At 35.4% G+C, this 144,179-nt stretch overlaps 5 protein-coding genes and 1 non-coding gene across 7 annotated transcripts; 3 read left to right on the forward strand and 3 right to left on the reverse strand.

Moving 5' to 3' along the window:
* Positions 1-8,995: 8,995 nt before the first annotated feature.
* Positions 8,996-14,352, forward strand: LOC126717526 (pentatricopeptide repeat-containing protein At4g14170-like). 2 transcript variants are annotated; one of them, XM_050419292.1, is made up of 3 exons: positions 8,996-11,851; positions 12,496-12,622; positions 13,736-14,352. In XM_050419292.1, exon 1 carries the CDS (start codon positions 9,052-9,054, stop codon positions 11,581-11,583), a length of 2,532 nt encoding a protein of 843 aa, XP_050275249.1. In that variant the 5' UTR covers positions 8,996-9,051; the 3' UTR covers positions 11,584-11,851; positions 12,496-12,622; positions 13,736-14,352. The 2 variants fall into 2 exon arrangements, with proteins under 2 accessions (XP_050275249.1, XP_050275251.1); XM_050419294.1 differs by lacking the exon at positions 12,496-12,622.
* A 7,147-nt stretch (positions 14,353-21,499) lies between these two features.
* On the forward strand, positions 21,500-24,711 carry LOC126717527 (polyubiquitin-like). The gene is made up of 2 exons (XM_050419295.1): positions 21,500-21,668; positions 22,888-24,711. The coding sequence occupies exon 2, from the start codon at positions 22,888-22,890 to the stop codon at positions 24,490-24,492; it is 1,605 nt and encodes a 534-aa protein (XP_050275252.1). The 5' UTR covers positions 21,500-21,668; the 3' UTR covers positions 24,493-24,711.
* A 33,967-nt stretch (positions 24,712-58,678) lies between these two features.
* LOC126717528 (protein CHROMATIN REMODELING 20) lies at positions 58,679-111,031 on the forward strand. The gene is made up of 26 exons (XM_050419296.1): positions 58,679-58,845; positions 66,685-66,863; positions 69,421-69,483; positions 69,637-69,732; positions 69,845-69,937; positions 71,504-71,694; positions 71,773-72,019; positions 74,541-74,654; positions 76,617-76,700; positions 76,877-77,476; positions 79,306-79,613; positions 80,742-80,832; positions 80,913-81,128; positions 81,788-81,907; positions 82,558-82,724; positions 84,224-84,365; positions 85,126-85,275; positions 85,562-85,617; positions 85,705-86,008; positions 90,091-90,229; positions 99,014-99,075; positions 99,909-100,135; positions 101,438-101,641; positions 102,403-102,481; positions 102,558-102,817; positions 110,502-111,031. The coding sequence occupies exons 2-26, from the start codon at positions 66,732-66,734 to the stop codon at positions 110,878-110,880; spliced, it is 4,524 nt and encodes a 1,507-aa protein (XP_050275253.1). The 5' UTR covers positions 58,679-58,845; positions 66,685-66,731; the 3' UTR covers positions 110,881-111,031.
* Positions 111,032-113,990: 2,959 nt separating this feature from the next.
* LOC126717529 (hypothetical protein At1g04090) lies at positions 113,991-118,362 on the reverse strand. Its single transcript, XM_050419297.1, has 2 exons — positions 117,912-118,362; positions 113,991-115,892 (listed from the first exon to the last, which is right to left on the reverse strand). Exons 1-2 carry the CDS (start codon positions 118,012-118,014, stop codon positions 114,283-114,285), a joined length of 1,713 nt encoding a protein of 570 aa, XP_050275254.1. The 5' UTR covers positions 118,015-118,362; the 3' UTR covers positions 113,991-114,282.
* Positions 118,363-132,304: 13,942 nt separating this feature from the next.
* Positions 132,305-133,638, reverse strand: LOC126719419 (uncharacterized). Its single transcript, XM_050421972.1, has one exon. The coding sequence runs from the start codon at positions 133,524-133,526 to the stop codon at positions 132,405-132,407; it is 1,122 nt and encodes a 373-aa protein (XP_050277929.1). The 5' UTR covers positions 133,527-133,638; the 3' UTR covers positions 132,305-132,404.
* Positions 133,639-138,165: 4,527 nt separating this feature from the next.
* On the reverse strand, positions 138,166-138,237 carry TRNAQ-UUG (transfer RNA glutamine (anticodon UUG)). The gene has a single exon. It is a non-coding gene; the product is annotated as a tRNA-Gln (tRNA).
* Positions 138,238-144,179: the final 5,942 nt, after the last annotated feature.

Raw genomic sequence — 144,179 nt, forward strand, 5'->3', positions numbered from 1 at the left:
TACATTCGAGTTCCATTTAAATTTTTTTTGGTAAACTCGCGTTTTGTTTGGGTAAATTTTTTTAATGGTCTGGAACTCGAGTTCCATGTGGTTTTTTTTTTTTTTTCCTTTTTTTTTTAATTCCATGCCAAACCTATACTTGTTGGACCTCGAGTTTGTTAAACTCGATTTTGGGTTGGAACTCGAGTTTGCCAAACTCAAGTTTCAAAAACAGTCTACATAACTAAATTACTTCAAATGCATGCTATTCACCTAAATTTTTTCTAAAAGGTTATTATTCAGCAAATTTTGCCCAAAACCCATCATCAAAAAGGTTATGATTCTCACAGTCATACTCACCATGATCAATGGTGAATCTTGGTTTCTTCACTACTGTCATTGAGTTTGGCTTCGAGTATTTGTTGGGTTGGTTGCTATGTTTGATTAGTGGTTTTTTTTTTTTTTTTGAAATGGTGGTGGTGGGTTTTCTATTTGTAGGTCATCGTTGATGATGAATTTGGATTTTAGAAGAGGTGGGTCTTGTTGAAATTTATGGGGTTTGGGTTTGTGAACCTTTGTGTATTCTTGTAGTTTGGCTGTGGGTTTTTTATTTGGGTGGGTCTGCGGTGGTTGGTTTGTGGTGGTGGTGGAGTTTGTAACAATGGTGGTGAGGCAGTGGTTGGGGTCTCCACAAGTGGATCTATGGCTTGTGGTGGGTTTTGTGTTTTGTGTTTTTGTGTGTGTGTGTGTGTGTGATTTGGGTTCGGACTTATGGCATGAATCGTAGCGTATGTGATATGTAGATTGTGGTGCGGTGGCTGTAGGTCTCACCGATTGATGAGTTTCAGTGGTCATGATGGTGGTTTGAGAGAGAAGAGAGGAGAGATTCAGGCTCCATTTGGGAGTTCATAAGGGAATGGAATGGAATGATCAATAAAGGAATGTAATGGAATTGATTTAGTAGGGAAAGAAATGGAATGGAATGGAATTTAAAAATCTTGTTTGGATGTCATAAAATAAAAGAATGTAAAGGAATAGAATGTAAGTAACATCGTTTGGAAGTAACATTAGAAAGAATGGAATGAAATCATTTTATTATAACATTACTATTATACCTCTCATTTTAAAGAACATAAAAAACAAGTTATGTATATTTCTATGTTGTAAAGCAATTCACACATCACATATTTATTCTCAACAAAATAAATATTGTCTAAAAATGCAAACAAATATCTTTAAAAAAAAAAAACTCTGGTAATGAGTCTTGCCAAAACAAAACAAAATAACATAATCCATTCCAAAACTAAAGTTGGCCAAAAAATCCCACACTTTTTTAATTTTTAGGCCTAGACATCAATGTCAATAAGACACATTTGCGCTCATGATTTGGGCAACCAAAGAACATCTCCTTATATGTTGGATTTTCCATCAAAAATATGTAGGCCTCTGTCTTTGATATTGGATCTAAGTCCAATACGCCCAAAGATGTGTGAAATTCTGCTCCATATGACTTTGAAAAGCACTTTGCCATAACCTCAGTCACCCTATCAATTGCCCTTGATACATTATCAAATGACTGGGAAATTACATTCCCGAGTTCATCATCTTCTGCCAGTCATCTTTTCTTGCTTTTACAAGACATTGCATCTTGTGATGACACTCAAGAACGTACAACATTAATTTAATTGCCAACTTGCTCTTCAACCATGTGAAGAAACTTGCCAACTTGCTCTTCAACCATGGCACGCTGTGTGTCTTGAAGATCACCATCTCTCCACAAAATGTCACACAAACCTTGAAATGCTTGTGGACCCATGCGTATTACATCATAGCATTTTTCACTATTCCTAAGTTGAGACATTATTTCATCACGAACTTTTTGTCTTTCTATGGTTGATTGTGTAGGAATGTGGGGAACACGTTTTCTTTTTAGTCGTTGCCTTTGATGGATAATGTAACACAAATAACGGCATGCAACATGAACCAAGGCTAGTTTCTGCATAAAGTCCGAAAAAATTATGGTCTTAAGTACCTCATCATTCAAATCCATCTAAGTAAAAAAATAATTATGTTATCAATCCAACTTAGAAAATTATGGGCACAAGTTCAAAAAAATTAGTTACATTATTAGTCTAACTAATTATGAATGTGTTACAACTAATCTAAAAATAAAATTGTTAAACTATAAACATTAATTTTGTTTGGGATTCAAAGTGTTAAATTATAACATTATCTCTCAAAGTACACGTACATTAATGTCTTTGAGAGATAAACTGTAACACTATCCCACAAAGTACATTATCTGTTATAGTACACTTACACTAGCAATTAGAAAAGTTAAACTATAACATTACCTCTCAAAGACTAATAACACATTCATAATTTTGTTGCACAGAAGACCCATAACTCAAACACATTTTATTAAAATATTTGGACTTAATTTTAAATTCAAAAACTAATAGTCTAATGATTTAATTTGTTGCACAGTAGACCAATATGTTTGAGGCAAGTAGGCAGTTGGGTACACTAGCATTCATTAACATAAAAGACAATGATAGGAATTTTTTGATAATCTACAATGATAGGAATTAAAGCACTCGTAATGGACTTAATTTAATTTAGCATTATCATCTACCCAACTCTATTGTCTACCTATTTGATTGAAACTAATGAACTTAGTTTAACCATGAACAAGTAATATTGATAAGGATCCCGCATGTTCTAGCATGTTCTCTATTGTCTACCCAAAGCTTTTATTGATATAAGCCTGTTCCAGCATGTTCCAACATACCAAAATTAAATTAAAGCACATGTATTACACAAAAGTATGAACCCTGTTCTAGCATACCGAATACAGGGGAATGAAAGGACAAAAACAAAAACACTGCGTGTATCATTTAAAGGAAACAAACTGCACTATGCAGTGGCGGAGTTAGGATTTTAGTTCAGGGGGGCAAGGTTACAAGATAAGATTGAAAACAAAATTAATCTAAAAAATATTAGTTTGCATCAATAAAAAAAATAACTATATAATAAAAATAATAAAGATAATTAATTCATATTAAATAAAAATTAATTGAAGACATTAATCAGTGTATTTATTTACAATTCAAGAAATTAATCAATGTACTCAAAATAAACTATGAGATTAACTCAATGAAAAAGTGTAAAAAATATAACAATATATTTGAAAAGTTGTATAATGACTCGTTGGGCCAATGGCTACGGACCTACTACTTTGAGCTGAAGTGGTGAGAAAATTTTTAACTTGGTTTGGTAGAAGATTGTTTTAATAATAAAAAAAGACTTAAGAAATGTAGTGGTATGAGAAAAATCAATTTCAATTATTGTGAAAGATCAAGTGTAGTGAGTCAATTTTTATGTATATGTTATCTTATATATAAAAAACTTTTTTAATTTTTTAATAGATAATAGATAATATTGTTTTTTTAATAAAAACTTTTTTAATTTTTTAATAGATAATAGATAATATTGTTTTTTTAATAAAAAAAATTTCACTTCATCATTAATTTAAAAATAATGGTACAATAAGTATATGAATTAGTAAGAACCATTTCAACGTGGCCACATTCATCCCATTGCATGTTAACTTTGAACTGACATGTGGTGTGCTCTTTGATTACTGGCATTATGAGTGTTGGACATATATTAGCTTAAACTAAATTCATTAACCTAAGAGGAATATCATCTAACAAAAACCCTCTCTCTGGTCCTCACCCTCGCCTAATGAAAATATGGCTGACTTAAAAAACATTCTGTTTCTTGACCAAAAAACAGAGCATATCTCCTAACATGAAAGAAAAATAGCACTATTTGGATAGCCCCCAATGAGTGTAAAATTTGTATACCAACTAAAACCCTTCCTCTCTTACTCACTAACATATTATGCTTATATCTTTATAGGGAGACAAACTAATCTAAATATCCTATAGTAAAGGAGTTTTGGTGCCCCTGGCACTATGTTGACCCGACGCTACTTGTGCATCGATGATAGGAATTACGAACACATGAACAAGCAGAATACATATAGTTGAGTACGGCTAGTTAAGAAAAAATCAATGAAAGCAATTTAATTGAAACAATTGAAAAACTTTTTAATAGTAAATAAATCAATGAAATCAAAAAAATTGAAAAACTCACAGTTGGGTATGGCTGGTTGAGATTAGTAGCAGCGTGAGAAAGGAGCAGCAAACTGCACTATGCTGACCCAACGCTACTTGTGCATCAACGATAGGAATTAAGAACACATGCACAAGCAGAATACATATAGTTGAGTACAGCTAGTTGAGAAAAAATCAATGAAAGCAATTTAATTGAAACAATTGAAAAACTTTTTAATAGTAAATAAATCAATGAAATCAAAAAAATTGAAAATTTCACAGTTGGGTATGGTTGGTTGAGATTAGCAGCAGCGTGAGAAAGGAGCAGCAAACTGCACTATGCTGACCCAACGCTACTTATGCATCAATGATAGGAATTAAGAACACATGCACAAGCAGAATACATATAGTTAAGTACAATTAGTTGAGAAAAAATCAATGAAAGCAAAACAATTGAAACAATTGAAAAACTTTTTGATAGTAAATAAATCAATGAAATCAAAACAATTGAAAAACTCACAATTGGGTATGGCTAGTTGTGATTAGCAACAGCGTGAGAAAGAAGGAGCGGCAAAGAGAGAGCAAACATATTGGTACGACTGGTTGAGAATAAAGAGGGCTAAGATTCAAGGGGTAATTTAGGAATTTCAATAAAATTTTCATTAAATCTAAATCTATTCCCTCCTATTCCTCCCAATTTGGAGAGAACAAAAATTTGAGATTTTAAGGGCTTAGGAGGGAATGAGTATTCCCTCTTAACCATTCCATTCCCTCCCACCTAAACTCGCAAACAAGGGAATGGACTTTCCATTCCTTTCGTTAAAACTCCTAAACAAGAAGGAGGGAAGAATATTCTAAAAATATTTTTTTCATTACATTCCATTCCCTCCTTCCAAACGAAGTAGAGAATGAGTAACGTCCTTAACGCCACTTAGCAACCAAATTGTGCTTAAGGTCTAAGTTTAATAGTTTTGAAAAGTTTTGGACCTGTTTGGCATTAATCAATCTTAGTTACTTTATTTAACCCCTTTTTTTTAAAGATTAAGGGCAACTTTTGATTAAACCATTCCACTATAAATTCATAAAACAATTCAAACCAAAAAAAAAAAAAAAATCATAAAACACTCAATGCACTGATAATGTGGCAAATCAAATTTCGTAGAAGACTTTTAGCCAAAAAAATCAAAGAAAGCTGAAAATTGATTCTCAAAAAAGGATAACAAAAATACAAGACTGACTTTTATTTTATTTTTTAATGTGATAAGTCTAATGTGTTTAATTTTTTTTTTAATGAAATGAAATAAATATTGTCTAGTTGTATTACCATATCAAATATATCATGAAACTATTATTTGTTATTTTTTCAAAATAGCAATAAAGGAGAGTGTGTAATAGAAATATATAATAAGAATTTTCTTTCTAGTAGTCCAACCCTTTCCTCACCCACAACACTTGAGAAGTGCCTCAATAACTTCTTCAACAAAAATCAAGCCTGCCTATTAGGCCAAATATTTGATTTACATAAGTATTATAGTTACAATAGGTAAAAAATATAACAGCCACTATTTATTTAGCTATATTTTAATAGTTATTTTAATATTTTATGTCACCAATGCAATAACAATTAGTCAAGCTCATTTGGGAGGAGGGAATAAAATGGAATGGAAATGAATGAAAAAAATAATTTAAGAATATTCTTCTCTTCCCTTGTTTGAGAGTTTTAATGGAAGGAATGGAAAGTTCATTCCCTTGTTTGGGAGTTTGAATGATAGGGAATGGAATGGGTAGGAGGGAACACAAATTCCTCTCTATTCTCTTAAAACCTCAAATTTTCATTCCCCTTAAAATTGGGAGGAATGAAAGGGAATGAAATTAGATTTAATGATTTTTTTACTAAAACTCCTAAAATACCCCTATATTCAACCTTTTATTTTAAAATAGGGGTCTAATAGTAATTTTTTCATAAAATGATTTCATTATATTCCCTCTATGTTACTCACAAACAAGATTACTTACATTCCATTCATTTTTATTCATTTCTATTCATTTATTTTAAAACATTCAATTAAGATTACTTAATTTCATTCCATTCTATTCTTTTTTCCATTCCTTTCCCTTACTTAAATACATTCCATTCCATTCCATTAATTTCCATTCCCTTATGATTATTTCATTCCACTCCCTTATGAACTCCCAAGCGAAGCCTTAGAAAAAGACAAGTGGTGTCATCTTATTGGAAACTAAGTTAGGATAGTTGTCTCGAACCATAAGAAGCAGCATGCACAAATGTGACTAATTAAAAACATGTGCAAAAAAAAAGGTCTTGTTCATTTCAACATATTTAAAAAGTGCCCAAAAAGATTAAGACATTTTTATCTTTTATAGGTACATAAAATTATAATAATTATTCCTCCCAAAAAAATATATAATAATTATAAACAATAATAACAACAAGAAGCCTTAATCACAATATTTTTGGGTTAGCTATGGATTCTCAATATATTAGCTATTGTTAGCCACATAAATTATAATAATTACAAACAAATAAATTCTACAAAAATTATATTTCATAATGACATTTGTAAGGACACGATTTACGGCCCAAGCCCAAGATGTATGGATCTTGATCCAATGAGCCCAATATAATAAATTTGTAAAGAGTGGATCAAAGAACTAGGACCTAATGAGTTAGACAACGGCTAGTACTGAATTAAATGACAATCAAACACAAATAAAAGGTTTTGATATCAATGGACTTTCAATCCGAGGAGGTCATACTTGTATAAATTGATCACAATTGGATACAAAGACAATTTAGATTGCTACAGTTAGGGGTGTCCAAACCCAACCCACACTCGCCGGACCGACCAAACCGCCCGATTTCAGCCCAAACCGACGTTCCTGTCAGTCGGTTACAGGTTTCCGCGCCCAAGACCTGACGCCGGCGAGTCAAGTGGCGGTTTTCTTCTCCAAAACCCGAGCCACCCGACCCGACTGATGTTATATACAAATCCAGCCAACTCCAACAAGATCAAGCTTAGATTCGAGGAGATCTAGTGAGATCTCGATCATATTTGGTAAGATTGAGCTTAAATTCGAGGAGATCCAACGATATCAAGCTTAGATTCAAGGAGATTCGACGATATCAAGCTTAGATTCGAGTAGATCCGGCGAGGTCTAGCTTAGATTCGAGGAGATCCGGCCAAATCCCAGCAATTTTTAGCCAAAAAATGCAGAATCCGGCGAGAAAATGCAGAATCCAGCGAATATTTCCAGAATCCGGCGAGTTTTTCCAGTTTTTTTTTTTCCCAAATTTTGATGCTTTCTTTATTTTGGCGACCCACCCGACCCGACCGACGTTCACCCTCACCCGAAACTGACTCGACCGATTTTTTCGGCGAGTCGAGTCCGGGTTGGTCCAAAACCGACCCGGCCCGACCTGTGGACAGCCCTGGCTACAGTGTTCTCTCTCTATTTTTTCGATCCCCTTCTCATGGAGGGCCTCTCACATTATATAGCTCCCTTTGGATTATCTTGATCTTACACTTGTTAATTGTCTGAGCCCTTACTTGAGTACCTGTCCCATCAGACACCCTCTTTGGCTTTCTGTGAGTTGTGGTAGTCAAGGCAGCACTGTTCAAAGGTCTTCTCCACATAAATGCGGCCAAAAAAATAACTGCAGTACATTTAATGCGGTGGTAGCAGTTTTTCCTTAAATTTTTTTAGGTTTCCTTCCTTTTCGTATGTTCATGAGACACATCCCTATCATTAGAGCTTTCTGGAGGGTCATTCTAATTGCTGGAATAGATACTTGAGTTGCATTCATCATATCTGAGGAGGAGTTCCTCCTCCGACCCCCTTTATTCGTCCCCTACTTATGAGACTTTAAATTGGAACCCCTAATAACTATTTGTTCCTCCTCGGACCATTCAACGTCCTCGGACAAAGCCCAAGGCCCAATATATGATCCCGAGCCCTTATCCCTACAACATCAATTAAAGTACTAATAATATAAAACTAAGTTTCAAAAAATAAAAAATAAAACTATAAAACTATAAAAATATATATTATAATTTCAACCCAACAAAGTTCCACCCAAATTGAGAAATACACAATATATGAAAAGAAAAATGAAAATAAAATTTTTCTCTCTCTCTCTTTATTTTAGATACAAAGGTTATGGATTTTATAGTTTCAATGAAAAGTTTATCAATACAACCATTAAAATTATTTTAAAATTACGCAGTTTTATATTTAGAATTCATACTCATATTAGATAACCTACTAAAACCAAATTGAAACCTTTAACTATTTCACTCTCCCTTCCTCCTCCACCCCCCCCCCCCCAAGTTATAACTTAAGTTTGTCAAACCATCATCAATCAAAATGACCAGGGACCCCAGTCTACAATTACAAAGATTAGACCCTTTTGTAGTTGTACTCTGGTTAAATAATGTATTATAACCACAGTTTAAAATACTAATATTACTATTTTCGTGTGTGTTCTAATAAGTATTATTGTTTACTCACAAAAAAAAAAAAAAAATCAATGATTTTGCATATCAAAAAAAGCAAGAAGAGTAGATTAACTATTATCAATTAAAAATGAGATGTTAGCAAAATCTATATACAAAGATTTAATTAGTAATTTTGCATTTTGAAAATATTGAAGAATAGTGGTAATCAAACCAAATATTTTTTTAAAAAAATCTCTCTTAAAACTTTTTTTGTTTTTTGAGAAAGATCTCTCTTGAACTTATCTCTTTAAAACCCAAACTATATTGGATTGACCTTCTATATAGTAGTATATGATTTTTATTTTTTATTTTTTTACTTTGTTCATTTATATGGATCCTTAATTCCAGGCCCCAGCTCAACAAGGAGAGATAGCCGTTTAACCTAATACTGATAGCCGTTTAACCTAGTGATCGGGTATGATATATATTCTCTGATGCTCTCTCTCCTCCACACCATATGCTATAGCATTGGGTCTGGACTCCATTCTATGTTCTTGTTCCACTTCCACCACCATGCACGCAAAATTCTCCCATTCCACTCTACTACGCTCCTTATCCCAATCCCATGCCAATCCAAACCAACCCAAATTCTCTCTCTCTCCACAACCACACACACACCATGCACTCACTCTCACTCACACTCCAATCTCCTCACTCTCGTCTCCAACGCCCACTCTCTTCACCAAACCAAGCAAGCCCACGCCTCTGCACTTCTCAACGCTCTGCTCCCTCACAGTGTCTCTCTCTGCGCCTCTTTAATGCTCAGCTACTCCACCTTCGGAGACCCCGCTGCCTCTCGCTTTCTCTTCCACCAAACCTTTCGCCATTGCCGCAATGCCTTCCTGTGGAACACCCTTATTCGTGCCAACTCCATTGCCAAAGTATTTGATGGGTTTGAGACTTATAATAGGATGGTTAGGACCGGTGTTCGACCCGATGATCATACTTTCCCTTTCGTTCTCAAGGCGTGTTCGGACTATACGGAGGTCCGGAAGGGAATGGAGGTTCATGGGGTTGTGTTTAAGCTGGGTTTTGACTTGGATGTCTATGTTGGGAATACCCTTTTGATGTTTTACGGGAATTGTGGGAGTTTGAGTGATGCAAGGAAGGTGTTTGATGAAATGCCTGAAAGGGATGCTGTGTCGTGGAATACTATAATTGGGGTGTTGTCGGTTAATGGGTGTTATGGTGAGGCGCGTGATCTTTTTAAAGAGATGAATTTGGAATCTGGGTTTAGGCCGAATTTGGTAACTGTTGTTAGTGTGTTGCCGGTTTGTGCTGGTCTTGAAGATGGGGTCATGGTGAGACGTATTCATTGTTATGTTGTGAAGATTGGTTTGGATATTCACGTGAATATTGGCAATGCGATGGTTGATGCATATGGGAAGTGTAGGAATGTGAAGGCTACAAAGCAAGTTTTTGATGAAATGGTTGAGAGGAATGAGGTTTCTTGGAATGCAATTATCACCAGTCTTGCTTTTATGAATCGTAATTTGGATGCCTTGGAGAGATTTGGTTTGATGATTGATTCAGGGTTTAAACCGAACTCTGTTACCATTTCTAGTATGCTGCCAGTGCTGGTCGAGCTAGAACACTTTAAAGCAGGCAAGGAGATTCACGGGTTCAGTATAAGGATGGGTATCGAGGATGATGTTTTTATCGCAAACTCATTGATTGATATGTATGCAAAATCAGGCTGTACAACTGAGGCATCCAATGTGTTTTATAAAACAAGTGAAAAGAATGTTGTCTCTTGGAATGCCATGATTGCTAATTTTGCTCAAAACAGGCTTGAGTTGGCTGCAGTACAACTAGTAAGAGAAATGCAAGCTCATGGTGAAACTCCCAACTCTGTCACCTTCACAAATGTTCTGCCAGCTTGTGCACGACAGGGTCTTCTTCATCCTGGAAAAGAAATCCATGCAAGGACAATTCGCACAGGATCTGCCAATGATTTATTTGTTTCTAATGCTCTGACAGACATGTATGCAAAATGTGGCTGCCTAAATCTTGCCCAAAATGTCTTTAATATCTCCCTTAGAGATGAAGTATCATACAATATACTAATTGTAGGATACTCTCAAACTAGTGATTCTTCAAAATCTCTGAGTTTGTTTCTGGAGATGAGGCTTACAGGTATGACGCATGATATTGTTTCTTTTGTGGGTGTTGTATCAGCTTGTGCAAATCTAGCTGCAATCAAGCAAGGCAGAGAGATCCATGGATTATTAGTGAGAAAGCTTTTTCACACTCATCTATTCATTGCAAACTCACTATTGGACTTCTATACCAAATGTGGACAAATTGAAATCGCTAGTAAGGTCTTTGAGCAGATCCAAATAAAGGATGTTGCCTCTTGGAATACTATGATTTTGGGCTATGGAATGTTAGGTGAATTGAACACTGCAATCAATCTTTTTGAGACAATGAGGAAAGATGGTGTAGAATATGATTCAGTTTCATACATTGCAGTTTTATCAGCTTGTAGTCATGGAGGGCTCATTGAGAAGGGGAAGAAGTATTTTGAGGAGATGCAGGCTCGGAATATTAAGCCAACACACATGCACTATGCTTGTATGGTTGATCTTCTAGGCCGAGCTGGCCTAATGGAAGCAGCAGTTGAGCTTATTAAAGGTCTGCCTATTGTGCCAGATGCCAATGTCTGGGGAGCTTTGCTTGGGGCATGCCGAATTTATGGGAATGTAGAGTTGGGGTGTTGGGCAGCAGAGCATCTGTTCAAGTTGAAGCCCCAGCACTGTGGGTACTACATTCTTCTTTCAAACATGTATGCAGAAGCAGGAAGATGGGATGAGGCAAACATGGTTAGGGACTTGATGAAGTCAAGGGGAGTGAAGAAGAATCCTGGTTGTAGTTGGGTACATATCGGCGACCAGGTGCATGCTTTTCTAGTTGGAGAGAGAATAGAAGGATTGGATACAGATATTTGGCTTGCAGAATGCAGTTAATTATATTAACGTGAAGAAGCCATCAAATCAGTTGAGATAAGAAGTTGTCTCTTCAAGGATGGTTCAATCTCACTCATGCTTAATCTCAAAGAGATCAGTTGCAAAAGGTGGTGTTATTACACAAATGCAATCCTCATTGAGCTTATAATCAAATGACAGGACATGCCTAAGTAGTCATGATTGATACCAAAAGATCATATTGATGCAACAAAGAGTGCTATACAGGATGATCATCTTCAGGGATATTCCTCTCAACTTTTCCAACAAGGTAAGCACCAACACCAGCTGCCTTTGTATGAATACCTTCACAAACTCTTTCAAAAGTGACATTGTAGAACCTACAAGTCTAGAACCAGTGATTGATTCGTTAAGCCTTCCCAGTTATCCCCATAATATAGTTTAAATAAATTGATGGTACTAAGAAGGCTTTAGCCAAGGCTGGTCTACAGTTATTCCATGTGTTGTAAGTGCAAGATTTGCTTTTGGTATTGAAGCCTTTTACCTTTAACTGAACCAAGGAAGAGGAAGATGATGGCATCAAATACTTCTATGCTTAGATTTGAAGCCACACATATCCTCATTAAAATATATTCTAGGGTCAGGCAGCCTCTTTTCTATATTTGCCAATTTTTGTTGTAGTATAGCTCACATGTTTCTTAGAGCATCTCCAATAGCATCGGCAAACACAAAATACTCTCTATCTTAGAGAGTATGACCACAAAATGCTGCTCCAATTGTCTCTGTAAAAAACAAAAAGTTTTTTTCCTAAGCTACAGTACCTCTCTTGACCAACCAAGCAGCTGTAGATGCTCCAAACGATTTTCTCTCCTTAAAAAATTCTAACAACCGAATTAAAAACATTTCTTTCTCTTTGCTCTCATTTTCTTTGTCTCGCTCTCTCTGTCTTCTCAGAACAAAGGAAGTAGAAGCTCTCTCTCTCCCACAAAATGACCAAATGGTGACCTTCAGTTGAAGTTCGGCTCAACCACTTGTGAGGAAGAGCAGAGATCTGAGAACATTGGCTCAACCAAGAAAATCGGTACCCAAAATTTTGATTGCATGGTTTTTTCATCATATGAAGTAGATTTCATCTCTTAGCCACCAATGTTTAAATTTATTGGTATTTTCTACAAGTTGATGATTTGGTGGTTTTGAATGATTTCCTATTGTTCCTTACATTTGCTACTATCTGGGTTCTAGGTTTTGGTTTTATTGCTCTAGAGCACTGATTTGTACATCTGGTTCAATGTTTTGGGTCTTAATTTGAGTTTTCTGCATCTGGTTTTTCTGCATTTGGCTCAATGTCTACTTCTGTATATGTGCGCTACTGCTGCATAATTACTTTTGTAAATGTGCAATTGCTTCCTCAAGGATTAATATCTAGATAATTATATCTTCCCTGTGGTCCTTATTTATGAGTGTCAAATTGGTATAAAAAAGAAAGGCAGGGGAATAGGGGATCTTTTGCTATTTTGTACAAAAATAATTAGCTCCTTCACAACCAGAGTCTAAACATTGAATATTAGACAATGGTCATTGAGCCTTTTGAAGTTGTATAAATGTGGTAGGACATTAATAGGAAGCACATTGGTGTTGAAAATAGAGTGGGAATTTCACTGAATGAGGATGAGCTTTACATATTTAACCCCCTTGAATAGAAGTGCAAAGGCTTTTTGTGATTTTTTTTTTTTTTTTTTTTTTGGGGTGGGGGGGGTGGGTCATGTTCAAGCATTTTGTTCTTTAAATTTCTTTTTAGAGATAGGGATCTTCATTTTCTTAGGAAAAGCCATATGAGGTAGCTCACATTAAAACCAAAAAAAAAAAAAAAAAAAAAAAAGATTTTCTCCAGTGAAATTGAATTTGGAATATTTGAAACACTATTAAGCCAAAGCAATAGGCACGTGCAAAATTTGGCGAAATTGGATAGTTTCACTATACGAAATTAAATACTTTTAAAAACTTAATGCAGTTATGGACTTATTTGTCACTTGTAAATAACTTCTCATGCCATTTGTTTTTATGGACTTTCAACAGCTAAGCATTTCTAGTTGAATTGTTCATAAATTGTGAGTTTTTGCTTCTTTATCACAAACATTGAATATAAGTTTGAGCTGTTTATTTGAGCTTAATGATGCAATATCTAAATCTGCAGATTATGGCTTAGCTGCTTTAGCAACTGCTGCAATCATGGAGGCAGTAGAAGTTGTAATATCAGGAGTCTTTGCTATGCATGAATGCCTGATGACGCTTCCAAACTCCTGGCCCAGCTACGAAAAAGATAATTGCTATCCATTATTAGTTAGAATTTCAATGTGAAATTTTGGATGCTACTGTCCTTTGTTTTCTACATCTATCCTAGGGTGTTAATTTATTGGTTGACCCATGTGGTAGGTATTAATGGTACAATTATCCTAGGATGCTAAAAATTTTCCATATACAGACACCTGCTAAATACACTATTGTTGCCTGCTCAAAAAAACAAAAAAGAAGAAGGGAATTATGCTGAACTTCAGGTCTCATAAAGTGTTTGTCCAAATTCATGTACAGACTCATGCAACCATGCTTATTGACTTGTTGTCAACTAATCAAGCTGATAAAAACATTCAAGAATTGCTTCAGAAGTCTATATAATGCAGCCATTGGAGATTTATTTGCTATTATGTGGAAAGGTTTTGGCTGTTGATGTATATATGCTTTGAGTAAATTTTATACTTTGTACAAGATGATATATCTTTTAAATTTTAAGCACAATATTGTTAGTTGCTTTAATTGTTTGGTTTTTCTTTGCAATTTCTTTGCGTGTTAATGTTGCTGCTTTGAACCTATTTTCATGAACCTATTATAAAAATTTGGCAGATATGAAGTTTATGTTAATTCTTGTTTTCATAAAGTTTAGCAATTTCATTAATATTTTTTTCAAAATTTGACTTAGTCAGTTCATGGTAAGACAGTCATTTGGAAAGTTTTTTCACTGTTCTTTTTGTATGTATTATGATTATTCATTATTGTTGCATGTCATATGCTAGATGAAATTTCTTTTAGACATGATATGTAATCTTTTAATTCAACTAATTTTTTTTCCTTGTCCTGTTATAGATTTACATCTCTCGTCTGTTGGATTCTTGCATATCGCTAGCATTGAGTTTGTAGGTTTTAATAGTGTTTTGTTGATCATGAAATTGGTTGATCAATGAGAATTTTGTGGAATCAACTGGATAGCGTTTTGTTATGAAGTAAGGAACAAATATCTAGATGAATCTCTTTTCTTTTCTTTTTCTTTTTTGTATTTATTTATTAAACTGAGCCTACAAAAGATTTGCCTAACTGGCTAAATATATTTAATTGTGATTTGCCCACTAGAAAAAGTTGGATTAGGTAAATTTTTGGCCATCAAGATCAAATTTTTAGTTTTAAAAATAATTTTGTTTGAAGAGATTTGTTTTACTAAGGATACTACTAAGAAAAATTTTAGTTGCTAATATTGATCTTCTGATAAGGACCAATCTAATGACTGATTGGTAAAAATATTTTTGTGGTAACAACATCAAAAGGATTTTTTTTAAATATTTAAATTGGTCATTTTAATCTTTTTTTTTTAATTTTTTTTTTATTTAATAAAAATGAATCAAGTTTGAGATCTGATATTATAAAATGAAACAAAGACAGTGTCAACCTAACTTCAGTTGAGTTTCTGACAATTTTAAAGATTCTAACGGATGTTGACGGAAGGGGCACAGTGATGTGGGTGCAATGCATGAGGGATTTAAATTGCAAGTATAATAGTCAATAGACCAATTTAGAAGTGATCCCAAACATAGAGTGTTATGCATTTTTGCCTAAAAATTTTGGAGGGGTTTTGCAATCTTTCTAGTCAAATTATCAATTTTAACAAATCTGATGTGTTTTTCTTGAGCAGTGTAAAGAATCTGCTTTAGCTCTTTTTAAGGTTAAAGAAGCTGATAGACTTGGTAACACCTGGATCTTAATTGAGATTTTGGCCAGAAGAAATCTGACCTGTTTAGAAGTCTGGTTGAAGGCAAAACTGTTGTCTCTGGCTGGAAGATTGACTTTGCTCAAACCTGTGCTTACTTCACTGCCTCTCTATCACTTTTCTTGCTTTAAAGCTCCTAAAGAAATTTGTAAGGAAACTGATAAAAAGCTTATTTATTTTTTGGGACCATTTAGAAGGTGTTGGAAAGTTCATTCTATGAATTTGATCACAATTTGTTTTTCAAAAAAGAGAATGGGGGCTGGGTTGTAGGAAAATGTGACCTTTGAACAAAGAGTTGTTAGCTAAACAATTTTGGAGAGTTGCTTTGAACCAAATTTTTTTGTTATTTAAGGTGTTGCAGGCCAAATATTGTGAACGAAATAATATATTCAGTGTTAGGATGAAATGTTTTGATTTTTGGGGTTGGAGGTATACTCTCTTGTAGAAATTCAGTTTTGACTAAGGCTAAGTGGTGCGTAGGGGATGGTAAATCTATCCCAGTTAATCACTCTGCGTTTATCACGAAAGAGGGGGTGGATAATGGTCTTAGTTCTTCCATGCATTCTGTGGCAGATCTGATTAATCAAGATGGAAGAAAAATTTGCTAAATAGCACCTATCCAAACTTATTTAGTTATGTAGCACTTTTTGGAACTCAAATTTGTCAAACTCGAGTTCTAAGTGAAACTCGAATTTGGTAAACTCAAGTTTCACTTGGAACTCGAGTTTGACAAACTCCAGTTCCAAAAAAATGCTATATAATTAAATAAGTTTAACTAGGTACTTTTTTCCTAAATATTTCCAAAAATTATGCTGTTTGGCAAAATATGCCCTCAAGATGGATTTTGTTGGAAGACCTTTTTCATTAAGACCCTTTACCATCCTTCAGTGGCAGATGAGATTTTAAGATTGCCTCTGTCTGAGGGAAATCTTAAGAATGAGGTCATTTAACCGCACTCACAGTCTGGGAATTATTTTGTGAAGAAAGAGTATCATCCATATAAAGCACAAAAGCTTAGATGATCAATTGAGTTCTGCTTCTTCTGTCAGTCAGAAACTTAGGACCAGGTTATGGAAGCTGAAATTGCCTTTCGAATACTTGGTCTTTTCTTTTGGAAGTTAGTACACAATGCTTTACTTGTTAAAGAAAAGTTGGTTAAAAGACAAATTATATCTTCTGCACGTGTACTTTGTGGTGACAATGAAGTGATTGCCATTTGTTTTTATCTTGTTCTATTGCTAGAGCAGTTTGGTTTGCTTGTGTATGTGGTGTCAGACTTGATCTGTTGCAACCATAGTCAATTGGATTTTGAGTAGAACATTGTATCAATGCTTTTTATGAGGATGGCTCTGTTAACTCCTTGTTTATGGCTGTGGTGGTTGGGAGTTCTGTGGTCTGTGTGGTTTTTCAAGAACAACGTTGCTTTTGAAGGCTGGTCTATTTCACCTAATGTGATGGTAAAATATGGAAGGGGGTGGATGGTTAGTTGTTCAGATGTTAATGCTAAAGTGCAGGTGTTCTTCTAAAAGAAATAAAATCGACTGCCTTTGTTTTCGAGTGCAAGGACAGGTTGGGGAGAAGTATGCTGCTTGTATGTTATAGTCAAGCAGTGACAACCAGGAAATAATGCCACTTTTTAAGCTCTCAGGAGGCTCTAATGTGTGCAGAGGGTGAATGCCTTGATAGATAATCGACATATTTTGCTGGATCTTTATAAAGAAAGTTGTAGCAGCTGGAAGTTGACAACTATTTCTAGGATATCAGAGCATTAAGGGGATCTTTTCTTAATTTATGGTAGAAATATGTTGATAGAAGAATAGTAGGTTGTGAATCAAATTTTGCTAAGGTAGCAGCTCAATACTATTATGCATCCTGTCTGAGTACTTAGCTTCTATATTTCTATCAAGTATCTTTTCTTGATAATGTATTAGAAAGAATGTGACAAAATTTCTCGTCCCCTTGGTCCATTGCTTCAATACTACAGGGGGTGGCTATGGCCACGACCACCTGCCCCTTTTCTAAAGTCCAACCATGGCTGACCAATGGATGCATTCAGAGTTAGTTAGACTTCGATCACTTGGTAAGCTGATGCAGAAATGATATAATATTGCACATCTATAATTTAAAATGTGAGACTAATATGCTTTTAAGGGGGGGAATAGATTTTCTAGATTTAAGGCATCCTGTAATTGATAGAACACCTTTCTTCACCCAATGCATGTGACCAAACTTTTCAAGTTTACTCCCTGCTAGATCAAAAAACTAGCCCCAACAAGCGATGGTCTACCTTTGTTAAGATTGTGCCTCTGATACACGTGTATTTAGTGTGAGTGTTAAATTGGGAAGGATGCTAAAGAAGACTGAAATTGATTAAGTTAATACAGGCGATACATTTTATGGTAAGACCAGTTGCAATAAAGCAGAGCCTTCCCAAAGCAGCCACAGGAATTCTGTACATGGCAGCTTGAAGTTCACATTAATGGCTATAGCAATGCCAAATAGGGGATGATGACAGATATTCCCCCAGAGCCAAATTAAAAATCACATTTGTTGAAACACCAGTTCTCCAAGAATCTGCCACATCCTGCACTGGACTGCAAGCAATATGTCACCACTATAAGTTGATGGGTGCAAATTGCACAATACAATACATACAAATATACACAAATGACAAAATTGTTTCTTTTATGAGACAGTTTTGCACAATGCATAGTTACAAATTCCTTTAAGTGAATGAGGTCAATTAAACTCATTGTTCGCACCGGAAGGACCCATGAAGGGGTAAAACGCTGGCCTAGGAAATTCTTTTCAAAGTGCAGGTAGCAGGACTCGAACTAGGGAGCACACCCAGTCGAACCCAGTACAAGCACCTTGAGACCGAGAGGTCAATTAAACTTGATACTTAGTATCATCAATTGCTAATTTCTTCATCAGCCAACATTGGGGATTTCTACATGCATTTCATTTTCAAACAAGCTTCTACTGGCTTGCACACTGCCAACAATGACAATTTCATCGGGTCCATGTGCAATGGCTTACAAATACTACAAATGTGTAGGAAAAAAAATCCATACTCGTGTGAAAAATTAGTAATGAGTTTTCAAGGTTTAGTGTAATGTTTGTTTTGGTCCCTCATAATATTTTTTTTCTTTTTTGTTTACAAGGTCTACTTTTTATCTTATATAATTTTTATTATGATGGTAAAATAAAGGATCAAACTAGTCTTTTAATTACTGTGACACAAAATGAACTTATCTTTGGAAATCTCCTATGTTTATTCTCCCAAATTTCCTTTTAACTAGGAAATCACGATTTATCTCAGTACCTAAACTATCTTAACATGCTTTCAGATTTCCTAAAAAGAAATTAGGATAATGCACATGGCTGGCATTTAATTTCAAATATAAAGAAGATGCATGTGAGGTTTGAAAGCATTCAAGAATTTAATTAAATTAAGGCAAAGATCATTCTAAATCTCTGCTATAAATATCAATCTTTTTATTCCCTTCAAACCACAAGGCATCTCTACCAGCCTTCTTGTAAGAATTCTTCACTAACCAAAATACACAAGTATTTGACAAAGAGAAAACAAAACAAGAACTTTCTGTGTTTGGCTGTGAAGGTTTTGAACCCACTTCAATGGACTACTACCACGTCTGTCCTCAACCTCAGGTTGATTAATCTTTTATTCATCTCAAGTGGTTTCTCTTGTATTTATTTTAAATTGTAAAGGAATTTTGGAGTTCTTGTCTGTGTACTCAGTGATCTGACTCATGAATTTTCTCATTAGTTCCCATTAGCACTCAAAAAATGGTTAAGGTTTTAAACCCATGTGTGTGCAAGGCACATGAGTTGTTATACCTTTAGTTCACTAGCAAGCAAAAATCTATATCATAAGCATATATTTCACTTCAATGACTCCTTTTATTCCCTGAATGATTTCAGTTACAAACTTACATTGTCAAATTATCCAGTCCAAAATCGAATCTGAACAATTTGCTGTCAAAAATGCATGATAAGTCCATTTTTTAATAAAACTAATTGTGATTTTGCGCTTTATAAGTTTATATAGTCATACAGATTTATACTTACTTTCATATCCTTTTTGTTTGTAATTTTGGGAGGAGAACATAAAGTTTTCATTGATGCACAAGGAGCTGTGAGAATTCAAACTACTATACAACCCCAAGAGTTCATGGAGCTTCTTGATAAATGGCAGAAAAGGGAGCTTCCATATGAAGCAAGGGTGGAAAACCACAACCATGTTATGCAAGTAGGAGAGCTCCAACAATTAAGTAAACTTGAGAGGTTGAAAAATGCAGAGATTGTTCAATCTAGAAACTGGAAACTGACATTCAATGACCACAAAGATGGCAATAATAATACTCAAAATGGTGAGAAAAATAACAATGGTCCCTCCAATCCAAAGCCTGCAAATAACAATGGTGCTGGACCAAGTCATGGTGGATGTGAGAAAAAGAACCATTGTTCTTGTGCCTTTCGTGATGGTGGGAATGGTCATGTGGTGAAAAACAAGCCCCAAACCCACACTATCTATGTTGAATTCCCATATGCTTCAAATGGATACGTGTATCCACAGCAGAACTACTATGATTACCATGCACCACCACCACCCCCACAGAATGCCCACTACGTGGACATGTCATGTGGTGATTATGAGCCAAAATGCATCGTGATGTGAATTGAAAATTGCTTGGTTCTTTAAAGTCACCATCCAAAAATATTGATCTCATGAATAAGTTTCTTTGTTTACCTTAATATTTGTTGGTTTAGTTCTAAGATAAATGTGTGCTTTTTGTTAATTTGTGAACATTTTATGCATGGAATTATTTCTATCAAAGCTTAAGGATGCAGTTCCTTGTGGTATTTTGAGATGGAGGGTGATCATTTTTATCAATCAATGTCAATAAAATCGAATTTAGCAAAGAAGAATAAAAGAATTGAAAACCCAAATTTGTTTAGGATTAATTTGTAAGTTTAACTTGTAACTTCATACCATGCTGCCCAAAACAAATCAACAGCAACGGCATTTTCCAATGTCACAGTAAACAAAATGTTTCATAGAGGGATAGGTTTGGTACAGTGAATTTCCAAGACCAATTTTTCCACATGAGAAAGGGTTTATCGGCCATTACATTAGGCATACCTTAAGTGCATTTTAGGTGACTATTTGGTATCCCATTTTGAAACCGCATCTTTTCAAAGCATAGCTTTATTAAATATCACATTTTTCAATTTTACAGCCTTTTAAATAATCAATTTTCCAAAACTCAAAATATAAGTTGTACCAAACAGAAATGCTCTTTCGAAAGAACAAAGTTGAGCTTCAAACCAGTTTGGCGTCATTTCCTCTAACCCACTACATATTTATTAAACCATCTATGTGAGTTATCTAAACAAATCACACGACTCATTAAAAATCATGTAACTATACTATACACAAATGGCATATTTAATCGTTATATAGTAGGTTGGAGATGGCTTTAGAGCTAATCTATTCTCTTTTAGAAATTTGCCACCCATTTGGTAATAAAAACTGTTTAGAAAATTTAAAAAGAATTAATAAAAAGTTGATAAAAAAGGGTTATATAACATGAACTTATAACGTCAATTTTTAGTTTTTCAAAGTTTTTTTTTTTTGAAGGCAGTTTTTCAAAGTTTTATATACATTTTTTTTTTTAATTTTAATTTAAAACTTAAAAAAAAATTATATATATAACTACTTATGTTGTACGGAAAAGAAAGAAGAATTGTGAAACTAAAAATATATATATATATATATATATATATTATGTATATAACTACTTATCTTGTACGGAAAAGAAAGAAGAATTGTGTTTCTTTGCTGTTGTTATACGTAAAAAATAAATTCAACGTGCACGCAAAGAAGGACCCTTTATTTACACGCATACGGACAGGTATACATCTCCTTTCTTTCTTTTATTACCTATAAATACTCTCTCTATTCCTCACAATCGCGCATCTCTCTCTCTCTCTCTCGATCAAAGCTATTAGGTTTTTCTGATTTTCTCTTTCTCTCAGCCTTTTGAATTCGGTTCTTCTCTTCATCAAGGTGAGCTTCTCTTCTCTGCCAAAATTCAATTCCTTGTTTAGCTCTTTTTTTCGCTTTGATCTATCTGATTCTCGATCGGAAAATTTTGCATGATTTTAGGGTTTTTTGTGGTTCGATTTTATGTGGGTTTTTTTTTTTTTTTTTTTTTGGGGTATGAAATTGACGATTTTTTATTGTTTGATTGCTTTGATTTTGTATCAGACTTGCGTATTTCTATTCGATTTTAGGGTTTGTTTGACGCTTTTGTTTTGTTCTTGATAATCTTTTCGTTTCGTTTCTGTGATTTCTTTATATATGAATCTGGTGGTTTAATGTCTAGTAGATTTGATTGTGGATTGGATTCGTGTATTTTCTATGTGATTTTAGGGTTTAGGTCACCCCGAAATGGTTTGGTGATATTTTTGTGTATGAATTTGATGATTTAGTGATTGATTCATTTAAGACACAATAGGGTTTCTGTAATTCTGTGTGATTTTAAGGTCTAGATCGTGTTTTTATTATTTGAAAATATTTTTAATTGGTTTTTTTGTATGAATTAAACAAAAACTGGTCGATTTCTCTGATTTTTTTTTATCTTAAGTTCCAAATGGGTCCAACAAACAAAAGAATGTATAAGGTATTTCCTCTTAATTAACAATTAATTAAGGGAATGAAAACAAGAGTAAAAATCTGGGATATGGACAAGTTAGCTTTTCTTGTGGGTTTAATAAAGTTCTTTGGACCCCAGAGCTAGTTATATGTTGATTGATATTTACAATTTAATTTTTGAGAAATTTGAATTTAATTTAGTTATATGTTGTTTAGTTCTTTGATTTTAATTTCAAACTTTTCTCTTTTAAAGATTCTAAATCAATTGATAAAATCTTAATAAGATTTGTACAATGGATTCATTTATTACTGGATGTGGACATTGATTTGGCCAAGAGCCCAACTCTGATGTTTCCAATGGATACACCCTCCCACCCATTGTTGTAATTATTGATTTTTCAAAAAAAGAACATGGGCGTTGATTTGATTACTTTAAATTACACGCTATCTTCCAACCATGTTAGTATCTTGTCTGATTTCTTGCGTTTTTTTCATGCCAAGTTTGATAGCATGTGTGTAAATTAATAGGATTTCAGTTTTCTTGGGTTCCTGTTAATATATTCTGTGTTGGTTTATTTTGTTTTATTTTCTACTTGATTCTGATGGTTCTTGTATATTTATCTATCTGCAGATGCAGATCTTTGTCAAAACTCTTACTGGAAAGACCATAACTCTCGAGGTTGAGAGCTCTGATACAATCGATAATGTCAAAGCAAAAATACAGGACAAGGAAGGAATCCCACCAGACCAGCAGAGGCTGATCTTTGCTGGAAAACAGTTGGAGGACGGTCGTACTCTTGCTGATTACAACATCCAGAAAGAATCCACCCTCCACTTGGTTCTTCGTTTGAGAGGTGGGATGCAGATTTTCGTCAAGACACTCACTGGGAAGACCATTACTCTTGAAGTTGAGAGTTCTGATACCATAGATAATGTGAAGGCGAAAATTCAGGACAAAGAAGGCATTCCCCCAGATCAGCAGAGGTTGATTTTTGCTGGAAAGCAACTCGAGGATGGCCGAACTTTGGCCGATTATAACATTCAGAAGGAGTCTACACTCCACCTTGTTCTCCGCCTCAGGGGTGGTATGCAGATATTTGTTAAAACTCTTACAGGAAAGACAATTACTTTGGAAGTTGAAAGCTCCGACACAATTGACAATGTCAAAGCGAAAATACAAGACAAGGAAGGTATTCCTCCAGATCAGCAGAGGCTGATCTTTGCTGGAAAGCAGCTTGAGGATGGTCGAACATTGGCTGACTACAACATACAGAAAGAGTCCACCTTGCATTTGGTCCTCCGCCTTCGTGGTGGAATGCAAATCTTTGTAAAGACCCTCACTGGCAAGACTATTACTCTCGAGGTTGAGAGCTCTGATACAATTGACAACGTCAAAGCAAAAATTCAGGATAAGGAAGGTATTCCACCGGACCAACAGAGGCTGATATTCGCTGGAAAACAGCTGGAGGAGGGCAGGACTTTGGCTGACTATAATATCCAGAAAGAGTCTACTCTTCATTTGGTTCTAAGGCTTCGTGGAGGGATGCAGATTTTTGTGAAGACTCTGACAGGAAAGACCATCACCCTTGAGGTGGAGAGTTCTGATACCATTGATAATGTTAAAGCAAAGATTCAAGACAAGGAAGGGATTCCTCCAGATCAGCAGAGGCTCATCTTTGCAGGGAAGCAACTCGAGGATGGCCGCACTCTTGCTGATTACAATATTCAGAAGGAATCAACTCTCCATCTTGTCCTCCGCCTTCGTGGTGGTATGCAGATTTTTGTGAAAACTCTGACTGGGAAGACAATCACTCTTGAGGTGGAGAGCTCCGATACCATTGATAACGTGAAAGCTAAGATTCAGGACAAGGAGGGTATCCCACCGGATCAGCAGAGGCTCATCTTTGCTGGAAAGCAGCTTGAAGATGGCCGCACCCTGGCTGATTACAACATTCAAAAGGAGAGCACACTGCATCTTGTTCTTCGCCTTCGAGGTGGTATGCAGATTTTTGTGAAGACGTTAACAGGCAAGACAATCACACTCGAGGTGGAGAGCTCTGATACCATTGACAATGTGAAGGCAAAGATTCAGGACAAGGAGGGGATCCCACCTGATCAGCAGAGGCTCATCTTTGCAGGAAAGCAGCTGGAGGATGGTCGCACACTTGCAGACTACAATATCCAGAAGGAGAGCACTCTGCATCTTGTTCTCCGCCTCCGTGGTGGTTGTGTTTAGCGGTTTCAAAATTGGCAGTAGTACAATCAAGTTGGGTTTTACCATGGGAAGATTTAAATAATAACTGCTTTATATTCTGTATGCTTTGCATTTTGATGTTTTGGGATAATAGACCCTTTTATTCTCTGTTGGAGTTTTCATGGTTGTTTTGAACATTATTTTGTCTAATTGTGTTTCATTTGTGTGGTACTCTTAATATGATTTATGATTTTAGTCTGATTTGAGCTTTGTGTATTAATGATTTAATCAAATGCGTGGTTATTTCAATTATTACATGTTTTATTTGAGAAGCTGGTTTGCTTTTGGACCCAAATTCATTCGTTTGAGTTTTTAAGTATGCTCATCAGATGATCATTGATCAGTCTTGTTTTGGTGTCCAGAGGGGGGCAGTGTAGAAATAGTTGTAGTTTCAAGAAATATTTCTTATAAGTATCGGGTCTAATTTGTTCTGTGGTCTTTCATGCACAGAGGGTCCTTTACCAAATAATGTTTCTTAAAGCTGGAGTGTTTTGTTTTAATGCAAATATATACCGTTTTCATGAAAGAGAATGTGTATTCTTTTCTATGTTGGTATAGTAATGGGCATTTACATAAAACACGACAGAGTCTCAAGTGCTGTGCTTGCACTCACCACTACAAACGTTCTCCTTCCTGTTTTCCTTTCGTCTCCTTGGGTTCTTGTTTCTTAGTGGATGAGAGTTTAGACTAAAAATTTGGTGAGGAAATTGATGACAGAATTTTAGTTTATTTTTTAATATGAGTTACACAAGAACTATTTTTTGTTATTATAGGAAATTCACTGACTTTATTCAATTATTGAAAGAGAAGGTACATCACGATATAACGCATGCCGTAAGAAGCATGGCCTCTCAAGTAGCATCGTCGTCTATAGAAGACGAGTGTTAGTGTTTCGCTAACAAGTGAGCAGGACAGTTGCCATGGCGGCCAACATGTGATACCACAGCAGACATATAGTTCCAGAGAACTGATAGTGCCACAACAAACTGCTACAATGGAGGTGGGAGAATGTGTATTAACCAGTAATGAATTAACCACCACTAGTGTCACCCTCCAAAATAATTTCATTAAATTCAGCATCTGGTGCTGCAAAATCTGCTCCTACAAGCTAATTAAATCATCAAACTATAGGCTAATTAAATTATTTGGGCTACTAAACCACAAAACGGAAAAATTCATATACATATTTTAGAGAAACAAGCTCCAGCTGGTGAAATATTTCATTTGGTCCAAAAAATAGCCCATCTTGTCAAAATTCACTAGAAGACACAAGACACAAAGGGGGTGGGCATACCACATATAAAGCCCGTCGAACCCATTGAAAATGGCCAAAATGCAACCAATATGTTTCTTTAGAGAGCATCCACGTTGGTGGAGCTATTTTTTTAGCTATTTAACACCACAAAAAGTCATTTTATCTATTTTACCTTTTTACTTTATAAAACATCCAACATCGGTGGTTCTATTTTTTTTTACCTCTTCATTTAAATATTATTTCTTTGTTATTTTTTTATTCTTTCTCCTTTCTTCCATCTCTCTCTTTCCCTGTCTCTCTCTTTTCCTTTGAAGGAAGAACAACCATGAACAAACCCACAAACCTAGCAAACCAATAACCACCACCAACCACAGCCAAACCTATAACCACCATTGCCACCCATAACCCCCAAAAATTAGAACTTTAAACAAAACCAAACCACAAAGCCACAACCCCCACATCACAACCACCAACCCAGCCACAGCCACCCATTGCCATAACCATAACCAAACCACCAGAACTCTGATTTAAGAAAAAAAAAAAAACCCACCACCACCACCACCGCAAACCCACCTCAAAAACCACCACAAACAACCACAAAAGTGACAAAACCAAGCAACCCACCACCTTTGCAACCCACCATCGCTGCTACAAACACCAAAATCTCATCCACTATCGCCACAATCAAATCCAACCAAATAGAACAGCACAGAGATAGAGATTGAGTCCACATTCATATCAACTTTCCTAGGCTTTTTTCTCTCTCTCTCATTTTCTCAATTAATCTTCTATATCTCTGTCTTTTGGGTCAAAACTCAAAAATGGGGTTTTTTTTTTCTTTGGTGGTATAGAGCTTTATGGGTTTTGCTAGATCAACCAAAGGAGAGGGAGATGACATGGTGAGGAGAAGAAAGAGAAAAAAGTGAGGAAAGGAAGAAGGTCACGGTGAGGTGATGAAAGACAAAAAAGCGAGAGAGAAAACATAGTTTTTAATTAAAATATAGGAAGGAAAATAAAATATTAATATATGGGTTTAGCTTTGAACTACAGTGCACAGCCAAAGATAGTTGTGTACTGTAACTGAGAAGCTAAATTTTTTAGCTATAGCTCTATCATTGTAGTCCCATTTTTGTGATTGGTGGTGTTAAAAATAACAATATAGCTTTTTAGCACCACCAATACTAAAGGGAACTAGATTGCTAAAGCTAGTTCCTCCACATTATTAGGAAAAATGAAGAGCTTGAAAAATGAACAAATTTGGTCATGTGGGATACCAACAAGAAATGCCAAAATTAGCTAAAGAGACTTTATTATTATCAGACAAATGAAGTCAAAATCAACTTTCACAAAACACACCCATGCTGCCAAAGGACAAGACTACTTCCATATCTTTCACTAGTTAACACACTTTCACTTTTTAGAGAAAAACTCCTTGCCTTCAAAGTTGCTGCCAAGTATCACAAAGTCATTGCTAAAACTTTGAAGAAAATTAGGAAATCAGTAAGAACCACAAATAAATACATAACTTTTGCCACAACTCATCACTTGGCAAGTTGTAAGTAGTGGTGGCGTGAACCCACCATTTTTTATTCACCACTTACAATTGGCCACGTGGTAAGTTGTGGTAAAATTTGTGTAATTTGTGGTCCTAGCATTTTCCTTAAAGAATCTATAACTTTTTGTCTACCTATGACTATTCCAAAAAAAAAAAAATCACTAAATTTCACCTATGATTCAAGCTCATGAGCTTTCATGGGGGAAATATAGGATATTTGGTTTGAAAGGTCAAGTAGTGTGTTTAGCGGCCCTATTGCAAGATAGGCCTTCACATGAGGCTTGGTATACTAAAATGGCCACCTGCACTTCTGAAAAGCTAGTGTACAACATATCCCTCAATAGCTAATGTCCATCAACTAACTAGCCATGGGTCTTTTCTCTATTCGTTGTAATGCGATATCGAGACTAAATAATCCAACTCAAACAATTATTTTTATTTTTTTATTTTTTTGAGAAATCAGAAAGGAATATTATTACTTCAACAGAAACTATTGTCAACACAAACAAGGTAGGTAGCATCACTATGGATGTCTTCTAGCCAGATTTGAGGGGCAATAGAATATTTTGCCAATTTGGCTAACTTATCACAACGGCATTGCCATTGCGTTTTACATGAGAAAAAGAATAGGAACGGAAATTTAGAGCCGCACACTTTGAGTCCTCCACAATATTGCCAAAAGATGCCAGACAATCAGATTCAAAGTTAAGGTGTTTGATGATAGTTTCAAAGTCCCCTTCGAACACCACGTCTCGCAAACCTATCTCAAGTGCAAAGGACATGGCTCTTCAGCAAGCCAAAGCTTCTATATCTTCTACAGTAGGGGGTGGTGGGATTTTTTCAGAGAGAGCAGCTATCACTTCGCCCTTAGAGTCGCAAATCACAATCCCAGTACCTACCATTCGAACATCCTGAAAAATGGCCCCATCGAAGTTCACTTTGTATTTGAGACCTGTGGGGGGGGAGCTAGTGAGAAGGGTGAGTGCTCGGGGAATGATGGAGAGTCAAGGGCTGCACCTAGGCCATTTGGAACTCACGTAGACGCTCGATTACATCTGCATAAATCTTGTGGTTTGGCAGGAAGCTCTTGCCCATTCTTTTAGCATTTCGGTTAAACCAGATACTCCAAGCTAGATCAGCAAAAGTCTCAGCTAGCATTGGTCTTTTGTAAAGGACAAAACCTTGGAATAGGTCCCTAAAATTTGCAAACTTTTCATGCATGTGGATTTTGCAGGTTTATTCTTCCCACCAAACTTCCTTGAGACTAATGCAGCCCCACAAAGCATGTATCGTATCTTCATTCTCACAATGGCACCGGTCACAAGTGGGATTAGCAGTGACTTTTCTTTTGAATAAGTTCATTTTTGTTGGCAGAGACTTATTGCAAGCTCTCCACATGAAATGTCTAACCTTGTTTGGGACATCAGGGTTCCAAAGTTTTTGCCAAAAGGCCTTGTGGGCCTAAGGATTTGATGAACCTGGGTTTGTAGCAGCTGAAATTTCTGTGAGTAAACGATAGGCACTCTTTGTAGATTAGGTACTGTTATTTGTTCCTCGCCATATGAGAGTGTCCTCAGTGGATCGGATGCTTAAGGGGATGCTTAGGATGGCTTCAGCTTCAAAGGGGAGAAATTCATCCTATACCCGATTAATAATCTAGCCTAGGTTATCCTCATCAATGAGGGCACAAACCCAAGAGTTGCTTGGGAAGTGTTTCTGGGGAGACAAAACTCGACCTGCTTGCTGACCCGGAAGCCACTTCCCACCCATAATTCAAACCTTTTTCCCATCACCAATCCTCCAAGCAGAACCTAGCCGGACCACTTCTCTTACTTTCAAGATACTCTGCCATGCATAGGAACCTTTTGCCTTACACTATCATCCAACACAGAGCAGTTTGGAAAGTATTTTGCTTTAAATACCTTGTAGAAGAGTGAGTCCGTGTTGTGTAATAGGTGCCACACTTGTTTTCCCAAGAGAGCCAAATTGAAGTTTTCAATATCCTTAAATCCTAAACCACCTTGGAATTTAGGATGGCAAAGTTTATTCCACCCAACTCAATGAATTTTTTTTGTTATCTCCCTTATATCCCCACTAAAAATTCCAAATAAGAGATTCAATGTCCTTACATAAACTCTTTGGTAGTTTAAAGCACCCCATGGTGAAAGTGGGAATAGCTTGCAAAATAGCCTTAATCAAGACTTCTCGCCCCGCTTGCGACAATAATTTCTCTTTCCAACCCTGAATTTTGTGCCATATTCGTTCGTGAATATAGATGAAGCTTTGTTTTTTTTCTCTTCCAATAAATGATGGGAGACTCAAGTATCTTTCATAATGGGAAGTGGCTGAGACACCAAGCAAAGCTTTGATATTTTCCTACATAGACCGAGGTGTGTTGGAACTAAAAAATAGCTGCGTTTTATCTAGGTTGATTTGTTGACCCATAGCAAGTTTTATATGGCTAAGATGTCCATAATAGTGCTGCAATCAGTAAGGTTTGCTTTTGTGAGAGGCAAACTATCTTCCGCGAAGAACAGGTGTGACACCTTAGGGCCAGAACTACGTAGAGAAACTCCATTGAGCGCACCTGAGTTTTCAGCTTGTTGTATCAAAGAGTGTAGACCTTTTGCACATAAAAGAAACAAATAAGGTGATAAAGGGTCTCCTTGGCGGAGACCTCTTTGAGGGTGGAAGTGACCGTGTGGTTCTCCATTAATCATAATAGAGAAAGAAACCGAACGAATACAAGAGCTCATGAGAGAGATCCATTTTCCATCAAACCCCAATTTTTCAATGATTTTTTCTAGAAAAATCCATTCGACCCTGTCATACGCCTTGCTCATGTCAAGTTTTAATGCCATGAACCTGGATTTTCCCCTCATTTTGGATTTGAGGCGGTGTAGTGTTTCAAAGGCTACTAGGATGTTATTTGAAATGAGGTGGTTCGACATGTATGCACTTTGTGTTTCAGAGACTAGTTTTGGCAAGAGTTTTTTGAATCGGTTGGCAATGGTTTTTGCTATAATCTTATAAAACACGTTACAAAGGCTTATAGGACAGAAGTCTTTTGCTTTTTCTGGGTTTTTCATTTTAGGGATGAGGGAGATGAAGGTGTGGTTAAAGTTTGCTGACATGGTACCTGTATTAAGGACAGAAAGTGAGGCTTCAACAACATCTAGTCCTACTGTGTTCCAAAAAGATAAAAGGTTGGAGACATACCATCGAGGCGGGGTTGACAAAGGCATCATTTGTTTCAGTGCGTGTTCAACTTCTGTTGTTGTGTATTCTCAAGTTAGAGCTGAGTTCATTTGGGGTGGGACCTTTGTTTCAATTCCCTATAGAATTTGGTTGAAATTTGATGAAGCAGCAGAGGTGAAAATGTTTCTAAAGTAATTAACCATAGCTTCCCCATTTTTCTGGTCCCCTTCAATTGACGAACCATCATCCAAAACAAGTTTGGAAATAAAGTTTCTTCTATTGCGTTGAGTTGCATGGCTATGGAAGTAGCTTGTGTTAAAATCCCCTGATTTAAGCCATTCAACACATGAACGTTGCTGCCATAGGATGTCTTCTTTCACCATAAATTCATACACCTCACCTTTTAAAATTTTAACCAACTCATGGTTACCCCTAGCCATGGACCATGCTTCAGCATGTGCCAAAAGTTTCCTTTTTTGGCTTAGCAACCAAAGGAAACTCGGTTCCAAGTTTGTAAGTGAGCTCTACAGGCATCAACTTTGCGAGTTAATTGATCCATTGGACTACCAAAAGCAATACTCTCCCATGTTTTTTTTTATAACACCTTCATAGCGCTCATCCTTCAACCATACCGATTCAAAGCCAAAAGGGCAATTTTGTTTATAAAATTTGACATTTTCATTGTCCGAGCTAATTCAAAGGGGACAATGATCCGATAATGATCTAGGTAAATGATGGACCCAAATTGTTGGAAACAATTGGGACCAAGATGGCGTTGCCACCCCTCTATCTAGCCGGATCCAAGTAATTTCCCCATCAAATTGGTTGTTACACCAAGTGAATGGTGGACCAACAAAACCCAAATCATGGAAGCCACAAAAATCCAATACACCTCTGAAATCCACCATTTGTCGCTTTCTTCAATTTGCCCCACCCATTTTTTCTTCAAACCTCACTATCTCATTAAAATCTCTCACGCAAAGCCACTGTAAGTCCATTTTGAGGCATAAGTGTTTTAGTAGTGCCTAGGAATGTTCTCAGTTGGCCGTCACCAAGTTTCTGTAAAAACCCATAAACCGTCAGGCGTCATCCACTCCTGGGTTCACTACAGCATCAATATAAGTTGGGAGGAATCCAACACATGAAGATCAACTCCATTTTTCCAAAACAAAGCAAGACCACCACCAGAGTTAATCCTTGGGACAATGAATACATTTTCAAGATGTAGTTTATTTCTAAGGTTTTTGATGAAGGGTTCTTTGGCTCTGGTTTCCATGAGAAAAAGGATGGATAGGGAGTGCTTTCTCACCAATTCAGTGAGTTCAAGAACTGACCGTGGCTACCCTAAGCCTCAGCAGTTCCAACTTATGTAATTCATTGGGCTCAGTGAGGTTGTTGAGCAACCGCTGCCATTGGGGATTGAAGTTCAGCATAATTTCGGAGAGTTTTCAGCATAATTTTGGAGAGTTTGTCTCTTAGGTGCATGAAGGTTTTCAGGGTAAATGGGTTCTCTTCATGATTCAGGATCATGCATAATAATCTCACCTGGTTGGGTTTTTGTTTCCCTAACAAGGAGAACCTAAGTAGATTTTTGGCCATTTGGTTTTGTGTGTTTGGGAGTAGGGGTATTGTGTGTGGGCTTCAGAAGTGTGGGTAGCTTAGCTGATGGGCCATGGTGAGGTTTGGGTTGTGTTTGGTGTGTGGGTTCCACTTTAATCACAGGATTAGTTACACCCGAGTCCCATGCTATGCCACTTTCAAAATCATAAATGGTCGTTACATTCTTGGGGTTAGTAAATGTACCTGGATTGATGATGGAGTTAGTGTCAGATTCATTGTCAGTAACCGCTACGGGTTCCTAAAAATCCGAGTGTAATAAATGATGAGTAACATTTTCATCTATCGATTCTGGCTAGTCTGATTGTTGTTTGGCCAGAGTTGGGTCGTCGTGGGTTGCTGGGTCCAAATGGGCAGTGCCTTTGTCCTTTGTTGCTAATGTTCCCAACTATTGAGTCTTGGGGTCATCATGTTCCTTTATGGGAGGCATCGGTTTGTGTGGTTTCGCACCAAAGACAATGATTGAAGTTTTGTGAGTTAACATCCACCTTTGCCCTCAGCCATTCCCCATAATTTTGGTCAAATTTTGTCAAAGTACCTTTGCTTTGTAACCACTGCTTGCAATCCCGATCGTCATGAGACACATGACCACACTAATAATAGAAGTTAGGGAGACGTTCATACCTAAGCGCCGCCCATCCAATGACTTCTCCCTCTGACCAAAATTTTCGTACTCAGCTAAGAGGTTTTGTAACATCAATTCGCACCCTGACTCGAAGGTAGTTGCCCTTACCACCTTCCTCCTCAGAATCAGTCATATAGAGGAGTTTCCCTCGTGATCTTCCAAAAGATTCCCTAACTGCTGGTGTTAAGCAATGGATCGGTAGATCATGTATTTGAATCCAAAAAGATGTAAACTGAAAGTGAAGATCCGAAATAGGGACATTCTTTTGAACCCTTTCAAAGATGACCAGATGTTTGTCGTAGGTCCACGGCTCATGTTCTACAACCCGTTGGAGATCATATTCGTCCTCAAAATCAAAGAAGAGTGTGTTATCACCCATTTCCTTAATCTTGAAATCATTAGAGCATCGCCATCAGATGTGTTAAATGTGCCAAATGCCAAATATTTGGCACATTTGGTACACCAAACACCAAAAACTCCTTTTATCAGATGTGTCAAATCTCTTAAAATTTGCCACATGTGAACAGTACCGGTACGAACGAAGAATGGTATATGGGTTAATAATTTTTTATTCTCTTTTCTCTCTCCTCTTTCTTCACTTTATTCCTTTCTCTTCTCTCTCACCGGTTCCCTCTCACTGATTCCCTCTTTTCTCTTCACATTTGGTGAGATTTTTTTTCTTCTTTAATTTAAGATCAGTTTGACGGTGGCCATTATAACCGGAGGCGCAAGCGGCACAGGCGAGGTTCACGAGTTCGCCGCTCACGGTGGTCACGGCTCGTGCGTTCGCCACTCACGGCACACAAGCCATCGTCATTGCCGACGTCCAAGATGAGAAGGGCCATCGTCATTGTCACGACGTCATCGTCATCGTCATCGCTCTCCAATCTCGTCGATCTCTCTCTCTCTTTTTTGGTGGTTGGTTGTTTTGATTGTTGTTGGTTGGCTGATTTTGGTTGATAGTGGTAGGTTGATCGGGTTGTGGGTGTGAGATTTGGGATGGTCTTAGATCGGGTTGTGGGTTGTGGATGTGAGATTTGTGGCTGTGTAGTGTTTGTTTGAGTTTTTTTTTTTTTTTTTGGTGGTAGCAGTGGCTGATATTGGTGGTTGGTTTTTGTTTGGTGTGGGTGGCCGGTGGTTGTGGGTTGTGGCGGTTGATCTGCGGGTGTGGGTTGTTGTTGATGATGGTGATGATAGGGAGGAGATAATATATTATTTTAATGTGTAGTAAATATTATTTTAATGTATAGAATTGAATGATAAAACATTTAATAAATGTGATGTTGTAAAATGATGTGGTAAAATAATAAAGTAGGTTTTTAGTGTGACAAAAAGGCATAAATTATGCCATAGTTGCTGTAAAGGCTCTTATGTGTTCTCTAAAGAGGCTTAAAAGTTCGTGCAACCGAATCGATGTTAACCACTTGTTTTGTAAGGAACTTTACAGTCAAGAGAAAACGGAATCTGAAAGGGACAACCAAATCTGAAAGGGATAGGTTCTGCCATAAACTTTCTAAAGAATCCATTGGGACAACCAAAGGGGTGTAGGAGATGAAAGCCCTATGGTGCTAGCAGCACAGTAGGGAACGTGGAAACCTGTATTGGGACAGGGATAGAAAAGCTCTACTAGAGATGGAATAAATTAGCGTAGAAATTAATTTTGATAATTATAAATTCCACAATTTCTTGTAGGGTCTTCTAATTCATGCATGACCATGATAACCTTTCAATTCAATCAATAAAAATGAAGATCTTAATTAACATCATTACTCCTCTCAAGGACCAATAAAAATCAATTAATTTTTACTCAATGCATTTATGCTCACTTTGGAATTACTTTTTAATTAATAACAATGATTAATTCACATAACTTGCAAGATCTCAAATTTCACCTTGAAGATGACCAATTTGACATTGAAGTTCGTAATGAATCATTATGATGTGAATTTTTATCATGGGACAAATATAAAATGACAATTTCACCATCGGATGTACAAATAACCAAATTTTCCCCTTCGGGTCATTTCACTCAAAATTTAGATTTTTCCTATGGTTGTGAATTGGTTATATTAAGAGTCCAAGTAAAATACCACAGCATGTAGCAGCTACTGATGTGATACCACAGCATGCAGCAGCTACTGATGAGAGATGCCTCAGCCAAGCTACAAGGGTAGAAGGCAGAGACAGTGCAGGAGTTGCTAATGACAAGTGTGTTGATCAAGCCACGAAGGCAGCTGTTGCTGATAAGGAGTGCATCTCTCAGAGCACAAGCATTGCATCAAATGGCTTGATAAGCACAGAAGTATTGGAAATGCTTGAAGCTATGCCAGATCACGATTTCTTCATCTAACAGCATTAAAGAAAGTTAGTTCCGCAAATCCAGGAGTCCTTTGATCTTGGATTGCCACGTGTACAGATTCTAGAAGGTTTCAAGTAACAGAATTTGGCGCCAATTGTAGGGCGGTTATGTTTACTGTGTATATAAGAAACAGAGTATAGAGATGTATAATTAATTCAATTCATTTTCTTGTAATTCACTTCTCCATCAATGAAAGCTCTCAATTCTATTTAGATTCTCTAGTTTTTACATGGTATCAGAGCGACTAGCACAGTTAATACTGATTTCCTAGTCTTGATTCTTTGATTACAAAAGATTCTCGTTTACCAAACAGAAATCTCTTCGAGAAAATTCTTGAATTTTGATTCACAGAGACTCGATTAATCTGTGTTGGTACTGTATCTTGAAGAATCTTTTGTTTTCTTTTCAAATTTCATTAGAAGTTTCATTCAAGCTCGAGAATAGCATCAATGGCTTCTGGAGAAGGAAGTGACTCTGTTCCTGCACACAACCAATCCACGCAGCAAATCCCTCAGTCCAACACAGAGACTAATTCTCCCAATCAATTTTTCCTTAGTGCTAGTGAGAATCCAGGGAATATCTTAGTCACTCAACCACTTTTGGGAATGAGGAACTATCAATCTTGGTCTAGGGCTATGGTTCTAGCATTAACCGCCAAGAAAAAGATAGGATTTGTGAATGGCAAAATTGCAAAACCTGAAGATGATTCTCCTCTGTACGAAGATTGGGAAAGCTGTAATACAATGGTGCTTTCTTGGTTGATCAACTCTATGCATGTTGATGTGTCAAGTGGTATCATGTATTGTGAGACTGCAAGGGAGATGTGGCTTGAACTGCAACGTGTGTTTTCACAGGGAAATGGACCAAAGATTTATAATCTTCAACAGGAAATCTCACAGATAACTCAGAATCAATTAACAGTGACTGAGTATTACTCCAAATTCAAGAAGCTGTGGGATCAACTGATTCATTATGAGCCACTACCAGCTTGTACTTGTGGTGCAATGAAGATTCTAAGCATTACTCATGAGAAATCCTATGTAATGAGATTTTTAATGGGGCTCAATGAGAACTTTGAGACTGTGAGGAGTCACATTCTCATGCTTGAGCCATTTCCATCAATGAGCAAGGTGTATGCTTTGGTTCTTCAAGAAGAATCTCACAAAGGCATTGGTCATGGTTCTGCCTTCACACCTAAACCTGATTCAGTGGCAATGTATGCCAACACCAGAGGGAATTATGGAGGTAAAGCTGGTCCTAAGAAGGAAAGGCCTTTGTGCACCCATTGCAACATGCTTGGACACACTGTGGACAAGTGTTACAAGCTGCATGGGTACCCACCAGGTTACAAACACAAAGGCAAGCTAAATTCCAATGCTAATCAAGTTTCATATCCTCAAGGCCAAGGTGTTGAAGCTCCTTCCAATGCATCTGCTCAATGTCCTATTTCTAAGGCACAATGTGAGCAATTGTTAGCCTTTTTCAATACGGGTACTGATCAAGGTACTAATCACCATGTTGCAACTGTGAGTACAAGTACTGCTGTCTCTAACATGATTCCTAGAGCTTCTGGTGTACCTGCTGCAACTGGTGTACATCCTTCATCCATTTCACCTTCAGACAGTACACATAACTCCTTTGTTGACACCATGACAGGTACAAATTCATTGTTACCTTTCACCCCTTCTTTTAAACATTCCATTTTTTCTGCCAAAGTAGTTGATAGAGAGTCCTTTCATGCCACTAATTGGGTCATAGACACAGGGGCTACTGATCACATGGTACATTCCATTGCATGTTTCACTACTGTCACTGCTACTTTAAACACCTTTGTTAATCTGCCCAATGGTGAAGTAGCTTCAGTCACTCATATTGGCATTGTGAAAATCTCAGAACATCTCACCCTTCATAATGTTCTATGTGTTCCATCCTTTAGCTTCAATCTTATTTCTGTCAATCAGCTAGCCAAGTCCACTGTCTGTTGTCTTATTTTCTTTGGAAACCTATGCTTTATCCAGGACCTTGCTCATTGGAGCACACTTGGTCTGGGTAGAGAATGCAATGGACTTTACTTGTTGGACAAAGGCAGCATCTCCACACCTTCCACACCTTCCATTGCAGCTTCTATTTCAGCTTCTGTACCTAGTTCACAGCTTCATATCTGGCACTCCAGATTGGGTCATCTGTCCAATACCAAATTGGCATCTATTAAACCAAATGATGTACCTTGTTTCACTTCTATTGAGAACTTCAATTGTGACATTTGTCCCCTTGCTAAACAAAAACGTTTACCTTTCAATAAAAGTTCTCATTTTTCTAATTCTTGCTTTGAATTGATCCATTGTGATTTGTGGGGACCTTTCTCAATTCCTACTATTGATCATTGCAAGTATTTTTTAACCATTGTTGATGATTACTCTAGGTGCACTTGGGTGTATTTGTTAAAGCATAAATCTCAAACACAATCTGTTTTAGAACAGTTTTGCATAATGGTGGAGACTCAATTCTCTAAGAAAGTTAAAACCTTAAGATCTGATAATGGTACTGAATTTTTCATGAAAGATTTCTTTGCCAAGAAGGGTATTTTGCATCATTTGAGCTGTGTTGAAACCCCACAACAAAATGCCATTGTTGAGAGGAAACATCAACACATCTTGAATGTGGCAAGAGCTCTCATGTTTCAATCTCATTTACCTTTGCATTTGTGGGGCCATGCTATTCTTGCTGCTGTTTATTTGATAAACAGAATCCCCTCATCTGCTTTAGCAAATAAAATTCCTTTTGAAGTGTTATTTGGTCATCCACCTAGTTATGCTCATTTAAAGGTGTTTGGTTGTTTATGCTTTGCCTCTACACTTTCTTCTCACAGATCCAAGTTTGCTCCTAGGGCTGTTAGATGTGTTTTCTTGGGATATCCTTTTGGGGTTAAAGGTTATAAAGTCCTTGATTTAGCCACTAATCGGGTGTTCCTCTCTAGAGATGTGGTTTTTCATGAACATTCCTTTCCTTTTGCCTCTACTTCAACTAACATTGCAGATCCTTTTGTTCCTGCTGCTGTTGAAGGTTCCTGCCTTGCTGATGTTGATGGTTTTGTTACTCCCATTAGCATACCTGATCTTGCTTCCTTAGATTTTGATGTTATCTCACCTCCTTCTACTTTTGTTCAATCTCCCTCTAGTGCTTTACCTTCTAATACTTCTTCTAGTCCTATTCAGATGCCTATTTCTGCTCAGGTGCCACATTCCTCTACACCAGTTGCTTTGGTTCCTCATGTTCCTCTTAGGAAGTCATCTAGAGACATCAGACCTCCTGCCTACCTGCAGGACTATGCTTGTACTGCTGTTGCAGCTGGTGCTCCTTATGATCTTGCTCAGTGCCTTACTTATTCCCATTTGGAACCTTGTTATCACTCTTACTTGCTGGCAGTCAGTTCTAGCCCCAAAGAACCTCACAGCTTTTCCCAAGCAGTTCAGGACCCACTTTGGAGGGCTGCCATGGACAAAGAAATCCAAGCCCTTGAGTTGAATCATACATGGGATATGACTCCTTTACCTCCTGGTAAGTCTCCCATTGGATGCAAATGGGTCTACAAAGTGAAGTTGAATCCGGATGGTAGTGTTGAGAGGCTTAAAGCCAGACTGGTTGCCAAGGGTTATACCCAAAGGGAAGGTCTTGATTTCCTTGAAACCTTCTCTCCAGTTGCTAAAACTGTTTCAGTGAGGGTCTTGCTTGCTCTTGCTGCTGTTAGGCAGTGGCCTTTGCACCAATTGGACATCAACAATGCCTTTTTGCATGGAGATTTAGATGAGGAGGTCTATATGTCATTGCCCCCTGGTTTTCACAGTAAGGGGGAGTGTGGTTCTGGTTCTGGTTCAGCCTCTTCCACTGCTCCTAGGGTGTGTAAATTGGTTAAGTCCATCTATGGTTTAAGACAAGCCTCAAGGCAGTGGTACACTAAGCTGTCAGCAACTATAAAGGAGCTTGGTTTTGCTCAATCTCAGGCTGATCACTCCTTATTTGTACACAGCAAAGGGCCTTTGTTCACTGCTCTACTTGTTTATGTTGATGATATGGTAATCACAGGCAATGATCATGCTTGTGTTGCTTCTCTCAAGTCTGTTCTTGATCAGAAGTTTGGTATTAAGGATTTGGGATCACTCAAGTATTTCTTGGGTTTAGAAATTGCAAGAAACAAGAGTGGAATCAGTTTATCTCAAAGGAAGTATGCTTTGGAAGTTCTTGAGGAAACTGGTATGACAGGATGCAAACCAGTCCAAACTCCAATGGAACAACAACTCAAGTTGTCTAAAGACAGTGGAGATTTACTTACCAACTCAAGACAGTATAGAAGGCTCATTGGGAAGCTTATGTACTTGACTCTAAGTAGACCAGACATCACATATGCAGTGCATAGACTTAGCCAATTCTTGGCACAACCTAGAGCTCCTCATATGAAAGCAGCCACCAGGATTCTTCAATACATTAAAGGAACTCCTGGTCAAGGTGTTTTCTTCCCAACCAATTCTGATCTGCACCTAAAAGCTTACTGTGATGCAGATTGGGCTGGCTGCCCTGATACAAGGAAGTCCTTAACAGGCTATTGTGTGTTTCTTGGTGATGCACTAGTCTCTTGGAGGTCTAAGAAGCAAAGCATTGTGTCTAGGTCCAGTGCAGAGGCAGAGTATAGGTCTATGGCCACTACTACCTGTGAATTAACTTGGATTTTGCATTTATTACAGGATTTACATGTCAAACATGATAAGCCTGCATTAATGTACTGTGATAACCAGGCAGCCCTTCATATAGCTGCAAATCCTGTATTCCATGAGAGGTCAAAGCATATAGAGGCGGATTGTCATGTTGTGAGGAACAAGATTCTTGAAGGTGCACTTAAAACCTTCTATGTCTCCACCAAGGATCAGTTGGCAGATGTATTCACCAAAGCATTAGGAGTGGAATGTTTTTCCAAACTGATCAGAAGGCTAGGTGTGATCAATATTTTTGCTTCTACAGTGACTTATCCTCATACAGGTTTGGAAGAGCAAAAGGCAAGAGCTGTGCTCTTGAGGGGGAGTATTAAGAGTCCAAGTAAAATACCACAGCATGTAGCAGCTACTGATGTGATACCACAGCATGCAGCAGCTACTGATGAGAGATGCCTCAGCCAAGCTACAAGGGTAGAAGGCAGAGACAGTGCAGGAGTTGCTAATGACAAGTGTGTTGATCAAGCCACGAAGGCAGCTGTTGCTGATAAGGAGTGCATCTCTCAGAGCACAAGCATTGCATCAAATGGCTTGATAAGCACAGAAGTATTGGAAATGCTTGAAGCTATGCCAGATCACGATTTCTTCATCTAACAGCATTAAAGAAAGTTAGTTCCGCAAATCCAGGAGTCCTTTGATCTTGGATTGCCACGTGTACAGATTCTAGAAGGTTTCAAGTAACAGAATTTGGCGCCAATTGTAGGGCGGTTATGTTTACTGTGTATATAAGAAACAGAGTATAGAGATGTATAATTAATTCAATTCATTTTCTTGTAATTCACTTCTCCATCAATGAAAGCTCTCAATTCTATTTAGATTCTCTAGTTTTTACAGGTTATCTACATTCAATTGGTTCATTACCAATTGTTTGGTATTTTCACCGTTTTAGATCGATTTTCTCAATTTCTTGGCCACTTCAGTTGATTTTGGACTTGTTCATACCACTTTTTAATTGATTATATATCTCTGTAAACTAAATCAATACAATTTTAGTTAATTTCTATATTTCTCAAGCCAGTTCTTTCCCATGGGTGACAAAATAAGCTTTGATGAAAGTCACCATTTCTTTCTCTAAAATTATGATCATCTAGAGGTGGTGCTTATTTCTCAACCACTCTATATTATCATCTACTGCGATTTGGCTTACAAGAATTGGATGAATTTCACAAAGGACTTCTCACAAGTAAACCGTCCATGTATGTTATAATTAGAGAAAAATATCCATATTATATTCAAGATACCATGTTCTTTGCTACATACTTCACTAAACTTAAGGCCTTATGGGACAAAACTCTGTGCTCTACAACCTATTCCTGCTTGTTTTAATGGAGCATTGTGCACGATGAAGTTTTTTTATGATATTGGAGAAACATATGCTTGCATACATGGCCATATTTTACTAGTGTTGGCAACCATATGACACATTTCTCAACAAAGCATGAAGCCTCCTACTTGCAAGAAAGAATCACCTAACTACAATAATTGTGAGTTATGAAAGGCATATTATGGAACAATGTTACGTGCTTCATGGGTACTTGCCTTGCCTAACTCCTAAAATGTTAAACTAAACTCCAAACTTAGTGCTCAACAAATCACCTTGGCAGTTAGGTATGATTTTCATTGACAATTCATAATGGATCCGAGAAAAGTAGAGCCACCAATCACATGGTTAGATCTCCATCAGTTCTCAGCCATTCTTTCCTTGTCCATAATTGCATTGTTCAATTACCTAGCATCACATTCAAATTTTTGTATCTTACCTCTTCAAATCTATAGTTTGTGTGTTTTGTTATTGAGAAATAGTGAAAAACGTAAGAGAATGAGCAAGAGAATAAGTGTACAATATAGAAAATGAGTGTGAGAGTGGCTATCCTTGAGAGTATGAGGTGTGTAAGGGTGAGGTATCAAACAAAGAGCAAAGGAATAATGACTTTTGTGTTTTATGCTTTTGGAGTACTCACGTTATGAAATAGGTGGCTCATGTTATGAAGCAGGCGACAAATGCTTTTGGAAAAAAAAATTACCCATGTAGTCCACTAATTATAATTTTTTATATATATAAAATCAACAAACAATCTTGTAATAAGACTCAATTTCTTTTCACATAATCCAAATGTTTCCACAATTACTTAAACTAGTATGTAGCCCCGTGCTACCGCACGGGAATGGATATATTATTAATCATGAGTTTATTTATGTTTAAAAGGCTCAGTTAAGTCTAAATTCATATTATTAACCAGAAAATTTCATTAACAAAACTTAGCAGTATATATATTTTACACAGAAAGATGAACCTTGGTGACAATGTTTATCCAAAAGATCCATTCACGCTTTTGAATCTTTAATCTCTATTGGTGATTGAAATTCTCACAGCTAAAAAAATTTAAAATTAAAAAAAAAAAAAAAAAAAACCCTCAGAGTTGTACTCATTTTGTAGTTTTACGATAGGTCATTTTGTAACATGATGGGCATTTGTGTGAAGAAAAAACCTCTGAAGTTCCATGGCTGATAAAAGAAATTCTCTCCAATCTCTTTTTATAGAGAGATGGGTTTGTGCGTGTTTTTATACATCCTTCATAGTTGTATTATCACAAAGCAGGTCCAATGAATTTAGATTGGTACTACCGATTCCCAAAGCATGAATGTTTAATGTGTTATTAATTTCATCTCATTGGCTTCTGCACATGATAGCAAAATTAAAAATAATTAGATTGTATACATGTATAGTAAAATTGGAATGAACAATTGGAATGATAATATATGATAGTAACAACAATAGGAAAATTCAAATAAAATTTCGAATTAAATTGTAACAATCTGAATAAAAAATTCCAGTAGAAAGATAGGGTGGAGTGATCTACTCCAAGAAGGCGACCAAACTTGTGTAAATATAGAATAATAAATCTCTCTCCGGAAAATTTACATTGTTCATAACCTTTACCTTCACTGAACATTTTGAAAACATAGTGACTCACATCTGCCATCCAGACATCTACAGTCGGGTCCTCTCCAATTCGCGTGAGATTCCATTGATCACTAAGTTCCTTTGCAGCCTACAAAAAGTATCATTCATCGGTCCACAGCAGTGCTTTCTTCATTATTATAGGTGCCCAACCTGAACAAAAAGCCAAATATAAGGATAGTGAATTTTAGGCATAATGTGCATCTAATCACATATTAGCAATTTATAACAAATGTAAAGATGCAAACTTTGTAAGTGAATAGTAAACAAAACTCAGTGTTAGAATCAAGAAGAAAGCACTTTAATCCGAAACTCAGTGCAAATGTAAAGATGCAAACTTTGTAAGCAATTTATAACAAAGATGCAAACTTTGGTTTTGCTATCTTTTTGGAAATTATGCAATGTACCCAAACCAAGTTCTTATCACCGATATTAATCTCTTTGGTTTTCACGTTTGACTACAAAATCAAGAAAAAACTTAATTAGCACAGTAACTCACTTGACCCGATACATAGAAGTGGTTTTAATGAGAATGAGCCCACATACATTTAGCCATATGATGCAAAATTCAACTTCAATTTCAGATTCTATACACATGGCACAAAATTAGAGTTCTAATTTGGAATTCAATTTCACACTCTCTCTGCTTCACCTATTATTTAATATATAGACTAGTGGTTTGCCTGAGCTCCGCACGGATTTTGTTATTTGTAAATGTGTAAATATTGGTCTTTAAACAGCTATAGTGTTTTTTTCTTTACATAAATTTCATAAGAAATATGGTAATATCAAAGGGACAAATTTCTTTGCTTAATAGAAGTTTACATTTGAACAAAATTAGATAATGACTAACGCTCAATTTATTTCAAAATAAAAAAATGTTTTCGAATGTTCAATATTTTACACTTAAAATATTTTCAGTAAAATGTATTCATTGTAAAATATTTTATCATGTTTGGTTGCATACATGAAAATGCTGTGAAAATCATTTTCATGTGTTTGGTTTGTTGTAAAATTAAAAATTAAAAAAAAAAAATCCTTTAGTTAGAAACAACCTAAACTAAAATTCTCAAATTTTAATCCAAAACACAACCATGAGTCAAACCCAAACTTAAATTGGCTAAAAAAACTGTAATAAGCAATTAAAAAAAAAGGACAAAAAACTCCACCATCCCAGCAAATCCAACACCACAGTTAAGCTCATTGAACTATCAACACCCCACAACACCACTAAAACCAATGCTGCCATGAGCCACCACCCATAAACTCAAATAACGATTTAAAAAAAAAAAAATGAAATCGTGAAAAGAGGAAGCTTTCAACTCATGAGATTAGCAAGATTGGAGCAGTAAAGCAACGAGATTGTCAAGATCGGCAAAGATCGAAGCAACGATGGTGGCGAGATCGAGGGCAAATTGGTGAAGCAGCAAGTAATGATGGCGCCAGTGGTGACAACGATGCCAACCAATGACTAACTAATGTCGTCCAATTTTGTAGCAGAAATTGTAGTGAAGCTAAGGCTATCATTCCACCTAGAAAAGGAAGATAAGAACACGTTAAAAGCACCAATAATATATAAACAATATATATATATATATATATATGATTAAAACTAGGATAAAGAAAGTTTGGTAAAATTCAATGATTAAAATCACTAGAGCGTTAGGGTTTGTCCACCAATATTGTTAAGTATCCACTACCAATTCAATTTAGTACACAATCGGGTAAGTAAAAACATAACCTATTCGATGGAAGATTTAGAAATAAGTTTTACTAATAAAACTCTCTTTGATTGATTATATTCATCAATTCTTCTAACAATTTAATTAGTCTTGAAGATAATAATTTTGCTAAAAAACCTCAAGAACATTGCATACCCTAAAGGCAATACTATGGCAAAAGTAATACCTAACACGATTACCACATTTTGCTAAAGAGATTATAAAACCTTATTCTAACAATAAGAAAATTTAAGAATAGACTTATGAAAGAATTAGCAATTAAACATCAATCTAACAAAACAATTATAAAAAGTGAACAATTGATTTTAATAATCAAAACATGAAAAACATGCTTGGATTGATAAGTGGACAACTTACAACATTGGGAATTTACCCCTAACCCTAACTTAGGTTCTTAAGCTTCCATAAAAAATAAAAACACTCAAAAATTGATGAAAAATAAGGTTTTTTTTTTTTTTTTTTTTTCAATTGCCAAAAACGTGGCTGCACTTGTCACCTTTTAATATGTATAACATTCAAAAGAATCAAAACCCTAAAACACATGCTCCCCAAAAAGGAAAATAAAAAAATGTCAATTCCCGTTTTTCAACAATAGGTCAACTTTTTCAGGTTGGTTTTGGCCTTGAAAACGGTAGATTTCGAAGTTTTTTTAAACTACAAAGTTTTAGATCTACAAATTCTGTTTTCGTAGCTGTAAGAATCAATTTAATCCACCATTGGAGTAAAAATATATGGCTAAAGTATCAAAACTGGTTAGTATATTTTCATGTCAAGATTTCTTTCCATCTTTGGCTTAAATAAATTTCTCTTGTTCCCTTTATGTTTCCACACATCTTCAACTTATTAAATTCTTCAAAAGCCACTTCTCAATTGATCTTCACCCTTCTCTTGGCTTCATGTCTGCATGCTTAGCTCATTAGTTTTAGGGTCTGTTTGGATAGAACTTATTTTGCTAAAACTGAAAATTGAAAATACTGTAGCAAAATAATTTTTAAATGTGTAAATAGTACCGTGGGATCCATTTTTAATGAAAAAATTGATAAAAAATGAAATTTGTGGGTCCGTGAACAGTGCACGGATGCACTATTCACGGAAAACTGGTCAAATGTTGCGGCTACTGTTCATGTATAGTACATGAACAGTAGCCGCTTGTGAGGGGGAAAACGCGTGAAAAAAAAAAAAAAAAAAAAAAAAAGGAGAAAACGCAGAAACAGAAACGCAACGCAGCAGATGTTGGAACCAAACACACACTAAGGGTCTGTTTGGATAGAACTTATTTTGCTAAAATTGAAAACTGAAAACTGAAAACACTGTAGCAAAATAATTTTTAAATATGTAAATAGTACCGTGGGATCCATTTTTAATGAAAAAATTGATAAAAAATGAAATTTGTGGGTCCGTGAACAGTGCACGGATGCATTGTTCACGGAAAACTGGTCAAATGTTGCGGCTACTGTTCATTTACAGTACATGAACAGTAGCCGCAACATTTGACCAGTTTTGTTCATGTAGCCGCAACATTTGACCAGTTTTCCGTGAACAGTGCATCCGTGTACTGTTCACGAACCCACAAATTTCATTTTTTATCAATTTTTTCATTAAAAATTGGTTCCACGATACTATTTACATATTTAAAAATTATTTTGTTACGGTGTTTTCAGTTTTCAGTTTTCAGTTTTAGCAAAATAAGTTCTATCCAAACAGACCCTTAATCTTCTATTATAGAAAAGTACAAGTAATGAGTATATTTTAGAGAAAACTTGCAAACTCTCATATTTACGTGTAAGTGTGGGAATGAAACCAAAATAAATGTGATAATGCTTACCAAAACTAAGATAATGTTGCACTTTTAAGCTATTATCACCAACGTTTGTTGTTTGAGAGAGAGAGACGAGAAAGAATGGGGAAACGGCTGCGCTTCAGATTTTGTAAAATGTTTTACAGTTTTTTTTTTTTTTTTTGGGGAAAAGATTTTACCTCTTTGGGCCATAGGTTTCCTTTAGTTTTTTAGTAGACAAAAAATGTTTTATGGTTGACCAATATTTTACTACAAAACAAGCATAGTAAAATGATGAAAATATTTTCCTGAAAATATTTTACTTAGAAACAAACAGAGTGTAAGTTAACATTCTCCTTCTTTATAGCTTGTTTGGGAGGAGGGAAATGAATGGAATGGAATAGAATGAAAATAATAATTTAGATTATTCTTACATTCCCTTATTTGAGAGTTTTAATAGAGGGAATGAAAAGTTCATTCTATTGTTTAAGAGTTTAAGTGGGAGGGAATGAAATGGGTAATAGAGAATACTCATTTCTCTGTATTCTCTCAAAACCTCAAATTCTCATTCTCCCTGAAATTTGGAGGAATTGGAGGGAATGAAATAAAATTTAATGAATTTTTTACTAAAACTTCCAAAATACCCCTATATATTTAGTCATTTATTTTAAAATAGAAGTCTAATAGTAATATTGTCATAAAATGATTTCATTAATTTCCCTCTATGCTACTCCCAAATAAGGATTTTCATTCTTTTATTTTAAAACATCCAAATAAGGTTACTTAATTCTATTTCATTCATTTCTTTTGCAGTCATTTCCCTAACTTAAATATATTTTATTCCTTTATGATCACTTCATTTCATTCTATTTCATTCTCTTATGAACTCCCAAACAAAGCCTTGCTGAGTCCACCTTTAATTAAAAGCTCATTTTCTATAGTTATTTACCCAAATAGTTTGTGAACACTTTTAAACACACGAACAATTTTAGTTTTATGCAATTTATATATAAATCATCAAACAAATATATATGCACATTATTTAAATCTAATACTTATGATTAGCAAATGGGTGAACCATTTTAGTTATAAAACTCCCTAACCTCATCGATATCCACAACAATATTTTTTAAAATCCAAAACCTTAGTTTTTTTTTTTCCATGATTAAAATCTATTTTTCCAATTAATTGAAATGAAAAAAAAAAATCAAGAAGAGAGATAAAGGTAAATATGAACAAAAAAAGCTTAAAGAGAAGGTGTGTAGTAATAATAATAATAATAATAACAATGCCATTTTGGACACCTAGAAAATTTTTTGAGACCGATTATATAGGTAAATTAACCAAAAAATCCTAGAAATTTTCATAAACGTCTGTACCATTTAAACAATACTTATAATTACACATACATCTTGGTGTATATATATGAGATTAAACTCTATAAGGACGTGGTGTAAAACTCATATTTTACCCATTCAATCTCAACATGCCACATCATCTTATCATATATTTAAGAATAAACACAATCACACTCAATCAATTATAATACCCATATATAAATCAAACCAAATTGGGAATTTATTGAGATGTTATTAGGTGTGGTAAAATGTATTGAATTTTAAGTAAAATACTGACGTGACAATCATTTATTGGATGGTGTAAAGCATGGATTTTACACCCCATCCTTATAGAATTTAATCTCTCTCTCTCTCTATATATATATATATATGCTTATAACCTTCATTTGATATATTGTTGCATATATATTTGCTTTAAATAAAATAACACTTTAAAAATATTTTTGGTAGAATTTGATTTGAAAAAAAAAGAACTCAATGATATGTTTTGGTTTATCAAACATTTTTCATAAAATAAATAATAAAAAAAAGAGAAAAAAAAATCAACAACCCAATTATAACTTTGAAGTCAATCTAAAATGTGTAGGTGGTCGTAAATTATAGTTTCCATTACAATAAATTGTCATTAACAATCTTTGAATGCTATTGATTATACCAAGAGCTTCACCTTAGAAACTTTAGAATATTACAATAACAATATGACTATTGTATGTTGATTATTATTTAGAACAAATATCAGAGTAAATAAAGTGCTAAGAAAAATTATAAATCAAATAGAAAGATAAAATGTGAAAAACCAAAAAAATGAAACAGCATATATCTTAAATCATATTGTGATTCTAAATAAAAACATATAAAATAATATTTATTCATTATTTGGGAGGTTGCACTTGAACATGTAAAAATGGAATAACAAAATTAAAATCACCCACTAATCAAAATTTTACGCATTTAAACCTACTATAAATTAGTCTAGAGTACACCAGTCTAAACATCAAAATTAGAGAACATTGGCATTAATCTCAAAATAATATCTGTAGGGACAAGGGCCCAAGATTGTATATTGGGCCTTGGGCTTTGGCCGAGGACGTTGATTGGTCCGAGGACGAATAAGCAGTAGCGAGGGTATTAAGTTCAGAGTCCCATAAGTAACGTGCAAGTGGAAAGGTTGGGAAATGTGGTCCAAGGAGGATTGTCTTCTCAGATAAGCCAAGCACAGGTCAAATGTATATCATAATGTTCAAGATGAACTTCTAGGGAGTTTCAGTGATAGGGGCGTTTATCACGAACGTATAAAAGGGACAGGAACTTAGAAATATCTAAGGGAAAGCTGCTACCACCACATTGAATGCTTTGCAGCTAACTTTCTGGTTGCATTAATGTGGAGAAAACCCCTGAAACAGTGCTGCCTTGGCTACCTCAACTCACAGAAGGCCTGAGGGGGTGTCCGATGAGACAAACACTTAAGTAGTGGTTTAAATGATCAACAAGTGTAGGGTCAAGATCATCAAAAAGGAACTATATAATGTAAGAAACCCTCAATGAAGAAAGGATCGGAAATTTGGAAGAGAAAGCACTGTAGCAACTTGAACCATATTTGTAACTATTTCCAATCAATATATACTAGAACATACCTCCTCGGATTGTGCAGAGGACCAGTTTACTTACAAAAATCCAGCCCATTTTTGTTTGATTATCCTTTAATCCCCATTCTAATTATTGCTCTATTCATTAGAATCTAGTTTTCCAACTCATTCTCTATAAATTCATTGTATTGAGCTTATTGGGCTTGGATCCAATCATACCTTGGGCCCAAGATCCAAACACGTCCTTACAATATCAATCATTCTTAAACAATAAAATAAATCAATCAATGGCCACTAAATCGTAAAATCTATATAGGAAGAAAGCAATCTATGAAAAAAAGACATTAAAAATGAGATTAGAAAGAAATTGAAAATGAGAGAGAATTGTACCTTTGGTGGTGTAGATAAAAAAAATATAATGCAATTTTGAAGCGAAAATAGAGAGCATATTTAAATATGAAAATATGGAGAGGAATGGGGAAAGAAAATGTATTCACCTATAAAGAATGGGTGAGGAGGGTGAAAAGTTGGGGGAAAGAAGCATATACTTTTAGGAAAATAAAATAAATATGTTTGTAACGTAAAAATAATGATGTGATATAATAATAATAATAGATCATGCAAGGGCGCGTTTTGCTCCACAACCCAAATGGTTTGGACAATGGCCCAAATAGCCCAAAACAATGAATTTGTTAGAAAGTGGGCTTGATATTGAACGTTCAATGAGTTAAGATGATGCTGATCACAATAGGCTAGTTATTGGAATGAACAAGACAAATAATTTGAACAAGAAAAGTTCTCCTCGGTCAAGTCCGAGGAATGTATGTTCTTATATATTTCTCTTAGACTTATACAAAAATTATAGTTCTTTGTTACACAGTGACATTTTCTTTGGTTTTTCTCATGCCCCTCTCCTGTAATGGAGTTCTTCCCTTTTATATTCCCTTCCCTTCTTTCATCTCAACCCTCCACGTGTAGGTCAGATTGCTAATCTTCTTGATACTTGTCCCATCAGCACCTTTCTGAAGTATTTGTGGGTAGCTGTAAGGTTGAAAGTTATTGTTCAGGCATCACTTCCACATTAATGCGGCCAGGGGGTTAGATGTAGAGCATTCAATGCGGTGGTATCAGCTTTCTTCTTAGATATTTCTCAATTCTCTGTTGTCTCATCTCTTTTTAATGCTTATCATTCCAAGCACGATTGCCTGTTGTACAGTACTTGATGGGTGGTTGGACTTTAGTCTTCTACACAGTTGGCCGAGATGGTATTGCTTCTCGGATAACGTCACCTATTCATCATGACCTGACCTCTTCCTCAGCCCAATATCTATCTGCCTTCGTTTGTACTTGTTTGTCCTCGAGCACGGCCCACAGTCCAATATCCTTATCTGGGCCCTTCACCCCTACAGATCATATTGATACCATTGTGACAAAAAAGTGAAGAAATAAAATCCGAATTTACTAAGTGTGATACCTTTAATTGTGGGTCCAAATAAATTTTAAAAAATATTCAAAATGGAATATGCCATATATATTTTCTTATTATATATATATATATGTGTGTGTATAGTTTCAAAAGCAAGTAACAGCAATAAAAAGTGAAGAAAAAAAGTAAAATAAAATAAACTTTTGCTTCTTTCCTAATCGTGATACACTTAATTATGGAAATGAAATTAATTGTTTTATTTTATATTTTCTTAGTTCAAAACATGAAGTAACAATAGAAAAAATGATATATTTCTCATTTTTAAGGGTTTTATGTTTAAAATTTGACAATTATATGTAAAAATATGCTTTAAAGCAAAAAAAAAAAATATATATATATATATATATATATTTAGATATAATTATATTGGTTATAAGAGAGGGAATTTTTTTTTGAGACGTTTCGGCTTCTTTCTGGACTGTAATGCATTTAATCACATATTTAGACACTCATTTATTTAGAAATATTTATTCTATAATTAAATGAATATAAATTAACAATAACTTGAAAATGTGTTAAATATGTATAATTTGTACAAACTGTTGTTTGTCACATGGAGTTATAAGTTTACATCATTCTAAAAAATGATGCGTGTCATTGTGATTTGTATTGTTAAAAAGACACGTGTCACTATTTTATGCATTCATTAGTTGTAGAGATTCATTTTTGTCATTGCGAGTTTGCTTAGAACTTTTTCTTTCTCTCATACTAGGCGGCAGGGCAATTGTGTAGCTCATGCCTTAGCCAAGAGAGTGAGAGTTTTCTTACCATTGTTAGTCTAGATGAAGCATGTTCCTCCAAATATTTATTGAGTTTTTTGTTTCCGATTTTACATCAGCTTAATAAAATAGCTTAGTGTTGTTTCTCAAAAAAAAAAAAAAAAAAAAGTCGTTGAAGTTTCTCTAGAATAATGCAAAAATGATAAAAGAAGTACATAGATCAACATTTGTGATAAGTTTAACATTAATATCACCCAAATATGAATGTAAATATTAAACAAAATGATGCATAACTAGTTATTTTTTAATTGTTTTAAATATAAGATATAAACATATTTATTGATAGTAAAAACAATTGCAATGTAAGTCCAAACATGAAAGGAAATCCTCCAAGGTATTGAAAATCTTAAAAACCCGTAGGTTCTCAATTTTAAAGGAATTCCTGCCAAGACGACAGATCCTGCCATAGGTGCCTCGACATGAGTCGTAAAGTAAAATGCCTAGAACCACACTCCCTCACGAATGCCAAATTTTGAAGCTAACCTCAGCTTGGAGCAGGATTTCACACTGGGCAAAAGTGAAAGATAAAAACAAACTATTCAACTACCAGTGCATCGAGGAAGATCATGGGGAGTCATATTATGGTGGTGTATCGTTTTTTTTTTTTTTTTCTCCAGACCACCGCCGACAACCTTAGCCTATGTTACTTCCTCACTTGTTGTTGGCTTCTGAACAATCCCTATTGCAATGTCACAAACTTTTTTGTTTTCACACCAGAGAAATAATAACAATATTTATCTTAGGAAAGAATACAAAAACAAAAAAAAAAAAAAAAAAAAACCCGGACTGGTTGTTCTTGGGCGCTTGAGCCTTTCATATCAAAAGGGTTGCCTCATAAACTAACCAAATACAAAGTTGTGAAAAAGTTTTCTCTTAGCTTTGTGTTTTGCTGTCAATTAGGAAAACACATTTTTAACCTTTTGTTATTATTATTAGTCATATTTTGGGCTCATTTAAAGAGTTTTCTTGTGCTTGTTGTAACTTGCTGGTAATCCTTAATAAGGTGTGATAAGGGCATTTTCGTCCAGTAAGAAAACAGAGCTGTGAGAGACCGCACCCCCGACCCTTTTTTTTATGGTGTTGGACCAAACCCACGTGAATGGGTGGAGTTGTGTTATTGCCTCTTAAAATAGAGGTTTGACTAATTATATTTTCCTCTTTAGATTAAGGGTTTTACAATAGAGTCGTCGCTTATTTAATTGTTGGAATAAAAAAAATCATAATTGAAAAATTCATCATTTTATTGATTTGAAATTGAATTTACATTGTTCACAGGAAATTACATGGTTTTGGTCTTAAATACAATCTAAGATAAAGTACATGACTTTATTTCCTAGTTACAATCTAGAAATTGAAAATTACAAGGATAAACATTGATCCTATCAACCCTTGATCTAAGCTAGGAGGCTATGTTACAAGGTGGAAAGGTGTTAGGCACCTACCTTACCCGGTGAAACCGGTCTTCTAGACTACAGTGGTCAATATTCATATCACGTCATCTAATATGTCAATCAATTTGTATGTTGAATTTAATGTGTGTGCATGTGATAAACCCTAATCCAATTTATTAAGTATTGCAGTTGAATTGAAAAATAAATTCTAGTGAATGTGTGTGGATGGTGATATCCTAGATTCAAGAATTTGAAATAATTATGAAACAAACATTTTTTTCATATTTTTGATGTGGATTTAAGATCAAAACTAGTGTTATGCATGAACATATGATGAACATCCAAGAACATGTGGAGAACACATAAGAACATTCAAACATATTCAAGGGAATTTAAATAATTGTTATCATGCTTTAATCTTAAATTCTTATTATGGTAATACAAAAAAAACAAGTTAAAGAAAGGGATTAAACTTTCATGCAAGATCCACACTGTGGAGGAGAAGACTCTTGCTAGAGGTCCTAAGGATGGAGGAAAAGAAGAGTTAGGAGAGGGAGAGTGAGTCTCACTCAATAACTTGAGTCTCAAGAAGACCAAGATATGACAAGACTACTCTACTTCACTAGAACTCAAGAGAGAAGAAGAGATGAGGTTTTTATGTGTCTTGAAATTGAGGAAATTAGGGTTTATAAAGTAGTGATGGAGAAAATATGAATTGAAAGTCATTTAATGAGGGTTGAAAAAAAATCATGAATCTAAACCTTATTTTAGTATTTGGGAAAATCTGGTACATTAAATATAGATATTGGTGGAGTGAGGAGTAAGCAAAATTTGAGTTTCCTGTATCTATTATAACAACCTGTAGAGCCAATTTCAAAAAATTATATCTAACTCAATTCTGATTGTAATTGTCTCGTTCTTGTGCTCAAATTGAAGCCCCGAATGTCTAGTTTCTGGAAAAATTAACCTTATTCACAGATTCAAAATATTTTGAGAGAAATTAACGAAATGGTGAGAATAGGTCATTTGATAGAAAATAATTTCAGCACAATTAACATTAATAGGTCCTAAATTAGTTTCCAATTAACATTAATAGGCTCCAATCACTTCCATTTCAAACTTAATTAGTTCCAAATTTACCATAATTAAAAGATAATTGCACAAATTACTTATTGAATAATTAATGTTTAACTATTTAATTAATTAAGTATATGCAACCTTACCATAAAATGTAGTCCTATCCAATCAAATTATGACACGTCATTAATCTCAAATTGATTATAATCATAACCAATTGAAATCAATTGTTTATAATCGTATATAGTTGGATTTAATTTGTGATAGTGCATCTCGGCCATTAAAACTTGATTTGATGATAACTTTCAATATAATGGTTTGATTAGGGGTTATGACCAGTTGATTTGATCATTGCAACAACAAGATTATTTTGGTGAAATGAGATTAAGGATCTAATGACTAGAATTAAGATGCATATTTCTAAGGTGAAACCCTTTTACCCTCCATGTGAGGTTAAATGTGGATTGCAAAATGGGTTGTTAACAAGAACTTCCTCATCCATTGGGATGGTCGAAACTTCACCCACGGCTCTTCGGCCAGCAGCCGTCTGCCTCCTAAGCTGTTTGTCAAGTGTCGTTTGGTTAAACCAATGGTTGGCTCTTATGTAATAATCGTCTGACAGAGGACTAAGTATGCCGACTGAGAAACGTTGGAACCTATGAGACCCTTGCATCACATACCAACGGACTGAGTATCCATGTCGATGGATGGATGACCATGTCGACGGATGAGCATGGTGGGTCCCACCAGTTTTTGCTTGTCCCTCACTCATGAGCCTTTACATGGAAATAACTTGCATGCACGTCCAAGGACCTAATTATACATTTGTATCTTCCTTATATGGGATGATAAACCCTAAGATCTTAGGACCTTAAACCTAAGATCTTCTCTACAAGGAAAGCTCCTACATTCATGGGATCTTTGTCAAGCTATACTCCACTATATAAACACCAAACCTCTTTTTCTCTAAGGTAAACAGAAAATCCCTACCTCTCTCACTATAAAGTTCTGAGGGATTTTTCATTCTTTGACTTAACCTTAGGAGGATCTTTGGCTGGCACCTCACCGATGCTTTCTGTCGGTTCTTGGTTTCTTGTTCTTCAGGTATCCATTGGAGCTTTCAAGGACAATCAGCTTACTAACAATTTTTGTGCATCATCAAGGTGTGTGCTGATTCCAAAATCTTGGTAGGTCCTTGCATATGATGCTTAACATAGTTAGTTATAGACTCATAGGTATTGGATACCACAGTGTTATATATGAGAAAATTGTGTGTTAAATGTGATTGTATTTACTTTGTAGGCCTTGGTGTTTGTATTTGACTAAGGCACATCCCATGTGGGTGTTTTGTATAGAGGATCCTTAGTATCATTTGTACATTGAGGTCAAATTATAAGGCGTGGAGCGTTCTTCTGTAAACAATGTGTGTGTGTGGTGCATGCTTTAATTCGGAAAATATTCATAAGTTCCTTACATAAGTGTTGAGTTATTGGCTGGGATCAAAGTTGGCAAAGTTGTAATGGATACCGTTTTGGTTTGATCAAAGAATTTAGAGTGAATATATAGAATATATTTTTCTTATTTAGGTTGACATTGGACAACAATGGAAATATTCACATTCAATATTTTAAGATTTTTAAAAATCTCTTCATTTTTATTAAAAAAGGAAGAATTGAGCAATTAACATATCTCCAATAGTGTAAATCTAAAGCAATTAGTGCACGCCCAAATCACAATCATCTTACCATATTTAAAAAGTAATTACAACCATACATATCTTCAAAGCTAAAATCCCAAGTTGTTTTTGTTTTGTTTTGTTTTTTTTTTTTCTTATCCACAAGTTGCCTCCTCTAAAGGCCAAGCACCTTGCCTTTTCAGAAGGCCAAAAGGCCCAAAACACTCGACATCATCTTTGTTTGTGATGCCAAAATTAGGAAACAAATTGAGAACCGAAAAACCACATTATAGTGAAAGATAAAGTGACGAATAAGGTAATAGAAAAAAAAGAGAGCCACGACAAGACATCCATTGTACATCAACTACAATGATTGAACTTAGAGATTATGCGATGCAAAAGGGCTCTGGTAGTAGACTAAAATAAAAAGGCTCTTTGGCCAAAATCACCATATACTACTGTTTGACAAAATATTTAGTAATATATCACTATTTGTGAAATATTTAGCAATTTATTACATTTTTGAAACTCAAGTTTGCCACGTAACTCGAGTTCTAGAAACTCGAGTTTTTTGAAAAAATAGCCTTCAAATTTGCCGTGCTATTTTTTATGGAACCTAAGTTACATAAAAAATTTTCTATGGAACTCGAGTTTGTAAAACTCGAGTTACACTACAATCTTGAGTTTCACAAATAATAGTAGATCCATATATATTTGTCAAACAATCGTTCTTGGCCATTTTGGCTGGGACTCTGTGTAAAGGTCTCGCACCCTAAGTGAAGTTGCTTGTTGGACTTGCAAGTTGCAACCTCTCCTTCTATGCTTAGTTGAGAAAAAAGGATTTTATTTTATTTTTTCATAAGGCTTAACAATCGAAGCACACCGGATTTTCTCTAGTACACCTAGTATAATCTAATATTTAGGTTGAAATGTATCAAATGAGTTGTTTTTACTAGATCAAGAAACACTTGACAACTTTGGTTGAGATTATGTAGGGTAATGCAAAAAATTTGAAGTAAAAAAACTTGCCTTATTATAACTTGTATTTTGAAATTTAAAAGTGTTACATCTCTACAAGCAGGTATTTTTCATTTTTAAATTAAAAGAAGCCTTATAATTTCTAACCAAAAAGGGAAAAAAAACATTTTATATTCAGTCCCTAACGTTTACACCTTGTGTCAAATTTGTCCTAAATAGGACACCCAGGTGTAAGCACAAGCACCCCCCCCCCCCCCCCCCACCAACACTCGCACACACACACACACACATATATGTAATATGACATTGCACTCCAAGTGTTCACCTAAGTGACATGGAAATAATAGTTTATTCAGTTTGTTAGACACGTTAGCAAATTTTGTCCAATACTTAACAGTAGGAACCAAATTGGCACAATTGAAAGGTTTAGAGGCCAAATTGACACAACACCAAAAAGTTTAGGAACCAAATTGACACAATTGAAAGCATTAAATCAAACTTTGGTTTAGTTTTGTTAAAATAGCAAAGCCCACACAAATAAATTTGTATATTTAATAGACCATAATAAGCAAAACCCATGAAATTGAAACCATGATTTATGGACTTGGATCCCAAAATAGGACACTCAAGTGTAAGCATGAGTTAGTGAATTAGCCTGAGACTTTTATCTTTATATATTAAGAGGATTCTGAAAGTTAGTTATGGTTTTAAAAAATGTTAAAAATACTCCTAATCTAATTACGTAATCCTTATTCTTAAAAAAAAAGGGGTTGAAATTGGAATTCAACAAAATTCAAAAACAAAAAACACTACCAGAGAAACTTTTTCCTAAAAATTAGCACACTCTTTATTTAAATATATTTCACGCACGTTTGATATATTTTTTCCTAAAAACTAGCACACACTAAATCCAGCAGTTTACTTAATTTCAAATTCTAAAATTTAGTTTCTTAAAAATTCATTTGTGTATTCTCACTAACAACAGATAAATTCAAATTGAAAAATTACATTAAACTCAAAATAAACAAAAGAGCCTTATCGCATGTGCGGTGTGGAGTGCGTGTAATGAGACTAGTTTTTTTTATTTTTTTTTATTTTTTAATGTAATATAATCTGGCATTTCAAGTGTCTACTTATGTGGCATAAAAATAATATTTTATACATGTCAACAACTTCCGTCCAATTAGGATCAAAATAAAAAAAAAGTACAATTAAAAGTCTCCCAACCAAAAAAAATTAGCTAGTTATTATGGTGTATTGAATTTATATATTTAATACACCATATTAAGCAAAACCCATGAAATTAAAACCAGGATTTATGGATTTTGATCCCAAAATAGGACACTCAAGTGTAAGCACGATTACTTTCTCAAAAAAAAAAAAAAAGTGTAAGCACGAGTTAGTGACTTTTAATTTTTTTAATGTAATATAATTTGGCATTTCAAGTATCTGCTTATGTAGCATAAAAATAATATTTTATACACGTTAACAACTTCCGGCCAATTAGGATCAAAACTTTTTTTTTTCCTTCAATCCAATTAGGTGTGCGTTTGGATTGAAATTATAAATGAAAATTATTTTACTATTTAGTTTATTTTTATTACTATTTATGGGTCTTACAATACTTTTTAGTACTATTCATGATCCCATTGTACTATTTCAACTAACTTTTACTTTTATCTACAATACTTTCAACAATAATTTTTTAGTTTTAGCAAAATAAACGGTATTCAAAGTTTCAAACACACCCTAAAACTAAATTGACACAATTAAAAATTTTCCAACCAAATTCACATAAATGGTACTTTTTTATTTTTAAAGAGTCTCATCTTATGTTGTCTACTCACTGTCACTGTCGGAGACTTTTCTATAGTAGTTGAAGTACAACTAACTCGCCACCTCAATTTTACACACGAACGAAATACGTAATTTACCCCAAAAAAAAAAAAAAAAAAAAAAAAAACTACCTGGACTGGACCCACCTTCCCAAACCAAAAGCCGAAACTTTCCAAAATCACGCTGCCCCAAATCAAATAAATTCCTCTCTTTCTCCCTCACTAATTCATTTTCTCTCTTTTCACCAAAATTTTCCCTCCTCTCTCTCGGTCTCCAATCACTGCTCTCTCTCTCTCTCTCGCGCGCGCGCGCACAGGTCAGTCCTCTGCTGCTTCGACTCTTTCTCATTAGGTTTTCACTTCCTTTCCCTTCGAATCGTGCTCCGATTTTCGCACTTTTGCTTTGTTTGTGATTTTCTGGTTCACGTAGATCTGTGTAGTTAATGGCGTTGATTGGTTATCGCTGTTTTGAGATGGCATTGAAATAAAATTTTAAGACATTGTTTGGTTGCTTACAAGTTTTCCGTGACAAACCGTATTGCTTTCGCTTTTGAAAACTGAAAAAAAAAAAGCATTAGCAAAATTTATACAGTTTGTGAGGTTATTTTCTTAAGTACAGTCTCTATTTCGTTTTGATTGAGGTTAGGGTTGTGAGTTCAAATTTTTAATGTATGCTTTCAAATGGGGATAATGTCTTCTTGCTAGGTTGATATGTTGGCATTCATAATTATTGTTCCATATTTGGTTTTTACAATTTTAATGAAGTGTGGGTTTTATTGGTATTATGGTAAATTTCATAAATTTCGGTCTGGTTATTGTTATGTTTTGCGTGATCACGAGCTCTTGTGGTTATTATTATGTTTTAAATCATTGATACACTTTGTTTTTTGGGGTGCACAATGCGTGCTCTTAAGTGCATTCTCTATTTAGTTATGTGTTATTTAATTTACTTTTTACAATTTGATTGAGGTAAGGGTTATGAGTTCAAATTTTTAATGCATGCTTTAAAATGGTGATAATGTCTTCTTGCTAGGTAGATATGTTGACATTCATATTTATTGTTCCATATATGGTTTTTACAATTTTAATGAAGAGTGGGTTTTATTGGTATTGTAGTAAATTTCGTAAATTTCGGCCCGGTTATTATTATGTTTTAAATCATTGATACACTTTGTTTTGGGGGGTGTGTGATGTGTGCTCTTAAGCGCATTCTCTATTTAGTTATGGTTATTTAATTTACTTTTTACATTTTGATTGAGGTTAGGGTTATGAGTTCAAATTTTTAATGCATGCTTCAAAATGGTGATAATGCCTTCTTGCTAGGTTGATATGTTGGCATTCATATTTATTGTTCCATATATGGTTTTTACATTTTTAATGAAGAGTGGGTTTTATTGGTATCATAGTAAATTTTGGCCCGTTTATTATTATGTTTTAAATCATTGATACACTTTCTTTTGGAGATGCATGATACGTGCTCTTAGGCGCATTCTCTATTTCATTATGGATTATTTAATTTACTTTTTACATTTTTGATTGAGGTTATTTTTATTAGTTTAAAATTTCAATGTATGCTTTCAAATGGTGATAATGTCTTCTTGCTAGGTTGATATGTTGGCTTTCATATTTGTTGTTCCATATATGGTTTTTATAATTTTAATGAGTGGGTTTTGTTGGTGTTATAGTAAATTTCATAAATTTCAGCCCAGTTATTATTATTATTTTTTGATAGGTAATCAGAAAACTATTATTAATGAGAAAAAAGGAAAAGTACAAGTTGTTCATGATGATGAACAACAAGAAAATATAGAACAAACAGCACAACGAAAAGAGAAATCAGGAAACTAAGCTAAGGAAAAGCATAAACTCAGTGATAGAAGAACAATCAGTAAAACCCTAACAATGAGACCACTCCAAAAGACTTCGTTGGCATAAAACCTTTAACTCATCCAATTTCTTCTCAATGTCCTCAAAGGAATGACGATTTCGTTCCAATCACACAATCCACATCAAGCACCCTGGAACCAAATTCCAAATGTCCGAATTATGTTTCCCAAGCCACTGATGCCAACAAGATAACAAACCCGCGACTGAACCTGGCATAACCCAATGAATCCCAAACGCCTGAAGCATAAAAGTCCATAGGGAATGAGTAACAGGATAATGAAGAAGAAGATGGTCTACCGACTCTCCATCACAACAACACATACAACACCAAGTAGCCAACGAGCGACCCTTAAGCATTAGATTATCCAAAGTGAGGATCCGACCATTTGCAGCTATTTACAAAAAGAGCGCCACTCGCCTAGGAATCTTTGGTTTCCAAACACCCTTCCAAACACCATGTGCAGCTAGCTCCCAGTTATTATTATGTTTTAAATCATTGATACACTTTGTTTAGAGGGTGCGTGATGCGTGCTCTTAAGCGCATTCTCTATTTCGTTAAGGGTTATTTAATTTACTTTTTACATTTTTGATTGAGGTTAGTGTTATGAGTTTAAATTATTAATGTATGCTTTCAAATGGTGATAATGTCTTCTTTCTAGGCAGATATGTTGGCATTCATATTTATTGTTCCATATATGGATTTACATGTTTTCTCCTGTTAAAACATTTTGGCTTGTTGCACATTAATAGCTTGTTAAAAAAAAACCCTTATAAATGTTATGAATATCATGGAATTGTTGGTGTTTTGTTAAATTTGTTGAAGATACATGGATCTTTGAATTGTATTGTGTTTGTAAAATCTCAAAAAAAATGACATAATATCATGGATTTAGTGTGCTTATCAGTGACTTTGTGATGTATAAGGTGGGGGTTTAGAATGCATTTTATAATAAATATTCCTGATATAATCCGGTGCTTTTTGAATTTATTGTGGGATTAGATGAGTTCTCAAATTTAAATGGGTATTTAGTAATTTAAATAGTTTTAGGAGTACCATACTAAGAGGTAGGGGAGTTCATGGGTGTGGTTTGTGGAGAGGTATTCACATGGGACGGGAGGATTTTAGCAAAAATTGTCAGTTTGTTGTTGGGTTGGGGAATAGAGTGAGGTTTTGGTAGGATGGGTGGTATGGGGATCAACCTTTTCAATTGGCTTTACCAAGGCTGTATGGTATTGCCATTGATAAGGAGGTATCTGTAGAAGCTTCTTTGTCAAGGCAGGGGGCGGAGGATAGAAGAATTTGGGATGTTCATTTTATTCGAGAATTTAATGATTGGGAGATGGATGAAGGGCTGCATTTTCTTCATATATTGGGAGCTAATACTCCTCCAATAGATGTGGGAGACCAGATGAGGTGGAAGTTGAAGCCTAGTAGGGATTTTGACATCCGGTCATATTATAACAAATTAAGGGACTCTCCATCAATTGTCTTTCCTTGGAAAGCTATATGGAAAGCAAAGGCCCCTAGGAGAGTTTCCTTTTTTGTTTGGTGTGTAGCTTAGAATAAGATCCTAATGGGTGATAACCTGAGATTGAGGAGATTGGTTTTTGTGCCGACATTGTGGAGAGACGGTAGACCACCATTTTCTTCATTGTGAGATGGCTTATCGGTTATGGAGCTTTGTCTTTATAACTTTTGGCTTGTCTTGGGTTATATCTAGATCGATCCTAGATTTGCTTTTTGGTTGGTGGAATTGGTTGGGGAAGCACTCGTCTCAGATTTGGAATTTAGTTTCGTTGTGCATCTTTTGGTGTATTTGGAAGTAACGGAATCGGCGGACTTTTGGGGATTTGGATAGTTCCGGTGATTAGATGCTTGCTTCTTTTAGTGGAACTCTTTTTGATTGGTCTCGGGCATGGGGACTCACGACTAGTGATTCTCTCCCTTCTTTTCTTAGCTCTCTTTCTCTTTGTAATTAATTTGTTGATTGGTTTTCTTTTTTTGTTTTTTCTCTATTTTCTTCTTCTTGTATTTTCTGGGTTTGCTCCGTGTTCTTCATGCATAGAGTAGCCTTTCGTATATATAAGGTTTGCTCTGTGTTCTTCATGCATAGAGTAGCCTTTCGTATATATAACATTCTTACTTATCAAAAAAAAAGAGAGTACCATACTAAGAGGTCGTGCCTTGGTACGATGGCAAAGGCCTTCCATCAGAAGCGACAGGTCGTGGGTTCGATTATGGGAATCAGCCTCTCAATAAACTAGGAGTAAGGCTACCTACCATAACCTCTTATAGACCTTGCAAAAGTGAGAGTTTTGTGTATTGAGTACAATGTTTTTTTCTTTGGGAGTACCATACTAGTTTGTTATTAGTCATATGATACAACGTGTAGTTCAAACTTGCAAAAAATTTAATTCGATTTCACCTCATGCCTTACTGCCATAGTTGAAAAGTTAAAATTCTATATATGAACCATATTCAGAGAGCCATTTATTTGGGGGTGGGTTTGGGGGAATTTCAATATAAACCTTAATAGGTAAGAGATTCTTTTGATGGGAAGAATTAAAGATAGGGTCAGACCTTTAATACATTTTCTTTATTCAAGAACTTATATGTTATGTTCTTAATCTACTTACAAAGAATTGTGAGTGTGTCCAATCACCCATGATGATCAATTTCTTATAATGGTGTTGAGGATTCAATTTGTGTAAGCTAGTTTCCCACATGGTAGATTGTCAAAATTAGCGACCTCACAATCACACACCAAACAATCTCTTGCTCTCAACGCCGAAATCACAATTGGACATTAGATTTTAGTTGATTTTAATCATGCCATGCATTGCCTTACCAAAGGTAAATTTAAACTCAAATTTTTTTTGATGGTTCAATGGTAACAATGGGGGTGGGGGCATTTGAACCCTAGATGTCTCCATTGGAAACATCAGAAGTTGCCACTTGAGCTAAAAGGCTCTTGGCACTCATTTCCTTTTTTAAAATTTAAAAAATAATAAAATTTTATTTCTTTTTGTTAAAATTTACACATGAACCATGATATTTGATTCTTTGTATGAAATTAATCTTGGTTTGGTTAGTCTTAATTCATTGTGTTATGTGTTGAATTTTTCTTTGCTTGGGTAGGTTGAGGATATTGGATGATTCTACTATTAAGTTGCAACTGTGTCTATGGTAAATTAAATCTTATGGATCTACGCTCCAAAACTTATTTTATTCTTGTCATATTATAATTTTAGGTTAAAATATTGTTTGTCTCTAAAGTTTGCATGACTTTTGATTTTTGCCCCCCTAAACTTTTAAAGGTTATTTTTTTTTGCCCCTAAGTTATTGAAAACGTTACAGTTTTTGTTCTTAAGCATTAGAAAGATCTTTTTACTTCCTTAAATTATTGAAAAAAGTTATTTTTTCATTCCTATTTCTGCCCTTAAACTATTGGGAAAAAAAACTATTTAAAAAGAAAGTGTAACATTTTCAATAGTTTTGAGACAAAAAAAGGAATTTTTTAAAGTTTAGGGATGAAAAACATACTTCAAGTAAACAGTGTTAACGTAAAAATTTAGATGGAAATTTCACAAATGAACAAAGAAATTTATCAAAAAGAGTTTGAAGATAATGAAATAAGATAAAGATAATGATGAAAATAATCATAATGATGACTTCATGGTTTCCTTCTTCCAACATTGTTGGAGTGTGGTGGAGGATGACCTAATGGCCTTCTTTAAGGAGTTCTACAAATCACTTAGGTTTGAAAAATTTCTTAATGCCTTTTTTATTCTATGAAGCACGGGTGCGTTTTTGGATTTGGGTGCGGGACTCGGCAATTTTTGAAAAAATAGGGTGTGGGTGCGGGTGCGGGGGGTGCTGCGATTAAAAAATTATTAAAAATATTTTTATTTATATTTTCTATATATTTTTACTATTAAAATATTCTTAAAAAACACATTACTATGACTTGATTCACAAAACAAAGAAAGAAGAAGGCAAGAAACACAAAACAAAAAAGAAAACACAAAAGAAGCAACAAATATTTGGAATAAAATTGAGGAAGGACAGAGTTAGGATGTTTGGGCCTCATTCAAAGCCGATTTTGGCTGTTCCAGTATGATTCAAGGCCGATTTCAGCCTGTTTTGGCCGTTTCGATTGCGTGCCGATATGAGTTGATTTGGCCGATACGGCTTGATTCTGGCCGAATCTGCCCAGTGCGGCGTGAATTGAGCTGAGTTGACGCGAATCTGTGAAAAAAAAGAAAAAAAAAAACTTAGACATAGCACCGACACGCGGGCAAACCACGTCGGTCGCCACATCCCACGTCGGACTCCGGTGCAACACCCTCCCAGCCACGTCTATGCTTCATAACTTTTATTGCATGAATTCCCTAAAAGAATAGTGTTACAAATATAAGCTATTTTAGGTCTATTAGGTCGGTTGGAAGTGTGTGTAAGTTGTTGGTTGATTACTGAATGCGTTCTTGTGTAATTTATTTTGTCTTAAAATGCCTTTGTTGGGGGATGTAAAATTTAGATTTAGCGCACATTTGGTATGGCCTTTTGGGGGTTAAAGAGTGTTTTGGTCTAAAAATCCAATTTAAGTGTTTGGACCCTATTTCTACTTTAAGCATGTAGAGAAATTAGTTGATGGATTTTTGGGAACCAAAAATATTCTTATATATAATTCAAATGACAAAAAAGCCAAAACCCCAATAGAGTACCCTACCCCATCTCGTCACACCATTGTTTACATTTTGTCGTTCTGCACCATGAGTTCATGACCGTTAGGCCATTTCTCATTGTCCTGCATTACACACCCCATGGAGGTAGTTGAATGACATGATATTTGGTCTCGAAATACTGTTGTAAAAATTGTTTCAATCTAGTGATGCCTTCAATATTATTCCCTATAATTATTGTCATTCTCATAGACAACAAATAGTATGTATTCAACATTAGGGTGTTACTGTAAAACGAAATGATCTGTTTGACAATGGTGGAGATCAAAATCCATTGCAACTTCAGAAAGATTCCAAAACCATGCTAATGGTGACTTCTTGAAACCATATAATGCTTTCTTTAGCTTTCAGACACTGTCTTGATACTCCTCTTGAGCAACAAACATGGTTGCTCCATGTATACTTCCTGAAGCAGATCTTCATTGATAAATGCATTCTTGACATCCAACTAATATAGTAAATAATCTAAAATCACTGCAAGTGATATCAGGAACTAATCTGGATGTAACTTAATAATATATACCCATTCACAATCAACTATATGTTTTGAGGTGGTAATGGAAGATCTGTTACTTGATATTTATGTGTCTAATCACAAAGACATGTATGTGTGTATCTTAGTGATATACTATATGTATAAACACTTTTTTGATGGCGAGGAACTCCGGTGACTATGTAGAGTATTGTGTCTTTTTACCCAGTTAAACCCTGTAACGTGCCCACATCATATGGATTAGGTAAATCATTGGCTTCGCCAATGGGACGTGGCCCCTAGAAATTGTTTGCACCCAAGGGTATTTGAACCTTAGACTTGGCGGGAGCATACCCCCAAGCCCAATTTCATGACCACTTGAGCCAATCCCTAGGGGTTACCATATGTATAAAGAGACTTATTTATATGTATATCTATATGTATATGGAGGGAGATAAATTTTTTGGCGTTTATGGGTTGATCGAGGAGTGTGACCTTTAGATGATTCACCTTGATTGGTTTATGTATATACTGAAACTATGATGTGAGTGGCACATTGTCTCACATAGGAATATGAATATCTAATGTATAGGTGAGTCATTTCACATGATTTTATTTAATAGCAAAATATAAGAACTCTTAAAGCTTTACCATTGGATCATTTTGTTGTCATCAAATACTTCGAGCATAGGTCCAGCATTTTGGAGCACGGTCTTTGTGATGTAGTTCTCAAATCTTGTCTTTTTTCTTACTTTGGTTAACTATGCTAATATGCATTTCTTGATTTATGCATTATTGGACATAAAAAATAACTACCATGGGGTAATTCTAGGTCTTTGACCATGCTTAATGTTTATTGTTATCAATTTGTGATGTGATAGTGATGTTATCGTCTGATCATGTTGATAATGATGTTATTAATTTTAGTTATTGTATTTGATATACAATGGCATTTTTATCTCTCTTTTCTCCTTGGTTTGCAAAGGTAAAGGATCTTAGGAGTAATAAACTGTGTTTTGCTTGATATACTTTTAATATTTTATTTATTTATTAGGTAAAAATTCAAGGACTGTTTTCTATTCAATGCAATTTGAATAAGGGATGGAAGAAAAGCTAGAGGAAGCTGATGATGTTGAGAGCACTTCTAGTGATTCTTTTATTGATGGCCTAGAAGATGGCTCAGAAGATGATGGACCGTCAACATCTGGACAAGATGAGGGGATGCGTCTTGAGGTAAGTCAAAATCTGGACCTTTCACAAAATTTTGTTGTTTCCGTTAGTTGTTTATGTATAATAATTTTTTAGTGTAATGTATACTTTTTTTAGTAATGTTTCTCACTCTCTTTTGGTCCCTACTCTTCTAATTATATCATGTTGTCCTCCAATTTTTGGAATTGTTTTAATTTCATCCACCCATCCAAAATTCATTTAAATTAATGTAGAATCAGGATATGGATTTATTAACTACTCACTGCTGATCTATTGTGTATGGAGAAGCTATGTCAGGATTTGGATGTAGTTTGTTTTCTCAGTGGTATGAAATATGAATATAAGGCAGTACTTGCATAGAATTTTTGAAGCTTTGATGTCCCCTCTCTTACTATTTCTGATTCTAACACTATTTTTGGTGAGTGCTCTACACTTCTCGCCTTGTGGTAGTTTTGGTGGATCATGAGGAGGCTGTATTAGTCGGGGTGGTCGCGGTGTGCATGTTGGATGCGAGTCATGCAACTTAAGGGGATGTGGATGCTTTGGCAATTGAGAGCCCGGGAAGTGCACAAATTGTGGGTGCAACAATCATACCATAGACTAGTGTTAGGTCTCCATGGCTAGTTGCAAGCCCTCTAGGTCTACAGTGACAGAATTGATCTTAATACTGAAGGACAAGTATGCTCAGTTCCAAACTCATTAGAGGCAGGATTGTTCTTCCTCTGTTGCGACTCTAGCTCAATTAGGCAGTGCATCCCATTGTCTTTTGTCTTCCACTTTGAATACATGGGTCATTGATTTTGTTGCTATAGAGAAAATGATTAGTGCTTACGTTCATCTATTTGACTAACACATTACTACCTCACCTCAGATCGTTACTTTAACCGGTGGTTCCCTAGCCAAGGTTTGGGTTCTGGAAGCACTTATTTTAGCTTTGATCTAGAGTTGTTTTATGTCCTACATAATCTTGGTTTTCCCTTCAATTTGCTGTCAATTATTAGACTTACCACATAGCTTTAGTGTTGTGTTATTTTTTACCTTTTTGTGTCAATTTTAGGATCTAGATGATTGGTATTGGGCATGAAGTTGGACGTTTATATTGTTTGGATTGCTCCCATCTCTCCTCTACGAGGCCTTCAGTATTCCTTATACCCTTTGTAATGGCATTGTCACTGTGGCCACCCTTCTCTAACTAGCTTGAAGCATCAAGTTAGGAGTCTTAATACATTATCATCTTTGCCTTGTGATGCTTGTCAGTTTAGTAAACATTGTCGTGTCTTTTTTGTCAAGTTCTATTTGTTGGGTTTTAAACCCATTTGAGTTTGTACGTTTTGATAATGGGTTCCTTTTCATGTTGCATCAAATAAGTTCCAGTACTTTGTTGAAGGCTGCCACCGAATGAATTGGCCATTTTTCATGAAAAATTGTCTTGAGTTGATGTCTATATTTCAGCTTCTCTGTAAAGGGATTCTCAAAAATGCCAAAGTATGTCTCCAAAAGATCCTTTGCTTCCTTATTTGACAAAGGCATTATACATCAGATCAGTTACCCTCACATGCCACAACTATATTTTTTGTGTTATCAAAATGCAAGAATAGACACTTTGATGCTGCTTGAGCTCTCTTGTTTGATATGCATGCACCCAAATGTTTTTAAAGTGATGTAGAGTTCATTGCATGCCATCTTGTTAATAAGATGCCTACCACTGTTTTTGATTGTTCATCTTCTCACTCCACCTTATTTTCGGCTTCTCAGGCTTTCATTTGCCCCTTAGAATCTTGGGGTGTGTTTGTTATGTCCATAACCTTGGGTTGGGCTTTGTTAAACTTGATCCTCGCTCCACAAAGTGTGCATTTCTTTGTTATTCCTGGACTTGAAGGGGCTATTGATGCTACTCCTTAGTCTTGCAGTGCTACTTTACCTGTGCTGATGTTACCTTTGTCGAGTCTCAGTCATATTTCTGTGGACTAGCTCCTTTGAGGACTATCGGTTTGAGTCTTCTATTCCTTTTCCAACTCTGGGTTCCCTTTCTTCTCTAACCCATTCCTGTCTATTTTGCTGACTCATTACCTTCCAAGGCTTCTTCTCCATTACTGGTATATACCTGATGTCTTAGGCCTGCAGCTACAATGCTCCCTTCACCATCTTCATTGTATGCTATCCTTCCTCATCTGTATTGACCTAGGATCACTTTCCATTCTAGGTCTCTGGTTCTATGCCAAAAAAGAATTTATGGATATTGATGGAAGGATTAATTAAGATTTTTTCTTATTACTGGTAGACTTGTTTTTTTCTTGTTAGTTAAGAATTTATGTCCTATTTAAATAAAAAAAAAAATCCTAACCCTAATATTAATCTATATGGATGTTGATAGAAGGATTAAATTGAAAAAATTGAAAAATTGGGTGATAACATCATAGCTATTAGAGGATTGAGGTCTTAATGGAAACATTAATAAAATTTGTACTAAAAGTTTAGTTTATCCAAGTGTTTATTTTCAAGCTTAAAGCTTTTGTTATACATATTTATTTTCATTTTACATTTCATTGTAATTTGATTCGGTATTATCTTTACTGTGCAGGATCCTTTGACTGAGGAAGAAATAGAAGAGCTGATTGCTGAGTTCTTGGAAGTTGAGAGTAAGGTATTATATTTCCATTGTTGAGTTTGATTTTTAGTTGTGTGTATGTGTGTGCATTTGTGCACATATATACATGTGCATCTATGTTATTATATGTGTATGTATCTATGAATGCATATCTATTTGTTTTAGGAAGGTTCTCTAATGCTAATATAGGCTGCAGAGGCTCAAGAAGCACTTGAAAAGGATTCCCTTGCCAATGTGGAGAGTGAAGTTAGAGAGGAGTTGGCACAGACTCTCCAAGGGGATGATGTTAGTTTATGTGATTCTCCCCCTCTTTTTGGCTTTTTTTATTATTATTTATTATTTATTTATTTTTTAAAAAATCTTTGCTTGTCACTTATCCATTTCTACTTGTCAATAGTTGGAAACGGCTGTCGCAGATGAAATGAGTACGCTTACAGAAGAGTGGGAAACTGTGCTTGATGAGCTTGAGACCGAGAGTGCTCATTTGTTGGTTTGCTTCTTTCTTCAACCTTTAAAATAATCTTTACTTGTTGATATATATTTTAATGTTAGCATGTATGTTGAGGATTATTTTTCTTCTTATTTTAATAAATTTGTTGTTCATTTTTATGCATTCTTTTGGAATTCATATCTTGATAGACTATCCAAGTGGATGGTGGCAGCTTAAGACTGTGGCCCGAACAAGCAATGTTTACCTTGTTGGCCTGATGTGAAATGTGCAGAATTCCCAACTTTATGGAATATATTCTTTATATTTCTGATGTAGTGATGCATATCTATTACCTTTTTTTTGTCAAAAAATTGGTTAGTCCATTTGAGGCTCATATGTACTTCCCTCTACTATCCCTAATGATGGGTGGAACTCAATTCTAGGTCTCTGGTACTATGCCAAAAGACTTCACCTTGCGGGTTACTTATGCATACCTATGTTGTCTTTTTTCTGTCCGAAATGACGACATTTCAATGATGATGTTGTTGTACCAGAAAAAGTGTTGATGTGATTGTCACTATAGGAACAATGATGTTGGTAGGAGGTCGTTATTCTTTGATCACATGGGATCTGTCTTTTATTACTCTCTTTGTGATTCTTTTCAATTATGTCAATTGGATGTTTTATTCTTTTTCATAATGTCTTTGGAATCTAAGATTGGGCCCTTAAGGAGATGTATCTGGATTTTTCTTGGTTGCTATGAATAAGGATGCAACAGTGCAGTCCTTTTGCTTAACAAGTGTGGATGGACCCTGTCATTGGAATCTAAGATTTACTTGCAGCTCTAATGATTGGGAATTGGAGTGGGTGGATTCACTCATGGACCTATTATAAACTCCTTTCTTTTGATTTATATTTTTGGGTTTCATTTAAGCCCCAAATGAGTCTCTCCACTTTAATTTGGAACATATTGTATTTACTGAAATAATCAAGGGGATTAGTCTGGCACAATTTTGGTTTGAATTCTGTTTTCGAGATGTATTGCTTGTCAAACCTCCTTATCGTACAGTAGTTGTAAACATGAAATATGCTAATGGCATTTAGCTGTATAGAATAATTGTTAAATGATTAAATTTATAATTTTTCTATCAGTTGAACAAACTATTGAAATTAGTGATAATTTATCATGGTATCATAATAGATGGTATTGAGTTCGAATCCTTTCTTCACTCTATTTTGCATTAAAAAAGTTGTTTTGTTTCCACGTGTTGGGCCCACTTATTGAGGTGGAGTTTGGGCCCACACAAGGGAGACTGTTAGAATTATGGTTAAGTGATTAAATTCACCATTTTCAATCAGCTTAAGCTTTTGGGACAAATGTAAGCTTATCAATTATGTAATTATGTTATATATAGTTATGACCATACTTCAATTATGTTTTATAGAGTTATAATTTATGACCATACGATTGCAGGTCCTAGTTTATTGTTGGCAAAGGCAGTTTAATACTGTTGCAAATATAGTTGTTTGCTATGTGCTCACTTGTTTGCAAAGGCACTTTAATCTTGTTCAATGGTAATATTTTAAGTAAAATTATATCATTCTTTTTCTGACTACTCTGAGCAGGAACAACTTGATGGTGCTGGTATTGAGCTACCAAGCCTTTATAAGTGGATTGAAAGTCAGGCTCCTAATGGTTGCAGCACTGAAGCTTGGAAAAAGAGGGTGCACTGGGTTGGGTCTCAGACAACCAGTGAAGTTACTGAGTCTGTAGTTGATGCTGAGAACTTTCTTCAAATCCACAGGCCTGTAAGAAGGTATCATTCTTCCCTTTAAGCATCATAAATTCTGCAAAAGGCTTAAAGTTCAATTTATATGGGTCTTTGTGGGTTCAGACGACATGGTAAACTATTGGAAGAGGGTGCAAGCGGATTTCTGCAGAAAAAACTTGCTGTTGATGGAAGCAAGGAGGCTGCAACAGAAAATCCAGAGGTTGATTGGTCCTCTCTCAACAAAATATTTTCTGATCATGTGTCAGTTGATGACACTACATTTGGCAGCAAGAATTGGGCCTCTGTATACTTAGCCAGCACTCCACAGCAAGCAGCGGTGATGGGACTTAAATTTCCTGGAGTCAATGAGGTGACAAATTGAGTTTCTCTTTTTAATTCACTGTATTATGAATAGGGGAGTGCATGGGTTGGGTTGAGTCGTGTTGAAGGATTTTTCAACCGAACCCAACAACGTTGGGTCGAGAAATTTCCAACCCAACTCATCACTTGTGTAGAAACCAACATAACCCAACCTACATGGGTTGTACATAATGTTTTTATCTTGTAAAAAATTGAGCTTTCATCCATTATTTAAACACCTTTAATAAATTATTTCAATTTATATAATAAGCTATATTCTATTTTGCAAATTGATCAAAACTGATTCTCTAAATGCCAAAATCAATTAATCTTTAATTTTCTTTATCACATATGGTTATAAATTATAGCATGTGGATAGAGCAATTGTTTTAATCTAAGTCTACATTTGGTGTTTCACTTGACTATCTCCAAGAGGCTGATTTCCGATGACCTGTTATATGTATTTCACTGTCACAGTTCAACAATGTCTTTTTTAAATAAAATATCTAGAACTTAATTTTTGTGGGAATTTTTTTCTTCCTTCTTGGAGATTTGCTGAGGTACATAGCAGTAGCTCTTTTTTGGCAGTTGTGCATAAAGTTGTCCTCTAGGTTTTGTATTCCTCTTTTCTAAATGTATATGGTAATTTTTATTTTTTGAAGTGAGTATTTAAACTTTTATTCTTTGTAATTCATGAAGTTAATGAGCCTTAGCTCAAATGGCACTTCCTTTTTACATAAGAGTGGGTGGAGGGTGGTTGTGGGTTCAAAACCCATTGGGTGAGTTTCCGACTTATCAATTTATAAAAATGGAAACTTGCAAATACCAATGGAATATTCAAGTAGTTGTCTGATATATGTTCAAAATCTTTCTTAATTTTCCATCTTGGATTTATATTTCTGAATTATTTTAAATTTATCTTGGCTCCAAAATATATTACCTTTCAGGTTATAATCTGTGAGTGCATGTGTGCATGTTCGAAATTGATATCTTATAATTTGTGTGAGTGCATGTGTGCATGTTAAAATGTGATATCTTTTTTGTTTGTTTGCTTGTTGAAAACAGATTATTCCACTTAAAGGTAATGAAAATTAAAGCCTATCAAAAAACTAAAAAAACATAGAATTTTTTTGAGTTATAAAAGAACTGTGATGAATGAAAATTAAAGCCTATTAAAAGAACGAAAAAAGCATAAAAAATTATAGAGTTATAAAAGAACTGCGATTATGTCTGCTGATATAATCCATCCTCCCCTTTACTCAATTCTGGGATGATTTACTTGAGACTTTTGTTTGTTATTATGAGCACATGGCATAATAGCAAGAAGATGGGTTTACAAGGGTTGCTAAGGTCTTTTCTTGCTATGATAATGTCCTGAACAATAGGGTTTGTGATTCTCAATTAAAAAAAAAAAATTTATTCAAAGGGTGATGATTATAAATTGTTATTATCATTGCTGATATAGTTTTTGTGGTTTGTGGTCTTAGATGGGTTATGCCTAAGTTAGTGATTGTTTTGCTTCAATGTTGGTCAAGGAAGCCTACTTCATTTAGGAATAGAGTTTCAAATGTAGTACTATTGTATCTGATGTGGAATATATGGGAGGAAAGAAATAGGCAGACTTTTGAGGGGCTTGAGCATTCTATTGAAAGAATCAAGTTTGCTTTTGCCTGTTTCCTATTTTTGGGTATGTTGTTAGAAGAACATTGGCCTTCCACTTTACTCTAATTTCTAGACTCATTTTATACCTGTTTATTTTTTATTTATACTGGGAGCAGTTTCCAATACAGCCTGTATATTTAGATTGTTCCCTCGGAATTCTTGTATATTGCTTTATTTATTTATTTATTTTTTAATAAAATTACTTATCAAAAGAAAAAAAAAATCTGGTGATAGATTTCTTATTTCGAGATGGATATATATATTATCAAATTAATTTGTGCCATTTTATCCATCCCATGTATCTATGGCACTTTGAATGTTTGTAGGATGTGTTCATATCTGTTATTTGGATTGCGTATAACAATAGTAGATGGAGATAGTTTCTTCCTCTAACCTATAATTCTTCTTTTAAACCAAAGGTTTTCTTTTGAGTAATTTTCTCTCTTTGATAACCTACTCATTTTTGTTTTTCTTTGGGGGTTTGGGGGGAGGGGGAGGGATTATCAAGTCTAAGGGTTTGATATTTTCTCCCTTTTCAAAGAATTAGTTTAGCATTGTTTTTGTTTCTAACTAAAGAGGAGGTTTTGCTGCTGTCACATTTATAGCATTCACCTTTCTTTTTTTCTTTTTCTTTTTCCTCTGTGTGTGCGCGTGCATTTTCTTATGACTGTCTTAAACTTCTGGTGTGTGTGTGTGCATTGATAATTTTGTGTGACCTTATAATTGTGTTTCATTTGCGTTATCTTTATTGGCATGATATATCAGTTTAATTTATAGCATTCACTTGTTTCTGAAAGTAGATGTGATCTAAGCTTGTCTTGTATTTAACTCAGTTGCCCTTTTAATGAGTTTATAAAATCTTTTGTCAGGTGGAGGAGATTGATGACATTGATGGAAGTTTTAATGACCCATTTGTTGCAGCTGCTATTGCAAATGAAAAGGAACTAGATCTTTCTGAAGAACAAAAGAAAAATTTTAGAAAGGTCTGTCAGCACTTTTCTGCTCTTTAGTATAGTGTTGTCTCTTTTCCTTCCCTACCAGCCTTCTTCATATGATTTATAAATCACCAAATTTGTACAAGATTTGTCTGTTTGATGAAAAAAGGGATTTTAAGGGAATGATGAACAAAAAATGGAAAAGCCCTGTTTCACCTCCTCTAGGAGCCTCTTTTTTTTTTTTTTGATAAGTAATAAGGATTTATTGATAACGAAAAGAGAGAGACACCCAAGTACACAGGAAGTATACAGGGGTGTACAAATCAAATACAAAAATTACATAAATCAAGAAAATCCAAAAAAGAAGAAAAAGGATGGTTTCTCCACACTGAGAACCAGTCCAATAAGGTTCTAAAAAGAAGAAGCTTGAGATCAGGCATAGAACACTAATTGTCTTCAAAACACCTACTATTTTTTTTCTTCCAAATACACCACATCAGACAATGAGGAACAACCATCCATATATCTCCATGCGATGGCGACCAAATTGACCTTGCCAGCAAGCAAAAAGCTCAATAACAAACATTGGCATAACCCAACAAACTTCAAATAAACCAAAAACCATATCCCACAACTCTAGAGCAACCAGACAATAAAGGAATAGATGATCAACGGTTTCATTGTTACACTTGCACATATAACACCAATCCAAAATGCAAACCTTTCTTTTCCTTAAATTGTCAATTGTCAGACATTTTCCCAAGATAGCGGTCCAAACAAAGAAAGCCACTCTAGAGGGAATCTTCTGCTTCCAAATGCTTTTCCAAGGGAAAAACTGATCACTGTGGCCAACTAGAAGATGGTAGTACGCACTAACCGTAAATTATTTTGTGGCTGATCACTGTGGCCAACTAGGAGCCTTTTATGGCTGCACAAATAAATTATTTTGTGATGGATATGTCTTCTCATTCAGATTTTATTTTTAAACCAATGATCTAGAACAAAAGGGAAAGATAGGTGATAACTTTCTTATTGTAGTCAATTTAAAACAGCTTATCATGCAATTGGTGTTCATTGTTAAATTATTCTATGAGTTGTGTTGGAGGCCACAACCATTTGGTAGATTTTGAATGCTTTTGCCTTACTTAAACAAGTTCTTGAATTTAAAAAAGAAAAAGAAATTATACCTATATATTGTGAAGCTTTATCAACATTTTCAGACAGTTTGATATGTTTACTTTTTTCTAATCACAAATATCATTCTGGATTTGTTGAAGAATACCTGGTTGCGCACTAGTGATTTATCAAAGTACCTTATACAGTGAAGGGACAAATCCAAACTTTAATGTAGACTAGCTTTGGCCTATGACATGTATGACGACAATCTTATTACTTTACTCTATTGAGTTTTATGTGTACATGCTTTGCAGATGCCTATCTTTAGTTTTACCTTTTGTTTTTGGGATATTATCTTGCGCAAAGCTTAGGTATAGTATCTTAGGTGCTGTACATTGGGTTTGCCAATTAATACAAACACCTGGTTGGATTGACCAATGAAGCAAAAACTGTTTTATCATTTCTAAGGACAATTAAATTCAATGCAACTATGTGTTTGAATTTAATTGGGGAACCTAATATACAACACCTAAGGCTTTGTATTTAAGTTCTATCCTAATATTTTTGTCCTCACTCTTGTTTTAAGGCAGCATTTTATCATTTGAGTTTTCTTTCATGTTGTTTGACTAGACTCAAATATTATTACTGGGATGAGATAAATTTTTGGGGCTATTCCTCTAGGTGGATGCTTTTTTATTTTAGTATCTCTGTGAATTATCTTGGGTGTTTTGCACTTGAACATGTTTTCAGTTTTGCATGTTCACTTGTACAAATAGCAAAGATTCATAAAAAGTCCTTGGTGCAAAATAGAATGAACCTATTGGTGTTTTTAACTTTTGTATTGATATCTGTTTAGACTAAGTAGTAAAGGTCTATATCCGTGTAAATTGACAGGTTAAAGAAGAAGATGATGCAAATGTAGATCTGAAACTACAAATTCATCTCAAACGGAGGAGACATAGGCAGAGACGTAAACAGGTCTCCTTATTTTTGTGTGTGTTGTTTTTTTTTTTTTTTTTCCTTTTGGTTTCTGTGCTATTTTCTTGTGTTGGTCTAGAATCTTTAGCAGGCTTTTCTTCACTTATTGTTGATGCTTGAATTGATCTAATCTTGTTCCACAATTTTGAAATCCTTAACTTTTGTTTTTGAGTCAGGACGTCAGTCAGAAATTTGTTTCCGCAGTTGATCAGGTCTTAGAAAGCAATTTAGATAAGTCCTCGTCATGGGTTGACAATTCTAATTCTGTTTCAAATGAGAAAAATTGTGAAGATGGGAATGGTCTGCCTAATAATCACAATGAGGTTGCATGCCAGAATGTCCAGACAGACGTGCTTGATGCTTCTGAAACTTGTAATGATCTTGACAATAAAGGGCCGATGAATAATGCTTCTTCATTGTCTGAGCCTGCTTTGCCTGATCATACTGGACCTAGAGGCTCCAAACGTCCAAATGAGATTGAGGAGCTAAAAGTTGATAACAAGAAGAGTCGGACTGTTATCATAGATAGTGATGATGAAACTCATTTTGTGAAGGAAAATTCACATCCTAATGCCACTAGCTTGGACCCTGATTCTTATTCCAAAGAAAATATTGGCGAGCCTGGTGCTGATTCTATTCCATTGCAGAGTCAGAATGAGAAGTTTGACTGTACTGCTTGTAGTAAGCTAGCTGTTGAAGTGCACCAACATCCACTTCTGAAAGTAATTATTTGCCGGGATTGCAAAAGCTTAATGGAATATAAGATGCAGATGAAGGTATGGGCTTAAGTAACTGTTGTTGGGAACATTAGAAATACGTTTCCAGAAAAAAAAAAAAAAATATATATATATATAGATTTTGGTAAAAAAATGTTAGTATTTTTGATCCAGTGATTTTTGTTGTAAAAACATTACTCTCTGACCTTGTCTAGTGATTCTCTCTCTCTCTCTCTCTCTATTGTTGAATTTTAATTTTGGTAGGAATGATATTTAGAGTTTCTGTCTTACTGTGTACTTTGCATAAAATAAAAAGCTCACTATTCGGGAAGTTCCAATTAGCTTTAGCTTAATGGTACTTCCATCAGAATGGGTAGCAGATGAAGTTTTGGATTCAATACTCACTGTGTGTGTGTAACTCACCAGTTAAAAAAAGTGTCATCCAGAAAGTGTTGAAATTTGCTAGATACCAAAGCCTTCACAGAATTATTATTATTATTATTTATTTATTTTGATGACGTAGGAGAAATTCACAGAATTATTATAGTTTTTGTTACTGCTTCTTTTCTTGTGCTGATGGCAAGCAAGAATAAGGTTCTAAAAATTGGTGTGATACACTAAAGACTAGATGACTTGAGATTTCTATGCTGTGATCATGCGAGATGGACCTTATAAGTAGACATCAAATTTCTCAGAAGTCTTGTTGAAATTTGAAAAGATAAATTTGTCACAACTTATAAAAAATCCCCAACAATTAGGAGAAATAGAGTAGTATTTTTTAAACATTTTAAACAAATTGTTAGAGAGATCATTTGAACTTGGGGGTTGGGAGAGAACTGTAGTAGGCTTAGTTTGAGTAAATAAGTGTTTTTTCAAGGCCTCATTGTAGACTTAAATGTTTGTGTGTACATATATATATATATATATATATATTTATGTGTGTGTGTGTGTGTGTGTATGCGTGCAAATAGGGTAACATTTATCTGAGAGGTATCTTAGTAACTTTATTCCTTTACTTTTTCCACAAATCTCCTTTGAAATTGCCTCACTCTCTTGTCAAATTAGGATCTCAAAACGGGATTTCAACTATGATAACACTTGGTTAAAGCTTTCCCGCACTCTGCTAGTCTCATTCCCATGTTTTCTGACCATTACTAATCAATGATGTTTTTGTTGGCTGGGATCGGACTTGTTGGAACAACACATGGCTTTGCAAACCTATTCAGGACTTTTCTTTCATCTGGCCAAAAAGGATACATATATTCTGATCTTTGGCTGAATTAGAAACTGAAGATCAGTAAAGTGTGAATCTAATTACTTGGGTTCAAAAAATTAATGAAGGAGATAATCGTATTCCCATAAATCACTTACATGTGAAATCAGAGATCCCCTTCTCTTTAAATAATTCCTACTTATAAAAACCAAAATCATGGTGTTGTTGCTGGCCTGATCCAACCTGTTGGGGGAAATACCAAATAGTGGCCAGAGGTTGTGGGGCATCATTCTCACCCAGCAAGAATGAGGGTATGGCAATTTGTAAATGTTGTTAGTCACGATGCTGTTAAATGTGGTAAATGGTGTTCTGAGTTTGTGGTAAATGTTGTTGGTCATGATGCTGGAACTTATCTATTTGAGAGAATGGTTGCAAGTTGGTATAGTGGAGATAATTGTGAGTTGAGGTGAGATTGTTGCCACCAGCTTCCAGGACTACACAATGGCCAGCCACATAGCTTCATTGGATCTAGTGGTGTCATTGTTTAGTCAGATGGAAGAGATGGCTTGATATAATTTTAAATTGATTTAATGAGTTTTGAATGTCACAATGCAATCAATAGGTGTTCTTTAGTGTTTTATGTTGGATTTTGTATTGAATTAATTATTTGTGGCAGGATTCTGATTGTGCTGAGTGTTACTGTGGATGGTGCGGAGGAGGCAGTGATTTGGTAAGTTGCAAAAAATGCAGGACATTGTTCTGCACCAATTGTATAAAGAGGAACATTGGTGAGGAATGCTTGTCTGAGATACAGACATTGGGCTGGAAGTGTTGTTGCTGCTGTCCAAGTCTACTGCAGAGATTATCATTGCAGTTAGAGAAAGCCATGGGATCTGGAACTTTGATAGTTTCTAGCTCTGATAGTGATTCTGATAATTCAGATTCAGACTCAGATTCAGATTCAGACGTGAATGTTGCATACAGGTAAATTAATTTCCAAAATGGGTAATTTATTTTTATTATTCTTTTCTGCAGAGATTTGTTTATTTATTTACTTATGTGCATTAGATTTATGAAGAAGCACCCAAGGGACACAACCCTTGCACACTAGGATTTTTTTAAAGGACACCCCAGTAAAAATGAAAGAAAAAGACAAGATACAGGTCAAATCCTAATATTAAGAGCATAGTCTAACAAGGAATCTTAAGAGCCAAAAAAATAATCTATCCTTTATGTTATATAAGCCAAGAAGTGGACCTCATTGAAGTATATTTATGCAAAGACTTGGAGACATGAATGTTGTTTTCTTATTCATTTAATGACTTAAACTTTGTGTGCAATGTTAGCAGAGTTTTTTGTAATGAATGTTGTGAATTTTTTGTTTAACAAAATGGATTTTTTATTCGCTTACATCATATGAGTTTTTTTTTTAGAAATTGAATCACACATGTAGTAGGTTTTGAACCTGTGACCTTACTGCTCACTTTTTATTCATGGAAGAGGTGATATTCGATTTAAAGTTCGTCTGTTAATTTCTGTGAGTTATTTTCCTTACAATTTTATTTGATTTGAATTTAGATTTAACATATGAAAGCATGCGGTTAAACCAAATTCCAAAGGATTAAACCTATTTTGCATGTCAAGTTGAGTTAGTTCTTCCTTTAGGTTTTTTTTTGGATTATTGTGATGCAGGAATTCTAAGGAGGCTGCTGTTTAGGCTTAGAATTGATTAAGGGAAATGAGTGTTGCTTAGAACTAGGAACAAGTTGTGACAAAACCTTCTTAAGAGAAATCCATCTCTTGAAATAGCACCATGCTAATCTATGTAATTGCATTCAAAACTGATCACAAAGTGACTACAATCTCAAAACTGATCACAAAGTGACCACAATCTGGTACTGAGACTAGTTGTTTGGCATTGGCAGCCTTCTTGATGCTTGACAAGTATACTTGAAAGGCCCTGCATCATATTTCTTGTGAGCTATGCAGTGCAGTCATCGTGACTTGGAAGATATATTTCAATTTTGATCTATGAACTTTTTGTCCTCTCCTAAACATGTTAGGAGGTTTGTTTCTTGTGCTAGTTGTCAATTTTCTCTGCTTTTGTATCAGCTCTAAGAGAAGGAACAAAAAGAAAATTCGAAGGATCCTTGATGATGCTGAATTAGGAGAAGAGACTAGAAGAAAAATTGCAATCGAAAAGGTACCCATTTTTTGGTTTATACGTGCAGTCGTATCTTTTTCTGGGTACCAAATTATATATTGTTTTTTGAATTCTTGTAGGAACGCCAAGAACGTCTGAAGTCTTTGCAAGTACAATTTTCGGCCAAGTCTAAGATAATGAGCTCTGCAGGCTCTAATGGGAATTTATCTGAAGGTGCTAGTGTTGAAGTGCTTGGTGATGCTTCCACTGGTTATGTAGTGAATGTTGTAAGGGAGAAAGGGGAAGAAGCTGTCAGGATTCCTCCAAGCATCTCGGCTAAATTGAAGGCCCATCAGGTTTCCTCCCTTTTTCTTTCACATTTTCATTTTCCACATGGATTGGTTTTGGAGTTATTTCTTCTTGGCTGAATCTTTCATTCTTTGGCTTGAATTTCTATCAACCTTCCATGTCTAATATCTGACTTATGTTTGCATTGCATGATTTTTGTATACCTGATCCTGCCTAAAAGTATAATGTGGTTCACTACTAGATTTTATGTATTCCGGTGATAATACAATGTAATATAAATGAGGTTGGCATTTTTTTTGTCTGAACAATTTTAAGGAAAGTGAATTCTGGGGAAAGTCCTGTTTAAAATGTTTTATAATGGCCTAGGTGTGCTGGAACTGTTCTTTTGGCCTATATTGCATGCTACCTGTCTGACTGCTGATTCTATGTTTTCGCACGCTAACTTGACTTTTGGCATTAGTTTTGCTGGTTTTAGTTTTTGAATTGGCTTGCATGAGTTCTAGTCAGGGATGAAGGGGGGGACAAGCCCCACTGAAGGGCATGGGATTTCATGTTTGGAAAATTCTTGAGAATTGTCTTTTTTATTTTTTGGGTTAAACTTATTGATTACCTCTCTACAACTGTCTTTGATGATTATATGTTGATATTTTTGGAGTTATTTTTGACACAATTTGCTAAAATCTTGTTACATTATCTGTTATTGCAGGTTACGGGGATAAGATTTATGTGGGAAAATATCATACAGTCTATCAGAAAAGTGAAGTCTGGGGATAAAGGTCTTGGTTGCATTTTAGCTCATACCATGGGCCTTGGTAAAACTTTTCAGGTATACACGGTGCATCTGTTTTGCTCATGCATACATGTGTTTTGAGATATACTTCTGCCTATTGGAAGAATGCATGAGCATTGGCTTGGGATGAAGACCTTTGAATGCATAGTGAAAGTGTGATTTGATTCCAATGGAGTAAAAAAGAGCTTAGGAGGGAGTGTCTATGATATAAATAGAAGTGATACACGCATCACTTATATATATAAAAAAATGATAGAAGTGATGCACTCATGTAGACGAGGACATTTAGTCAATTACGTGGAATAAGTTCTTGGGATTAGCTCACGTGCCCTTGCTGAGGCCTGCTGTTAAATTGCGTGATCTGTTTGATTCTGGTTTAGTGGCTTATTCTTCTGTAAATCTCAGAAATATTATATTTTTAAATTGGTAAATTAAATGCAAATCATAGCCTCACCTTCCACCCTCTGTATATGGGGGATGAGATGCCATTTGGCCAAGAGACCATTAGGGACTTAGTAATTTGCATTTGTTTTGAACATATATATTTTTTGATTAGTTTGTTTTGAACATATCAAACTCTGTCTTGTTTAACTACTTGCTCCAGTGCTATATGTATTTACTCTTGCTAGTTTTCCTTGATTGTTTTCTAATGGAAATAGTTTCTGTTTGCCATATTTTATATTCAGGTCATAACTTTCTTGTATGCTGCTATGAGAAGTATCGACTTGGGATTAAAAACTGCACTCATTGTTCTTCCGGTGAATGTGCTACATAATTGGCGGCAGGAGTTTATGAAGTGGAGGCCTTCAGAGTTAAAGCCACTTCGTGTCTTCATGCTGGAAGATGTATCAAGGTCTAACAATCTTGCTTAGTATACATATACGTGCATGCATATCTCGAATCTTAGACATAGACCATTCCCATCAGGTTCGGTTAACTATTGACCGTTAACTATCCCTAAATGATGTTATATTTTAAAACTTGGTAAAAATAAAAAATAAAGTTGACAGACCATATTGACAGCAATCTGAAAGTTCAAGGGATTATTTGGAAATTTGAGGGTTCAAAACAGTAGCAATTCAAAAGTTCAGAAGGTTAATTTTGAAGTTTTGAAACTAGAGGGACAAAAATGACAGCAAAACTAAATTTAAGAGGGGCTAAGATATATTTTAGCGGAAAATTTTGATATAATGGAATAGATATCTCACGTACACAAGAAGCTACAAAAGAATATTGTATAAAAGAAGCACAAATGGAAGGGGAAGAAATCAACAAAATCTACAACAGAAACTTCAGTTATGCCAAAGATGTGGGTTCACTCAAACAATGGTCTTAAATATGCTGATTTCAGCTCAATTACAGAGCCCTCCACTCAATTTAAATTGCAACTATTCATCTCACTCCATATGGTCCACACCAAGCAGAGAGGGGCCAAGTTCCAAACGAGAGAACTATATTTGCCAAAACAACACTTCAATTGACGAGTAGATCGATCGCCCTCTGAGGAATTAACTAAAATGAAGCATCTTTTAATTAGATTGTACCTTGTCAAAATTCTCCCCATAGCTTTTGTCCATGCTAAGCAAGGGACTTTCCTTGAAACTTTTTTTTTTTTTGATAAGTAACGTAAGAATATTATTAATAATATAAAAAGTGCCAAACCGAGTACATTGGGGATGTACTATGGGGGCACAAATCAGGAAACAAAAGTACAACGATCACTTTCCTTGAAACTTTAGTGAACCAATTGCTCTTCCAAGGAAATTTCGTATCACTTGGACCTAGTAGAACTTGATTAAAGAACTAACCTCAAAATTTCCTGCTTTCAGGCCTCTGCTGCAAACAATCTGAGTCTACACTACTTGCAGTTGGCATAATAGAGTTTACATTATTAAAAGAAAAAGGAAAAAAAGAATCAAGATAGCTTTAAAATTGGAGAATTGAGAAGTGACCATGACATGCTCAAATGCTTTTAGATAGTGCCATTGAATGGTACCTGTAGTTTAATGGAAGCATAAACTGTGCATTTTGATTGGGATAATACAGATTTGTGAAAACTGATTATTTTGCATATTGTAGCAATTGGACTGTTGTAAACTAATAGGAGAATTAAGTTTCCTCTGAGCCTTTAAGTAATAATGATTTGGTTGTTTCTTTCAAAAGCATGGGAAAGATGAATAGCTTTTCCCCCTTTATCTTTTTGTGTCCTTGTATGGGTTTAATAGAATCACTATGATATTTTATAGTAAAACATTAAAAAAGAAGATATAAACTTTTTTCATTTTATGAAGTTTATTGTGTATTCCTTTGGTCATCTTTGCAACTTAGTGACTTCATGATGTGTTTTGACAGGGAAAGAAGAGCTGAATTGTTTGCTAAGTGGAGGGCTAAGGGTGGTGTCTTCTTGATTGGGTATACAGCTTTTCGGAACTTATCCCTTGGAAAGAATGTAAAGGATCGGCACATGGCTAGAGAAATTTGTTATGCCTTGCAGGTGACGATTATTACCAAAATGTCCCTTTTTCAAATGATCGACATTGTGCCTTTGGCTTGTTCAATCACTCTATCCTAAGTGCTAAATTAATGTTGTATGACATTTAAGCTTAATAGCATGAGACGTGGTTCAATTCATGATACTTTGCATTAATATCTGTGGCCATCATTTTGCATGTGGTTTTTAATTATTTTGTACTTTTTCTGTTGAGAGACAACAGTATTACTGCATTTTTTTAGTGCTTGGCCAATTACATACAGGCTCTATGTTTCTTGATCTACTTTCTTAATGCCTCTCTATTAATAGAAACCTGCATGTTATCTGAAATCTGATCTGTGGTATTCCTTGTATGTTTGACAACTAAAGATTAATCATATTTGCATGTCTTGTTTATTTTAGTTTAGTCACTTTGATAATTTTAGAAACAAATTATATTTCATCTCTATTGCATCTGTAAATTGATCAAGTCTATAAAAAATCTCCAAATGTCTTATAAAACATTGCATGTTTGCTTGAGCACTGTAATTTGAAAGATTGATTGTACTGCTCCTCAAGTACACACAGGTGTTTCCTTTTTTATCAATAAAATTTTCGTTACTTATCAAAAGTGTTTGCCTAGATTTACAAAAAAGAACTTTATCTCTATTTCCATTCTTTAGCAATTCAGTACAGCTGCTGCTTATGATCCAGTCAAATCTTGTTCCCACAGGTTCCTTTATTCATTGCATTCATCTGACAAAATTTACTTTTCCCTCGATAGGATGGACCTGATATACTTGTTTGTGATGAGGCCCATATGATTAAGAATACGAGGGCTGACACAACCCAGGCCTTGAAACAAGTAAAATGCCAGCGAAGAATTGCATTAACTGGATCACCTCTTCAGAACAATCTCATGGAATATTATTGTGTAAGCTTACACAAAAGCTTTTTTTTTTTTTTTAAAAAAATTAATATTTATATAATATTTGTATTTAGAGGTTGGGCCTAGTGAGATGGCAAGTGCCTTCCACCCAAAGCAGCATGTTGCAGGTTTGAATCCTAGAGTTGGCCTCTCCAAAATAAGTGGGGTTAAAGTTGCCTACTATTAACTTCTTTTAGAGCTTTCAAAAGTGGAAGCTTTGAGCACTGGGTACAACCTTATATATTGTGTTATATTTCACCATTTCAATGTTGTTGAATTTCATTTGTAACAGATGGTTGATTTTGTAAGAGAGGGTTTTCTTGGAAGCAGCCATGAGTTTAGGAACCGGCAAGACTTCTTCACCTCCATTACTTTGCTTGATGTCCTATTTTACTTATTACCATGTTTCTTAGTTAAGCTTTTCCTTATGTGCAGCTTCCAAAATCCTATTGAGAATGGTCAGCATACTAATTCAACTCTTGATGATGTGAAAATTATGAACCAAAGGTCTCATATCCTCTATGAACAGTTGAAAGGATTTGTCCAGAGAATGGACATGAATGTGGTGAAGAATGACTTGCCGCCCAAAACTGTCTTTGTGATTGCTGTAAAACTTTCTCCCTTGCAAAGGAAATTGTACAAGAGATTTCTTGATGTGCATGGATTCACTAAGGACAAGGTTTCCAATGAAAAGATTATAAAGAGAAGTTTTTTTGCTGGGTACCAGGCGTTGGCTCAGGTATGCATCTTGTTTGCGTGCTTTTCAAGATTTGAGAGTAGCAGTATTACAATTAAGACACATTTTATGCTTATGGTCACATTGCTATGATCCTAGGTAGAGGCTAGTTGACCCTGTGATCTTGCTTTGCCCAAACGAGTACCAAGTAAGCTAATGAGTATCTTATGGCCACACATGCTCACATGACAATGATAATGTTTATGCAAGTATTGATGGAAGAATAAAACAATACAGAAGCAAAATAATATAGTTAGTTGGCACAGCACACTGATTTAGGTGGGAATGGCTACTAATGTATGGATATAATTTAGAGAATTACATTGGTGAGAGTTGGGAGGGAAAGCTTTACCAAGGGACACTCCCCTCAAGGAGCATTCTGAAGAATTTAGGTGCAAAATGGCTGCTTCTGGTATTAATATAATTGGGAGAGTTACAATAGTGAGAGTGGAGGAAAAGCTTCATGGAGAGACTGTTCTATACTTGCATGTTAGCCCAACATTTTGCTGTCTAAGCACTTCCCACTAGAAAGCAATTTTGGGCCAAAAGCACTTGGCAACAGGAAACATTAGTTTGTGTGAGTGGACATAAAGCCCTTTTTGACTCAAATCTTTTTCTTTTTGGATCATTTTAAAATAGAAACAGATTTACCCCTTTTGACTTAAATCATAGTTGTCTCAAGTGACTGAACTTTACAAAGTTCTACCTGTAAATTCTATCTGTGGTCTTGAGTCCCCTTAACGTGGGCTTAAGACCTATCGTGTAGTGTGCCCATAAAGTCTATTAGTCTATGTAGTTATGGAAATGCCACTAAAGCTTCCACTATCAAGACTAAGTACGAGAATGTTACAAAAGCTTGGAACTGGGGGTAGAAGCAAGAAGTCATGGGCAAGTACATAAGCTATGAACAGATAAAATAAGATAGAATAGTGGATAAGAATACATTTGGTCCTATTAATCGATGAGGATCCATACATGAACCCAATTTACTTAGGATTAAGGCTTGGTGATTTGAGTTGTCACTAATCAAAAATCAGAAAAAAGAGTTGTCATTGATTTTACCACTGCTTTCATCTAAATTCTTCATTGACCCTCTTTATAAATTGTAAACGATTATCAATTTTCATTAAATAATTGATACACCTTTTTTAAAAATAAATAATGATATCTTCTATTGATAAAAGTTGATTTGGAATTTTTTTAAGGATATTTGCTATAGTATTTATGCTTTTTGCACATTGACACACTCGCATGTATCTAGATGTTGGACATCAAAGAATATGTTATTAATGCTGCTATCCATCTATTTTAATAGCAAACTTATTAGTGTTCAACTAATAACAAATGCATTTTAGATTTTTTTAGGTATTCTATCTAAGGGAGTGAATATTGTACCGGAAGCCGTTTCAATTTAGTAATTGTGAATGAAATATTTTGAATCGGATACTACCGGTATATCTTTTATAAATATACCACTATATATATATTTATAAAATACAAATGGTCCAACTCATCATAATTTCTAGCCTAATATAATGGCCCAATTGGGCTAGTTCACAACACATCTAATATAATGGCCCTGTCTTGAGCCATATAAGAAGTGGGCACAAAAAATAAAATAAATTAAATTAAAAGAAAACACATTGGAAGAAGAGAAAAGAAGACAACTCTTCAGTCTTCACACGTGAACATTTGTCATTTTTGAGTTAAAAAAAATAAACAAAAGAGAAGTTTAAACTTACGAGTTACAAGACCCATTTTGACTGAAAAAACATAAAGCAAGATCAAAGTTACAAGACTCTGCTTGGTGAGCGGAGGAAGCTAAGAACTACGTGAGCAGAGAAGATTGAATATTTTCCGGTGTGAAGTTGCTGGCATGAGGGCTGAAAGAGATGTGAAAATGACTCCAATAGTTGCCGGCATGAGGCTGAAAGAGAGATTGAGATTTGCTGGCATGAGGGCTGAAAGAGATGTGAAAATGACTCCAATAGTTGCCGGCATGAGGCTGAAAGAGAGATTGAGATTTGAGAGGGAGGTTTGAGAAGTTGAGACAGAATGGAGGCAAACCATTGTGGACACAAAAGATAAGCTGGTACTGGCCAAGAATGCTTTTTTCGCCCAGAGTGGCCGTTAAAGGCCAAAATGGCCGGAACAGACCAGAATGGACCGGTATTAGAACTTGTACATTTCAATGTTGTAGCTGTACCGGCTTTGTAGCCGGTACAACAAATACTGTCCATACCAGCTGGTATGGTACATTGTTGACTACCTTGATTCTATCTAGAGATCATTCAGGAGAATTCATGAATTATATATAACCAACCATTTTATTTTTATTTTTATAAGTAGTATAGACTTTCGGGATGCAAGAAACTTTTTTTTTTTGATAAGTAATAAGATATATTGATATAAAGGGGACACCCTAGTGCACAGGGAGTGTACAAGGGAAAAGAAATCAAATACAAAAATTGCAAGAGTCTAGGAAATCAATAAAAGAGGGGAAAGATTTATCTTGCAAAGCAAACAACCAATCCCTTAAAGTTCTAAAAAAGAGAAGCTTGAGGTCCGGAATAGATTTCTCAGTATCTTCAAAACATCTACTATTCCTCTCCCTCCAAAGACACCACAATAAGCAATGAGGAATGATGGACCAAATATAACCATTTCGATGACGACGAAAGCTGCCTTGCCAACACCATAACAGCCCCAGAACAGTGTGCGGCATAACCCAAGAAACTCCAAAAAGGCCCAAAACCATAGACCATAGATCCGAAGCAAAAGGACAATGAAGAAATAGATGGTCAACCGATTCACCATTTCTCTTACATATGTAGCACCAATCCAGAATCCACACCTTCCTTTTACGTAAATTATCAATTGTCAAGCATTTTCCTAAAGCAGCAGTCCAAACAAAGAAAGCTACTCTAGAGGGAATCTTCTGCTTCCAAATACTTTTCCAAGGAAACCCAAAGAAAGCGGTGCCAGCTAAAATTCTATAATAATCACTAACCAAGAAACCCTTAACTTTGCTAGGAATCCAGCACATTTTATCCTTACCTCGCCCCCTTATAGGCGAACCATAAATAGTTACCATGAAACATAGCCTCAAGAAACTGTATTTCGGAGAAACTGTATTTATTCAAAGGTGGAAGGTTGCATCTTTTTAAGGTGGAGATTGAACAATTAGGGAAAGTTTGATGCTTGATCTTATTATGAAGCATTGCAAGGGGCAAGTTGTCTGCTGTTTGCTGGAGTATATGTTGTAGTTGGGTCCCAAAAAAGGTGACATTCTTTGTTTGGGCAGCAACTTTTGCGAAAATTTTGGAGCACGAAAATTTTATTGGGAGAGGCATATTTTTGGTAGGCAGTTGTTCCTAGACTGAATCATTTGTTAGTGCAGTGCACATTAGCTCAGGAGAAGTGTTCATTTGTATTTTCATTATTTGGTGTGTTGGGTGATGCCAAAGGGAGTTGTCAAGGTATTATTTGATTGGAACAATTGGTTTGGTAAGCATGGTAGGTCCTTTGTTGGGAATGTGGTTCTCTTATGTTTAATGTAAGTATTATGGAGGGAGAGGAACAATTGCACATTCAATGGCATGGAGATCTCAGTTTTTGAGCTGAACACTGCTTCTAGGGACTTTGTTTGAATGTTCATACTTTTGGGTGTAATAATATGAATTCAATTTCTGACTTCATAAATTTTTGATTGCTTATCTTGTTCATTGGAAGTCTTTAGGAAAACTTCGTGTATGTATCCTGTTACATGATTTTTTTTTGGTCAATACAAATTTTTACTTATCTAGAAAAATGATACAATGTTTAGTCAATATCTTGTTCACATCTGCGAAACTATGATACTAGTAAATTTTTTTTAAAGCTTTTCTTACATTTGATACTATTAATGGTAGTTGAAACTGTGTAATCATTTGGCATGCTGCCAAATCGATTGACATTTGCCGAGTTAAAATGACTCTGCCCTTTTAGGAATAGGTCCTTGAGCATTTAAATCTTACTTTTTAAATTGATCTTGCTACTTTGTTTACGTAAATTGTTTAATTGAAATGATTTATTGTCTGTAGTAGATATGGAACCATCCTGGGATCTTACAATTGACCAAAGAAGACAAAGACTACGTAAGAAGGACTGAAGATGCTGTAGAGAATTTTCTTGTGGATGACAGTTCTAGTGATGAAAACATAGATTATAATATGGATATTGGAGGTATTTTTTCCTCTCCTTTTGATTCCTATACTTCACAAGATTCGTCCATGGGTACCTCTGTATTGGATATGCTAGATATTGGCCTACTATCTCATGTCCTTCCTGTAAATGTAGTAAATTGTTATCTGTTATTCCTGAACTTGTATTTTGGTTGATCCTGATAACCCTGTTGCAGTATATGGAGATTAGGTGGTACATGCTATATCTGTAAATCCTACAACTTGCTTTTCATGTTTTATTTTGTCTCAACTAAAGGAAAATGTATTCAACTGCTTGATGACACTCCTCTTGTTGAAATGTAGACATATTGGTAAAAAATGCATTTAATTGCTTGGTAGCCATCCCACCATTCTCCTTTTGAACTCATTGAATGTACTTCAGAGATTGTTTTACTTTTTTCTTGGATATGATGGTTTTTAGCGAGAATTGTGATGTGAAAATTTTTCCACAGGCTTTAGGACCATATAACGAAGGAAAAATAGATTTTCTTGGCATTGTTGTAATTTTTCTGGCCTTGTGTAGGTGGTTCTTTTCCTTTACGTAATAATAGGGTTGTTGCTTGGACTCATACTTGATGAAAATAAATATCTCCTTTGTCCCAATTTAAGTGAAACATTTGAAATGGCATGACTCTCAAAATGCCTTTTGTTTTATATTAGAGGTGGCATGACTCTTAATAAGAATCTTGTTTATTTTTTTGAAAAAAGACAAGGGGTATGAAATATAACTTCTACTTTTGGAGAAAACTCGGTCATTTGGAAAAGTAATTGTTTCATGTTTGAGTACAGATGCTGAGTATAGAGTCATGGCTCATACATTGTGTGAGCTTATGTGATAATATTCAAGAGCAGATAAATTTTATTGTGCAGGTGCCTATGATTATGTTTTTGTGATAATCCAGCATCAATTGATTTTGCGTCCAACCTAGTGTTCCATGAGTGAACTAAACATATAGAGGTGGATTGTCTTCTTGTCCAAATAAGGATGGATAGTGGTGTGATTGCTACTCCCATATGTATCTACAAGCATTGTGCAAGGCTTGATTAGATTTGTAATGTAACATGTTTGAACTATACGGTTCTAGCGTGGTTTTAATGAATGGGAGATGGTGAAACCTTAAACTTCTAATTGTTAAAAACATGGGGGGGGGGGGGTCCGTAGTTTCTTCCTTGAGTCCAAATATTTTCAGTTAGTTTTAGAGGAAGGGGGTCGTTATTTTAAGCTACAGATTTTTGAGAGAGGCAAATTCTTTATGAGATCAGTTTTCTTGGGCAAGAACGCAGCACATTGGTTGATGTTAAACATAGAACACATTGTTGTTGGGGTGAGCCCCAAACAGTTCTTTACTCTTAGAGAAGGAGACACAGCTTTTACTCTCCAATGGAGTTCCAACTCCTTTGGCCAGTTCTTGCTGTTGACTGAGCTCAAAACAGGTGGGTCTAGGAGGTCGGTTATCATACCGGAAGGTAAAGAGAGATATGGCTGGAGGGCTTTTGGCCTTGAACTTAGAAAAGTGTTGAATCCTTCTCATTATGCAGTGGGAGAAAGTGGTCCCAAATTCTTTCCTCAGGTGTGGAGGTTCAACCTGGAGGCTCATTCTAGAACTTTTGCTGAAGTTGTACAAGGCTTTCATGGAAGAGTAGAGGATAGAGAGAAGCCTATGCAACCAGGAGTCTCGGTCAAGGGGAAGATACCACATAAAGGAGTGAAGAAGATGGGGGAGATTCTGAGAATCACAGGTGCAAAGGTAGGGGATTTTCCGGTGAAGTTATCTGATAAGATGGAAGGGGTGGGAGGGGTTAGGAGGGAGAGCTGCATTCTTGAGGAGGTAGAAGGAGGTGAGCAAACTTTGGCAGACCCTAGGATCAGTGTACCTAGCAGTAGTTTGAATTCAAAAGTTTATGACAGAAGGAAGAAGAGTGCTGGCTGGTCAAGGAGAAGTCTTGTCGTGGAAGTTGATGTGATAGGTAGGAGGCGGGTTTTCTGGGAGAGAAAGAGAGGGGGTGGTACGAAGAGCAGACTTGTTTCTCGGGCAGTTGGAAGGGAGAGTGTCACGGATGTTTCTAACTCTCTTAAATGGGTTCCCAAGGGCTTCAAACGGGTTGCTGTTAAGCCATATTTGGGCCTTGGAACAAGCCCAAAGCTGGCTGACCCAGGTGTGGGTTTCATTAAACTAGTGTTTTCTGGCCCAAGCACTTTTGAAGTGGGTGAGGGCTCGTTGGCTGGTGGTGGAGGCTCAGCCCAGGCCCTGTTGATGGATGTTTCTAAGATTGGAGTTCCGGCCTGGCGCGATAAGTTCTTGGTGGATGGTTCCCCTCTCGCCGGTAGCTCTGGCGAGCTCGTCGTCGGCTGCAGCTCTAGCGAGCCACCGTTGCCACCGGAGGCCGTCGGTTCCTCTCTCGCCGGTAGCTCCGACGAGCTCTCGTTGGATCTGGGTAAGGCCGGTGACGCCGGAACCAGCTCCGACGAGCCGCCGTTCTCACCGGGAAGGTCCGACGTGCTCTCCTCCGTTGGATCTAACTCCGGTGAGCTCACGGTGTCTCCGGGTAAGGCAGAAATGGCGATTTCGAGGCCTTTGGTTGAGTGTTTCCTTTCTGGTTTGTTTCTGAGTTTTTTGAGGGCTGGGCTTGTGGTTTCGGGGGATCAAGAAAGGGATGATGGTGGCTTGGTCAGCCTCACGCCGGTTGCTGCCCTTGAACCTGAGCAACCCAGGTTAGTGGAGTTACCCACAAAGACTTTGTGTGCTGTCCCTGGGGCGAGTGTTTTAGTGGACGAAGGATGGAATCTTTCAGATAAGGGTTTGGGTGGAGAGGATAGCTCACCTGTCCCTCTGATGTCAATTACTCCCTCTGGGATACACTTGTCAGCTGAACTGAATTGTGGTAATGAGGCAGTGGGGTGTGAAAATATATTAGATACGTCAAGATGGGTGAAGAATAGACTCCCTGGTTTCAGTAAACTGGTGGGGTTGCCTTTGAACCGTCATGAGAAGCTTTGCATCGCATTGTTACAAAAGATTGAGAAGGAGACGGAGACTGCTAAAGCGGTGAATAGGAATGTTACTCTCTCTAGAAAAGTTGTTATCTTTAAGGATAAAGGGAAGAGAGAGCTGAGGATCCTGCAATCTTCGGTTAATTATGACAGCAGGTAGTGTGTTGGCTGTTGAGCTAATATTCAGTTGGGTTTTCTGTTGTTTATGAATTTAAAAATTCTCTCTTGGAATGTCAGGGGTCTGAATGACCGTCGGAAACGTTCTATTGTTAAAAATTTACTGCGGGATTGGAAGTGTGATGTAATTTGCTTTCAAGAAACTAAACTTACTGGTATGGACAGACAGATGGTGGGGAATTTGTGGAGCTGCCCCTTTGTGGATTGGGTGGCTTTGGACGCTGTCCAGACAGCCGGTGGGATTCTGCTGATGTGGGATAGGAGGGTTTTAGAAAGGTCGAAAGTTTTGGTGGGTTCTTTCTCTGTGTCTGTTCGGTGGCAAGGGGTGGGAGACGGTTTCAGTTGGGCTTGTTCGGGGGTTTATGGCCCTATTGATAACAATGCGAGGGGATTGATGTGGGATGAGTTGGTTGGTGTTCAGCAATATTGGAATGTCCCTTGGTGTTGTATTGGGGATTTCAATATTGTCCGCTTCCCTAGTGAACGTTTGGGTAATTCACGTCTCACTTCGGCAATGGAACTTTTTTCGGAGTTCGTCGAGGACCTTAATTTGATTGATTTGCCTTTGGAGGGTGGGAGTTATACCTGGTCTAGAGGGTCAGTTCGGCCTTCGATGTCTAGGATAGACAGAGTTTTGGTGTCTCAGGAGTGGGAGGAGCATTATCCGGATGTGATCCAACGGATTTTACCTCGCCTTGTTTCTGACCATTTCCCTATTCTTGTGGAGGTGGGGAGAATAGCGAGGGGGAAAAGTCCGTTTAGGTTTGAGAATATGTGGCTCAAGACGGAAGGCTTTATTGATAGAGTTGAGTCTTGGTGGAATCGTCTTTCTTTCTCTGGCACTCCTAGTTTTGTGTTTGCCAAAAAATTGAAGGCCTTGAAAGAGGACATCGTTCGGTGGAATCGTTTGGAGTTAGGTCATGTTGGTCACAAAAAGTCTCAATTATTAGAGACTTTGAATTCTTTAGATGCCAAGGAAGGGGAGTTTGGTCTCTCTGATGCAGGGTCTTGTGAGAGAGCGGTGGCGAGATCTGAAGTCGAGAATCTTCTCTCCTTGGAAGAAATCTCTTGGAGACAGAAATCCAGGATGTTATGGATTAAGGAAGGAGATAACAACACTAAATTCTTCCATAAGATGGCTAATTCCCGGAGAAGGTTTAATCACCCGAGTTTCTTGGAGGTGGATGGGGTGATCTATGAGGAGGAATCTGAGATGGCTGCTCAGGTTGTGCATTTTTATAAAAATTTGTACCAGGAGTCAGAAGAGTGGAGGCCCTTTGTGGAAGGTCTGGAGTTTGATCAGATAGATGGGTCGGAGAGGGGTTGGCTTGAAAGGAGGTTCGAGAAGGAGGAGATTCTTCTAGCTCTTAATGAGTTGGGGGGAGATAGAGCTCCAGGTCCAGATGGTTTCTCTATGGCTTTTTTCCACCATTGCTGGAGAGTGGTGGAAAGAGATGTTCTAGCAGTTTTTGAGGAGTTCTATCATCATAGTAAGTTTGAGAAATCTCTGAATGCGACCTTTATAGCTCTTATTCCTAAGAAAAATGATGCTTCTAATATTCGAGACTTCAGGCCTATCAGCTTGGTGGGGAGCTTGTACAAGATTTTGTCGAAGGTTTTGGCAAATAGGTTGAAACAGGTATTAGATCAACTGATTTCTGAGTCTCAAAATAGTTTTGTGGGAGGTAGACAGATTCTTGACTCAGTTCTTATTGCTAATGAGTGTGTTGATAGTCGTGTTAAGAGCAAGATTCCGGGGGTTATTTGTAAGCTTGACATTGAGAAAGCTTACGATCATGTGAATTGGGAGGCTCTTCTAGATCTTTTGAAGAGAATGGGCTTTGGGGAAAAATGGTGTAGATGGATTCGCACTTGTATCTCTACTGTCCAGTTTTCTATTTTGATTAATGGGACGCCAGCTGATTTTTTTGGGAGCACGAGGGGTCTAAGACAAGGGGACCCGCTATCTCCAATGCTGTTTTTGGTTATGATGGAGGTTTTGAGTAGGATGTTGAAAAGAGTAGAAGGTGCTGGCTTGATCAAAGGTTTCCAAGCTGTTGGTAGTCGGGGTGTAGGGGAATGTGTCTCGCATCTTCTGTTTGCGGACGATACTATTCTATTCTGTGATGCGGATGTGGAGCAGATCCTTCATGTGCGGATGCTTCTCCTTTGTTTCCAGGCTGTGACTGGTTTGAAGGTTAATGTCTCGAAGAGCGAGTTGGTTCCTATAGGGGAGATTACTAATGTTCATGCCTTGGCAGAGATTCTGGGTTGTCGGATTGGGTCTTTGCCTATGACCTATCTTGGTATGCCGCTGGGGGCTTCCCATAAGTCCCCTTCTATATGGAATCCTATCTTGGAGAAATTTCAGAGGAAATTGGCTGGGTGGAAGAAGTTGTATTTATCTAAAGGTGGTAGGTTGACGCTGCTTAAGAGTACGCTTTCTAGCCTTCCTACTTACTTTTTATCCCTTTTTACCATTCCCTCGCATGTGGCTAATAAGATTGAGAAGATTCAGAGGGACTTTTTGTGGGGGGATTCGAAGATTCATTTGGTGGGGTGGGATAAGGTGTGTGCTCCTAAGGTTAATGGTGGTTTGGGTATAAGGAAGTTAACTACGTTTAATAAAGCGTTACTAGGAAAATGGCTATGGCGGTTTGGGGTTGAGGAGACTCGTCTTTGGCGGAGGGTTATAGCTTTGAAGTTTGGGGAAGAGTGGGGGGGTTGGTCGTCCAAATTAGGCAGGGGTGTTCATGGGTGTGGTTTATGGAGAAGTATCCGGAAAGGTTGGGAGGTGTTTTCCAAACACATCCGATTCGAGGTAGGGGTGGGGGATAGGGTGAAGTTTTGGACGGATCATTGGTGTGGGGACTTACCTCTCCATCTATCCTTCCCGGTAGTGTATGGGATTGCTGTTAATAAGGAGGCTTCTGTAGCCTCGTCTCTTGAGCGTCTGGGAATCGAGGCCCGGAGAAGTTGGAAGGTTCTCCTTCTTAGAAATCCGAATGATTGGGAGTCGGGTGTTGTGGATGATTTCCTTCATTCCCTGGATTCTAATTTACCTCTTTCTGAGCAAAGAGACCGTATGATTTGGAATCTGTCAAAGAAGGGGGTTTTTGATGTTCGATCGTTCTATGATAAGCTTCGATGTCCCTTGCCTATTATCTTTCCTTGGAAAGGTGTTTGGAAGGTTAAGGCTCCTATGCACGTCTCCTTCTTTGTCTGGTCTGCAGCTTGGGAAAAGATTCTTACAGGGGACATTCTGCGGTGTAGAGGCTTCGATTTTGTTGATTGGTGTATTTTGTGCCGTAGTAATGGGGAGACGGCGAATCACTTGCTTCTTCATTGTGGAAAAGCTTTTCAGTTGTGGAGCCTGGTGTTTAGATCTTTTGGGATTTCTTGGGTCTTGCCAAAATCGATTGCAGATACGCTTTTCGGCTGGTGGAACTGGCTCGGAAAGCACTCTTCTAGAGTTTGGAATCTAGCTCCGTTGTGCCTAATGTGGTGCATTTGGAGGGAGCGAAACTGGCGTACTTTTGAGGACAGGGACAAGACTGATGACCAACTGCTCGCTTACTTTAGTGGCTCGCTTTTTGATTGGTTTAGGGCTTGGGGACTCACCTCTAGTGATTCTATCCCTATGTTTCTTAGTTCTCTTCTTTGTAATTAGTTCTTTGTTGGCTTCGCTTGTTTTCTTGTTTTCTTCTTTTTTTTGTTTCCTCCTCTGTATTCTCTGTTTGTCCTTTTGTTTTCCTGAGGTTTTAATATAATTTTCTTACTTTTAAAAAAAAAAAAAAAATGAATGGGAGATGGTGTTGGTGGGGGCCTTTACTCATACATTGGAGTCTTTGAGTCCTCCTATTGAAGGTGGAGATAAGATGAGGCGGGTTTGGGGTTGAAGGGGGATTTTGATATAAAATCCTTTTATGGTGCATTGAGGGGATCTAGCTCTATTACTTTTCCTTGGAAGAGTATTTGGGGTGTGAAGGCTCCATGTCGTGTGTCGTTTTTTGTTTGGACAGCTGCATGGGGGAAGGTTCTCACAATAGACCATTTGAGGAAAAAGGGCTGCATTATTATGGATTGGTATTGCCTTTGTAAATGTAATGGGGGGAGTGGATCATCTGCTCCTACATTGTGGTGAGGTATTTCGGTTATGGAGCTTTGCCCTTAGATCTTTTGGTGTTTCTTGGGTTCTACCTAAAAGGGTTATTGACTTGCTGGCCAGTTGGAGGAATTAGTTGGGGAAGCATTCTTCAAATGTTTGGAATTTGGTACCACATTTTATGATGTGGATTATTTGGAGGGAGAGAAATAAATGCATATTTGAAGATTTGGTGCTTTTTGGGGATAAGCTCTTAACGTTGTTTGCAACACTTTCTTTGATTGGTCTCATGCGTGTGGATTTACTTCTATGAAATCCATTCCACTATTTTTAGATTCACTTTCTTCTTGTACATAAGTTGTTTTGTTTTCCTTTGTTGCTTGTACATATTTCCTTCATTTACTTCATCTCTTTGATGGAGTAGTTTCTTTTTAATACAAAATTTTCTTACCTAAAAAAAAAAAAATAAAAAAATAAAAATAACTGCTCGAAATATATACCCCTGCTTGAAGGGGAGTTTTACAAGTAATATTGTATTAATTGTAAGGGTAATTTGGTCATAGTGTCAATATTCTCAAAACTCTAAATAATTTTTACATTAGGGCTAATGATATTTATGAACCAAAAGAGTAAATTTTCAGTCAATGGGTTTATATTGCTGATTCTATATTTGGCTATTCTTGGTGGCACTGATTGAGTTTGTGCTACTGCTTTATGTGGAAAATGTAATGCTTCATGTTGGTAATGGCTATCATGCTTCACTCATATGTAGAACTGTTTGCTTACACCATGGTCAAATTTCGTTGGTAATGACTGGTAAGTGGCTGTTCTTAGTAAGGATTGGCCAATAGACACTGGCATGTCAAAGATAAAAATGCTTCTGCTGCAATTTATACATGTTCACATTGACAATTTGGAAACTTGTTCTGTAATGTGTGGTTTAGTTGTGTTTGGAATGCATGGACACATTTTCCTTTTTGATTTCTTTCAATTTCTTAGATTGAAATTGATCATATAAGTGATGCGGGAAGCACAAGGAAAATTCTATTTTATTTTATTCTTATTTGATCTTGGATTTAATTATAATTTTATTGGCCAACCGTCTTTTTATTTTCGGTTCTAGTATTTATTTAGGTTGTTTGTATTTTATCTTATAAGAGTCAAGGTAATTTTTGTAATTCAATCAAAATTAGGGTTTCCCATGTCAGTTAGATTTAGGGTTTAGTACTCCAATGTAAGCACTATAATGTACTCCTATTAAGGGGTATCATATTGATGAATAAAATTTCAGTCGAAATTTTCTCAGTGATCTACTGCTGACTCCAGCCGACCCTAGCTGTTGATTCCTAGAGGTTTTATTTTGCTTGGTGCTGATTCTAAGCAAGCTTAGCTGCTGACTCCTAGTTTATTTATCTTTATTTTTTATTTTTAAATTTTCTTGTTGCATTATTTTGGCTTGTTCTGCTTCAATAAGGAGGTAGCTTGCTAATGATAATTTTCATTTTAAACAGATAAGCCAAAGAGTGCTAATGATTATCTGCAGGGAAAAAATGGTGCTGGCTTTCTTCCAAAGGTAAGATTTCTAATGAATTTTCTGTTCCACATATTCAAGGGTGTATTCAGAAATCACTTTAAGTGCAGGAAGTCGCTGGTTTTTTTTTTTTTTTTTTTGGGATAATTTTAAAAGTTTAATTTGAAGAAATTTCTTTGTTTGAAAGTAAAATGAGAATACTGCAAGTTTGTGTGAAAAATGTGTAGATGTTGAAAATATCTCTAGAAATATTCATTTTATCTGGAAACCTATTGATTGAAGTTGCTATAATTGGAAGTTTGAAACCCATTTATTGAAAATAAATCTTTCCCTTCTTTTATTGTTTTCCTAGACTCTTGCAATTTTTGTATTTGATTTCCTTTCCCTTGTTCACTGTCGGTGCACTTGGGTGTTCCTTTTTTTCAATATATCTTATTACTTATCAAAAAAAAAATTTATTGAAATTGAATACATAGAAGAAGGAAAAAAAATCCTCTATATTAGATCAAAAGGAAAATAAAAGAGGATAACATTAACATATAACTACAAAATATATCTAAAAACGAAACGATGGTATTTCTAGCAAGTGTTATAAAAAATGCAAATCTTGGGTTGACTTATTGGCCTTCATTTACACTTGATCATCACTTCAAAAGTTCCCATTTATAGATGACTCCTTTTGCTTTAGTATTTGTTATTAGGCAGAGTTACACTACTTTTGTGCCTCCTTTATTTGTCTAATCTTCTTCAACATTATATGGTGCGGAAATTTGTAATCTGGCCACCAAAGTGTGTTACTGTACATATCATTTATGATGTTATGATTTTCTTTTCCTTTCTTTAAGTTTTTGATCGATTTTTTTTTTCCTTTTTAGGATTGGTGGAATGATCTTCTTCATGGCAATAATTTTAAAGAGCTTGATTACAGTGGCAAGATGGTTTTACTGCTTGATATCCTAACCATGTCTTCTGGTGTGGGGGATAAAGTGTTGGTTTTTAGCCAGAGCATACCAACCCTAGATCTCATAGAACTTTATCTTTCAAGATTACCTCGAAGTGGCAAAAGAGGAAAGTTTTGGAAGAAAGGAAAGGACTGGTATAGGTGAGTACAAATCTCCCTAAATAGTTTTAAATTGACAGACAATGGTACCTATAAAAAAAAATGACAGACAATGTTTTCTCTAATCAGCCTCTTGAATTTGTGAATTCAATGTACTCATGGAAGGGTTATAATACGAGAAAACATAGGGAGATAACAACCACAACTTTAGGCCTTTTTATATTTTTTCATCTAAAATATTTATAAAAATAACTAAAGAATAGTAAGTAGTTGATTTTAATAGACTATGATAATGCGTTGCTTGTCAATTTCTGGTCTCAACCATTTGTGAGTTTTTTTTCTTTTCTTTGACAACTATATAATAGTCTTCATAGATCAAGTGCAAAGTGTATAAGAAATGATAACAAGAAATATATAAATTAAAGACTTCTTTTTAACAAAAAATTAACCTTATTTTGTGGCTCATGCATACAATGCTAATCACCCTTAAACTATAAATGACAATATAAGGGACAAAATTTAACTATAAAATTGGCTACTACCTTACTCAATATCTTTTTATTAGAGGTGAATTTTGACAAATCCACATTTGAATTACATCTTCTTCTTATATCTTTTACGCTCGTAAAATTTCTAGAAAATTAAATATCAATAGCTATGTCATCAATAAATTATTTAAATTACAAGTTTTTATAGTTTAAAATTATGTATAAAATATAAACTTATAGATCATATAGTAATTAATATCCAATTAACACAAAATTTGACATGTGTATTAAGAGTGTAAAAACTATGCAATTTGACAGTTAGATTTTCAAAATATATAGTAATTTTTATTTTATTGAGTAAATTTGTAGTCTTAGGCTACAATCAATTTTGTAGCTAAACTTTGTCCTAAATAATTTTACTTCACTGTTTTTTTTTAAAAAAAAAAAAAAACCTGAAACTACCCCATCTATTTACGTCAGTTTATTTGACTGATTTCATGTGGTAAAATATCATACATTATACTATTGAATGTGTAAATGATTTGAGACCCAATTAAATATTATAGATGCTGCTCAATCATAGTATATCCCATACTTATATAAAAAAATCATAGTATATCCCATACACTTTAAGCAAATGCCTAAATTATTGCTTTTTTAAGTCAATTACACTTCCTCCATTTTTTTTTTGTGTCTTTTTCTCCCCTCTTCTTGATACATTCTTGGAGTCGCTCATTAGCTGCTCATTCTGATTCTGACTTATTACTTTATGTGGTAATGATGAAAGTACTGATGGACGTTAAATTCTCTAAGTGAATTAATTTCTGAGTTCAATTTTCTTTGATATGCTGTACAGGCTAGATGGAAGAACCGAGAGCTCTGAGAGGCAAAAGCTGGTTGAGAGATTTAATGAGCCCACAAATAAGAGGGTGAAGTGTACTCTGATTTCAACAAGAGCCGGATCTTTGGGGATTAATCTTCATGCTGCTAATCGTGTAGTTATTGTTGATGGTTCTTGGAATCCAACATATGATCTTCAGGCTATATACCGGGCTTGGAGGTGGGTTTTGACTCATATTTTTATTGTAAAATATAACAAACTAAATAGCTGATTGGGATAAATGGTGCTGAAAATTAAAAAAAAAAAAAAAGGAAGATGAGCTAAAAAATTTGGGAATATCAGTAGTGGCCGCTAACCTCAGGATATGGGATATAGATTTCTACTTATGGACCTCCAAATTGTTTAAATGCATTCTAAGGTTGGATTGGGAGTTGGGACACACTAATACCAGGTTTAGTTGTAAAAACATTAGGATTATAGGTTTTGGACTTGATTAATCAATCTCTGATGTTAGCACATTTATGTTAGGGTGATATAGTAAGATTACAAGAATACCCTTACTTTAATATAAAATAACAAGAGTATCTCTAACAGTGCTTTTGTCGTAAAATCCTATAAGAAATTACCCCAACTGAAACACCATAAAATTCTAAAAGCATTACACTGTAATGCTGGATACTGTGCCATTAAACACTAACACAACTGCTTGAGCTTTCACATTTAGAGCCACAACTTTCAAAGTCTCATAATGAAAGGCTCTTGCAAATATTTTACCAGGCGTGTTCCTTAAGGGAGCCCTTGGGTACCCTAAATTCCTACAATTAATCCATTTCGAGTCAAATCAAAGTTCTTGTTGGACAAGGACTACAAGTTTTGCATTTTTTTTTTTTTATCTCCACAAGGAATCTGTGCGAGAATGGAATTCTTACTTGAGCCCAACAATTTGTTTGTTTATGATAAAGTCTTTCCCATATATTCAGGTATGGCCAAACAAAGCCGGTGTTTGCTTACCGATTGATGGCTCACGGAACCATGGAAGAAAAAATTTATAAGCGTCAGGTAGTGGCATAATGCAATGTACTTATATGATTTCTGTTTCTCGATGGATCTTTAATGAAATGAATGGTTTTAATAGGTGACAAAGGAAAGTCTGGCTGCAAGGGTGGTAGATAGACAACAGGTAGGTAGGACTATCTCTAAAGAAGAGATGTTGCATCTCTTTGAATTTGGTGATGATGAGAACCTGGACACTTTGGCTGATCTGGGCCTAGAGAACGGACATACAAGTAACAACAATATGACGGGCCAAGTTGGGAATTCTCAGACAATGCCTCCTCAAGGAAGCTGCTCTTCAGACAAGATAATGGAAAGTTTACTTGGAAAGCATTATCCAAGGTAGACTCCTTTTATTTCTCTTGCATCTACTTATATAAGTCTACTCAGAGACTTGTCCTTCCTCTCTACTTTCAATTTCTCTAGTTTCTGATGTGTTGCCTCAAGCAATAGAAATTATAGAATGTTGGAAAAAACTCGTGATTCATTCACATATGCAATTTGGTAGATGTGCAGGATAGGCAAAATTGTAATGATATGAGTCATAGTAATTCAATAGGTCATGGTTGCATAATTTTCTGCATTATTGCTGCTCTCTGAAATTGATGTCCTTGATCTTTGGTTTTGCTTTTCTTTATTTCTGTGTCAATCTTTACTTTCTTTCCAGACCAAACATGTTTTGGTGTAAGTAAATGAGTACGCTGTACATAGTACATACTATGTGTGGGGGAGAGAGAGAGAGAGCATAACAAAAGATGATGCAAGTGAAGAAAGATCTCTCTGTAGTTTAGTATCTTCTGAACCAAAATTACCCTCTCTATTCCTGTCCTGCCAGTGGATAATTTTAAATAATGTGAGTATACCAAAATTTTTTACAGGCTTAGGCTTGAACTCAACCTGGAAGGTTCTTTCTCTGTTCTCTCTGGTCAGTTCCTAATTTGGTTCAATTGTCTCAATGGTTGGGCCGGTCAGTGTGGTAGTTATGTAGTGTGGCCGTGTATAATGACAATGGTAATTCCTCAACACATCTATAGTACCAACTACTCTGGCTTTGCTCGGTAGTATTCTTTGATAGGGCTAGATGTATTTCCTAACTGCCATGATCTTTTTTCTTTCCTGTTCCTGTTTTGGTTGCAATGCCATTATCTATATTAAAGGCTGTCCTATGCTACTGTTTATTTGTTCAAGTCAGGCCACCTCAGCTCAGCTCAAGTTTAATGTTAATCCCAATTCATTGGGATCAGATACATTGATCTTTTATGTCACGCAGCTGTATCTTGGGCCAAGTCCCTAGTTATCTTTCTTACAGTCACATGTTTCTAACTGTCTTCTAAAAAAAACCAAAACAAAAATCTACCCATATTATTTTTTTGCCCATCTGTTTACCCTTTTTGCTTTTTCCACACACACACACACACATATATATATAAATGTTTTATATCTTTCCAATAAACAGTTATCTTTACATGCTTGTCTTTGCTACACTTATTTTCTAGATTTACACTTTCTTGATTGCCCGATGTTTGGAACAATAAAGCCTAGTTGGCCTTGGCTTAATTCTATAACATTTTCCGTTTAGCTTTGTGGGTAGCCTACTATCACAGTCTCACATAGTATCTCATAGGCACCTCTTTACTTCATATACCATGCCATTGATCTATAATAATCATTCCTCAATCTCCCTATATGTATGATATAACCAATATACCAAAATTTATCTCTTTCGTATCTTTTGACCAATTAATTTCACCTTCACTTTATTTTTACTTTTGGTTTTACTAAATTTGCATTCGGTATACTAGGTCTCTATCTTGCTTAACATAAATCCATCGAACTTCATAGTGGTTATCCAAGGTTTATATTTCTAAACTATATCTAACCTGTAGTCCGGTGTCATAGTGATACAATATTATCAACAAACAACTTGTCCAAGAGACATCATCTTCATCATATTTGGTATGCTCATCCATACCATTTTTTTTTTTTTTGATAGGTAATAAAGATTATATTCAAAAACACTACCTTATGCAAAAAAAAAAACATAAGGTAGAGAGAAAAATACATAGGGAAAAGAAAGAGTGAAAAGAAAAAGAAAAGATACTAAGTACAAAGGAGGGAGCTAAGGAACATAGGGAGAGAATCACTAGAGGTGAGTCCCCATGCCCTAGACCAATCAAACAAAGTGCCACTGAAAGAGGCCAATAGCTGGTCATTCGAGCTATCCATGTCCTCAAACGTCCTCCCATTTCGCTTCCTCCAAAGGCACCACGTCAAGCATAATGGAGCTAAATTCCAAATGCTAGACGAATGCTTTCCAAGCCAATTCCACCAACCAAAAAGAGTATCCGCAATCGATCTTGGCAAGACCCAAGAGAACCCAAAGGATCTAAACACCAAAGACCACAACTGATAAGCCTTTTCACAATGTAGTAACAAATAATCCACCGTCTTCCCATTACTGCGGCACATGATACACTAGTCGACAAAATCCAACCTTCTACCCCTCAAATTATCACCTGTAAGGATCCTATCGCATACAGCAGTCCACCCAAAGAAGGAAACACACTGAGGAGCCTTAACCTTCCAAACACCTTTCCAAGGAAAAATAATGGGCAAGGGGCTTCTTAACTTATTGTAGAACGATCGAATATCAAAGACCCCATTCTTTGTCAACTTCCATCGCATACGATCTCCATTCTCAGTGGGAGGAAGATTTGAGCGCAAGGTACGGAGAAAATCATCCACACCACCCATTTCCCAATCATTTGGTCTCCGAGAAAAATGAACATCCCAGTTTCTCCGCTCCTCTATCCCCAGCCGTTCAAGAGAAGAGGCCACCGATGTCCCTTTATTGGAGACCATCCCATACACAATCGGAAAAATCAATTGAAGAGGAGAATCCCCACACCATAGATCTGACCAAAGCTTCACTCTATCCCCCACCCCTACCTCAAAGCGAATATTCTTGCTAAAATCCTCCCATCCCATGCAAATACTTCTCCACAAGCCACATCCATGAACCCCTCTACCTAGCTTGGAAGTCCATCCCCCCATTCTTCCCCAAACTTGAGAGCTACAACCCTTCTCCAAAGCCTTGTCTCCTCAATCCCAAACCTCCATAACCACTTCCCTACTAAGGTTTTATTAAATGTAGTTAATTTCCTTACTCCTAACCCACCATTTTCCAAAGGTGCACATACCTTATCCCATCTCATCAAGTGTAGCTTGGAATCCCCCCACAAGAAATCCCTTTGCAACCTCTCAATTTTATTGGCCACATGTGTAGGGATTGTAAAAAGAGACAAGAAATAGGTGGGAAGACTAGATAATGTGCTTTTAAGCAACGTTAGTCTTCCACCTTTTGACAAATACATCTTCAAACCCGCCAACTTGGGTTCAATTTTCTCCAAGATAGGATTTCAAACAGTAGTGGACTTGTGGGACGCCCCCAATGGCATACCAAGATAGGTTATAGGAAAAGACCCAATCCGGCATCCCAAAAACTCTGCCAGGACATGGATATTAGGATCCTCCCCAATGGGAACCATCTCACTCTTCAGCACATTAACCTTTAAACCTGTCACTGCTTGGAAACAAAGAAGAAGCATCCTAACATGTAGAATCTGCTCCTCATCGGCATCGCAAAACAAAATCGTATCATGATCATCTGCAAACAAAAGATGTGAGACACATACCCCTCTATCCCATCTACCATCAACCCTAAAGCCTCGAAACAAACCAGCCTCTTCAGCTCTTTTAATCATCTTACTGAAAACCTCCATCATAACTAGAAATAACAGGGGGGATAGCGGGACCCCTTGTCTTAAACCCCTTGAACTCCCAAAAAAATCAATTGGAGACCCATTAAACAAGACAGAGAATTGGGCTGTAGATATACAAGTGCGGATCCACGTACACCACCTTGCCCCAAATCCCATTCTCTTCAGCAAATCAAGAAGGGCCTCCCAATTGACATGGTTATAGGCTTTCTCAATATCTAATTTACAAATAACCTCCGGAATCTTACTCTTCACCCTACTATCAACGCACTCATTAGCAATGAGAACTGAATCAAGTATCTGTCTACGACCCACAAAACTGTTCTGAGACTCCGATATCAGTTGATCCAAAACCTCTTTCAGGCAGTTTGCCAACACCTTAGCCAAGATCTTGTAAACACTCCCCACTAAGCTAATAGGTCTAAAATCTCGAATATTGGAAGCACCATTCTTCTTAGGAATTAAGGTTATAAAAGTTGCATTAAGAGATTTTTCAAACTGGCTGTGTTGATAAAACTCTTCAAACACGGCTAAGACATCTCTTTCCACAACTTCCCAATAATGGTGATAGAAAGCCAAAGAGAAACCATCAGGACCTGGAGCTTTATCTCCTTCCATCTCTTTAACAACTCGAAGAACCTATTCTTGCTCAAACCTCCGTTCAAGCCAATCCCTCTCCAACCCCTCTATTTGATCAAACTCCAACCCTTCCACACAAGGCCTCCACTCCTCTGTCTCCTTGTACAATTTTTTATAAAACTATACAGCTTGGTCGGCCATCTCAGATTTGTCCTCATAGGTAACCCCATCCACCTCCAACATACCAATATGATTATGCATTCTCTAAGAATTGGCCATCTTGTGGAAAAATTTGGTATTGTTGTCACCTTCCTTAATGCAAAGCATCCTCAATTTCTGTCTCCATGAGACTTCTTCCAAAGAGAGAAGGTTCTGTATTTGTGATCTCAACTCAGCTCTCTCACCTAACTCCACTTCAGAAAGGCCGAGCTCCCCTTCCTTAACATCCAATAATTTCAAAGCCTCCATCAGTTCTTTTTTCCGACGCTCTACATTACCAAACTCACTTCGGTTTCACTGAATAATATCTTCCTTCAGTGCCTTTAGCTTCTTGGCAAGTACGAAACTGGGGGTACCTGAGAAAGAATATCGATTCCACCAAGAATGAACCCTATCTTTGAACCCCTCCGACTTTAGCCACATGTTCTCGAACCTAAAAGGACTTTCCCCCCTTAATATCCCTCCTGCCTCCACTAAAATGGAGAAGTGGTCCGAAATAGGACGAGGTAAAGCCCGTTGGGTCACATCCGGATAGTGATCCTCCCAATCAAGAAAAACCAGAATTCTATCTATCCTAGACATCAAAGGCTGCTCCGAGCCACTCGATCATGTATAACTCCCCCCTTCCAAAGGCAAATCTATCAAGCTAAGCTCCTCAATGAACTCTCCATAGCTGGGGTCAGATGTGATCCCCCTAGCCATTCACTAGGGAACCGAACAATGTTGAAATCCCCTATGTAACACCATGGAACTTCCCAAAGTTGCTGAATACCAATTAGCTCATTCCACAACTGCCCCCTCAAGTTATTATCTTTCAGGCCATAAACCCCAAAACAAGCCCAAATATAACCATCCCCCAAACCCTGCCACCAAACTGATATGGAAAATTGACCCACGATTACCTCCATCTTTTCTAAAACCCTCCTATCCCACATCATCAAAATCCCACCAGCTGTCTGATCTGCATCCAAGGCTACCCAGTCTACATAGGGACAACTCCACAAGTTGTAAATCAACTGTCTATCCATGCCTGCAAGCTTAGTTTCTTGAAGGCAAACTACATCACAATTCTAAGCCCGTAATAAATTTCTAACTACCAAACGTTTCCGTGAATCATTCAAACCTCGAACATTCCAAGACACCATTCTTAACTTCATTGAAATTGTAAACTCCCTACTACACCCTCAGTCAAGCCTGAATGGAGGTGTCAATCCCCTATATATCACTAGCACCCTCAACCCGACCACCTACATCTCCACCCGGAACACTCCATTCCTCAAACCCAATTCTCGATGGACTCAGAACATGATTGGAAAGCTCAAGACCTATTAATGCCCTGTCACCCTCTATTTCTGTCTTACCCAGTATGGACGGAGGCTCATCGGCACCAAGCTCACCAGAAATAAGACTGTTAGCCTCCACCGAAGTCTCCGCAAGGCAACCCAGAGGCTCCGTTGGAGGAAAAGCCACTAAATCTGATCTTGTGGTGTGGGAAAAAGCTGTATCGTCCCTATCCCATACTGCCGGTGAAGCCCCGGTGTGAAACCCAGTGGAAAAAGGGCCACCAACCGTCGCCGATACCTTCGCCGGACAACGATCCATGTCAGTTTGGATCGCCAGCGATCCATCTTGGTGTCGCACTGTGCCGGACGACGATCCCTCTTGGTGACGCGCTGTACTGGCCTTCACCGGTGGCGTCGGAAACTCCACAACTTGAATGACATAAGCATTTGTGTTGTCCTGAGCCTCCGAAGCTTCATGATGAACTTCAAACATCACTGGTGCTTGGGCTTCCTGCCTTAAGAGTCTTGGGTCCCCCACAGTTGGGCTTTCACCCACTTCTAATCTCATTGGGCTGGTGGGCTCTGGACCAGAGAACACAGGAAGGCCCACTTGATTACCTGAGCCCACCAAAGAAGATTGGTGAACCTGTGAACTACTAGGCACGTGCTCCTTCTGATCCCTTGTTACCCATAAGGAATTCCTCAGTCCACCTTTCTTCCATGCCACCCTCTTTTTTCCTTCCCCATTCACTTCAACAGTCAGGCTTTTTCCTGCCCAGTCAGAGCTCCCCAGTTCACGTTTATTTCCATAACCATGTTCAAAACAAACTGATTTGAAATGCAACGGAGATCTCTTATTATATCCTACCCGATTTTTCTTTCCAATGTAAAACTCCTTTGTACTGCACCGAGAACCCACAGCTCTACCTTTCACTGGAACTGGTAAGCTCACCGGCGCTTCTCTCAACAAATTTTGTTTATTGACTGGGTTTTGCTTCTCTGGCTGGTTTCTGCCCCTAACCTGCACCTCATGCCCACACACCGTATCAACAAAGGATTTAAAAGGTTGAATCCCTGAGTTAACCTTATGAGGCTGAGCCACGAACTTCAACAGCCCAGTCCCACCATTCACATAGTTTTCAGGTTCCAACATCTTCCTTAACTCTAACCCAAAAACCCTCCAACCATTCTTTGCTCTGCCTACTGGAATAATAATGGACTTCCTAGACCCGTCAACTTTAAGTTCAGTTAACAGTAGGAACAAGCCAAAAGAGTTGGAGCACCGTTGGAGGGAGTAGGCTAAATCACCTTCCCTGAACAAATAAAAACACTTCGGACTGCTCCCAACAACTATCTGCTCTAAACTCATCATCAGCCATTGTGCCACTTTCTTACCCATGAAGACCGACTTCATGAAGTACCTACACCACTAAAAAATCCTTAAAGAAAAATACTGTCCCCCTTCCTCTACCACCAGTTGAAAAAGTTTGGATTCAATGAAAAAACTACGAACACCACCCATAATGCTGCAAAGATTTGAGTATTTGCACAATCAAGACCAGCACAGATTAGATAAAAATTCACCTTTTGTTACAAATCTAGATTTGCATCAAGATGGATATCATGCCACATCTGAAGCCACAACTCCCGCATTAGAACTGGGTGTCTAACTATGTTCCTGTGACTTGCTACATAAAGATAGTTTCAGTTAAATGTGTATACTTTAGCCTGGACTTTCTCTCTCTAAAACTCCAACCCTCTCTTTAACCTCTCTCAGATCGGTGATGTTAGGAAAGGTGGTGGGTTCAGATTTGTTTAGTTGTTTTGAAAATGTAGGAAAGAAAAAAAAATGGAATGTTCTTGATTTTACAAAACCCTCATACCAATAGGATCCATGTATATTTGATGTCACAGTTTATGCTGATTGTCAATCTACTGCAACCCTCACATCCCCTATCTGGGCCAGGGACTGGTTATGCAAAAAGATATGGAAATGAAGTAATAAAGTATGATATAGATAGGTTCAAGACCATCTGAAGTTGAACTGAAGCTAACACTTAATATTGTTGGTTCTGCTTGCTTCTCATGTAATCTTTTTTAAATTCAGATTTACGAAAGAATTTCAGGTATTTGATAAACCATCTTAATCCATTACCTTGATTTCAGATGGATCTCCAATTACCATGAACATGAGACCCTTTTACAAGAGAATGAAGAAGAAAAGCTATCAAAAGAAGAGCAGGACATGGCTTGGGAAGTATACCAGAGAACGTTAGAATGGGAGGAAGTGCAGCGAGTTCCTCTGGATGAATCTGCATCTGAACGAAAGCCAGATGCGTCAAGCATGCCCCCTCCTGCGCCAGAGACCAGCCTTTCACAATCTAAGATGAGGAATCGGTTGGTACAGAGGAAATGCACTAACCTTTCACACCTGTTGACACTTAGAAGCCAGGGCACAAAAGTTGGTTGCACTACGGTATGTGGGGAATGTGCCCAGGAGATAAGCTGGGAGGACCTCAATCGGGATGGTAAGACAGCGAGGTGAAGAACAGTGTCCTCCATTTTGTTCATATGTGGTTAAACTGATGTAATTACTTGTGATTATATACAGTAGAAGCATAAGTTCAATGTCCTTTTGAACACAATAGTAACACCTTTTTTTTAGGTATTGGTCCTAAATTCCTGCTTTGTTGATAGGGAGGATTTTTACTTTGCTTTGTTTATTCCTTTTGTTTTTTTGGTTGGGGGCGATTGTTTTCCCTTTTGAAATGATCGTGGGGACAGAGGGTGGGGGGGATTAGGGCTTTATTTATACTGGTGGGAATTTGGCCTTGTAAATTTCTGACTACAATTGATTCTAATGAATTTAGTATTCACGAAAGTCGGATAGTATCCTTTTTGTGGTTTTGGTTGTCACTAGTGTGTACTGTTACAATTTGTTTTATGGTACTTAAGACCATACGAGGTAGCAGTTTCTTTATTCCCAGCAACTTTATTGCATCACACAGAATTCTGAACCTATTTGCTGCTAGTGTTTTAACTTGCCATGGGAAGGTTTCAACTTTTACCCCCGCTGTGTAAATGGTGCACCCCCACCACACCCCCCCCCCCCCTTCTTTTCCTTTTTTTTTTTTCCACTAATTATTGTTGCATGTAGCTAGTTACATTTAGTTGCAACCTCGATTTTATTTATAATTGTCAAATGGTGAAATGGTGTTTTCCGTAAACAGTGTATAACTATTACGGATCACTACTCTCTTTTCCTGGAGTATCTACTCAGATTCGAATGGCCTTCTCTAGGAGCGGATTATAACAGAATTTGCAAGCTGGCTTCTTAAGGCTATTATCTGTTATTGTATTTGGGCTTGATATAAATCTATTTGTTTGATATAAATGTTAAATGGTATTAACTAAAAAACAAAATGCATTTAACATTCATAACTCTGCTAAAGTATTCGGGATAATATTCAGTGTGGAGAGCTACTACAACTTCGTAAGCACAATTTGGGGACTAATATAATCGGTTCTTTCTCCACACCGAATAAAAAATCATTTGCTATTCTCCTCTCAACCAGTGTTGTCAATTCCATTTCGGTGATTATTCTTGTCTATTGAAATTGAATATTTTGGTATTTTTCTATTCTAATATATGTATACACACACTTAAATAGAGATAACTTTTTATTACATAATGTTCTACTATATGAAATGTGGTTATGAGGTATGCCTATCAATGACAACCTAAGTTGGTGCATAATTTTTATAATATTTTTGCCACCTTATTGAGTTACATTAGCATAGCATTTCGGTTTATTCTATTTAGTTTGGTCTATTTGGTTCACTTTAGTCTATTCAGTTTACTTTGGTCCTTTTGGTGCATTGCGGTCCATTCTAGTCCACTTCAATGATGCTTTGGAATGAAAGGTTTGCGTAGAAAGACAAGTTACTTCACTGACAATAATGTCACATTCTCAATCTAATGTTGATTGGTTCTTGATAAAATTATATTTTTCTTATGTTATTATAGTCTTCTACATTTGTTTCTAATATAAGCGATGAATTTTCATATATTTACTTCTTTTTTAAGTCATTTAAAATGTGTAGAGGATGAACTGTTTGTAGGAAGTATTAAAAACAAATTTCAACCACTCATTACATTATTTTCACAAATCTCGCTTTATATAATAGTTGAATGTAAATTGCATTATTTTTTTATTTTTTTATTTAAATTTTTAGTTTTATTTGAAAACTTACCAAATTTAAAATACTTTCAAATAAGAAATATAAACATCTTAATTTAGAAATCTAATATATTGTATAAACTATACTTTGTCAGAAAAAAAAATCATATTATTTTAAGAAGGGTTTGGAACTAAAAACAAAAAAAACAAATCGTCAATTCTTTTTCGTGCATTGCGTAGGTTTGCTTTTAGTGCATGATAAAAATAATGGTAAAATACTATTTCGGTCTCTAAACTTGAACAAGTTTGTTTTTTTAATTCTTAAATTATTGAAAACGTTTCACTTTCATCCTTAAACTTTAAAAAAGTTATTTTTTTCATCCTTAAACTATTGAAAAAATGCTCATTATTGCTTTTATTATACCACCGCATATCTTTAGCGCGATGGACATTCCACAAGTATAAGTGTTTATGGAGTGTGGGGGGCCAAGGTTTAAGCCTCTAGTAGATAGTTTCACATACATATACACTTAAATTACTCTATAATAGAATTTCTATCTTGTTAAAAAAAAAAAAAAAAAATTGCTTTGATCATAAATTGACAATTTAACAAACTTTGAAATTGGGTGTCTATAGTATTGTGATAAAACCAGCTTTTTTTAATTAAAACCAAACACTCACCTGGCCAAATAGCTGCCAGTGCAAATTTGTTATATGATCATGGGTAGGATTTTGCTGCCCGAAATAAGTGGAGTTTCCTCCAATAAGCAAAGGACAAAAGAGGATTCCCAAGGCTAGTCTTCCTTGGAAATGATTTCGACAAGAATCCACATGAACACTGGAAATACCCAGGATAATCTTTTGCTGAATCAACAATAAACAAGATAAAAACTACATAGAATCACAACAATTGCCGGCTCCTGACTCAACAAATACACTGATATTTGGAAATTTTTTGAAGGAAGAGCATTTGTTTATGTTACAATATAGAGTCACTCCACATCCAAGCACCATTTGTCTTTTGGACATTAATGTCGCTTTCAGAGCTCGGTTCCTTTTTCTAACCTGGCAATCTTCCTACTTGGTCCAACAAAAATATGTAAATGTACATAAAGAGTTTCAGCCAAAACTTTCTTCAAACATGCTAATTAATGTTGACGAACTATCCAAGTTTTTATCTTAACAAAAAATCAAAGCATGGCTGCATATATATGTTTTATCTACCATGATCCATCCCAGGAGTGAAAGCATCTGTTTGTTACGTGGCAGGGGGTGTGTTGGGGAGAGAACAACTTGGGAAGACTCCAATTGAGGGGTTAACACTTCATGCAACATATGGGTACACAACTTAATCCAAAAGCTAAAGCTTATGAGTTTGGGTCTGTTGTATTAATTACTCATTTTTCTTATTATTGTTTAATGTGTCATTCGCATATGTACCCCAATAAAACAAAACGAAATGGTGACTGCAGTATACACAAACTTCATGAATTGATGCACCAACAAAAATGACATGTAATATTTATAAAGTGGGCATAACCATGCATGATACATTGATTCACAACTGCTGGTGAGTCCCACACACTAGGCAATGCAATACCAGAATATACAGTCGCCACAACCACACCTCAATTCCTCAACTACCTTCTTGTGTCACTGATTTGGCTATAAGCTGGTGACTGCAGTGAGTGTCTGATGCCTCCCAGAACATGGCTACTCACTGAAGCAGGGAACGAAAAGGTATATATGAATTATGTATGGCAGAGCTAGCATATTTCATCTCCTTTCCAATTATCCTTCTCCTTTGGGCCAGTTGGCCCTTCTTCACCATAAAGCTCTGTTGGAAACAACTCAAAAATAATGTTCTCCACTGAAAATCTAACAAACAGTGGAAGAAGGTCAATTAACTTCTCTAGTTCTGCTCGCGAATCGTACACAATGGTTGGACCCCACTCTCTCATATACTGCAACCAACATGGTTCCTTCATGATTTCATCATCAAGATACTCAGCTGCAATAATCTGATACCTGGTGCTCGAATCAACAATAAATTTGCTTCGAGCAGCATCGTTTCTCACTCCTATTCCCAGCTTCGATGACCCCTGAAGGTATGTCCCAGGATGCGGGTAGCTAGCATGACCACATTTTGATGAATATACAATTGACTTATTCCCTTCAATGAACTCCAGGTTAAAAGCATCCACCCATTCACCACCACTATGTTGTGAGAAGAATACACTCCAAAGTTCTCCGGTGAAGTTGCTCACACGGAGGGTGAAATGCTCCCAGTCACCAACATGTTGCCCTATCTTGCTCATGGCAATACTCATTAACCCAACTTTAATGGTGGCAGGTCCATTAAAGGGGCAAAAAACCCACATCACAATATCGGTAAATGTTCCTCCCATTGCTGGTTTGACATGAACATAGAGCTCTGCACTCTCTAAGTTTCCGTTCTTGAGATGATCTCTCGCATCATCTTTGTTCGGCAAATCTATCCAAAATGCACCATCGTTTTTCCCACCACTAGGCAAGTTTGAGCCCCTGTAATCAATGGATTCACCCTTTACATTGCCATCTTGGTATAAAAGTGCCCCATTCTTGAAAAACCATTGCACTGATGAAGGCAAATAAACCTCGTCAGGATGGAAGAAAACAGTCGGTCCATAGTGCTTAATGAGTGCTTCAATCTGGTTTAGATTTGGCATAGCATGTAGTGTGGAATCAAGATTCTTCAAGCATGAGATTTCTAGCTCTTCTTCAGAATCTAAGTAGGTGCTGCAGTAGAATGTCCCAACAGAAACACCTCTGGCCAACATCCCCCTTTTGCAGGGTCTTGTGTTCCAAACCTGAAATGGGTACTTTGAAAATTTTGAATCTGTGGTAAGTATAAGATCACCCATTTCACAACTTTCTGTAAGATCCACTCGGACACATCTAACTTCTTCAAGTTTAGGCTCTTCTGGCTTGTCAGTAACCACAACTCCCATGGCTTTATAACCCAATGGTGGGTTTGGCAGCCAGAAGTAACCACAACCAATGTGTTCTGTATCTGTACTCCAGATAAGTGTGTAGTTAAGAGGCTTTTTTAGGGCTGGCATGTCTAATACCGGTTCATGGGCATAACCAACTTCCTCCTCAGGAGAAGAAGTAGCATTACGAGCTACAAGAACATACCCTCTCAATGGCTGGTCATTGGGCTGGCAGTAGTGACCAAGGCAGAAAAAGCCATCTGGGATCCCCACAGGTTTGTAGAATGTGAGACCTTTATTAGTTTTTCCATGCATCAGATTGCAGCTCCAAATGCTCTCAAACTTGGAGACTTTGAGAACTTCTAATTCACCTAAGCATATTCTTCCAGTAGCAAAACCTTGGCCTGAGTCGAAGCCAGCACACCGTTTAGAAAAGATAGAACACATAGTCATGATAATTTTGCAGGCCACAGCAAAAAGGTAAACATCAAGAGGTGCAATAATGGAGAAGTAGTACTGCAAACTATGCAGTACTACTTGCATACATTGTGGCAAAAAGACATTTGCTTCTGTATTATTACACAAGACCTGCTTTCTAATATACTAACTGACTCGAAACAGGCATTGTTGGATTTACAAAAAGGGTCAGAAAATGCAGTTCTTGGCACAAAAAATCAACACCATCCAATTGAAGAGAATTCAAAATTAAGCTCTAAATTATTGTTTTATAAGCAATAAAAGATTGATAAAAATCATCTTAACACTTTGAAACTTAGAAAAAAAAATGGGGAAAAGACAGTGAGTAATAAAGAGGTTTGTGGTATTTTTTTTTGTTTCTATTTTTTATTCATATCATATTAACCCCTGGCACTTCAGAGATGTATCAGATAATGCATGAAAATATCAAGTGCAACTAGAAATGGTTATTAATTAGAATGTGAAAAAAAAAATTGTAATAAAATTTTAAAGCAGACACAAATGTGCTGCCTTGATTGGAAATTTCCATCGAAAGGAACATGGACTATCACAAGAAGTTCTACGGCAATCTTTGGTAAGGCCAATGTGCTTCAGCACATAGAAAATAATTAAGTTTCTCAAAAGAAGGCACAAACGACACATGGAAATTTCAAGAAATTAGTATAAATATAAAAATGATAAGGAAGAATTGTATATCAATGTGTTTTATAGCAGACTGAAAGTCTTTCAGTAACTTTTCAAACAACAAAGAAACTACATAAATACTGTTAGACATATTATGGCCCAAATCAATTGTGGGCCCATGTACTTGTAGAACAAGCATATAAACTCCATGGTTAGCCTAGGGTTAGTCAAGCAGATGCTATTTTTCCACAACAGCATCCCATTCTGTAGTTAAGCATTAAAAGATATTACATTTGAATTCATTGAGATTCTCAAAGTTTTAACCAAGTTCATTAATGTGTCGAACAAGGTTTATCCATTAATGCAACAACACAAAACTCCATGCTAATCATTCAACCTTGGCAAGCATAGATATAAATGAAAAATTATATAAAGAGCAGTGATTATACACCCTGTAAAGCGGCCTAGAGAAAATAAGTTTCTGCTTTCTGATAGAACCTGTTTCTTTGATGGACTATGGCACAACATATCATACAATGGAGAAATCTACATAAGGGGCTCTAATATTAATGTAGTAGAACCTTTTTTTTTTTTTTTTTGCGAGACCATAATGTAGTAGAACCTTAGCAATAATGTGCTATCTTCAACTGAAAGATAGAGATGTGCTTGAATAATGTGGCACAAAAGGAAAGTAATTTTTGCAACATCTACTACGAATTAAGTTTACAAATAGAAAAAATATATATAAATTAAAAATAAATAAAGAAAATCATAATAACACACACACACACACACACACACACACACACACATAATATCCAAATAGGTACAAGATTTTTTTTTTTTTTTTTTTTCCACTTTTCGACTGGATGCACAGATCTATGAACCAGAACCTCTGCAAAATGTGCAGACAGGGCAGAGCCCTCTATCCATTAATTTACTCAAAGCAAAGCACCAAACTCAGGACCAACAAAAACAGAGAGAGAGAGCCAAAAATGAATATCTAGGAGCCAGAAGAAGTGCACAAATCAACTCATGAAATCAAATTTATCATGATCATAACAATCATCATAACTAAACAAGAAATACAGTTACTAAAAAAAATAAATATAGAAGCAAAACTAAATTTAAAAAAAAAAATTAAATGTGAAACAGACTTCATTAAAACCCAAAAAAAAACCCATCTTTGCATGCAAGCTACTCCCAAAACACATTACTCATTTAGCACAAAACAACAAAACCAACAAAATTTGTATTACAAAAGGAAACTCTTGAAAGTTAATGAAAGACTAACTAAGCTTTGTTTTGAGATGCACGTGTACCTTGTGGCCATTCTGGGAGGTTTGCAGGCAGAGAGAAAGGCTGAGGCTGAGAAAAATAAAACTCTGACTCACTTTCCCAGCACAAACACTCACACCCAAACATCTTTAATTAATCCAACACTCACCCTCACACAATTCACAAAATCAAGAACCCAGAAAAACCCAGAAGCTGTTTTCCAAAGTCTTTGATTTTTAATTAGTCAATCTCTTCAATTTTCAATGTAATTCCAAGAACACTTGCAGAGACTGATGACTGATGACAGTAAAGAATGACAGTCCTCTCTCCCTCTACAATTCTTTAAGAAAATATACAGAGAGAGAGAGAGAGAGAGAGAGACAGAGAGAGAATTTGTGCAGAGAGAAGAGGTTGAGTGAGGTTTGAGTAAAGCTGCGTGGAATAAAGTTGACTCATTGTTTTGAGTTTGGTTTGGTTTCTTTCTTTTCGGAGTTTTTGCTTTGTCCAAAATTTTTTTTTTTTTACCAACTTCATTTTTTTTTTTAAAGAGTGCTTTTTGTCTATTCATTGAGAATGCCACCATAATAATATTTATAGACAAAGTGATTACCTTACTCTCCGTTTTGTGGGGATTGCAACCACGCTCCACTTTATAAATGTTTCTATTTGTTTTATTTATTTATTATGTATGTTTCGTGCTATTAATGCTAATGAGTATGCTTAAGGTGTCGATTAATAATTTATGAGAGATGCTATGTTTACAAAATTTTTACAACAAATCACAGGTGGTTAGTTGTTATTGGTTCAAATTTGAAATTAACACTAAGATTACTTTTTTGTTCCAACAATAACAACCAGCAACTACCTGCCGCTTAGAATTTGTTGTAAAAATGTTGTGGATATATCATTTCTCATAATTTATTTAAGAAAAATTTTGATATCACTTTTATAGGAAATGAAAAAAGTTGTTAAAATATTAAAATTTTTTTTTCCCATAAAAATTTTCTTTAACGTATTGTTAACCAAATACTCTAAGGATACTTGTTAGTATGACTCTTTATTTTATATACAATAATTTTTTTATGTAACTTGAGATGGGCTCAATAATTTTGAAAGATAGTGTCATAAATTTGAAGATCTCAAATTTTATCCACCATATTATTGGTTTATGGGATTTTTGAGAAAATCTAACGTGCAAAGAGTGAAATAGTTTAAGCAAAAATTAGGACATCGCTTCTTTATATATATGTTAGAATTATTTTTAATTTTACAACATAAATTTTACAAATTAATGTATTAACTTTTAAATCGCATAACATTAATTACGTTTCTTTTACTATTTATTTATTTTTTATAATTCGGGATAGAAGAGATTGAACCCTAGTGTCTCCATTGAAAATATCAAAAAGTATTAAGGCTCTTAGTACATTCATTATTACTTTAATTTGTAAGTATTTTATAGTTTTTAATATTTTTCTAAGTTGCACGCATAAATTTGTTATAAACTTTTGATAATGATACTTCCCAATCAATATATAACTTTAACTTAAACAGTTTTTCCTTTAACCTAAATAAAAATAAAAATTTCATTTATTGTGATAATTTTCTTTCAATTGTAATTATTTATATATATATATATATATATATATATGTGGGGCCCAATAATTTGTGGCCCTGGCTCATTTATTCATTGGGGCCCAAGGCCCGAGCCGAGGAAGGTTATAGCCCAGGATCAGGTAATACAAGTACAAAATAGTCTTGGGACACAGCCGAGGACGATTCAGTCTTCGGCATGTCCGAGGTCTCCCTGGAAGGAAGGACAAATACGGAATAGGAACAGTTTGGAAAAAATCTAAAAATATCTATGTCAATAGGGAAGGATACGCTGGATAGTTAAACGACCAAGGACAAAGGGAAAGCTGCCCTTACTGCTATTCAATACTCTGCACCTGACAGAGCCATGCTCCTCAATTTTTACAACCACCCCCAATCACTCTGGGTATGGGCTGATGGGACAAATATCTGTCCTGGAAAGTCGAACCTACACGTGGACGCTGGATGAGGGATACAGACTAGTATAAAAGGAAAAGTAAGCAATCCAGAGCGGGGGCTGGGAAAAATGGCCAAAAACCAGAGCCTCCTAGCCCGCCTTCAAGAGAAAGACTCCTAGGACGAACACGATTTAACTATGTATGAACACCACGAAAAACCACCGTCTGGTGACCAATGCCTAACCTTTCAAACTCACGCTCTGTAAATGATATTGTTTGGGTCTTTTTACGTACGAACCCAACACTGTTACGGGTCGTTACAAATCGTGTCCTTACAATATATATATATATATATATATATTATTTTTCTATCTTATTCTCCCAAAAACAGACGTTCAATTTTGATAGATTAAATGAAAAAAGTAAAGTCACTTTCATCAATTTGCATTTTTATAGAGAAATAGCCAACGTGTATATAATGCTATCGCAGGAAAGTGATGCAATCAATTTCAAAGCTTCAAAAGTATAAGTCCAAGCAAAAATTATTGCATTCTTTTCCATCATGAAAATAAACCCTTAATTTACCAATTTTATCCAATCTTATGGTGACAAAAGGGGTAGAGTTTCATGTGTGTGTGTATATATATTTAAAGTCCTATAAAAATATATTCTACACAAATATTACCCTAACATCCTTGGCAAAATTTACAGAATAATAATTTTTTTAATATTAATTATTTAAATTGATATTGTTTTGAAATTATTTAGGAATGTAGAATTTTTCTTAAAATTGTGTTTTTAAAACACTATTTCAATTCACTTGAGTAAATTTTAAGTAAAAGTTTTATCATTTAAAATCCTATTCTATTTCAAAATAACTTTGCTTTATCAAAAGCCATCAAATGTCCCACCACTAGAGGAAGTTCATAGAAATGACAAAGTCTATGGGTTATGTTGACCCAATTTTTGCTAAAATGTATGCACACATATTTGCTAATATGAAAATGAGGTCCATTATTGCATTAGGGAAGGCTTTTAGTAGGTTCTTGCAATAAAATAAAAGTGGTTCCAACGTAAGGTTAATTGACATGGGATATTTTTAACAAATAAACAATGACTTCTACATCAAATTTAACACTAAAAGAGCTAATTCCCAACTATCATTCAAGATTAAACCTATCTTTAAGAGCCCAAAATTTAGCTATGGTGCTAGAAGCTGCTTGCAAAACTCAACATCCATTCTCTTGAGCTATCTCATAGGATACCTCCTCCATCTGCTCTCCCTGGGTTCTTCAATGCTGAACCATCGGTGTTTAATCCATAACTAAACTCAAGTTTTTCCCTTAAAAAAGGAAAAAAAAGAAAAGAAAAAGAAAAAGGTAGATTTTTATATAGTTTTAAAAAAATTATAAATTATAAATAAATATTAACGTTAGTGTGGTGTTCACGCGCTCAGCAGGGTTGTGTACAAGGGGTCATTTTATGATAGTTTGAATTTGATTGAGGTTTAAGGGAAAAAGCCGTCGGTTGGTCCCAACTTGCCCTTTGTTGCTTTATTTTATTAAAGAGGAAAAGATACAGTGTAGTTACACCCCATGCTACTGCTACGGCTTCACCACTTCCATCATCATCTTTCCCATCTTTACACTTACACCTATTCACTTTTATTTTTATTCGCAGCATCCTCGGCAAAGAAAGACCAAAAAGGTAAAAATAAAATAGCGTACTATTTTGTTGTCTATATTGGTTTTTGAATTAGTTCATGTAATATATATTTATATATTTTTAATACAGACATCTCGAAATTAAATTCTCCTTTTCAACTACTGAATTCTTAAAAAAAATAATATAGATTATAAAATGATAATATCATTCTCCGAAATGGCATTTAATCAAATGTTTTTTTTTTTTATATATAGAAATGACACTCAAATCTTAGCCAAGGCACAAATCTGGATTGTTTTTAGAATAAAGATTCAATCTTGTAACTTTTTTTTTTGGGTCCTAGATCTCTTAATGGAGTGGCTCATAATTTCCCATCAAGCCTTATTTTGTATGATTTAGTGACCCCAATCCATCAATTTTATCCCTTCTTGGGCTCTTGTTGATGCTAATAATCAGATTCTCTTTGGTCTCTCTTTTTCCCTTCTTAATAAATTTTATTATTATTTACACCCCCCCCCCCCCCAAAAAAAACCCTTATAGATCACACCCAAAAAAAAGAGCCTCCAAGTTGTTTTGTTTTTTTAGAGAGTTTCAATCTATGACGTTCGCTCCTGATAATTGCTCTTTATCATCAGACCAAGACACCAATCAGTTTTTGGTGTAGACGGGGGTTGAACCCCAGATCTCTTATATAATCATCAGAGTCTTTACCAGTTGAGCTAACTGGAACCCACAAGTTGTTTTGTTTTTAAAAAGTGAAACCATCATCAATTTTAATGGTATGATCATGTGATGCTTATATTTTAGGAAAACATTGGTCTGCTAATAATCTGCTAATAATCTGTTAAGTTCTTCAAAGAGCCTAGTTATATTTATTAATGTCAAATAATGGTTTTTTGTCTTATCTAAACGCTAATTGTTGCGGCTTATTTTAGATGAAGAAAGGTAGGTAACGTATAGAAACTTTTTGATAAGGTAGCTGAATATCTCTAGCAAGTCATTGGCACCAAATCCAAATTGTAAGCAATTGCAAATACGTAGTTTACTTGATGGTATATGGCAATTTGTACTTAACTTTTAAAAAAAATATATATATATATATATATATTTCGATAATTTAAAGAAATAAATTTGAATTTTAGACAACTCTATTAAAAACATTAGAAAATATTATTACTTTTTGTAAATCAAAAGATATTAATTGAATTATAAAACTCTTGAAAGTTAATAGTTATCTATTAGTTGGTGTGGGTACAAATCAAAATTCCTAAAAGAAGATTCTATCTCTTATAAAAAAGCTCTAGAGCTACTTTTATATGGTCAAATTCTTGGAATATTGGATAAAAAGTAAAGAAGGGTTCGTAAAGGTTTAGGTTCAACTATAAATCTTCAACAAATTAATCAGATCAACCATATATCAATTCTCGTGTGTCTCTCAATATTCTCGTCAATATCCCTCTCCTTTCTCTCATCTCTCATACTCTTGTTAGTGTCAACATCACCTTATTAAGAATGAGAAAATATCTACATCCACCCCACGTGGGTTTGTCATTGTCCAAAGAGAGGATGTAATAAGGGAATAGGAATATAAGATACTCTTTTAATTTCAATTGAAATGGTCTGTCCATTTCAAGTGACTGGTTATAAGATTGAAAAAAATTTCATTACAAGTAAAACTCTTCCTCCATAAAACTCTTTTCAAATGCCTATGGAAGAGCATATTCTGCGACTTTCATTTTCATTTGTTACTTATTTTCCTTGTGCTAGGATTTAACTCTGCGCTCAGATTCAGGACCACACTGCCACTGTGATGTCGTGTCTAAAGCAATTTCTTGGATTCTTGGGCTTCATTTGAGAGATCAACGTCAAAGAAGGTTGGCTACTTGGCTTGTAATTTTAGAAGCCAGTTTGTACTTTTGAGTATTTCAAACTCAATTTTGGTATTGGAATGAAAGGGAATTGGCGAAAAAAGAAGGAGAAAGGAGGGGGGGGGGGGGGGGGGGGGGGGGGGGGGGTGAGATCAATGTCAAGGAAGGCATGGCTACTTGGCTTGTAATTTAAAAATAACCTATTTGTACTACAGTATTTCAAACTCAATTTTGGTTTTCGAAAGGAAATAGGCTAAAAAAAAAAAAAAGTATAAACTATAACATTTGTCATGGTTGCTTGATTTACCTATTACTCATTATTAAAATTGATATGAAAAAAACATATAAAAATAATAATTGGAAAAACCATTACTGTTTTTTTTTTTTTTTTTTTTGGTTTAAATTTTTATTGGAAGCATCTGGATTCATTCACTGATGAGCAAAGAATCTTTTGTTTCATTGTCTTGTATGTAAATGCATATTGAGATTCAGGTATATGCCTAATGGTCTGTTTGGATTGAGGGAGAAGGAGGGAAAGTAGAGTAAATTTGACAAAAAATTAGCCTATTTTCAGCCAACTCTACTCTACTCCCTCTCCTTCCCCCCCTCAATCCAAACAGGCCTTAAGTTTATGAGCCGTTTTGTTGCCACTCATTTTCACATGCAGGACTTTGCTTGTTCTGAATTCCTATGATGTGGCAAATGTTTGTTATAGGTAAATGTTGAAATTGTTGGCATATCTTGTAACACATATTTTATGCTAACCTCATATTATGTGCTACAAGTGCTTAGAACATCAACAACTATGGTATAGGATTGTTGAGTATAATTAGATAATTTGATAGTTACAATGATGAGGGGATTTGGATCCTCAACATTTCCGTTAGAAATATAAAAAAAATGTTAGTTGAGTTATTTATTTATTTTCTAATATCAAACTTGCACTAACACAAAGAAACAATAAGAGTTTTTCTTCCATGCATCCCAAACACAGGGAAAAATTATTACAAATGAGAGTCAAACCCACGTTTAGCGAGGGCATGGGCTACCCAATCAAGGTGATCAATACTACAAGATATAATTTGACATAACAAAATAGCTGTCTTATGGAATAACTTTCAAAAGATAATGTAATCAAGTATAGTTGGCAGCAGAGAACAAGTTAAAAAAAAGGAGGCCAAATTAAATTTTTTGAATGGGATTTTAGGACAGTGTGTGGATGGAATTTGATCAAATTGGGTGGGTTTTGGAAGTTTTGAGTCTTGGTGACATATATGGGATGGCTTGATAGTGGTTGAATTGGTAAGTTTTGCCTTTTTGTGCTTTAATCGATGGAGGTTAGCTATGAGTGGTTGGGGTTTGAGCGGTAAACTAGTTGAGTCGAATTGAGTATTTGAAGTTTAAGCTTGTTCATTTAATTATTTATTTATTTATAAAAATGAGCTGAACTCAAGCTCATCACCAAACAAGATTTTATGTTCAAGTTTGGCTTATTTTCTCATCGAGCAAGCTTGAACTTGTTCACAAGCTACTTGATTAAATTATTTTTTCCTATATATTGTGAAACCATGATTAAAATATTTTACCTTTTCAGAATTCTATAAAATTTTACTAAGAATAGACTATTTATATCATCAATAAGATACAAATAATAATTTAATATCATATGAATCTATTGACAAACTTATATAATTTAATTTTTAGACTATAAATATATTTTTAGACAAGTATACATATAAAAATATAATATTTTATATTGTTAAATAGAGCTCTTATATTCATGAGCTTGTTCACGAACATATTATTATATTTGAGTTTAACTCGTTTAATAATCGAGCCTAAACTTAAGGCTTCAACTTGGCTTATTTTCTAAACAAACGAATATAAAATTCTTTTTTCACAAGTTGAGTTTGTGCAATAAATAAATAATTTGGTTCATTTATAGGCCTAGGTTTGAAACATAAATATGGTAGTAGTTTCCAATACCAATGGTTTTGGCTAGAAAAAATATTTTATAATTTAATTGAATTAATATATTATTTTAAGAAAGAAATGTTTATTCAATAAAAAATTACTTCTAATATGTCATAACTAAACTCAATTTCATAAATAATCAATTTTTAGAAAGAGTTTTAACATAATACTAAACATTTTTTTTTTCAATGTGAAACCTCACCAAGGTAGGGCCCTTTGGCCTACCCTTGGGGAGTAAACCATGAATACACAATTGTACCCACTAGAACCGTGTATCAAATAATCTAGTAGAACTTCTAGTGTGGATCGAATCTAAGATGTCTAGGTCTATAGCTCATCCCAAGCTTTCAACTACTAAATTGCACCCTAACGAGTAATACTAATCACTATTTTTCAAAAGAATATCTTGAATCAAAATTCATTTTGCTAAAATCATTTTATTAAAATTTATACTTTATTTGCAATTTTCTAATGAAACGCAATCCAACTTATGTTTTGTTTCTTCCATCAGTATAGAAGCAATTTGTAATTATGGGAATAAAAAAACCCTAGTATAACTCAAAACTTCCTTATGATATTATTTCATTTAAAAAAAAAAAAAAACCACATAAGAATTTGTGTTATTCTAAAAAATATTAGGGGTTAAGTGTGAGGCAACTAAAGGTTTACACATAAAAAAATAATTTTGAGGGCTAAATTCATACTAAAAAACTTTATGGAGGAATTACATGGGGTTCTGTGCATTTTTATTCATGAAATGAGAAAGGAAAGAAACATTTTTCTTTCTCAAAAAAGAGAAGAAGAGGAAGGGTGGGGGTTAAGACTTAAGACAAATTCCGTGTACATGAATTAATATCATGTTAATCTTGGTAAAGTAGCTTAAAAGCATTGTAAAAGTGGTTAATAAGTAAGTTATCAAGACCTGATGACTCTTTAGGAAGTGATTCGAGCAAAGTCTATGACCTGATGATTTTAAAGTAAAAACCATAATAGTTGATGATAGCAGTCCATAACCAGATAAGGGTAAATTAAGTATGGCAAGCATTGAAAAGTTAGGGTACGTCATATTGCTCCTGCCAATTATGGTTTTTTGAGGATAAAAGGCAGAATTTTATTCCAAGAAAGTAATAACTCTAATAAAAACAAGGCAACATCATAGATCAACCACGCTAAGATTGTATTAAATTATAAAATGAAATGCACAATTTTTTAAAATAAAGATAAAAATACATTTGTAAAGAGTTTATTAATTTGCAGGTACAAACATTATAGTTCTGTGTTTTTATTGATATTTATGTACAATTTACCTTTATTTTTTGAAAAATATATACAAACATCATTTAATAGAGTATTTAATACATTTTAACTTGTATATTTGGGATACTCGTTAACAAAAGCTTTCAAATAATACTATTGGCCTAAAAATGAAAGGATTGCTCGCAGTCCTTCGCCATATACCAATAGAAATGCACAGCAATAAAGTATTAAACTTTACAAATTTTGTGATTTGTTCATATATGCACAAGATATATTTATTTATTTATTTTAAATACTGTAGGATTTGAGGTTATAGTGTTTATTTTATAATAGTTGTTTTGTACCATCATGTCAAGATATCAAAAAATATAATTTTTGTGCAGACAATGCTTAATATCAATAAATATAATTTTTGTGCAGACAATGCTCAATCTCAAGTCCTTTATTAGACAATAAAAGACATTACTAATTAATTTAATTGAAACACCGAACCCATTGCACAAGATTTAGATGGGTTCTACTCAATTTGATTTCATTAAAAACAACAATGAATCAATGAGCTTGTCTCTATCATTCTCAAAATAATATTACAATGAGCTTAGGCATTTTAATTTTTAACTTAGCTTATACTTGATTTATAGATATATGGTGAGTTGGGACAATGAAACTACATCCAAGTATAATTATAACATGCTGCTAACCCTGCAGTTCAAACCCTTTCTCCTTAGACCCCTAAACACTATGTACATAGAGAGGTGTCAATTCAACTATAAGACTTTTGGCCATGCATCTCATCATTAAATCTAAGTTATTTACTGTTAATAATTAAGCATTCAAATTTAAAATAAAAAAGTACAAATTTTTACTCCCTACAATTAGACTGGTGGCTCCCTATCCATTTCTTTCTCATTTTAAAAATACAATATTTTTGGGAAATCAATCAATGAATCAATAGTGTTCCGATAAGTCTCACATTTAATTATGCTAAATGATTGAGTTTGGTTTGATTTCTTCGTAACACATCTCAAAAAAATGCTTTCTTGAAAATGATTGGTGGCTTGTACTAATTATTGCACTAGTGCTTTTCCTTGTCATGTTCCGATCCACTTGGATCCACGACTTTTACCTTCATCTCTAACCATAGCCCATAGGTCATCCACCACAGTGTCCTTGTCAAATGAATGTCTTTTAGGTTTAGACTCGAAAGGACTAGGTTCAAAGCTTCAAATACAAATATCATGCCCCATTTGGACTTCAAAGTTCAAACTTTAACAATTCCATATAACACAAATGCCCAAAGACTTTGTTCCACGCCTAAAACATGTTGCAAATCAGAAATAGAATACTCTGAAAAATAAAGATGCGAATATAAAATGTCTTTTTTTTTTTAAGAGAAAAAAGAAATAGTTAGTGTGTTCACTGCTCTTGACCCACTTAAACTTTGTCACACATGAGATGAGGTTACTTGAAAAATAGATGGTATAACTTTATTTGAATCCATAATCTCAGACTCGTAAAGTGATGGATTGTGTGAGCTTCCAACTATCAAAATGCTTAATATGTTTTAAGGGGTGTCCATTTATTCTTGTGATGGCTTTTGAATTGAATATAATATTAGCCATCAACACAAACCTTTGATCAAAATTTTTAACATAATATTGGGTTCTTTTCTCCCTAAGTTTTACAACGATCTAGCTATCCTTTCTTAGAAGTATTTTATTGCTTAGGATCAATCAAACAATTATATGTGGGCAAATCCTACAAAAAAGAACCAGCAATGACAATTAACGTTGATTCCAATTGTGCCAGGATACAACCTTGATACAAGGCTTATGTACACCTCAGCCTGAATTGACAGTTGGGCTCTATCCTGTATGTCAAGTTTAGGCCCAGTCTTCGTTTAGCTTCAAGCCAGAGCCACAACAAATTTGGCCCATCAGCCTCATCTAGTTGCCCAGAAAGGTAGTGTTTGGAACTTAGGATTAAGGTTCTCCTTTTGGTTATAGGCATGTAAAATTTTATCACACAAAATTTAAATGAATCTTCTCCGACTCATTACGTGATAATTGATAAAACTATCCACTTATATTATTTTGGTCCATAACGTTTTGATTTAATAATTTTAGTCGTGTAAATTGCAAATTTACTTAAAAAATCTAGTACTCCTACACAAAGCAAGTACCCAATGAGATCAAGGCTACAACACATTGCTGATTCAGGATTTTGAAGGAACAATTACAACCATGGGATGGGGATGGGGAGGTGGGTCCTCTTATTTACGATATGTTCAAGGATCAAAGGCTTAGGTACAATTGGCCGGGCCTTGATCAACATAGTTGATTAAGCTATTCTCACCAAAAATAAATAAATAATAATAATAAATCAAAGGTTGATGCACTCGTCACCATGGTGTTTGAGACTTTAAGCTATTCTATAACTAGTTTTGGTTGCGAAAGCTTGGCAACTAGGGTTTTTGTTAAGAGGTTTGAAACAATTAAATCCCAATCTTGAAGAGAAGTTTTGAATTAATCTTGTTCTTCTTGTTTCACATGAGCTGAATTGTATATTAGAATTTAATGTTTGCATTAATTTGACAGGGATAATATTTAATTTATCTTAATATAATTTTAGTGTGTTTTTGATATATTTTAAGTTATGGAGGGAGATGTGAACCTTCATATTTGTTGAAAATACTAAAAAATGTCATTTGACCTAAATATCATTAGCTAATTTTGGGAGAGGGGGTGGGGGGGGGGGGGGTGTTTCAACATTTTATTATATGTTTCATCACGTATATTTTTCCTATTAAAAACATGGTATTACTTATTAACATTATGAGAGTTCCAATCAAACAATACTATTCATAGTTATTAAATTTGGACCATACATTAACATGTTTTAAGAGTCGGGTTATTGGATCACTAATTCAACTAGTGGGTCACCACCAAAATTGTAGGGTTAAATAAAAAAATTAAATAAAAATAAAAATAAGTTTGAGAATTTTTTTTAAATAAATATGTAAATTGGAAAAAATATATGTATAGGCATGCCTAAATTACTTGTAGGGACTGAAATTGGATTGGACCCAAAATAGGATTGGGTTCTAGCCTAAGCGGCCCAAACAATAAATTTGTAAAGCGTGGATGAAAGAATTAGATCTATTCCAGAAGAAAAAACAATTAAATTTGGTAATTTGAGACTGTTAGACACAAGTAGGATGAGAAAATCTGTCCTTGGAGTAACTCGAGGAGTTTATATTATATTGTCTTGTTGAACAATAATATTATACAAGAGTTCGCAGTCTTGTTCTCAAAATTCCTTGATTTTTTCCGATCCCCCATTTTAGTACATCTTTCCATGTTATATACTACAATCTTGGTATCATCCCTACCACACATGTGTAGGTTAGATTCGGGGAACTCCTTCCTGTCCCATCTAGCAACTCCCAGAACTATCAACCAGTAGTTGTAAGGTTGCTTGATCACTGTTCAGGCATCACCTCCATATTAATGCAGCCAGAGAGTTGGTTGAGAGGCATTAAATGAGGAGGTAGCAGTTTTTGAAGATATTTGTTTGCCCTTTTCTTTTCTTACCCCTTATCCAATGCCCAACCCTTAGTTGTGATGTAACTTTGAAGAAGGTCCATGATGATATGACACTCTTACTGATCTCGGACACTTGTTACCGAGATGGTTTTTCTCCTCGGACATTCGTTGGACTTATTTCTTATTATCTTTACTCTTCTCTTTATTCCGTTCTCCTTATAATTTCATCTGAACATCCTCGGATGGTCCAATGTTCTTGGATTGGGTCATAGGCCCAATTAGTACAGCCTTAACAGTACCTCCTAATTAAATGGCCCCCACATTTCTAATTAAAATTATGTCTAAAGAAAGCCACCTAATATAATTCAAATTCAAGATTTCACAAGTAACAACACTTGAAAACATAAAATTAAATTTCATGAAATTGTATATAAGTCTTTGCTAAATAAAATTCAATTATATTACATTTCTTAAAATTCTAGGAATAAAAGCATATATTAAAGTCTAAATTAAGTTCATTTTATGCGTATTGCAATTTTCACTCGCTACTCTAATCCCATGGATTATGTTTTGAGCTAAAACTTGACACTCTATCTTTATTGAAAAGTTCAATATCAACCTCATTATAAAATTTCTTATTTTTATTGTACTTCAAATTCAAAAACTATAATGCAATGAACCTATAAATGTAAAATTTTCAAAATCACAAAACTGGCTCAATCAAAAAATCTCATTAGGGTTGCAAAAAGACCATTTCGAGAGTATAGGGTCATGATATTCTTTATTCTTACATGACATAACAATGAGTATCAGTAGTTAAATTTATGATAATATCTATCATTAATATTCAAAGAAAAAGGAACACATGTCATTGTACTAATTTCATGTTAGTATCTATTATGATGTGCATAGTAGAGAAGCAAATATGAAAGTTATATATATATATCAAACATGATCCAAATAAAGGCAAGTAAAAACACCTTATTCAACACATCTACGAGAGAAACTACATGAAAGTCGGTTATCAGTAAAAAAGGACCTCTCATTTTTGTTGAATTTCATGTTTATAGGGCTTATTTGGATTGAGGTGGGAGTGGAGGGAAGTAGAGTAGAGTTGGCTAAAAATAGGCTAATTTTGAGCCAGTTCTATTCTACTATACTTTACTCTACTCCCATTCCCTCTTCCTTAATTCAAACAGATTAACGTTATAAAGAAAAATAGCCATATGCTAATCTAACTATAACTGCAAAATCCTATCAAAAAAAAAAAAAAAAAAAAAAAACTATCATTGCAAAGTACAAAATGAATAGTATGTGTGTATATGTGTGTATATATATGTTTTCAACAGATGAAAAATTATTGGATAGTCTAGGAGTATATTTCATCTTTCTTGCATAGAGGTGGGTCCTATGGTTAGTGGAACTCACCCCTGTGTAAGAGGGATGGAGTATATATATTTCTGGATTACCCAATAACAACCCTCAACAAATACATATGCAAAGTGATTCTAATTGCAATGGAAGCAAGTGACATTGAATTAGATGGGCAAATTTCACCATGGAAGTGGGAAATTAAGGCCTACAATTATATTGGAAGATATTGCATTCATGGAAGCTTTAAGATCAAAAACTCAAAGTTACACACATGATTTTGGAAGATTAAAATTATAAATTAGAATATCTTTTTCTTCGTAACAAAAAGCAGGTTATTCAAAAGGATCATACAAAACCTAGCTAGCTAGGTACTCTCTCCGTCCCACTTTGTTTGTCCTGTTTGAAAAGTCAAACTTTTTAAGGGAACATCATTTATTATCTTGTCTATTTTTTAAAAATATATAAGTTTTCAAAACTACCATTAAATAAATTTATCAAAAAATTGAATTAGTAAATTAATAAGGGTATAATAGGAACATTAGTAAATTAATGACTTTTATTTTTAGAAATAGGACAATATTTTGGGACATCCCAAAATGGAATAAAGGACAAACAAAGTGAGACGGAGGGAGTACTAAATTATTGTCATAAAACTAAATAAATAGGTTTATTTACATTTGCTTCAAGGTTAATGCCTATCTCATATTTTCTACACCTCCTCATACAAAAATAAATATATGAAAATGAGGAGCACTAACAGTAATCAAGGTCTGGTTTTAAAGCAAGAAAAAAGAAGGTACATACTCAAAATTTTATGTGGCCTTAATTGAATCAAGGTTACATACCCTTAAATCTATGAATCATCATGCATGGTCTGTATCAGTAAGGAGATTAATGCGAGTTTCCTGATCAGTCCTTTTCTTTCTCGAACCACCACCACAGATAATCGAAAACCGGAGTCCACAAACTTTTCCGAAGCACGAAAACAACCCACCGCCACTGCCACCGCCACCCCCACTGGTGGAGTGTCTACGCCTGTGCCTGCTGCTTCGCCTTATTGTCTGCACCGCCGGCGTCTCATACTTCTGGCACGTACTATCCTGTATCGGGGGAAGCGTATACTGCCACCTTGCTATCTTCGACTTCAACCCTTCGGCACTGGTAGTGATCTCGGTCGCCCAATCATCCAATTTAGAGCTCTCCACGGACGAAAGCGACTTCTTAGGAATATTAAACTTGCCTCTCATAAATGCATCAAAGTCTAATTCATCAACGGAGGTCATTTCCACAACGAATTTATCGCTCATAAATTCTGACCTTTCGCTTTGTGAACGTTGGAGATAGCTCATGGCAATGCTTTGTTGTTCGCTTCTGTTATCAGTATAGTTTGCGCTTGAAGAAACCTCGCTTTTGATATTTGTAGCTTTACTATTAGTTTTCACATCCACATCGTTTGTGCTTGAAGACTGTTCCTCACTTTTCTTTCGACCTGCTTTATTCACAGCCATTATATCCCAATACCCTATTGCCGATGCGCTGAACTGCCTATAAATTGGCATGCTACTTATGTTGCTATCGAGAAGTGTGACACCAACGTTGAGAATCCCTTGTGGGCGGCCCGAGGGGCGTCGAACTTGTAAAGGTACGATTCGCATTCGCGATTTGCCTTTTCTCGAGGTTGGTTGAGGGAGGAGGAGATTGTTAACGAGGACACGAACGGTGCCTATTAGAATGTCGCGAATCCACGAGGACGCATGTATCTCGACCATGATGGCGGAGGTGTCGGAGTTGAGGAACTCGTTGTCGACCCTGAACAAGAATTTCTCGTTCCACGTCGGGTTTGTATAGCCGTGTTGATCGACCCTTGTCAGCAATTTGCGTTCTGGGTTAAGCCATGTGACCGCGTAGGTGTTCATGACCTTGGATACTGGCTCGAGGTCTTGTGCTGAGACCAAATTGATTTCCAAAAGATGGAATCGCGACATAATAATAGTGGTGTCAGTGGTAACAGTAGCGATGAAGATAACATTAGAAATATGTTTCAACAATGGCGGTGGCTATGGTGATTTGTTGGTGATGGTGACGGTGACGGATTTAGTGACAATTATATGGGACAAGGGAATAAAGCTAGTGGGATCTTTGTGCTTTTTCATGGTTTTTTTTTTTTGGTGGAGGAATAAAAAAAAATATTGGATGGAATGTTTGAGGGTGCGTCTTTTTCTGAAGTTCAGAAGTTTAGAATACATGAACTAAGGGATGGTTTGGGCATTAGGCTTTTATTAGAGGGCAGAGGAATGGGGCTATGCGATAAAGGAGGTGTGTTTGACATATTGACGTTTCATGCATGTTTGTGGGATCTCAATTTGAAGGGTTTATGGTTGGGAACTTGGGAGCCTAATATACAAAAACCAAATAATTGGCAAATATATATATGGAAAATACTCCAAATTAAACTAATCACGTGTCTTAATTGTTGCGATCAAAGAGAATGAAAAATGATATATTTACAATATTTCCACAACAAATTCTAAATAGTTGATTGTTATTGGCGGACAAAAAATAATTATTAGTGGGTTTAAATTAGAACTAGTAATAACTTATCTTCTATGATTTTTTTGTGAAATTATTGTCGACATGGTATTTCTTAAAGAGAATCTGTTAGCTTCAATAAAGTTTTTGTCAAACTATTGTAATTGGGGAAATTTCATTTTTTCCATCATAAACTATGTCCCCAATTCTCTCTCTCTCTCTCTCTCTCTCTCTCTCTCTCTCTCTCTCTCTCTCTCTATATATATATATATATATATAGGTATAAAAAAAAATTGTAACTACCATTTGCCTATGAAAATGCACAATCGACTCCCTATAGTTATAACTATGTAACACAATCCTCTGTTATTTGTTTTGGGGTTAAATCTAATGGAATTTTGAATCAAAAGATTAATTTACCTCTCTCTAAAACAGATAGTAAAGGGTAAATTGGTCTTTTAATACTATATTTCATTAGACTTAACACCAAAACAAACAAGATAGAGTTAAGTGTTATAGAGTTATAACTTTGGGGGGTCAATCATGTACTTTGATAGTTTATGAGACAAAGTGTGAAATGAGGTATAATTTAGAATAAAAATGTGCAATTACCCCTAAATTAAAATGCCACGTTTTTTTTTTCATTTTAATTCTAATGTTAGTTATTCTATTTTTTACATATACAAGTTTCAGAGTCTCTAAATTTTTTTCCACAACAGTCTTGGAAGCGGAGCTATCAGAATAGAGAGTTTAGGTAAGACGGCCTAATACAATTAATTTGTTAAAGAATGAGCTTTCGAGGTCAACTTTAGTGCACTTGTATGGTTAAGCTTTTAAATTAATGGAGAAAATGTTAAAGTGATTCATAAAAGAAGAACAGATCTTGGGATTAACACTTCCTCGAGTTTGGCCGAGGAGCAATTGTTCATGTAATGCTTAAGTCTCAATTACAGGATAATGCTACACAATGTATGCATTTTCTTTCAGTTTTTCATCCCCCAGTCTAGAAGGGCTTCCTTTCTTTATATAACCAGCTGAATTGCATCCTAGCCCTCCACTTGTATAGTTACTGACATGCCTTTGGATGCTTGTCCCATCAAGGTTTTGCTAGGGGTGGTAAAATGTGCTGCAAGCTATGAGATTACTGTTTAGGGGTCATTCCTCCATTAATGTGACCAGCTGAATTGGTGCAGTATATTGAATGCGAAGGTGATGACTATTTTATCTGGGTATTTCACTTCTTCTCTGCTTACATGTCTCTACCGTCTTCTTTGATATTTCGTCTTCTAGTGCAAGTGGCTTGCTCGATGCTTCCTAAGGAACTCTCGCTCTTCAGGCTCCTCGAGGAGTCGGCCTTTTTGTCCTTCCTCCTTGGATTCTCATCCATGTGTTGGGTTAGGACTGATGTGTGGGTGGGCCCTTCCGCCTCCTTGGATTGGTCCTACGGGCTCTATTCCATACTCAAATCTTACCCCTCCTACAAATCTAATAATAGGATTCCTCTGTTTGGGTTTCATCATGTTGCGTACCAAAATACTTTCAAATTCATATGTTTAGAAAACTTAAAAAGTAGGGTTAGATATGTAAAAGTACTAATTTAAACACTCCTAAATTTTAGATAAATTTTAAAAAGTAGTTTTTTTCACTCTATTTCTCTCTCATGTAAGTCTATAACTTATTTTAATTTTATGATAACCCCTTATCCATATCCCTTAAAATTAGGCATTTTCATCTCTCGTTATTCCTTTTGAAAGGTAAGTTAGTGACCAAAATCAAACATAAATAAATGCCTCTCTTCCTCCTTTTAATCTTAAAAAAATAAATAAATAAATAAATAAAACTTCTTTCTTTTTTTCCTCTTAAAGGAAGGAGTAATCTTTTTTTACAAAGTAATTCTTATAGTGCTTTTTTTTAATCGTTTTATTGCTCATATGATTTTGATTGTTCTGTATAATTTTTAGTTGCTTTTTTCTCTTTTATTTTTATGGGAAATTTTGACACTAAACCAAAAAAAAAAAAAAACACATCACATACTCAAAACGCATGTGGAGAGGCTAGTGTGTTTGTGTGTGTGTGTGTGTGTGTGTGTGTGTGTCTCTCTCTCTCTCTCTCTCTCTCTCTCTCTCTATATATATATATATATATTTGAAAATATGGATTAGTAGAAAAATATCCTATTTTATAGACATTTTAAATGGAGTTGGAGATATATTTTTATCAGGTTATTTTCTAGTTTTTTCGCTGTTAAACGTAAAATTTAGAGGTATTTTTGAACTATATAAAAGTCTAGTCTAAAAAAGGAAAACCCTCTTATAAATAGTATATATATATATATATATATATCCATCTCCAATTCTCTCTCAACTCTCTCCTCTTCTTCACCAACCACCCACACAAATTGTAATTGCAACCAAATCATCCAACGTAACTAACCACTACCCAACCCCACTCATGATGACATGCACATCAACCCACATAAATGCACCAATAATTCTAGGACTACAGTTTATTCCACACATTTTACCACAAATCTCTTCTATGGATTGCTCACAAAACACTTTGTGTGGTGGTAATCACGCCGGCAAAGGTGGCGTGGGCTAGACCACCACCACTACTACTAATATGGGTCTCTCGCTCAACTATCTCAACTTCTTTCTCGTTCCAATTGATGTTGATGTGAGCCTTTAACTTCCTCAGTCTCGAGAACCACACCAAGCACACCATTGTTGAAGTCCTCAATGGCGATTGATGCCTTGATCAAGCCCCTTTCACAACAAGTTGTGCCAGAGCTGGCACTACGGCTCTACCAATTGCCAATTAAGACAATTTCCTAAGGCCCTTATACAAAATAAGTCTCATAATTTTGTTCATATAGAATAGTATATAATTATATTTGTATAACAATTTAAAATGAAATTTATCACATACCTTTTAATTTTAGACGAAAATTTATCACCTAATTTAATTATTTATTCTCTCTCTTTTTTCTTTTTTTTTTTGGGTGAAAGTGTTAATGCCTACCTAAAAATTCAAGAGACCCATATAATTTTTTTTTTCCTCAGGACTTTTCATCACATTAAAAAAAGAAAAAAAAAAATCCATCTTCCCATCATCATCATCTAAATATACTTTACCTCTCTCTAAAAGCTTTTTTTTTTTTTTTTTTTTTTTTTTTTTTAAGGGGTCTAAAAACATTTCTTAATAATCAATCACCATTAAATCACTTTTTTTTTTTTTCCATCTTATCTCTAAACTTATTTTCCTATCTAAAATCAATTATCACTTAGGAGGATTAGACATTAGTCATGTTAACATTTCATTTTTTTTTTTTTTTTGAAGGGATGTTAACATTTCATTTTGAATAAGGTTTTATGGTTTTTTTTTTTTGAAAAAGAATAAGGTTTTATATTTGAGGTGAGACTCTTTTTGTTTGGATAAGTTTTTTTAAAATAAAAAAAAAAAAAAAAAATCTGAGAGTTAGATTTCTTTCGTAAAACTATAGAAAGAAAGGTATCACCTAATTTAATTATTTATTCTCTCTCTTTTTTTTCTTTTTTTTTGGTGAAAGTGTTAATGCCTACCTAAAAATTCAAGAGACCCATATAATTTTTTTTTTCCTCAGGACTTTTCATCACATTAAAAAAAGAAAAAAAAAAATCCATCTTCCCATCATCAATTATTACATCTAGACATCATCATCATCTAAATATACTTTCCCTCTCTCTAAAAGCTTTTTTTTTTTTTTTTTTAACGGGTCTAAAAACATTTCTTAATAATCAATCACCATTAAATCACTTTTTTTTTTCATCTTATCTCTAAACTTATTCTCCTATCTAAAATCAATTATCACTTACGAGGATTAGACATTAGTCATGTTAACATTTCAATTTTTTTTTTTTTTTTTTTTTTTTTTGAAGGGATGTTAACATTTCATTTTGAATAAGGTTTTATGGTTTTATGGTTTTTTTTTTTTTTTTGAAAAAGAATAAGGTTTTATATTTGAGGTGAGAATCTTTTTGTTTGGATAAGATTTTTTAAAATTAAAAAAAAAAAAAAATCTGAGAGTTAGATTCTTTCATAAAACTATAGAAAGAAAGGTCCCACCGGGAGTCGAACCCAGGTCGCTGGATTCAAAGTCCAGAGTGCTAACCACTACACCATGGAACCTGTTCGGTGCTGTGGGTTGAAATTCTATGTTAATACCTTGTTTTCTCAAGATATTGACATCTGTCGGATTCCTATAAAATGGACTACCTATGTTATATTATATCGCTCCAAATTTTAGATATCGATAAATATTATACATAAATATATCCATACATTTTACCTAAAATTAATTCATGATACAATATTATATCCATGAAAACTATTCAAACTAGCCGAAAGCCTTTGGAGAATATTAAAAAGCAAGACGTATATATATTAAGAATGAGGGTGCAATAAATTAGTGTGCCTCTAGTGTTTTCTATTTTATTATTATTGTTTTCAGCCATTTTCAGGTAGTATTTTCTATGTTTATATATTAGAAACTATTTCAAGCACACTTCACTTCACCATATTTTTAAAAAAGCAAATTAATGTGCTGATGCATTAGTCAAAAATGATTCCTCTCAAACTAAAAACATCATTTTGTATAATATTCCACCGCTTGAGGTAGTTAATCTACTATCCTTTGATAAGGCTAAGCTCTTTTGTATTAGAACTATTTATTTTTAAGGAGAAACTACAATATTGGTCCCTCAAGTTTACCTTGTGTGCGCAATTGGTCCCTCAAGTTTGAAGCGTGCACAATTGGTCCCTCAAGTTTTCAAAATGAGTAATATAAGTCCTTTTACTAACTGTCTTTAACGGTGTTACTTATGTGACTAATGGAACAATGACTTGGCATTTTATTATAATGATGTGGCATATTTTTAATAAAAAAAATTACAAATTAAAATTACATGTGTGAAACTTTTTTTTTACAACCGGTACCAAATTAAAAAAAAAAAAAAAAAAAAAAACTCTTTTCTTTTCTACCAATTATGAACACCCGGCTAGGAGAGAGAGAGAGAAGGGGAGAGAGGGAAGATCAAGCCCTAGCCGCCGATGACATCACGGCCTTCTGCTAGAGACGGTGGCCTCCGCCTCAAAAATAATAAGACTTGTCAACTGAATATATATCAGCAGAAGGTTCTCTACCGTAAACATCTTTGGTCTAAGATCCTACTTTATCAATTTATCAAGTATATTAAGTGGTGCAAAGGAGTATAAGATTTCAAGCGTGAGAATAGACGGGCTCTGTCTAAAGCGCTAACCACCCAGCCTTGGGCTGGTTATGCGATTTCTCTTCTTGTCAAATTGGTTAATTTTTTATGTAGATGGCTTGGTTTAATTTGAGAAGTCTTGAGATGGGATTGTGAAATCAAGACTTATCAGTGATGAAATGGAAAATTGTCCTAAAGCTAATATCTCTCATATAAGAATCTAAGAAAGGGAAAATGCTTAGAGTTTTGAAGGAGAATGCATTTGCAATATTTGATGAATCCTTAGTCATTTCAATTTTTTTTCTCCAGGCCAAACTTAGTTAACACACTTTGTTTCCCTTCTGCTCGCCAATTAAAAATAAAAATTTTTAACCAGTAAGTCCATCTATGTAATTTTAATTTGTAATTTTTAAATAAAAATATACCACATCACTAAAATAAAATGCCAAGTCATTGTTCCGTTAACCACATAAGTAACACTGTTAAAGACAGTTAGTAAAAGGATTTATAGTGCTCATTTTGAAAACTTGAGGGACCAACTGTGCATACTTCAAACTTGAGGGATCAATTGTGCACACAAGGTAAACTTGAGGGACCAATATTGTAATTTCGCCTATTTTTAATGTCAATCTTCCTTTTACCAAAAGAAGAAGAAGAAGATAATATATTAGAAACCATTAATGCCTTACACTATTGATCCAAGTTATTTTCAAAATTTCTTCTTTCTAAAAAGGATATGAGAATCACCCAATTGAATAAACATTATAAGTAGACAGGAAAGCATTCCTGAAACAATCTACTAACATCAGATTTGTTAACAATCCAAAATCAAAAACAATATGTTAGGAAAAGGGATTTAAAGTTTTAAACCCATGCTCATCCTTATGAGAAATTAAACCAATAAGCCATAGACTTGACTGCTCGAGTCTTGACATGATATGAATATTCATTATAGAGGTATTCCTTTTGTTTTACTTTCACATTCCTCAAAGTAATAACAGTAGCATTTTGAATGCCAAAACTATCATGCTTCTTGCAATTCTTGCCACAACTTCTTGTGGATCTGCATCTCCCATGCCAACTACTGCTTAGACGTTGACATAGTTGCTCGGTTTCTTTCTCCTTGGATGGAGGTTGGATAAGGTCTTTTGGGAGAACCGAGTCTGAAGAAAAAATTTCACATTAAATGAGAATTATGCAAAATTCAAACAACAAATTAATACATGTATAATATAACTAATGTATAGTGTTAACAACAAACCATAAATAAAAGAAAAGACATAACAATTTTTTTTTTGAGAATGAATTTTTTGTTGTTGTTGTTTTTTGTTTTTGTTTTTGAGGGTGATTTTTTGTTGTTGTTAATCCATAATAATTGTTTCTTTAACACATTTTAACCTTATCATATATGAAGACATAATTAAGTCGATATTCCTTTAGATCCTAAAAATCATTAATGATTGGTTCTGCACTAAGTTTCGTATTTATGTTGGTAATTTCCACCATAAGTGGATTACCATCTTATTCTCAAAAAAAAAAAAAAAAAAAAAAAAAAAAAGATTACCATCTACACTATAAAGATTAATAGATATCATCCTAATGGGATTAATGGGACCAACAAAGTTCCCCAATTAAATTCAACTATATGGTTGCATTAGTCAATGAACCACATGTCAAATTTATTTATCTTTGGAAAAGATGTCTATTTTATGCCAATACAATCATGTTGTTGAATTTAATTAAGAAACTAAGGTAAGTGTTGCCCTAAAATATTATAGCTGGTACTCAAATTTGGACCACTTTTCGACCATTGATCAAACCTATATATGTTTAGAGAGTTAGAAATAAAATTAGTATGTGCAAGTCGATTACGGCATCTGGATTTTAACTATGAAACAAAATTTGAATTAGAATCAGAATTTGATTTTCATGAAGCTAAATCCGAAATGGGCTTTGCATCTGAAACGAACTCTAATCCTGAAATGGACAATGAATCTGTATTAGAATTTGAGCTCGATGAAGCTACATCTGAAACAGACTTGACATCTGATTATGATATATATATGAATATGACCTTTCTCTTCTAGGAAAAGAGATTCCCAAGTGCCAAGTGGTTCAACCATCAAAGTGTGGGAAGTTTCATATCATTCTTGGTTGGTCAGAAACTTCCAAAATTTGTTTTTTGTGTTGCTCTAAAAGTGGAATCGAAGGTTGAAGTGCCATATAAATTTGATAAGTTTAATTGTTCTATCTACGTTTACATTCAATGGTTTTGAAAGATGGCTTGCGTCTTATAAATTTTTATTAGATACATTATCTTTTATGTGGTTCCTCCATAGAAGAGATGTCTCTTTGGAAGACATAATTCTAGAGGATTGGAATGACATTACGATTCTATGTGAATGTTCAGATTATGATCCTAAAATATCAAATATTACAATAGAAAGGTGCGGAGTCCATGTATCATGCATTTGTCCTCCTTGCAACTCTACATCAGATAAGGTCACCCAAATAAGAATTCATGAAAGTCTCAAACTGTCTTTGGATGAAAGATTAAAAATGATTTTATTCAAAGCCGTTGCTGAAGTCCTCCCCTTTAAGAAGAAGCTTGTCGGATGCTTAAAAACCTAATATGCCCATAGTCCTCTTTGTGAGATAGCAGAAGATTCTCTTTTACATCTATTTCAAACCTGTCCCTATGCGAAAGGAGTATGGTATAGTGGTAGATGGGGTTTTCGAGTGGAAATGATCCAAGCGCAATCTGTTATGGAATTTGTTGAACATATAATCGACCCCCCAAGTGAGTTACTTGCAGAAAGAATTACCAAAGATGAGTTTACACTATATGCAGTAGTGGCGATGAAAATCCTTTGGATGGCACGAAAGGAAGCTCTGTTTTCAAACACTAAAGCCAGCATAAACCAGTTAGCCCATCATCTGAACAAACAATATGAGTTTTACTTGAGATCGCTTGGGATTTTGTGGGTAACCGAAGAGCAAAACAGGGGAAGTGTTTGGACGAGGCCACCTAATCAATGGGTAAACCTTAGTGTTGACTCTGTGGCAAGATTTTGTGTAATAATGTAGGCCATAGCCTTGCAAAATGGGCCAAAATGAAAGGAGAAGTAAAACTGTCCCCTTGTAAACAAGATGTTGACTTCAATCCATGTTTGCTATGCTATGGAAGATTCTTGATTCAACTTCAAAGAAACATGCCAAACTAGTGAAGGTACTATTTTTACATTTAAGATCATTTTTCTCTAAATTAATCAGTTCATTAATATGATTGGGCACAAATCCAATTTGAAAGGACATTATGCAAAGAAAATCTAAATGAATGAATTTGTCATTTTAGATTAGTTGATTTTGTTTTGATGTATGTTCATTTTTTAATAGTTGAGTGTTATACCTTTATGAGGTAGTGGAACCAAATTTTATGAGATTTGACACCCCTTTACTGAACTCCTTCAGTTAATATTGTTCCTTATAGTTGTGCTGTGCCAGTTGGTTTTATTTTGACTTATATATTCCAATTATTCTGCTTTGAATAGTTTGAAAATTGGGGAAAGCTCACATTGGGTTAAATAGGAGGGGAATTTCAAGGTGAGAGAAGGTGTAATACTTCCATTGAATCCACATGAATAGAAGAAGAAAAACTTGGAGATATTAGGCTTATAATTGAATTGCGAAGAATGACCTGGGTTTTGGTGTCACTAAATCATGGGAATTTCCCCTCCGTGAGATAGAGATATTTACACTCTATTTTTAGAACCATCTAATTTTTTGGTTGTCTCCATAGTTTGCCTAATATGCATTTGTGGTGCAATTTATTTAGTCTGGCTTTATGACTTTGTAGGATAATTAATGATAAACAAATGAAGATCTTGATTTTGTGTGCTTAATATTCTATAATCATTACTCCTTATAATAATTTTATTTGAGAGCATTGCCATGCGTAGATGGACCTGAACCTCTATATGTGATAAGCAACTTAGACACGATGTGAAGCATGACTTATTTTGTAATTGATTCTGTAATTTATCTTTTCTCTATTGTGATGATCTTTGTTTTCATTTTATACACATGTAATAGTGTCTAAGTTGTTCATCATATGGTAAATTTAAGGATTCCCTTATAATATGTACTTGTAATTTAATGCAAACCATTTTTTTTTATGCTTTACAAGGTTTTCGGTCTTTTTTTTTTTTTTTTTTTTTTTTTTGTGGTGAGAAAGGGGAGATTGGCTTTTTTTTTTTTTTTTTTTTTTCAATACTGATTGGTTGCATTGAATACCTTTTGCAGATTCTCCTCATGATTTTGTTTAGTTTATAGAATGGTCTCCTAGTTGTTGCCTTCTTGCCTTGCTAAAAGCTAATATTCTTGAAATGATAACTATTTGGACTCAGCCTTTTCAAGTAAGCTAGATCGGTAGGTTCTTTTCTCCAAATATTTAAGTAGATGCCTTTTCTGCTGACAAATTATTAACATGGCTTAGCTAAATATATTTACATTGTCCAATTTCTTGACTTCTTTTTGTTTAGCCTCTTTTCCCTACTAGTGTGTGTTTTGTATGCCTTTTGTATATAAGTTGTTATGAATTCTCATCTAGTTTATGGCCTATTCATTCAGGGGCCAGCTAATCTGGTATGCCATGCTAGCTGCTGGCAACTTGAGTATGGAAATAGGATATTGCAGCTGTTATAATGTGGCTATCAAGGGTGTCTCTGGTATGCAAGAAATTGATGTCATCTACTTATCTGATAAATAATTTATGTATCTAGTTGTTTACATTATGATGTACCTTGGTGCTAGAATTATAATGTTTTAGCTGTCATTATTATAGCCCTTCAGTTTCTTAGCATA

The sequence above is a fragment of the Quercus robur genome, chromosome 3 (genome assembly GCF_932294415.1).
Source record: "Quercus robur chromosome 3, dhQueRobu3.1, whole genome shotgun sequence".
NCBI lineage: Eukaryota > Viridiplantae > Streptophyta > Magnoliopsida > Fagales > Fagaceae > Quercus > Quercus robur.

What these genes read in the sequence shown, in the direction of transcription:
- LOC126717526 (XM_050419292.1), top strand. Translation starts at nt 9,052, where the DNA reads ATGCTCTCTCTCCTCCACACCATATGCTATAGCATTGGGTCTGGACTC.
- LOC126717527 (XM_050419295.1), top strand. Translation starts at nt 22,888, where the DNA reads ATGCAGATCTTTGTCAAAACTCTTACTGGAAAGACCATAACTCTCGAG.
- LOC126717528 (XM_050419296.1), top strand. Translation starts at nt 66,732, where the DNA reads ATGGAAGAAAAGCTAGAGGAAGCTGATGATGTTGAGAGCACTTCTAGT. An exon ending in AAAGGAAAGGACTGGTATAG is followed by an intron (nt 100,136 to 101,437) that starts GTGAGTACAAAT and finishes TATGCTGTACAG; the next exon opens with GCTAGATGGAAGAACCGAGA. An exon ending in CTTGGAAAGCATTATCCAAG is followed by an intron (nt 102,818 to 110,501) that starts GTAGACTCCTTT and finishes CCTTGATTTCAG; the next exon opens with ATGGATCTCCAATTACCATG.
- LOC126717529 (XM_050419297.1), bottom strand. Translation starts at nt 118,014, where the DNA reads ATGTTTGGGTGTGAGTGTTTGTGCTGGGAAAGTGAGTCAGAGTTTTAT. An exon ending in CCTCCCAGAATGGCCACAAG is followed by an intron (nt 115,893 to 117,911) that starts GTACACGTGCAT and finishes GCTTCGACTCAG; the next exon opens with GCCAAGGTTTTGCTACTGGA.
- LOC126719419 (XM_050421972.1), bottom strand. Translation starts at nt 133,526, where the DNA reads ATGTCGCGATTCCATCTTTTGGAAATCAATTTGGTCTCAGCACAAGAC.